This window comes from Barbus barbus (genome assembly GCF_936440315.1).
Source record: "Barbus barbus genome assembly, chromosome: 32".
Classification (NCBI taxonomy): domain Eukaryota; kingdom Metazoa; phylum Chordata; class Actinopteri; order Cypriniformes; family Cyprinidae; genus Barbus; species Barbus barbus.
Genome location: NC_136760.1, coordinates 7,346,389 through 7,488,362, shown reverse-complemented (window position 1 = coordinate 7,488,362; position 141,974 = coordinate 7,346,389). Strand labels below are relative to the sequence as shown.

General features: G+C 38.7%; 2 protein-coding genes across 2 annotated transcripts; both read left to right on the top strand.

The window, feature by feature from the left end:
- Positions 1-4,330: 4,330 nt before the first annotated feature.
- LOC306851917 (uncharacterized protein) lies at positions 4,331-15,918 on the top strand. Its single transcript, XM_079388427.1, has 2 exons — positions 4,331-6,181; positions 15,535-15,918. Exon 1 carries the CDS (start codon positions 5,278-5,280, stop codon positions 5,851-5,853), a length of 576 nt encoding a protein of 191 aa, XP_079244553.1. The 5' UTR covers positions 4,331-5,277; the 3' UTR covers positions 5,854-6,181; positions 15,535-15,918.
- Positions 15,919-29,504: 13,586 nt separating this feature from the next.
- Positions 29,505-135,803, top strand: LOC306851921 (transformation/transcription domain-associated protein-like; the record flags this gene model as incomplete). The annotated part of the gene is made up of 70 exons (XM_079388431.1): positions 29,505-29,604; positions 29,697-29,746; positions 29,829-29,939; positions 30,035-30,139; positions 30,696-30,779; positions 30,881-30,937; positions 31,018-31,143; positions 32,929-33,006; positions 33,655-33,743; positions 33,873-33,969; positions 34,071-34,209; positions 34,579-34,657; positions 36,937-37,171; positions 37,311-37,641; positions 37,808-37,905; positions 38,116-38,304; positions 38,408-38,599; positions 39,494-39,659; positions 39,949-40,205; positions 40,288-40,488; positions 44,602-44,753; positions 46,551-46,750; positions 47,838-48,055; positions 48,171-48,368; positions 48,454-48,714; positions 49,302-49,463; positions 49,569-49,665; positions 50,762-50,883; positions 51,286-51,456; positions 54,401-54,469; positions 61,416-61,535; positions 62,002-62,121; positions 62,255-62,419; positions 62,522-62,703; positions 63,177-63,375; positions 67,203-67,331; positions 67,694-67,960; positions 68,879-69,085; positions 69,256-69,414; positions 69,539-69,673; positions 69,806-69,916; positions 70,060-70,206; positions 73,445-73,658; positions 74,001-74,126; positions 74,945-75,091; positions 78,377-78,579; positions 79,932-80,053; positions 80,443-80,656; positions 83,031-83,210; positions 90,421-90,567; positions 91,570-91,689; positions 92,728-93,015; positions 93,289-93,426; positions 94,051-94,154; positions 94,484-94,619; positions 98,978-99,169; positions 101,805-102,000; positions 102,097-102,362; positions 107,702-107,802; positions 110,045-110,246; positions 115,152-115,313; positions 121,844-121,934; positions 122,026-122,225; positions 123,050-123,311; positions 128,230-128,455; positions 130,138-130,355; positions 131,433-131,617; positions 132,128-132,331; positions 134,257-134,451; positions 134,552-135,803. The coding sequence occupies 70 exons, from the start codon at positions 29,505-29,507 to the stop codon at positions 134,834-134,836; spliced, it is 11,499 nt and encodes a 3,832-aa protein (XP_079244557.1). The 3' UTR covers positions 134,837-135,803.
- Positions 135,804-141,974: the final 6,171 nt, after the last annotated feature.

Here is a 141,974-nt window from a genome sequence, read left to right as displayed (position 1 = left end):
TCACAGTTCATTAATTGTATTCAAAATATCTGACAGTGTTAAAGCATTCATAATTTTCAATGTGTAATTCAGTCAGTGTAAACAGAGATGGACTTAAGACTCTAAAAAGAGTTGATTCTCCATATTTATAAATAATTATCTATTTATAAGGGTCTATGACAGATTTTAAAAAGAATGATTTATGGTGCTTTAACCACATTATGAGCTTATTAATGTGATTTCCCTTACCAAAGTCTAAATTTTAGACTGTCTTACAACCAGTGTTGGGAGTAACGCGTTGCAAAAGTAATGCATTACAGTAACGGATTACTTTTTTGCTGTAACGCAGTAGTGTAAGGCATTACTAATCAATTTTCAGTAATATTTTACTCGGTACATGTTCAGTAATGCTTGAGTTACAACACACTTTTAGCCCAATTTATTAATTTTTTTATTTAAAGTCGGGCTCCGACTTTTTTATGTCCCTAGGCCCGGGCTTCGCGGGCCAATATTCACGTCATAGTTCAGACGCGGGCCTGTTTTAGGCTTCTCCTTATCTTTATATTTTAGACATCCATCAATTATTGATGAAACAAAAATTGCCGCGCTGGTGGAAATAACATGAGTCCGTGCTTCCGCGACTGTCAAGAGCGGCTCGACGGTGTTTAGCCATCAGCACAGCTGAAGAGTTCTGCTTCAAATACACATGATAAAGCAAAATCCACAGCAAAAGTAATTACCATGAATGTGTCCGGGGAAAATAGTAAGGATTCGTCATCTCCTCGTTAGACGCGCCTTTAGAGAGAAGTGCATCTTCACGGATAACGATTATATTAAATAATTTTTGTTTTAGTTTTTATTTATTTCGTTAAGTATTAATTTAAAGCTTTCTATAGATATATTTATCATGTCTGTGAGGCATGTATTCGCTGACTTTCGGTTCATTTTTGTGAAGCACTCCTGTTCAAGATAAAAGCACGACGTTTTGTTGACATTGTGAGTGCACACAAATAAAAGTAGACCCTTTACAGTTCAGAATGATGTATTACTCTTACTTTTATGAGCAAAAATTACGGTTTAAATAGTTTCCACTGAAAAAATATTGCAACTGATTGTGCTGGTGCCTCCATGTCCTGCGCTTTAGCTTCCACTCTCCGCACAAACTGGATGCAGCGCACATTTATCTAGGTTTAACGTTTAAACATTGTTATATGCTTGAACTGTTTTAGTATATCTATAGATTTTATTTTAGGCAAGTCGTGATGATTTGAGAAGGCTAAATTGATCAAACATAAGCTATGATCAGCCTGCCGGTCTGCCGCTGGCCGCTTGGTCGTTATACTTTAAGAAAGAAAAAACTTATTTAATGAACAAAAAATGCTCCAAATGTTTTTTCTAAATGAACTTAATAAAAAGCCGGAACGAAATATAAACACTTTGCCATTAGGGCAGGGCTCTAGTACATTTTGTCATTTTAGAATGTTAAGTTCTACTTCTGTAGTTATTTTGGTGAAAGTAACTCAAAAGTAATACAGGAGTCATGTAACGCATTACAATTCTGAGACAGTAATATTGTAATGTAGGGGATTACTTTTAAATAACAGTAACAAGTAATCTGTAATGCATTACAGTTTGGAAGTAACTTACACAACACTGCTTACAACACAAGATACAAAAGTGTTGCTCTTATATAATGTATGACCTTGTTCTTAAACAAAAACAGCTTTGTAATGAAAGCATGTTACATTAGGATCTCTAAGACCACAGGGCAACAATGCACACTCAAAGAGGAAACGGAAAGCCATGAGTACACTTTATCTAAAAACGTTTGCTGCGTTCACGCGATGATTTCTAGATGACAACCCAGGATGTCCTACTTAGAGCTGTTCATGTCCTCAGAATTGGAATTATGAGTTTCTCTAGCAACAATTAACACCAAAATGAATATGCGTAATTTGAGTAATCAGTAGATGAAACCACAATACAAAAGGTAATGAAAATGCTAATTTATATTATGTTTTTGTTTTGTTTATTTTTATTCTTGCATTATTAAAAAATTAACAGTAGTCAGATATATAGGAATTAAGATGAAATATTATGAAACTACATTTTACTTCTGAAGCTGCTGCCATTTTTAGTGTTTCCATATGACAAGTTAAAAAAATCAGTTTATACAAGTTGCAGTTATGAGCTCTACGAGGACATGAATGCTTTTTACAAATCTCAGAGTTCTGGTAATTCCAACATGCTGTGAATGCAGCTATATTCTACCAGGATAAGCATGTGTGCACAAAAAAGGTGACATGGTAATGTACCATGGATTATAATGTAAATGCACTGTACACACTGTGATATGGTATTTATCAGAGTACCATGGTAGTACCATCCGATACAGTACATTTTGTAATGAAAATGTCCTTTAGCCACAAATAATAACTGAATATATCAACTGAAATGTTACATTTACCTGCTTTTTGTAATATATCCAAGAATATTTAAATATATCATTGATATAGTTGATTTAAGTTGATTTTTCTAAACTATTTGCTACTTTTTGTTTAAGTGATGAATCTTTTCTGAGGATAAAAAGGAGTTAAAGGGATAGTTCACCCAAAAATGAAATTTACCCCATTATTTACTCATCCTCAATGTATACATATTGTATTCTGAAAGAAGAACTTCATGTACACCTATGATGGATTGAGGGTGCGTTAATCATTGGGTAATTTTCATTTTTGGGTGGACTATCCCTTTAATATCGTTCACTAATATCCACAAAGACCTTTAATTGTCAAATAGCCGATCTTCACATAGCTCCAGCGGCCACTTTGATGCTCCAATCTCATTTGCAGTCGTGTTTTTTAAACTTTCCATGTTACAGTTCCAGGTCACGTGAACCCAGTGGTTTTAGGCGTCAATGACGTCAATCCTCGCGCAATGTTTCTAGATGGTTTTAACAACTCTGATCTTCTATGCTGCTTTTTCTTTTTTGAAGTTTATCAGTATAAATCACCATCCATTACATTTATTTTTTTTTACTATTTTTACAACTATTTATTTAAAAAAAGTATGCACAATTTCTATTGTTCATAAACGGTAAATTACTTGTCCAAAAAGGTAATTTGTGCGAAGAGGAAGAGAGATCTTGAAATTCTCAGGTGATTTAAGTCCAGCTCCTCCTAAAGTCAAAAAGTGGTTTTAAAGATTTATTATTGCGTCATCTCAGGAAGGATGCAGAAATATGCTGATGGGCCACAAAACAATCTGAGTACCCCCGGCACTGGAGGGTAATGAAGTCCCTAACTCTTTTAAATCAAACATTAAGAAAATTAATGTGAACAGCCATGATCAAGAGTAGAGGAAACCAAGAGGTTAATTGTAACACTATCACAGAAAAATATTGGAATATATTATCAAATTTTGAAGCACATAGTGCTAAATAGTTTCAAACATTGAAATCAAATGTATTCAAATGTGAAATCAAATGCCGCCTAGTCTCCTGTACTTGGGAAAGAAGAATGACTAGAGAACAAAAGAGTGTTTTGTGCAGACCTTTCTCCAGTTCAGAGATCCTGTTCATGAAAGAGTTGAGTGCGCTGGCGATGAGCGACTGTCTCATTATACAGCTGGGACTTCTCTTCCTCAAGCTCATTGACCTTCTTGAGCAGTTGATTTTCCAAGTCCTCCAGTCTACGCTGCAGTAGATTTCTCAGCTCATTAGGAAACGAGGCACCAGAGTAGCTGACAGAATTATATAAATGATTTTCTTTGCCTTATAGGACCTATTCCTTTCTAAGAACACTAAAGAAGTTCCTTTGTACATATAATCCAGTTAGTTTCTTTTGCATGCATGCTTCGTTTTAATTATTTTATTTAAAACTACAATTTATACTACACCATGCAGTATAAATACAAATAAATTGAAAAACATGTAAATACATTTCTGCTAGGGACAAAATAAATTGCTAGGTCTCTAGGTTAAATGTTTTTTGAATGACACAGGTAAGTAAGTACAAATATTTTTAAGAAATTCAGTTGTTGATAATTAATGGAACTAGAATACACAAAGAAACAAAATAATTATACGTTCAAAAAAAGCTGTGGTTTCCAAAAAAATAGCCTACCACATGGCAAGACCACTTCATGTGAAAAACTAATAACTACTAACTAATGAGATAATCCCTGTAAATCTTCAACGCCTCCACATAGGCTAATTACCAAAATAGTCGTGGCAGAGAAACTTCCGGCACAAATGTGATTTTAGTCATTTATTCTGCTGCTTATTTATTTATGTAGAACATGACAAGGCGTAACAAACTTATATAGGTAAAATAAACCCTCTTACCTCTAGATTTTTCAGTCGATATTTTAGACTGCATGGTTTTTTCAAGAACGTCATAGTATCATTTGGATCTTTAGGCACATCATCCATTGTGTCCTTATTCATTTTCCGAAATGTTCGAAGTCAGACTCACACCGTGACAGTTTAATCGTGCCCAACTGACTGATAATTGGCTCCTTCTGTTGTAAGATGGTCTCGTGAAGTTGCATGACGGTGTTTCTCAGTTCCTCCTCCTCCTGGACCGAGACGCAGGCAGAGATTGCACGGGGCAACTTGTATCCTTGTCAATGGGGACTGCAGTACATAGAAAGCGCACACCTTTTTCATTCTGTCCATAGAAAATTTTTACACACGTCAGTGCATAGATGCATATGAGTCCGGCGAACAGATGAAGCATTTTGGAGCGATGTAATAAAGGCGCGTGGAGAGGATCAATAATATGTATACCAAAGTAATACTGTGTTGAATCGCAAAAATTATCTTAAACTACACATACCGAGTAAAACATGTTCATCCGTGGATATTAGGATAACCCTGCACTCGAACACCTGACACTGCGCTCCTCGCGCTAGTAGTGTTAACGTTACTTACAAGAAGAACTCCAGTGATTGGATGAATCTGATGTAGTAGCATGCGCTGATTTGTGACCGAGTGTTTTGAGTTTGAGCGCCATCAAGTTGATTCTTTATCTTCTATTTTCTATCTTAAAAACAATTTTATACACTATCATTTTCGTTTCTATAACGTGTAAATATATCCCCTATAGCATTCTAAAACAAAACCAATCACAGCGCCTTGTTATCACTAGTTTTATTTTGATTTCTCGAGTGCTTTTCTGCTCGAGTGCTTTTCTGCTATTAGCTTATAGCCCGTTAGCATCGGCAGCCGCTAATCTCGCTTTGATTGCTAATACTCTATTCACACACATTACTATTGTTTCACTGTTACTTGCTTAAATGGCAGATTTGTGTCTACCTTTGAGTGCAGGTGAGGACACATTCAAGCTGCATTCGGTGCAGCTGGAGCTGGAGGCCGTGGAGAAGCAGATCCGCGACCTGGTGGAGAAGCAGGCCCAGCTGAGAGAGCGGAGAGCCGCGCTGGAAACATCCCGGGCTGATGCTCACAAGTCCGGGGTAAGTATAAAGCACACTGCTAACACTCCCACCATCTCTACTCCGTGTGTTTCTCTGCACAGACCCTGTGCACCCAGGACGCGATCTTCCCAGATGTCCTTCACTCCGGCGCCGGGACGCCATGGACCCTGGGTGCACCAGCAGCGGAAGACGCGAGCCAGGCCCCGGGCGACGACCTCGCCGCCTCCAGTCTTCGAGATCTCCACCCGAAACCGCTTCGCTCCTCTCCGCGAGACGGAACGCGATGCTGTGATCGTCAGAGACTCCATCGTCCGGCATGTCCGTGCTACGTTAGCTGAAGGTAAAGTGCACACTCACTGTTTCCCCGGTTGTGTTTCTGCGCAGATACCCGCGATCCTGAAGGGCGACGAGAGCATCGGTGCTGCACGCGGGGGTTAACGACACCAAGCTGCGGCAGACGGAGACACTGAAGAGGGACTTCAGGAGCCTGATCGAGACGGTACGCAGCACATCGCCCGTGACGACGATCATAGTGTCAGGACCGCTTCCCACGTATCGACGAGGACACGAAAGGTTCAGTAGACATTTTGCTTTAAACGAATGGTTATTGTCATGGTGTAAAGACCAGAAACTGCTCTTTGTTAATAATTGGAATATTTTCTGGGAGCGTCCTAGGCTTTTCCGTGCTGATGGCCTGCACCCCAGCAGAGTCGGAGGGGAACTCCTGTCGGACAACATCTCCAGGACGCTACGCTCCATCTGACTAGTAAGCCAATTCTCAAATAACTGCTATGATGACTTTTGTTCTACCCAATTAAAAGATAGAAGTACTTGCATTGTCTAATCTATACAGACTGTGTCTGTTCCCCGAATAGCGAGGTCAAAATATAAATTTAATGCAGGATCTAGAAAAAATCTAATCGTGATTAAACCAGAAAAACGCAAAATAAATGAACAAAAAACATTTTTAAAGCTTGGGCTCCTAAACATTAGATCACTCGCACCCAAAGCAGTTATTGTCAATGAAATGATCACAGATAATAATTTTGATGTACTCTGCGTGACTGAAACCTGGCTTAAACCAAATGAATATTTTGGTCTAAATGAGTCTACTCCACCAAGCTACTGTTATAAACATGAGCCCCGTCAGACTGGTCGTGGCGGCGGTGTTGCAGCTATATATAGTGATATTCTCAATGTTACTCAGAAAACAGGATACAGGAGGTTTAACGCATTCAAAATACTTCTGCTTAATGTTACACTGTTAGATATGCAAAAGAAATATCTCCTGTCTCTTGCTCTGGCTACTGTGTCACTCAAAAAAATGGTTTTGGGGCACTGTTCGTTCTACCCAAATGTTTTTTGTTAAAATAACCCACATATATTTATTTTCCCATCAAAACACTATTGTATTGCGTTTAAGTAACTTCAGTTGTGTAATGGTCCACTATACTTAATTATCAAGCGTTAAACTAACGTAAGTGGTTTGATTGCGCGATTCAAAAAACCGGATGTGACGATTTCCAACGTATTGGATGAAGACGGCGCGCGCGATGGAGGAGACAACAACAAGGTGCATGCGTGGTGTCAGAGCTACCAGTCAGGTAAGGAATTCCGAATGCAAAGTGTTTAATTTATTTTAGTGTTTCGTTAAGTCTGTTCTGGGATACTTTTAATATTGTTTAACTATGAAATATTGTGTTGAATGTGTTGATCACGGTATTAATTGATGATTGCATTCGATTAAAAAGATGCGAGTTTAATTGTGGTTGTGGAAAACGCATAATTCTCTGTTGTGTAATACTTCATATGTATGTGTGATCGTGGAACAAATTATTTGAATTCAAAATGGTTTTCAGTCGAAGTAACTTAATGAAATGACTAACGAGGGACATTCTAAAACGTTTAATGTGGCTAACAGTGATATTATACAAATCTAATAATATATATATATATATATATATATATATTATGATAAATCGTACAATGTGCAGATAAACAGATGAACGCAGCATATGAATGCAACGCGTTTAGTTCATATTCTGGGTTAATCTGTTTATAACGTCAGCCAGTGGTTTATTAATAAGGTATGTAACGTTACAGAATTTGATCTTTCAATATTAATTTCTCAGTATTAAGTATTTAGCCAGCTTAAGCATTTATAACCTGTGAGTAAATTTGCTTTTCTGTAGATAGTATGCTTTATTAGTATGATGTTGTATGGATAGTATTAGTACATTAAACACATTAAGAGTTTTAGAATGTCTAATAACAAAACCTCACAGTGCTTTAATCTAAGATACAGTCCCAGTAAAATTGGCTGAAGCTCTGAAGCAAGCACAAATAAGGCCACATTCGTCTGTCGTAAACCGATATATTTTGGCATGTTTTCTGATGTTCTTTTTTTATGACAGTATGTTTTTCATTGTTTTTTCCAGTTCATCACTGCCTAAATTTGGTGAAATGAAGGAATGCCACAACTTTATTGACTGAGAAAACAAAGTTTTGGCAAAGGTAAGTGAAGCTCCTTTTATAGGATTTATAAAAAGTAGTAATAATTTTGCAAACTTTGTTACAACCCACGGCTCGGCACAATGATAGTATTTAAAGTTTTACGAATTACGCTAAAGCACTTATTATTGCACTGATTGAGTATTAGCTGTGAGCAGACAGTGTAAATCAATGCACTGTAGAAAACTGACCATAAATGAGCAAAAACTAAGTTGGAATGTTATTTAAATTAAATCAATTATTAAATTAAGGAAAACAAATTATAAATCAGTTCCATATCAGATTCCAGATGATCAATGGCTTATGCCGCGGCCACATTAGACTTTGAACATGCAAAATTTCTTCGGGCACTGCAACGATCGTGATATGAAGTCGCACCCTTTTTTTATAAACATGAATTCAACATATAACAAGTAGTAATGTAAAATGTAGAAAATATACAATCTATGCGACTTAACTGCAAAAATATAGTTCTTTTAATTCAGCCAAAAGGTCACGCCAAGACGTATATGAATAGAAGTCAGTGGGACGTAAAGTGTAGTGACTGACCCTTTAGGACAGTGGTTCTTAATCCTGGTCCTGGGGACCCCCTGCTCTGCACATTTTGTGTGTCCTTCATTTAACACACCTGATTTAGATCATCAGCTCCAAGAACTGAACTGGATGTGTCAGGTAAAGGAAACATACAAAATGTGCAGAGCGGGGGGTCCTCAAGACAAGGATTAAGAACCACTGGTTTAGGGCCTTCATGCATCCTCGTGAACAAGATGGAGGGAAGTTAGTGAGGGAAGGGCATAAAAAAATGTACTTAAACGCAGCCCATGATGCTGTTCATCACTCAAACTAAAATCATTGAATTTTAATTGATAATGGCACCGCATTGTGCAGCCTATGATTGTAAACATCTAGCTATAAATTTCAGATTAATCAATTATTTAACAGAACTAACCCCTATATAAACGTGAATAACTTTTGGCTCTCTAGCGTTTAAAAAAAACAATAGTGCATTAATTTTTTGGAAGAACATCGTTTTGCTTGTGCTTTGGCTCTGCATGACTGTGCGGATGAATATGGTTCTTTCTCCTAACTAAAAAAAAAAGAGAGAGACTGAGAGATGATCCTACTGGTCATAAAACATTCACTACTAGGCTTAATAGATATAACCAGTTTAGATGAGAAAATTCTTAAAGGAACACTCCAACGTTTTTTCATATTAAACTATGTTATTCCCTTAACTAAGACGAGTTGATACATAGAAGTACATCTTGACTGCTTGCCTGTATTACCCTTAAAGGGATAGTTCACTTTAAAATGAAAACTGTCATATATACTCACCCTCATGTTGTTTCAAACTTGTATGAATTTCTTTGTTCTGCTGAACACAAAGGAAGATATTTTGAAGAATGTCGGTAACCAAACAGTTTCTGGTCCCATTGACTTCCATATAAAAAATGTGTTCTACTATGGAAGTCAATGGGACCAGAAACTGTTTGGTTACCGACATTCTTCAAAATATCTTCCTTTGTGTTCAGCAGAACAAAGAAATTCATACAGGTTTGAAACAACATGAGGGTGAGTATATGATGACCGAATTTTAATTTTAAAGTGAACTATCCCTTTAAGGAAATAATCAGGCAAAGTAATAACAGATTAATGTTATTTGCATCTTTAGACTGAAGACATTGAAGTGAGGAGAGCATGGATAATCAAATCTCTCTGTGCATACCTGAACGAAGACCCTAGCAGTCTGGTTTGGGAGTATATGGTGAGTATGTGCTTTTTAAAATGTTGCTGTATTTTCAAGGATGCTTAATGTTTAAAAGTACTTTATTTTATTTAAATATCCCCTCTAGGATACAGACGTTGCCAGCACTGAGGCGGCGATCCAGAAGACTGTGATGGGAATTTATGTCATAAGACATGAAGGTGCAGACATGGAAGACAGCCCAGCAGATCTTGGAGTGGTAATAGAGGGTCAAAAGGTTCTTCAGGACCTTACCAGTGTCCCATATGCAGCAGCCATGTTGCTGGGACTGATTTATGGACTGAACCTGAGCTACCCTCCTATAAGGTACACATTCGAAGTCCTTCAAAACATAATTCTGGAGCTAGATGGCAACAAAATGTCCAATAAAGTCCAAACACTGAAGACCAAGCTCTTCTCTGATGTGTTTGAGTAAGGACTCTAAGGACTGTCCTGGAATGCCAGAATGTTAATGTTAAAAAATATTTTGATTTTCTATTGCAGGTTACACTTGTTGTATTTTTCAATGTTCAAAATTGTTGAACTTAGTTGCAAGCTGCCTATTTGGTGCTCGGTGCATCTGTTATTTTCTGTGAAAGATGTCTAGTACATTTTAGCAGTAATCTCATTTCATAATTGTTAAACATATCGTTAGACACATTGCCATCTGGACATTTTGGTTTGCATGGAGGATTTTTTATTATTATTGTATTGTGTAAATTTGTAGTAAAAAAAAAAAAAAAGTTGTATTTCTTTTACCGAGTTTTATAGAGTTTTAATTTACACTGAATTTGCAGCAGTCTTTTGACTTTTTTGAACAATGTGTAAAAGTAATTTTTGCTGATGTTAATACATTTGTACAAGTTTAAAGAGCAGGCTGTTAAAAACTGTTTATTGCAACTGTTGAACAAATACAGTTTGATAATTTGTTACATATCTTGTCTTTTTATGACTCTACAAGACAATCACACACAAACAAATGCTGCTTTGAAAGGAGTAACTTTAAATAGATACTACTGAGTTAAAGTAACAAGAACTAATTGGATGGAACCACTGTCCATAATTTAAATGAGTTCTTTGAAACAAATCTCCTTGTGTTTGTTGAATGTAACCTATTTGGACAGTTTTAAATAAACTACTGCATGTTCACTTAACTTAACCGATTTAAGTTACAGGGAAGCAATTCCATTGATTTAGTTCGACATTACTATTTCACATAGATTCTTCCCCATTCAGTTGTGTTGTCCCAACACAAGGAGTTTACATAGATTCAAAAAATTCCATTAATGTTAATAAAAAGCAATTTGCTTATGTGGAACCACTGTCCATAATTAAATTAAGTAAGTTTAAAGAATAATTTTTTTGAGTGTGTGTATAGACCGCCAGGGCCATATACAGATTTCCTAAAAGAATTTGCAGATTTCCTCTCAGATCTGTTGGTTAATGTTGATAAAGTGCTAATTGTCGGAGATTTTAACATTCACGTTGATAATACAAATGATGCGTTAGGACTTGCGTTTACTGACCTAATAAACTATTTTGGAGTCAAGCAAAACGTCACCGGGCCCACTCATCGTTTTAATCATACGCTAGATTTAATTATATTGCATGGAATTGATCTTACCGATATAGATATCGTACCTCAAAGTGCCGATGTTACTGATCATTTCCTTGTATCGTGCATGCTGCGTATTACTGATATTAGTTATATGGCTCCGCGTTATCGTCCGGGCAGAACTATTGTTCCAGCCACCAAAGACAGATTCACAAATAACCTGCCTGATTTATCTCAACTGCTCTGTGTACCCATAAATACGCATGAACTAGACGAAATGACTAGCAACATGGGCACTATCTTCTCTAATACATTAGCAGCTGTTGCCCCCCTCAAATTGAAAAAGGTTAGAGAAAAATGTACTGCGCCATGGTACGCCAGTTATACCCATTCTCTCAAGAAAGAAACTCGTATTCTTGAGCGCAAATGGAGAAAAACTAAATTAGAAGTTTTTAGAATTGCGTGGAAAAACAGTATGTCCAGCTATAGACAGGCTCTAAAAGCTGCCAGGGCAGAGCATATCCGCAAACTCATAGATAATAACCAAAACAATCCAAGGTTCTTATTTAGCACAGTGGCTAGATTAACAAATAAACACACGCCACCCGATCTAAATATTCCCTCACAGTTTAATAGTAATGACTTTATGAATTTCTTTACTGATAAAATAGATAACATCATCCACTGTGTCTAGTATTTCAGCTTCATTCATCGCACCTAAAGAAAAACTGCAGTGCTTTACAACTATAGGACAGGAAGAGCTAAATAAACTTATCAGTGCATCTAAACCAACAACGTGTTTATTAGATCCTGTATCCACTAAACTACTGAAAGAGTTGTTACCTGTAGCAGAAGAACCGCTTCTTAATATTATTAACTCATCGTTATCTTTTGGTCACGTCCCAAAACCATTCAAGCTGGTGGTTATTAAGCCTCTTATTAAGAAACCACAACTAGATTCTAATGAACTGGCAAATTACAGACCCATTTCAAATCTTCCGTTTATGTCTAAAATTTTAGAAAAAGTTGTGTCTGCTCAATTGTGTTCCTACTTGCAAAAAAATGATCTCTATGAAGAATTTCAGTCAGGTTTCAGGCCTCACTATAGCACAGAAACTGCACTTTTAAAATTACAAATGACTTGCTTCTTGCTTCAGACCAAGGCTACATCTCATAGTATTACTTGATCTTAGTGCTGCGTTCGACACTATAGACCATGACACACTCATAGATCGATTACAAAACTATACTGGTATTCAAGGGCAGGCTTTAAGATGGTTTAGATCCTACCTGTCCGATCGCTACCACTTTGTTAATTTAAATGGGGAGTATCTCAATTATCATCAGTAAAGTATGGAGTACCACAAGGATCTGTCCTAGGTCCTCTGCTATTTTCAATATACATGTTGCCCCTTGGTAATATTATTAGAAAATACGGGATAAGTTTTCATTGTTATGCTGATGATACTCAACTATATATCTCAACAAGACCAGATGAAACTTCTCAACTATCTAAGCTAATAGATTGTGTAAAAAATGTAAAAGATTGGATGACCAATAATTTCCTCCTATTAAATTCAGATAAGACAGAGATATTACTTATTGGACCCAAAAACAGTACACATAATCTCTTGGATTACAATTTGCAACTAGACGTATATACTGTTACAGATGCACTGCTAGGTGGTTGTCCTGCATCTTCAATAAACAAGCTACAGATCTTACCAGGTCAAGAAAATATGATCATATTACCCCAATTTTACAGTCTCTGCACTGGCTACCTATTAAGTTCCGTATCATTTACAAAATATTATTACTTGCCTATAAGGCCCTAAATGGTTTAGCTCCTACGTACCTAACTCGTCTTCTACCACGCTACAATCCAACCCGCTCTCTAAGGTCGCAAAACTCTGGACTTTTGGTAGTACCTAGGATAGCAAAGTCCACTAAAGGAGATTTAAGGAGTGTAAAAGAGAGCTTTTTCACATTTGGCTCCCAAACTCTGGAATAGCCTTCCTGATAACGTTCGAGGTTCAGTCACACTCTCTCTGTTTAGCCAAGCATTCACATAATGCTGCTTATAATCTTGTACTGCAGTTATATCTGATCAAATGTACATTATTATTATTCTTTAGCTTGGATTGATCAAATCATTTTTGCTTAGATGGAACAGCAGCTACGCTAATTATGTCTCTATTTGTTTCTCTGTTTCTGATTAACATCCCGTGGTAACTAGGAATTACAGAAGCTTCAGTCTGGATCCAACCCTTAAATGATCTGAGATGACCGAACACCTGAGAAAAGATAATGCCAACCCCTCAGAGGATGCCAATGCTCAGACAACATACAGAATTACCAAATTTGGCCATAAATTAAATATATTAAGGTTCTGCAATATATAAGTATATTGTGGAAACTTAATTTTCTGTAGAGCTGCTTTGCAACGATTTGTATTGTAAAAAGCGCTATACAAATAAACTTGAACTTGAACTTGAACTATTAAGGTCACTGGCCCAGAGTAGCTATAAAATAAAGTTCCTAAAGAAACCAAGCAGCCTTAATCCAACACGTTAGCGAGATAATTTTTTAAACACCTAGTGCTTTGGGTCTCTTATTCTGGGATTTTATTTATAGCAGGTGACACATTTTGTTTAAATGGCTGTATACACTGATATAACATTAATTTGCTATAAATTAGTTGCATTTTAAAACTTATTCTTAAACTGTATAGGGGTGAGAACCAGTAAGTGACATTTTTGGTGAAATGGAGATATATAAATCAAATGAAAGCTCTTAATGAGCTCTTTCTACTGGCAAAAGTACTGTCATCCATGAGTGTACAAATTTGTATTATAAACAATTTAAATCAGTACACAAAGTCAGATCAAACTATGGTAAACATTTTGTTTTGGCTCTCCTGTAAAGTTCGTGAAATGTCACTTACGCCCTCCTGGTTCTCACCCCTCAATATTTTTTAATGACAAACCTATGGCAACACTAATAAAAATGGACTTTAAAAAATTTTGTGTGTGAATTAACTGCAGTAGGCTAATAAAATTGTTAATGATTGCCAGTGCTTGAAGTGAAAAAAAAGAAGTGCTCACTCGTACTCACCCGACCCGATTTATTTATTTATATTAAAAGTACTTTTTAATAATTCACAATGTATGTACAGTGCCACAATCAATCAATAATTAAATAAAAGTTTTCAATACAAATTAGCACAAGTCAAGCTGCAATACTAAACAGGACCACAGGGAGACGCCAAAGACCACTAAATCGCCTGCCTTTAATAAACGGATCCATTCAGAATCGCTAAATCTCTGACCACCGCATATTCAGCGTTCATTATAAAACACTCTTGCTTTTAAGCCAAATACATGCTGAAAATAATAATTTTACTGAAATCTGGACGTAAGTCACTATTCTCCCCATAATCGCTGATGAAATCGGCCGTGTTTTCTCTGCATTAGCACTGTTTTGAGTTTACTGTTTGAATTCGTTCACTGGATCCTTGGACTTTCCAGGAGTTTACGGTTTAAAATGATGTGATTGCAAAAGCCTGCTTCTTTTCATTTTAAGATATGATTGTCGTTATAAAGTACTGATTCAAATTAGTAATCAATTAATTATTACTCTCAGCGCACCTCCCCTCAATGAAGTGCTTCTTCAATTCAGTGTTCAAGCTCAGCAATGAAAGCTGCTTGCGTCCATTCACGTGATTGGTCGAGACGAGAGGTGATCCCGCCTGGGTAGTGTGATTTACATAGTTTCTATATAATTTCTAAGCATATAGGATCATATAGCCGGTGGCCCAGTAGTGCACAACACAACGCAATTAAAAAAGCAAACATAAGCTCAGAACTGAGAATCAACGCAGTTCCTCCTGTACAGAGCTGCACTAAAATGGAGCAGAGCTGGCACAAACCTAGAACAATGTTAAATGGTAAGAGAATTATCAAATTCTTTAATGAATGACATCATTAATAAACTTTGATTAATAATATTAACATGCCCCATTGGTATGCCTAAAGAGTCAAGCCAGGTCCTGTCAGTGGGACGGTGGTCCTGTTTGCAAGAGAGTCGTTAAGGTAGGAGTAGACTGTCTAATATTGTTACATCATCTTTTCATATCTTGCTATATTCATAATGTATAACATGCCTCTATGATTAGCCCTAGCAGAAAAAAGACAAACAATCATATTGAATATGGCTCCATTCATAATGTATGCAACATATAATGACAGTGGTGGAAGATTTTTTTTTTTTTAATGGTCAATTTACACTATACCTCTGTTTTTCATCTTAGGAGAACGCTTTACAGTGGTGTCACCAGCGATCTGCATGACCTCCTGACCTATCAGTCCTCCAAGTGTTAAAAAAAACATACCATTACACTACCACAATTATTAATATTTTACATAACTATTACACTGTGTAAAAGTTACGTGTTTATATTTACACATTTAGATTACACTAGTGACCAAGAAACCATATTAAAGTATTTTCATTTACATTATATTTAATTTACATTTTATATTCTAGTCTGTACAAATAAAACCAAATTAATCCATCCCAAGTGTTTTGTGTAAGGCCAGATCTCTCTGTGGAAGACCGACTGAAAGGTGGACCATGAAGAGTGTATTTTAGTGAATTTTAAATAATTATGACACACGCATGTAACGTGTCCATCAAAAAAATAAAAATATATATAACATTTTCTTTCTCTGTCACAAACAATATAATATCAATATGTACCATGGCATTGCTTGTTACTCCAACTTCACTCCTCTTTGTAGCTGTCCTTGCTTTGGTCACACGTACCATGCTGTGGGATGCAGGTTCAATAACTCTCCAAAAGGCCATTAAATGGTTCTACATCTCAAATCTAGATGGGATGAGACATGTTTTCAGAAAATACACACCACACAAAATTGGTTACTTTCAAAATTGGCATGCAAGTACTCTTATGAAAAAAAGGATTTTAGCTGGGGTTTTAGCTTATTCTCCCTCATGTCATTCCAAACCATTATGAATTTCTTCTGTGGGGAAAAACAAATATCTAAATAGCTGACTGACACGAACATTATTTACAACATTTCTGTATGCAATGAAGAAAGCAAGCCATATGGGTTTACAACGACGTAAAGGGAAATATATGATGACAGCTTTATTTTAATTTTTTTATTTGGGTTAACACGTGTTGCCCAGGTCCACAGAAGAGCTTTTTAAACAAACAGGCAACTACAGCGACAAATAAATTCACAATAGGCCTACACTGTGCTCAAATAGGCCCAGTCACTACCTGACCTGGTCATGATCAGATATGTTTGCTTTGCTTGGGGGCATAAAGGAAAAGTATGCAATTATTTGTAAATTTAACTGACTGAAAACGCAAGTAATTGAGAGGAGTTGAAAGATTTCTTATCCTGTGGCTCCCTCTGGACTGCAGTTGTCCTCTAGAGAGGGCATTTTTGTTCAGCCAATGCAAGTCTATGGGAAATCTTTGATTTTTGATAATTATATGAAAACTGTAAGTCTTCATTTAGAAAAAATATAGAAACAAACTACAGATCAGGTCCAAGGTCTCTGACGAGTTTGGTGCCTGTAGCCTTAAAGCCCTGGGAGGACATAGCCTACAGTTGGCTACAGTTGGAAGTTATTGGTCCCAGAAGAATAAGAAGTTTAAATAGTATAACAGTATACTGGCTCTCTCAAACCCTTTCTCAAAACGTTTTTGGTACATTCCAAGATGGCGGCATGTCTTTTCTGTTGTGTTTGTTGAGCATGTGGTTGTCTAACTTGTGTATCATTTTCATTGTTTTATAAATTTTAAGACTATTTTTAGATATAAAAGAAGTATTCTAAGGGTTTTACAAATTGAACAAGGGGTCTTGTCAGATTTGGGACTTTCTGAAGCAGATCTTTCTCAACTGGATGTATGATGTGATGGTTTTTGGCCTTGAAGAGTATCGCACCTTAGGGATAACAAAGACGGGCTTTTGGATCTTTTGGAGCGTTTTCCCCAATTCGGATTCATGACGTGAGATCGTTTGGCCTTGATGAGTACCACACCTTACTGGATAAAGGAAAGTGCTTTTGCTATTTTCTCTATGTTACACAAGACATGTTGATACTGTTCAGGGTGGTTTTTAATTAATCAGTATCACACCTTAAGGGATAGCAAAGACGGGCTTTGGATCTTCTGGAGCTCATTCCCGAATTCGGATTCATGACGTGAGATCGTTTGGCCTTGATGAGTACCACACTTTACCGGATGAAGTATTGTTTCAATAGTCCTCAACCCTGGAACTTTTATGAGACACAATTATATCACCGCCATTTGAAACGGCCTTAGGAAAGTTTTTTGGGACATACTGGACAATTTTTACCAACAAATTGTATATTTGTGTCAAAATCAGGAATAAGTTAAAAATGGCATTATACCTTTTTGTATTATTTCTTTTTTTGCTTTATGATGAGCTGTAGTGGAGGTTTTCACAGAGTAGAACAATTCCGTGTAAGTTCTACATGCTCAGTTGATAATTGTCTGAAAAAGGGCACGCTCGAATATATAACGAGTGTTACCCCACTATTTTCTTTTTTATTTAGTAGCTTCGATTCTGTGCACTTGATAAGGTTTGCCAGAATCATGGTTGTGCAAGAATATTTAGTTGTTACTCCAGGTAGTTCACTGGTTTTTTCAGGAACTTAAAGGAGGAAAAATTATCCAAGAAATCTAAACTGAAGAGGGCGCTTATCGTATTGTTACTTCTGATTTCTGGAAATGTTCAACCAAATCCAGGTCCTGATGTTGTCACAAGTTTTAACACACCTTCTGATTTTAAATCAAGGACTGGTCTTGGAATTGTTCATTTAAATGTTCGCAGTTTACTCACAAAGTTGGATATGTTACGTATCTGGGCAGATACAACTGATGCAGATATTATGGTTCTATCAGAGACATGGTTAAAAAATTCTATTTCAAATAAGGACATTAGCATTGTCGGTTATAATGTTTATAGGGCTGATCGATCTAATAGAGGAGGTGGAGTTGCAGTCTTTATTAAAAATAAATATATTACGAATGTACTTTTATCTAAATCAGTAAAAAATCTATTTGATCTTTTAGCTTTAAATATTGAGGTTTCTAAAAACCTGCAATATTACATTAGTTGGTTGCTATAGGCCACCCTCAGCAGTAAATGAAACCTCATCTTCTTTGGCACAGATAATATCAGATCTAGACCCTAAAGAATTAGTTCTGATCGTTGATTTAAATTGGAATTGGTTGCAACCAGTATCTGATGATTTAAAAGCTTACTGTAATTCTATTAATCTTTTTTCAGATAGTAAATAGTCCAACTAGACCAAATTTAAAATGTCCTGAAAATTCATCATTAATTGATTTAATTATAACTAATGTCCCTCATAAATATTCCATGGCATCTGTATTTGCAAATGATATAAGTGACCACTGTGTAGTTGCTACGGTTAGGAATACAAAAATTCCCAAATCTAAACCATGTATTATTACTAAACACGATATGAAACACTTTAAGGAACAAGGTTTTTTACATAATTTATATCATTTTGATTGGGGAAAAATGTATCTTATTCCAGAATTTGAAAGTGCATGGAATTATTTTTATGAAAGTTTTACCTATTTTATAAATAAGCATGCTCCTTTTAGAAAATTTAGTGTTAAAGGTAGACATAATGTATGGTTTACCCCCAAATTGTCAAATCTACTTCGAGATCGTAATTTGGCTTGGTCTAAAGCCAGAAGTACTAATCTAAATGAAGACTGGTTGATTTTCAGACAATTGCGTAATATGTCTACTGCTGCAATTAGAAAGACTAAGGTTGACTACTTTCTTTTAGAAACTTCAAATAATATAAATAATTCGAAACAAATTTGGAAAAATATTAAAAGTTTCATTGAAAGTCATTCAAATTCAGAATTTCCATCATGTATTATTAAGGATTCATGTAAAATTGTGGCTAAAGCCCATTGGTTCACTTCATGAGTCCCAAAATTTGACCCATGACATTTCCTTAACTGTTTACTCTAGTGTAAATCATTTTACGGTAGAGAAATTATTTGATCTTAATCCAGTAACAGTTTCAGAGGTTAATAAGGAACTTAAATCTTTAGATAGTAGGAAACAGGCTGGTCCAGATAAGTTGGATCCACATTTCTTAAAGTTGGCAGCTGATATTATTGCGCCACCACTAACCTATCTTTTTTTTATCTTTCTTTATCTACAAATGAAATTCCTTCTATCTGGAAAACTATGTTCGGCCATTATTTAAAGGGGGTGATCCAACTGTATTGAATAATTATAGGCCTATTTCGAAATTGTCTATTTTATCAAAGGTTTTAGAATCGCTTGTAAATGATCAATTAAAAGAGTTTCTATCTTCTAAAAATGTCTTATCAGAGTTCCAATCCGGTTTTAGGAAAAAACACAGTACATCCACAGCAATTATAAAAGTATTAAATGACTTAATGGTTTCATTGGATAATAAAAACCATAGTGCTGCTCTTTTTATTGATTTATCTAAGGCTTTTGATCTCGTAGATCATGAAATTTTGAAGCAGAGGCTACTTAGCGTAGGTTTATCAGTAAATACTGTTGGATGGTTTGTTAATTACTTATTGGATAGATCTCAATGTATAAATATAGAGGGACTCACTTCTAGTACTCGGAATGTAAAGATCGGCGTACCACAGGGATCGGTTCTCGGGCCATTATTATTTATTTTATATATTAATAATATTGGGAATAACCTAGTTTTCACCTATACGCTGATGATATGGTGATTTACTCTTCTGCACCAACATTGGACCAGGCTGTGAATCATCTTCAATCTGATTTTGATGCAGTTCAGCATACACTGAGCAAATTAAAACTTGTTCTAAATGCAGAGAAATCTAAATTTAGGATGTTTACAAAAGAAAGTCTGCACATTCAAACTTATGCTCAATTACTACTCTTCAGGGTTTGGAAATTGAAGTAGTATCCAAGTATAAATACCTGGGGTTTTTAATTGATGATTCTCTTTCTTTTGATTCAAGATTCAAGAGTTTTATTTGTCACATACACAATTATACAGAGTATAACCAGCAGTGAAATGTAGGTAATGTAGGTAATTTTGGGCCTCATATTCAGCATCTTGGGATGAAATTAAAGTCGAAACTGGGCCTCTTTTTTAGAGTCAAGTATTGTCTCTCTCTTGCAGCAAGGAAGAGATTGGTAGCAGCTACATTTTTTCAGTGTTGGATTACTGTGATATCATATATATGCAGGCACCTAAGCATTGTTTACAGGCATTGGATTCAGTTTATCATGGAGCATTAAGGTTCATCACAAATTCAAAAGCCCTTACTCATCATTGTTCTTTGTACTCTCGGGTTGGATGGCCGGGATTGTCATCCCGTAGATTTAAGCATTGGTATTTATTTATATATAAAGTCATTTTAGGTTTACTTCCCTCATATTTACAGCAGAATATCTTTCAAAAAGATGCAAAGAATTATGGGCTTCGCTCACAGGACTATTATCTTTTAAGCATCCCTATAGTTTGTACTAATATGGGTAAACGGGCATTCAGTTATGCCGCTCCATTTGATTGGAATCAATTACAAGCTAAGTTATGCTTAAAAGAGTTGGTATCACTAAATGATTTTAGATGTATTTTAAAGGATCTAGTTGTAGAGTCACCTGATTGTAAATGTTTTGAGTGAATTGTGTATGTTTTTGTGTATGTCAACTAATGTATTTTGTTTTATGTGTAACTAAATGTGCTGCCTATCTTGGCCAGGACCCTCTTGTAAATGAGATTTTAAATCTCAAGAGTTTTCAAATTTCCTGGTTAAATAAAGGTTAAATAAAAAAGCCAGCATATAACTAGCTAATAACTTGAGCTCTGTTATTGTAGTGCTGGATCAGTGAATGCGGGAGAAGGGGAGAGATAATGTGTGTGTCTGTGTACAGCAATTAAACCAGTCCCACTTTATATTAGGTGGCCTTAACTACTATGTACTTATATTTAAATTAATCATTTGGTACAATGCACTCATTGTGTACATGTTTTTACATTGTACTTATATTTTTAAAAATACCTATATGTAGTTACATCTGTAATCTTACATCTGTAATTAATATGTAGTTACATCTAAAATAAATAATTTATAATTACACTGTTGACACATCCCTTACACCTTAACCCACCCTTAAACCTACCCATACCACCAAACCTGTCCCTAATATCCCACCGCAATAGCAGCAAAAGTGTTTTGCAATACAATATGAACACAACTTTTGATGTAAGTGAAGTGACATTCAGCCAAGTATGGTGACCCATACTCGGAATTTGTGCTCTGCATTTAACCCCCTTGCTCAAGGGCACCTCAGTCGTGGTATTGAGGGTGGAGAGAGCGCTGGACATTCACTCCCCCCACCTACAATTCCTGCCGGCCGGAGACTCGAACCCGCAACCTTTGGATCACGAGTCCAACTCTCTAACCATTAGGCCACGACTTCCCCACAAAGGTGTATAAGGTAATACAAAGGTATATTAGGTGGCCTTAACTATAAGTACATATAGTTAAGGCCACCTAATATAAATTGTGACCATTAAACCAAAATACAATGTTTATATCGCCTTGTTTCAGATGATGAGAGAGATGAGAACTCCTGACCAGCCTTGTGGACTGAAAGTCAGGCTAGGGAATTTAAAAATAGGCACTCTTAAATGTGCATTGAAAATTGACTGAACTGATAAAACCTGTGCTCCAGGGACCATATTCCCAAGATAAATGTAACTGGCTGAGTTCAATAATTAACACTAAACTGAAAATCAGTCCAGTCTCCCCCATCTGTAAATGTCATTGGCTGTTGTCTTCTGTTGCTTATAATAAATTGATACGTTGATATCACATAAGCAATCTTTCAGAATGCTCTCAGTTACATATGCATATTGTATGAATTAGTGAGTGTGGTGGTGCATGGGGTGTCACTTTGGGACGGTGAGTATGAGGCTGGGAGGGAAAAATCAGATTATACCCACTACAAATACTAAACTACACCACTGATCCACATATGCTTAAACATGATATTTCTAGTTTACTTAAACATTTAGATGAAATGCTTTTGTGGATATTAGCCTATATAAAAATTATTTTGCAAATTACAAAGAAAACGTATTTCAGATGGTACTGGTTCTGTAATGCAAATCAAATTTTACTTTCTTACCTCAATTTTTTTTAACTGTAAATTATTTATTTATTATCTTTTTTATTATTGTTTATTTTTCTAAATGGTTAAAATGATTGGTGTACTCTATAGCTTATGTCTGTTCTGTTACTACGTATGTGGACAAGATGAAGGTAAATGAGATTTAGATTAGTTTTACAGGTCACTGCGAGAGGTCACGTGTCATCTGCAGTAAAATGGAAATCAAAACAGGCTTAATAAGCTTAGTCGACAATATGCAATATGACAATACAGATAATTTTAGCCAGGTTAATCAATGGTCATGTCAAATTTAAATGATTTAAAATGTCTTATAGCTTCAAATGTTTAAAAACAAATAGTCCTAATGAATAGAATGATTGGAATGAATATTAATTTTCTATGAATAGGAAGAAAAAATATAAATGCTGATTAAAGTAACTCAATGTGGTTTGCCTTTGGACTGCAGAGCAGAGGTTTAACAGGATCATGACCAGAATGTGGCTATTCACCAGAGCCACTGCAGAGAAAACTGACGCCGGGTGCAGCATAAGCATATTGCTGAGCCTGGCAGAACTTTGACACCTCCCTGCTGCTGGTAAGAACATACTGTCAAAGGGACAATGCACAATTAACACTAGAATGTGTCCAATTTAAATGGATACAAATGTTCGTTACTTGACAATCACACTGTTAAAAAAAAGTGACATTTGGCAGTTATGGATGCAAGAAATTTACAGTAAAAATAAAAATGTTTACTTTTAAGGATTGAAATTAGATTCAGTCAAAAACACATATTTTATTAATGACGCTAAACAGAATCTGTTTATTTATTTATTTTTTTAACTTGACAACCACCAAAATATTAAAATCAAAAGTTGTGTCTGCTGATAGTAATGGACCTGAGCTGACATGAACTAACAGTGAATATTTGTATTGCTCATTGTTAGGTCAATATTAGTTAACGCATTAAATAGCATAAAACCTGAATGTACTGTATTTAACTGATAACAAAAGCCTAAGAAACAAAGTTATTTCAATGAAAATCATCAAATGCTAAATTTTTATTAATTTATTATTTAACAGTAAATTACTTGTTATTTTTCAAATCCAAAAACTGTAATAAAAACTATTTTATATAAAGTTAACCAATTAACGTTTTTTTTCACTGTAGCATTTTTAAAGTCTTTTACAGTTAAAATTGTAGAGGACTTCTTAAGTGGCATATTATGGAAATAAAATAAAAGCCAGTCAAAAAGAGAATTTAGTTATTAATGTTGGGATCATCTGTCCATACTCTTATGGTAATAATGGGCCATTAGGCATGGTCAAGACTTTCAGTAGAGCATGACACTAGTTCTATTCCCAGGAATTCATGAGCTGATACAATGTAGAATGTATCATTGTATTTAGTAGGAACAGTATTGTTGGATTTTAGCTCCACTTTTGATGTACTGGATCATAAATTATTGCTTGAAAAATTTAAATGTTATAAATTTACTTCTCAAACTGTGAATTGGTTTAAAAGTTATCTGACTAATAGGAGGCAATGTGTATTTTATAATGGAAGTTATTCAGAAGTGAAAAAGTTACAATGTGGTGTGCCTCAAGGACGTTGTCTAGGACCGTTGTTATTTTCTATTTTTACCAATGATCTTCCTTTGGTTTTAAAGCATGCAAGGGTACGGAATAATAAGATGGTTTTAAATTTGACAAAAGCCAAAAGTATTATGTTTGGATCAAATTTTAAACTTAAATTTAAACCACAATTAAATTTATCTGTAAAGAGTGTGCCTATTGAACAGGTAGAGGAAATTAGACTTCTTGGAGTTATTCTTGATAGTAGGCAGAAGTGGTCTAAACAGATATAAAATATGGTGATAGTTATGGGAAGAGGTCTTTCAGTTATTAAGAGATTTTAACCACAGTATTGCATCTCTCAAATTGTGCAAGCAATGGTTCTTACTTATTTAGATTACTGTCCAGTGGTATGGTCGAGTGCATTAAGTAAAGACTTAAAATAACTGTAAAATTACAGTTAGTCCAGAATAGAGCTGCACGACTAATTGTGATCTTCTAGGTTCACAGAATTCTAGGTTGGCTACTGGTAAAGGATAGGGTAATTGTTTCTCTGCTTTGTTTTATTAGAAACATTTCAGTATCAAGAGTTCCAAGTGTATTGTACTGTCTTTTTTTGTATAGTAGTGCTAGTCATAATTTTAAACACCAGGCATGCATCAAAGGGATATTTTTTGCTTGCTGTTTCAAAAACTAATGCAAAGCAACGGACTGTAATGTATAGAGGAATAAAAACATGAAATAAATTGCCATCGGACATTACATGCTTTTTAATAAGTAAAATGAGGTTTAAAAAAAATCGTTGAAGAAATATTTAATGGTACAGTACTAAGTGGATTCTGGGTTTTTATGTTTTATTGTATTGGTTTTTGTTGTTATGGATTAATGTAATTTAGTTTTTTACTTGTTGGACCCCAGGAAGAATAGCCACTACCTTCATAGTGACTAATGGGGATCCAAATAAACAAATAAAAAAATAAATAAATACAATGTAGAATGCATTCAATTCAGTGAGATTTGTAAAATATCCTTATTATTTTATCTCTTGAGCTTAATTTTGTTAGATTTTCAACACAAAATGACTTAAAGTTACCTGGACAACAATCCTGGTCCTGGATCCTCTACAATACTGCACATTTTGGATGCCTAAGAAAAAATGCTGATGACCAAATTTATTTACATTTACATTTACATTGTCATTTAGTCACTTTTATCCAAAGCGACTTACAAATGAGGACAATAGATGCAACCAAAACCAACAAAAGAGCAACAACATGCAAGTCTTATAACAAGTCTCGGTTAGCCTAAGGCAGTACACATAGCAAGATTTTTTATTTTTTTTAGAAAACGAGTAGAGCCGTACGTATATAGAAAAAAGAAACCTAGTTTTCATTATATAAACAAGTAGATGGAATAGAAAAAGAAAGCTAGTGTTAGTTTTTCAAGAAAAGCTAGCAGTTAGAGAGTAAATAAATAAATAATAATAATAAATAAATTATAAATAATTCTGCATCAATAAAAATAGAATATTAGTTACAACTCTTATAAATATTTCTGAATATCAGGGTACTGTACCATAGATATTTATTGGAAACATACTGTGAACATACATAGAAACACATAGAAAATAATAGTGTTCTTTGAGCTTCTGGGCTTTGGGCAACTGATTAAAAAAAAAAAGAAGGAAAATATGTGGTCACAGCAGTGTTTACTGTAGCACTTTGCGTCACTACCCATGGACTGCAAGAAATACAGCACAATCATTCCGGTTCCCTGAAACTGAACCTGTTTCACAGGTTATGAACTCGCAGAATGCATCAGAGCGGATACTAAATCAATCAATGGCTTACTGCAAGTTACATTAGCATTATTTCTTTAATATATCCAATAGGCTGCATACTGTGCCACCAAGAATACAGTATATTTTGTCTATATTTGTATATAACAATTGGCTTAGAGGCCTATTTCATAACTAAAAAGGAATAATTAATAATAATAATTTGTTACATACACAATTATACAGAGTATAACCAGCAGTGAAATGTGTGCTCTGCATTTAACCCATCCAAGTGTACACTCAGTAGTGAACATACACCCGGAGCAGTGGGCAGCCAACGCTGCGGCGCCCGGGGAGCAGTTGGGGGTTCGGTGCCTTGCTCAAGGGTCTCACCTCAGTCGTGGTATTGAGGGTGGAGGGAGTGTTGGTTATTCACTCCCCCCACCTACAATCCCTGCCGGACCTGAGACTCGAACCCACAACCTTTGGGTTACAAGTCCAACTCTCTATCCATTAGGCCACGACTGCCCCACGACTGGAACAAATGCATTTTCTTTGCTTTTTTCATATTTTACTCTAAAAAGTTTTTGGTGGGTCCCAAAATTGTTTTTACCTCTATAGGTGATTCATCAATGAAAAGATTTGGAAATCTTTGGGGCGTCTTCTACGTTTCAACTCATCAGGTCATTAGCAGAGTACGCATGAACTAAACTGGGCTTATCAAATAAGGCACACATCCAAAATATGCAATGCTGATGGCTCTCCATAGGACCAATGTTTTAGATGATTTATTAAAATGTAGCCTCATATCACATGGATACACTGTACAAAAATACAACTGAAGAAGTATAATCAATCAAATTTCAAAGAAGTGACACATTAGTCCTTGCCCATGAATAGAGCACTTACATGACTAATAACATCTCATACAAGCGTGTTTATGACCGACGTAAAAGCCAGTGAATAAACAAGGCCTTCACAAAACATATCTAAATGAGCTGATGCACACTGCAGAGAAAATGTTATCCAGATATTACACTATGAGGCTGATCGATAGATGAGAGCTCTGTTTACAGCAGAAACACATTTGTGCTGTGAACCTGTGACCCTTTTTACAACAGAATGAGTCACCAGGTGTTCAGTGAACATCTCTGTGCCCTCACAGCCTCAGAGAGTATTCTTTAGATTTGATTTTTTTTTCTAGTTTGAATCTATTTCTTTACATCAGAAACTTAGCATAATGATGCATATCCATTTTTAAAGTAAAATGCAAGTTATATCTCTGAGTGAGTGATCAATCAATGCATGTTTCATTTTTTAAATATTTGTCTTGACCTCATCATTTTTAATCAAAAAGCTGTTTCACATACAGATGTATGTCAAAAAATATCTATCACTACCTCTGTTTTATCATGACTTTAATATTTAGACTGGTGTACAAAACAATCAGTCCTAGTAGTACCCTATTCACAAATTATAATGACATTTTTACACAGTGTTTTATATTTTAATTTTTAAAAATTAAATGTCGCTTTATAACACTTTGTGTTTTACTACCTCGGCATTAAAATACTGACAACTCTGGTGTGTGAGTGTTTCTTATACAACAGCTGAGGGAGGTGACAACAAATTTGACACATTTCTTTTTTTCGGAAATGTAAAAAGAGTTCATTTGCATTAATTATTGCATTACATTACAACTTTTTTTTTTAAATTCATGTAAAACTATCACATTAACCAGGTCGCATGTTCAGTGGGAGACAGGAATATGTTCCTCCCTATTGAAATGATATTGTAACCTTTCACCATCTGGACTGTTGAAGCTCCACCAGGATTACATCTGGTACCACTGCTGTGATTGTACTTAATTAGTATGAATGGAAATAGCTTACAAGATGACACAAAACTTAAAAAAAAAAAAAAAAAAAAAAAAGTTTCAACATGCTGTACATTGTCATGTTTTAGCCTATAAAGTAAACACTTAAAATATATGGCTGTCATTACATGAGAAAAACTACTACTAAACCTCCCCCAAGTGGTCACATATATCCTTGTATGTTATTTGTCATTTAGATATATTTACTCAGCATCCTTATTATTATTATTATCACAATCCTTATTGGATCCAATAAAAAAGCGCACATCAGTGCAGCTGATGAAGCATTTTAATGTCGTTTTATAGAGTAGTGTTCCATATAAACCTGATTAAACACAAACGTGTCGATAACACATTTTTATAAACAAATGTAGTATTTATAAATCGCGTTAAATCGATTATTAAAGTAATATGTTGTATACTGGGGTGTGATAAAGATACATTAAACGCTTTATATACCAATTTAAATGAAAACTGGAAAGACCATCGTTTTCGATGGTCTTCGCACGCCTGCGTTCTCTTGGTATCCTTCCGCGTGGAACTATATTGGTGTCAAAATTTTAAAATCACTGCTTAGAAAACAGCTGGGGCACCTAATTACACTTGAGAAAGACTAGTATGAAAGCATAACATTCGCATGTTACAGTTTACACTGTATAACAATTCACACAATTAGCAAACAAAACAACGGCGGATTGATTTCAACCCTTCCACTAAATTTCATACAGCGTAGCGGAAGTTCATTTACAACTCCTTCCGGTCTCCTTGCTGGTAAGTTGTTGCTGTTTTTTGGGAGTGATTTTGTAATTTATATGCATAATGAGTGCAGAAGTTCCTTATTATCTTTTGTGTGAAAGACAGCCGCCTTAGCTATTTGCACTAATTGAGGTAAAATGTGCAAAGCCTGAGTTCTGCATGTGCTGTGTGTTAGCAGCTGGCTAGTCAGTTAGCGACAGTATTCTCTTTCTTCTGTGATTGGCCTATTGTGCTGCTAGCTTACGCAATACCATTATAAACACATGTAAATCCTTTCCGAGAAGCGAAAGTCTCTGTGTTAATGGCAGTTTTTTGATAGAGGGGTTTATTTAGGTTGTAATAATAGCACTTTAGCTCGAGCGCATCATATGTCAGTGAGCGTGACTGCAGTAGGCGTGTTGTTGCAGTTTGGCGCGCCCACCGCTTCACTAAACTACAAGTCAATTTATAAACAATTCTGTATAAATCACTTTGTAAGTAATTGTGCTGGATGAGATTTTGATTTATTTGCCATTATTTTTGTTGTGAGCAACTGATATAAATGCAATGGCAAGTACGCAAAAAATATCTTATCAAAATCAGCCTTACAGTAATGAACAGGAAAACGTCTTTGTAGCAAAGTTCTTCAATTATGAACGCATTCAGTTCTGTTTTCTACTTCAGTTATAAAGCAGACAATGTAGTTTCATTATTATTCACCTCAAATTTCTCTTCATATGTTTATATTTTTCATTCAGTAGTGATGTAGACAAGCTGTTTACTTGCAAAGTCAAATGGCAATAATGTAGATGATACTACCATGCATTTTGACCTTTAATATCACGTAAATACCATGTTATATGAATATGGTAATGATTCAGTACTGCTGCATCTGTCAAATATTGTGATAGTACCATCTGATACGATACTGTACCTGATTGTGCAAGGCTGACACTAATATTGACGTTCCCCTTATGGTTACTCTCCTACAGATTACATGAATTTCTACTGAGACGAGCGCAGACATTAGTCTGCCCTTATTCAGCGTAATCCTGTCTGTCCCGGCCGCCACCATGTCTTTTGTGCCCACCCCGAGCCCCACTGTGGTGGATCAGACCACCCTTATGAAGAAATACCTGCAGTTTGTGGCAGCGCTCACTGACAACAACACACGTGAGTGTATTCCATTCAATTAAGAAGTTCCAATGTTAGTTGAAAGCGTTGTCTCTGCTTACTGTTGTGTTTCTCTTTCGTTTAAACATCAGCGGATGAGACCAAACTTAAAATGATGCAGGAAGTCAGTGAGAATTTTGAGGTGAGCCCTTATATTTTTCTTATAAAAAGCTAGAAATAAAAGACGCTTACTCATATTAATTCATGTTAATCCTCGTCCATAGAATGTCACATCCTCGCCACAGTATTCTACTTTCTTGGAGCACATCATCCCTCGTTTCCTAACGTTTCTGCAGGATGGTGAAGTGCAGTTCCTTCAAGAGAAACCAACGCAGGTGTGCTTTTTAGTGAAAATCATATTGCATATTGTCTTTATTGAGGCCTCATTCCTGACATTTAAGTAAACGCGAGATGTCTTTGACTCTTATAGCAATTAAGGAAACTTGTCCTGGAGATCATCCACCGAATCCCAACTAATGAACATCTGCGGCCTCATGCCAAGAACATCCTTTCTGTCATGTTCCGCTTCCTTGAGGTCAGCTTTCTTTACCTGTATGCCAAGCTTATTCTAATTTAAAGAGCCTATAAAATAGCTGTAGAATTTTCATTTAATAGAATATTTTTGGACAAATATTTGTATATGTAACTACATCCAAGAGGGACAGCAGAGACACAATGATGAGAGCGATGTACTTTAGTCCAGAGAATGGTATTGTGTGTGTGTGTGTGCGCGTGTGTGTGCGTGTGTGAGTGCGTGTGTGAGAACTGTAAAGTACCAATGAGCCTGGGCGCTGAAAGCAAAACTGATAAGATCTGAGTGTCCAAATGCTGATCTGCGTGAATTCTGGCTTGATTGTTTTATCTTAATGAAAAAACAAACAAACAAAAACACTAATATCATAGTAATATAACATAATGGGAATAAAGTACACCATTTTAAACTACATGAAAATAAAACGTTTTTTTTAAATATCTTACAAAGGAATATTAAATATAATTTATTTTACATAATGCATCATCATGTGCATGAATGTGTGTTTTATATAAAAAATGTCTCTGATTGGTTCTTGCCTCTGTGTTTCATAATTAAGATTGAAAGTGAGGAGAATGTGCTCATTTGTTTACGCATCATCATTGAATTGCACAAACAGTTTCGCCCGCTGATCTCCCAAGAGGTAAGATGCAGCCTTCTGGCGCACTGTGATGTTGACTATCATTTGCATTTCCTGTGTTTCAGTAAATGATATTAATAACATCTTCCTGCCAACTCTTACAGATTCATAATTTCTTGGACTTTGTGAAGCAAATTTACAAAGAACTGCCAAAAGTAGTGGTAAGGTTTTTTAACAACGACAACAAAAACGGTTTTAAGTATATGTTTGTGTTTTCTTAACTTGTGTCTCTGTTTGTCAGACAAGGTACTTTGAGAATCCTCAGGTTATTGCAGAAAACACACTGCCTTCTCCAGAAATGGTGGGCATGATCACCTCAGTATTGGTGAAGACTGCACCGGAGCGTGAGGACAGCGAGACCCGGACGGTCAGTACAAACTCCAGCAGACCTGTACAAAATCCTCATTAGCTGCATAGTTTTGACAAACATGATCAGTAGAAACACAATGATGAGAGTGATGTGCTTTAGTCCAGAGAATGGTACTGTGTGTTAGATTGTGTGTTTGTGTGTGAGTGAAATGTAAAGTACCAATAAGCCTGGATGCTGAAAGTAAAACTGATAAGATCTGAGTGTTCAAATGCTGATCCTTGTTTGTCTTAATGACCAAAATCTGCCAGCATTCTAGTATTAGTAATCTAATGTTATTATAGTATAATTCTTTGATCTTGTTAACACATCTATGTAGTAACACCACCTGTATTGCTTGACCTGATCACAGTTGATCAGCCGATTTACACCTGGTAGTAACATCAGTGTGTAGATGTATAATGCTAAAGCAGAAAATAATTTTTTTTCCCCCAATTTATTCAATAGTTAGGGTTAGGGTTATATTCTTTTTAAACATCCTCATAAATGGCAAAACACTATTTTTGTGCAGTGATTGACAGGCAAGTAAATGGTTTTTCACTGCTGTCTTGGATGCATTGAGATGGTTAGAGTTAACACTACAAAGAAAATTCTATCTCATGCATTTGTGACCTCCACAATATGTACATTCAGTCACAAAATGTTTTGAAACCTGGTTACACATGTATATTGTGCTGACCGTTTATGATCAGATCTGCTGACACAAATGTGTAAACAGGGTCTTTGTGGACTGTTTACTTGTGCAGAGTATTCCAGTGCGAATAATATTTCCTATATGTGGACACTAGAGAGCACCGAATTCCTGCGTTTGCTTTTTCTGCTTAAGAGGTGCTGAAATGTATGGGGGACCAAACCTGCATAAATTAAATATGAATGAATGAATGAATGAATAAATAAATATATTAATGAATAAATAGATAAATAAATGTGATAATAGGAAAGTAAATAAATGAATAAACGACTTGATAAAATAAATGATTAATTTGTAATAAAATAAATTTTTCCCCACTTAATATATTTTCTGCTTTTTATACATTTATAAATTAAAAAAATATTTTTTCACTAATTCTTTTTTTAATGTATTTTATATTATTTATATATTTATGCATAAATTTTTTTAGAATGATTTATTCCCACATGTATTTATTTTTTTATTTTTTTATTTATTCATTTATTTTTACTTTTCCGTGTGTAACATGGAAATGAGGAAGGTGGTCCTTGTGTAGCTTCAGTGCATCATTGGTTGAGAGCTCACGCGTCGAATCGTCAGGCCAGCTAAGTGATGGAGATGAGAGTTTTCAAAGAAAATGGCGGCAAGTAGTAATTCATTGTCCAGTTTGCTACGGGATGTGGCAGATCAGCTGGAGAGTTGTAAGTTATTTTCACCTAACGTTATTCGCATTAGTGCTGAAATATTTAAAATATTTTCCAGAAATAAAAACAGGAAGCTGAAGCTACTTATGTGATCTCCCACAGCATCGTCGACCTCGAGTCTGGAACCATCGACGTCAGACCCAGTTATTAGACTAGAAACCAACCATCCACTGGGTGTCTGACTCTGGGTGTCATCACCCTAGGGTCTGACATCGATGGTTCCAGACTTGAGGTCTGGATATTTAATTTATGCAGGTTTGGTCCTCCATAGAAATGCATTTGCTTTTTAAAAAAAAATAAAAATCTCTTCAACACAAAAAAAAAATCCATATGAGTGCTAAAAAAAAAGTTTTATGGTGACAACTGGTTCAGTTTCTGAGTGGCCTCATCCATCTCCTCTTTGTCCTCCAGCATACTATAATCCCCCGGGGATCTCTGTCACTCAAAGTGTTGGCTGAGCTGCCCATCATCGTCGTCCTCATGTATCAGGTGAGAGCCCATAAAAACACTCATTCAGTATTGACTTTATGCCAACCATCCTCTTTTTAAAAGGACACGTCCCTCATTTAGACATTTGACTTGTTTATAAAAAGGTGCCGTCAATCATCTGAAACCTGTACTTTATAGCTAAATCCATTGTTTTCTTGCCACTCTTATCAAAATTATTGCTGTGATTTAGATGTTTTTGCCTTTGTTGTTGTGAGCTTTAATCGTAAAGGAAGTCAGTTGATGTTTTGAGACAGAAAATGACAGTCCACAGCTGTTAGGTAGCTGCGATCAATCAAAACAGCTTTTATTTCACCTTTTCCGCATGTTATCATTATATATTTGACCAGCAGGTGTACTTTTATTTTCTGCTTAAAATGCAGGACCCACAAATATCACAGATACTGCTTTTAGAAACATGCCATGGTGTAGTGTCTTAAATCTTCAGGTTTTATAATTTGTTTTTAAAATGCTTTGATGTATTGGTGGAATTTGCCTTTGAGTCTGACTCAATTTCTGTTTTGAATACATGAATCGTATAAATGGTGTAAAATTTTACGCAACGATATTTCAAAGCTTGGGTCTACTTTCTGTCTATCGCCCTGCTGTTATTTGATGCACTAATTGCTTTTCTGTGTGACATTTTCCTAGCTGTACAAACTGAACATTCATAACGTGGTGTCGGAGTTTGTGCCTCTTATCATGAACACCATCATGCTGCAGGTGTCTCCGCAGGCTCGGTCAGTGACCTCTCGCATCTTGTTAAACGTGTGGTGTTACATCACCACTAATGCACAGAAATGGATTTCATAGGTGCACTTTAACACGTAGTGACATTTAAAGCTTTTCCTGGTTTCTGTCTGTGACAGGCAACACAAGCTGTTCAACAAGGAGCTTTATGCTGATTTTATTGCTGCACAGATCAAGACCCTGTCATTCCTGGCTTACATTATCCGGATCTACCAGGTAGAAACGTAACCCAACCACCTGTTTATTAAATTTTCTAAACTTGTTTTAATACTCAAGCATTGACTAATGTGGCGATGTGAAACGTGTGTGTGTGTCAGGACTTGGTTGGGAAGTACTCCCAGCAGATGGTGAAGGGGATGTTGCAGCTGCTGTCTAACTGCCCCCCTGAGACGGCTCACCTGCGGAAAGAGCTGCTGATCGCTGCCAAGCACATCCTCACCACAGATCTACGCAGCCGTGAGTCATCCACCGCTAAACACTTTGCAGATTGTTAGCAGATATTCCCATATAAGATGTACAAAGTGCTCGCTATTGTTGGAGTGCTTGCATCTGGTGTTAATTACACAGCTGAGCTTCATGGGGTACCGCTTTGATATGTAACGGCTGCGTTCTCTGAGCTTCACCTCTCAATCAATAGCATTTGAGAGAGGAATCTGATACACTCTTCTAAATCATTAATCCTGTAGAGAAGGTTAAATGAATCGATGAGAAAATCTGACTGTTGAGGTCTGGCATTGATGTATCTCATGGTTCATGGGCCCCTGAGCTGTTTTGGTGGGCTTCAGAGCCTGCGATGGCATCTGATAAAGTCTGTTTGTGTTGCAGAATTCATTCCATGCATGGACAAGCTTTTCGATGAGTCAATACTCATTGGCTCAGGATACACTGCGAGAGAGACGCTAAGGTAAGAATGCAGATTAACCCCCTCTAAACCAATATTATGTTTCATATGTAAGCAGTCTGTGCAACTCGCAGGGCACACATTTAACCTCCAAACCCTAGTTAGGCAGCACTGCAAGGCATTGCAGAGCCACTTAAGTGTCTTTTTAAAAAGTACGCAGTACAGTCATGACTCGTTTTGGCTAAATTCTAAAGTGGGATACATGCTGTGCTCTGCAGTTATTTCGCTACAAATTAAATCCAAATTTCTCAATACATTTACGTACGCAAGTACTGATCACATTTTGAATAAGTCAAAACTATAATGCAGCAAGACCAAATTCTGTGTAACAGAAATTATTATTTCAGTGCTTGGCTGAGTCTGCACTCTGCAGGCTATGCAGTCTGTTAGTTCACCTCACTTCCTGAGCCGGAGTCGTTTGTTCTTTTTACGTCACCTCTCATCCCCATAGGTTAACGTTATGCAGTCTGTACAGGAAACAGAATTGATAAGTTCGAGTCATTTGTTCATGATGTGACATCACGTGAAACCGCAATGAAGACTCGGGAGATGAAATAATAATTTCTGTTTCAAGTACAGAACCTATAGGATGTTGCGCATGCACAGTCAACATAGAATGAATAAATCACTCTCTGATACAACTCGTTGTTCCTGAGTTATATTAAAGATTTATTCAAAATAAATGAATCGTTCAAGAACAACCCGTCACTATGATGCATCCCCTTGGAAAAATCAGTTGAAAAATGGAAAAATGCCCATTATTTGAGCATGCTGTGTTTTGTTCTTAACAGAACATCAAAACTATAATACAGCGTTTTGTTGCGAAGCTAACAATATGTAAGTCACTTATAAGGTTCTGTTTGTGTTTGATTGCTTTCTTAGAAGGCAGTTGACTGTAGACAGCAAGGTAGCTGACTAGATGTTGGATTGGAGCCATAATAATGATAAATGTTCATTTTATTGTAATTTCTTCAGTGTGGCTAGAGGCTACAATACTTTTCCTTGCAAGTTTCTTTGGGGAAAAAAGAAAAGTTAGATTTCATCAAGTGCAACATATCAGAATAGATTGGTAATGGTGCGTGACTGAGCTGAGTTGCCCCACTGGGCAGAAGAGATCCAGGTGCCCATCTTCATGTGCCAGGCTGTCCAGGCATTGCCCACTGTCTGTCTCCCTGCCCCAGATGTCATATGCCTGCCAACGCCACCCCTCTTTCATCCACGGCTTCCATCAGCCTTCAGCAGGCAAATTTGGCAGGACTCAAAATCTGTCAAAGCCATTAGTGTCATTTATTCTGAAACTTTGCCTGAAATCCCTCAAGTATCGACCCAAGATATTATTATTAGCCAGGGTTGAGAGCTATTTGTTATTTGAGGGTTGGTTTTGATCAATTTCAGGCTGGAGGTTCCGTACCACAAGAGTAGGGATATCTGGACAAGTCAATAGCACTATAAAATTAAAATAAAATGTAGCTACACTACTGTTTAAAAGTTTGGGGTCAGTAAGTTTTTTTTAAATACTTTTATTCAGCTAGGATGCATTAAATTGATCAAAAGTGTCAGTAAAGACATTTATATTGTTATAGAAGATTTCTGTTTCAAATAAATGTTCTTTTGAACTTTGGTTACGCTTTATTTTGTGTCTTTGTTACAGTATAATTATACATTTAAGTACTGTGTAATATTAATTAACTACATGTACTTACTATATGGTTAGGTTTAGGATTAGGGTTACTTGCATGTAATTATGCATAATTAATTGTTGTTATTATTATAATAGTAAGTACATGTAAAGTGTAACAAGGACACCTTAAAATAAAGTGTTACCACTTTGTTCATAAAAATAATCCTGAAAGAATTTTCAACTGTGATATAAAATTATTTTTAAAAATTATCTTTACTGGAGTAATGGGTGATGAAAATTCAGATTTACCATCACAGGAATAAATTACATCTTTAAAATGGAAAACAAATTTTAAATGTAATTTTTTCAAAATATTACTGTTTTTACTGTAGTATTGATCATATAGATGCAGCCTTGGAGACCATTGGAAATCCTTAAATCTTTTGAATGGCTGTGTACATTTCCATGAGCAAATGCAGTTAAACACTTGGTAAAGGAATAAACAGTCACTTGTGCCTCATGTAAACAAACAGGCCAATAGTGAACATTACCATGGTTTCGAAATTGCTACCGAGAAGTTTTAGTTTTGCCACAACCCTAACAGAGATCCTCTAGAAAGCTTAGATTATTTTGTCTAACACTGAGTCTCTTGATGTTTCAGGCCCTTGGCATACAGCACGCTAGCAGACCTGGTGCACCATGTTAGACAGAACCTCCCATTGACGGACCTCTCTCTGGCTGTGCAACTGTTTGCTAAGAACATTGACGATGAGTCCCTACCCAGCAGTATCCAAACCATGTCCTGTAAGCTGTTGCTAAACCTCGTAGACTGCATCCGATCAAAGAGCGAACAGGAGAATGGAAATGGCAGAGACATTCTCATGAGAATGCTGGAGGTGAGATAGACTGGCACATTAGCCTGTGTAAACTACGCTGTGATTGTAATTACAATAGGATACAAGACTGGCCACATGTAAATGCATTTGTAAAGCACAAAAACATGGATCTGACATTATATGACTTCTCTATTCTCAGGTTTTTGTGTTAAAGTTTCATACCATTGCACGGTACCAGCTGGTATCTATCTTTAAGAAGTGCAAGCCCCAATCAGAGATGGGTGTGGTGGACCCAGGGGCGTTACCAGGAGTCACAGCCACCCCTACTGTAACTACACCCGCCCTACCTCCACCTGCACCCCCAACACCCGTCACCCCCGCACCACCTCCGGCCGCACCTTTTGATCGACCTGGGGGCAAGGAGGACAAACAGACCTTCCAGGTGTCTGACTGTCGGAGTCTGGTGAAGACTCTTGTATGTGGAGTGAAAACTATCACATGGGGCATCACTTCTTGTAAAGCTCCTGGAGGTGAGATGGATGAATTTTTACTTGGCTTTAGATTGTGCCAGGTCATTAAATATTGGTTACATTTTCTTTTCGTCTGGACTGTTGAAGTTTGTGGAGCATCTCAAAGTCATTGAAAGGCTAGTTCTGCTCAGCATTCCCATTTGAATATTCTTACATTCTGTTACAGAGGCACAGTTCATTCCCAACAAGCAACTCCAGCCCAAAGAAACACAGATTTACATCAAACTGGTCAAATATGCCATGCAGGCCTTGGACATCTACCAGGTACGAACGTCCACTGATTAGTGCAGATTGCCACACCAAAATCCTTACACAAACTAACTCAAACTTTCTGGTAAAATATCTGAGGTGTTTAAATCTGAAAGTCACATTATGTTGAGAACATAATAAAGTTGGTTTATTCGAGCACACTTGATACAGAGAGCTGAAGTTTACAGCTTATCACAGAGCCAACCCCCTTTTGGCTAGGTACAGGTTACTGGCAATGGGCAGACGTACATTCGTGTGGCTAACTGTCAGACAGTGCGGATGAAGGAGGAGAAGGAGGTTTTAGAGCACTTTGCGGGAGTCTTCACCATGATGAACCCTCTCACTTTTAAAGAGATCTTCCAGACCACTGTTCCATACATGGTGGAACGCATATCCAAAAACTATGCCCTACAGGTACTGGCAGTTTTTGATCACTGCAGGATTGACTTGACATTGAATTTTTTTTCAACAAAATTATTGACTGTTGATATGACATGGCTGTTCAATCCTTCAACAGATTGTGGCAAATTCCTTCCTGGCCAACCTGACCACCTCTGCACTGTTTGCCACCATTTTGGTGGAGTATCTTTTGGAGCGTCTACCTGAAATGGGCTCAAATGTAGAGTTATCAAACCTGTATCTCAAACTCTTCAAACTGGTCTTTGGCTCCGTGTCTCTCTTCGCTGCTGAAAATGAGCAGATGCTCAAGGTGAGTGTTGTGGCTTATGCACATGCAGGTTTATGAAGGAAATTGTGGCCTTTTTTTGTCTTTTAGTTGGCTAAGGTGCTTATTTAGAGTATTGAGTAGGTAATTCACAATTTTTTCAGAGCGATTGAGCAGTGGGATCGCTCACTCCCTCTGAGCTCTGATGACACTGTGCTGTCTAACGCCTCAGCTCCAGTAACCATGCTGTATTAATTTTAATGCATTCTGTCAGCTCCACTGATGAGAAATGACTCTTGTGCCTCAGATTGACAGGAAAGACCAAAGAGAAGGTCACTGTTGAAATTGTGGAGAGGAAGAGGTTTCCATATCTCACTTCCCATCGATCCTGTTGCCCACTGAAATTATCATCTTATATTCAGTGTCACTGTTTTGAAATAGTCTTCTTTTATTTAATGGTTGCAGTTTACTTCTCACTGTATTGTTTCACACACACACACACACACACACACACACACACACACACACACACACAACCATTCAGAAATTTTAAATTAATACTTTTTGTAAAGTACTTATTTAGCAAGGATGCATTAAATTTATCAAAACAATTTATTCATCAAAGGATCCTGAAAGACATTTTTATCATGGTATCCACAAAAATTAAGCAGCGCAAAAAGTATTTCTTGAACACCAAATAAGTGCATTAGAATGATTTCTAAAGGATCCACTGACTCAAAACTTTTGAACGGTAGTGTAAGTGTCAGTGATGTCCATGCAAAATGTCTGAATGTATGCCAATCAAGCAGCCTGGCTAATATATCAGTAATATGGCTTTTGCTCACTTATTCAATCGTTTCGTTGCTTTACAATGAAAAAAATTGTTTATATTTTTATTCTGAAGGATCTATTGAATCTTTTTTTTTTCTTTTTTTTTAGCCTCACCTTCATAAAATAGTGAACAGTTCCATGGAGCTGGCTCAGTCTGCTAAGGAGCCCTATAACTACTTCCTGTTGCTGAGAGCCCTGTTCCGCTCAATAGGGGGAGGCAGCCATGACCTCTTGTACCAGGAGTTTCTGCCTTTGCTGCCTAATTTGCTGCAAGGTGAGTGAGATCACAAACTGTAGCAGTTCCTCAGAACAGTGGTTCTTAACTGGTGTGTCACAGCCCAAAATGGCTTTTAGGTCAATTCTGAAAGGGTCACGGCATAGGTAAACGTAATAACAAAATAGGTACAGCTAATCTTATATTGTGGGGGTAGCAAAATAAATGAGTATCAACTCTTCTCATATTTTCTGTTGTTAATACCAAACCAAAAGCAGTTTAAAAATAGAGTTGAGATGTTTGTCCCCATGAAAACACCTTATTATTGATCCTTTGTGTTATCTCTTAGGTTTGAACATGCTGCAGAGCGGCCTCCATAAGCAGCATATGAAGGATCTCTTTGTGGAGCTGTGTCTCACTGTCCCTGTACGGCTGAGCTCTCTTTTGCCCTACCTGCCCATGCTCATGGACCCACTGGTGTCTGCACTCAACGGTTCCCAGACTCTGGTCAGCCAGGGCCTGCGCACACTGGAGCTCTGTGTGGACAACCTACAGCCTGACTTCCTATATGACCACATCCAGCCAGTCCGAGCTGAACTGATGCAGGTAAAACGTCTGACCTTTCACCTTAGACCTGATTGAGGTCTGATGGATGATTGAAATGTTTTCTTAATGCATTTATACACAGGCTTTGTGGCGAACGCTTCGTAACCCTGCGGAGACCATCTCCCATGTTGCTTACCGGGTACTGGGCAAGTTTGGAGGAAGTAACCGGAAAATGTTGAAGGAGTCGCAGAAGCTGCAGTATGTGGTGACCGAGGTTCAAGGCCCCAGCATCAAGGCAGAGTTCACAGACTGCAAAGCCTCCATTCAGCTTCCCATGGAAAAGGTGATGCTTAGATCATCCTCATACAAGCAGCATCTTATTGTGTTGTCAATGCATGATATATGCAGTACCTTCTAGGACTGCACAATATATTGGAATAAAATCAATACTGCAGTATAGTTAAATATATTCTCTGCAGGTTTCAGAATGAATGGTGGCACTGCATTCATATGTGTGTGTAAATGACATTACATTTGTACAGTCAAACCAAAAAATATTCAGACACCAAATCTAATTTTTGATATTATCTTTTATTTTTTACTAGTGGGTGCAGTATAGGGCTGTGCGATTAATCGAAACCGAATCGCAATTGCGATTTGAGACGTTGCGATGTGGACGCGATATTACTCTGTTCTTCCTGAGCATATGCATGACTGCCAGCCTTGAGTGACAGTCTTACTAACCAACAGAGTGAGCGCACCTTCTCCCCGATCAGCACTGCTCTAGCCAACTGCGTAAACACCCACCATTTAAAAAGGGTCAGATCAAAAGTTTGGCAAATTAAAACTAAAGAAAAAAACGTACAGTCAGGTCCATAAATATTGGGACATCGACACAATTCTAACATTTTTGGCTCTATACACCACCACAATGGATTTCAAATGAAATGAACAAGATGTGCTTTGACTGCCTCCCACTTGTTAAGGGACCAAAAGTAATGGGACAGAATAATAATCATAAATCATACTTTCACTTTTTAATACTTGGTTGCAAATCCTTTGCAGTCAATTACAGCCTGGAACGCATAGACATCACCAGACGCTGGGTTTCATCTCTGGTGATGCTCTGCCAGGCCTCTACTGCAATCGTCTTCAGTTCCTGCTTGTTCTTGGGGGATTTTCCCTTCAGTTTTGTCTTCAGCAAGTGAAATGCATGCTCAATCGGATTTAGGTCAGGTGATTGACTTGGCCATTGCATAACAGTCCACTTCTTTCCCTTCAAAAACTCTTTGGTTGCTTTTGCAGTATGCCTTGGGTCATTGTCCATCTGCACTGTGAAGCGCCGTCCAGTGATTCTGAAGCATTTGGCTGAATATGAGCAGATAATGTTGCCCGAAACACTTCAGAATTCATCCTGCTGCTTTTGTCAGCAGTCACATCATCAACAAATACAAGAGAACCAGTTCCACTGGCAGCCATACATGCCCACGCCATGACACTAGGATCATGAGCAGTTCCTTTCCTTCTCCATACTCTTCTCTTCCCATCACTCTGGTACAAGTTGATCTTGGTCTCATCTGTCCATAGGATGTTGTTCCAGAACTGTGAAGGCTTTTTTAGATGTCGTTTGGCAAACTCTAATCTGGCCTTCCTGTTTTTGAGGCTCACCAATGGTTTGCATCTTGTGGTGAACCCTCTGTATTCACTCTGGTGAAGTCTTCTCTTGATTGTTGACTTTGACACACATACACCTACCTCCTGGAGAGTGTTCTTGATCTGGCCAACTGTTGTGAAGGGTGTTTTGCTAAAGAGTTTTTCTTTAATTGCTAATGCGGCTTTTTTACACCACAGACTGAACAAAATTAAACATTGCTTGGTAATTGGTTGATCTAAATTGGTATTATCTAATTGTGGATTTAAATTTAACAGCTTACAGCTATTCAGCCTAATTCATTACATAAGTTATCTGACATTATCAAGATTAATTTGTAATTTGAACTCTGAGTTCTTGTTATTTTATTACCATTTTCTAAACTATAGAGAATAAACTGTGATAATGTGAAAAATGTTGAAGGGGTCTGAATAAATTTTGGTTTGACTGTATGTATAAGTGAACACAGTGCCATCCTTCACTCTGAGACCAGCATTTATTTGATAAAAAATGCGGAAATTAAAAGCTTGATAGTTTAACGTTTGACAATGAAGAAATTAAAATGTAAATCTTAGTTTTAAAGTAAAACGTTTTTACAGTATAATTTATAATAGCATTATTACATTCTTATTTTAGCATTGTCATTTCATTGAATGGGTCGAAGATGTTTGTTACATTTAAAAATTCAGAAAAAAAAAAAAGTAAAAGTCTTTAGAATTAAAGGTAATTTTCAGCCTTTTTAAAAAATAATTTGTTTTCTCTGAAGATGCAGAATCACCCCAACAAAACTGAAAATTCCTGTATATTTTTCATATTGCTATATACCTTGTCAGCTTTAGTAGTAGTTGTCATATACTCATCTTCATGTTGTTCCAAACCCATAAGAATTTTTTCTTCTGTGACGCACAAAAATGAATGTGCTGGCCATTTTCTTTTTTTCTAAATAATGAAAGTTAAAGCACTGTCAAGTTTTGATGTGTTGAAAAAAGCACCAAAAAAGGTCCATATGAGTATTCCAAAACCATACAACTGTTTTACTTCATTTTAAGGATTCTTCATTTATTGCTTTTAAAAACATTACCGCTGTGGCATATGGAAACAGCACTGGCTTGAGAGCAATCTCAATAAACAGTAATGAATCCACTTCCTTTCATATGTCAATTTGCCTTCAATATGTGTGTGTGAAAGGCGGTGGGGGGGTTGAGGGGTTAGAAGAGGGATTCTCGTCATGTAATGAATCCTTGTCAAAGCGTAGTGTGTGCAGAAAGACATCGTCTTCCCCAGGTAATTAAATAGATCATCAGGCTGTAAGCTGTGCTCATCTCTTCTCTCCTGCCCACCCCCACTCTAATCAATCTCTCCCTGCTGTGCAGACGGGATTATTTACTCCAGCTAATGGCCCATCCTGCTGCTCGTCGCTTCTTGGGAAAACGCAAACTGTCATTTCTGTAATTGTGTTCACTCCACAAAGATGGATGCTACCGCCATTGCGCCATCGCTGCTTAATTTCATTTGCATGCGCCCTGTGGTTGCTGCAGGCGGCAGCTGCTGTTTGCAGCCGCCCGGAGACCAGTGATGTGTTTGGATCGAGACAGACAACAACTCATTCTGTCCCCCATAGGACCGGCGTTCCCTCTCAAAGCATGCACACTTGTTTCAATGTGTGTAGAAATTTCCAAGCTCGGTTTGATTTGGACACCAGCCGAACTGAACTGTCGTCTTGTTTAATATGAAGCAGTTCTTCGTTCCTTCTCTCCAGGAACCCGGACGGTTGTAAATGAGACCTAATGCAGCATAGTTCAAGAAAGTTCTCTGTGAATCTTCTCCAGTCAAAGACCAATTGCGCTACTGTCAGAGCTGATGGTCTCTCTTGCTCGATTAATTTTGCCCATATTTGTCTGATTTACAAATATCATGGTATTAAACGAAGTTGAAACATTTAGACATGGTCTCAGAGTCCATCACCAGGGGTTCCTTGATTCATTTTCTTAACCCTGCTGAGGAGGAGCAACAGTTTAACATGAGGGAAAAACTCCCAAAGAGTTTTAAAGAAAAACTCACGCTTGTATATGGAACACACACACATTTTTAGGGGCCAGGCCTCCACTGTAGAGGCCTTGAGCTTTTGAAAAATGACATAGTTTGTGTGGAGGGATCTCTTGGGAATAGAACATGTGTACAAGGTTATGTGACATTTATAATAATGTCTCAACAAGGCAGGAACAGCTTAGGACCCTCAGGAATTGTAAAACAGTGCTGTACTGCCAGGTACAACCCTCTTTTTCTCAGCCCGTGTGGCATTTATTTCACCTTTTCCAAGAGCACATAAGTATTAAGAGCCAGTTTTGGGTTTTCTCTCTTGATATGACCTGTGTGGCTGTCAGTGGTCACGCTGTCTTCGGCGATAATTCAGACAGCCCTTTCCGTGGCGAGCTGCCTTCTCCATCCTTGAATCTTACTAATTAGCTCATCTTCTCCCTCGACGTGTCTTGCCACTTTAGCTTGTCTCTTTATAATTTAAGGGTTTAAGAGGCATCTAATAACTGCAGAATGTTTTAATATATGATGCGTCTTTAAGTGTCATCACAGAAAATTTCACTCAAGCAGGGGAGAAATGTGCAACATAACTTGAATAAAAATTATGTGTGAGGCAAGCAATCATATGCAATTTTGTGATGAGTTTTTAAAAAAATAATTTTTACTCATTTTTGCTTTGTTAATGTGAGGCATTAAGCGGTTTAATTTTATTTTTTATGTGTTCATGTGGTCAAGTAACGTTTAACGTAGTTCTCGTTATGCATCTAGGCTATAGAGACTGCACTGGATTGCCTGAAGAGTGCCAATACTGAGCCGTATTACAGACGACAGGCCTGGGAGGTGATCAAATGCTTCCTGGTTGCCATGACCAGCCTGGAGGACAACAAGCACGCCCTTTACCAGCTCCTCGCCCATCCCAAGTAAGACATCCACTTAAAGGATTAGTTCACTTTTAAAAAAACTTTTGCTGATAATTTACTCACCCCCATGTCATCCAAGATGTCCATGTCTTTCTTTCTTCAGTCGAAAAGAAATTAAGGTTTTTGATGAAAACATTTCTCCATATAATGGACTTCATTGGGACCCAAACGGTTCAAGGTCAAAATGACCGTTTCAGTGCAGCTTCAAAGGGCTTTAAACGATACCAGACGATGAATAAGGGTCTTATCTAGCGAAACGATCGGTCATTTCAAAAATAAATAAAAAAGTTTAAGTTTTATAAGCACAAATGCTCGCCTTGATCTGTTCTGTGATGCGCGTTCATGACGTCACGTAATACGCAATTACGTGGAAAAGGTCACGGTTGACTTGGGCGGAAGTGTCAGTAGGCTTTTTAATATTAAAACACCCAGGATACGCACACGAAATGGGCATTTTAAACGATAAACTGACACAAAGACATTTGAATATGTGTATATGGTCCTCCTTCCGCACATTTGTAAACACTGACTCGGTACTTCTGCCTAAGTCAACCGTGACCTTTATTCATCAACAACGTCGTTGCGTATTACGTGACGTCACGAACGCGCATCACAGAACAGAGCAAGGCGAGCATTTGTGCTTATAAAACTTAAACTTTTTTATTTATTTTTGAAATGACCGATCGTTTCGCTAGATAAGACCCTTATTCATCGTCTGGTATCGTTTAAAGCCCTTTGAAGCTGCACTGAAACGGTCATTTTGACCTTGAACCGTTTGGGTCCCAATGAAGTCCATTTTATGGAGAAATGTTTTCATCAAAAACCTTAATTTCTTTTCGACTGAAGAAAGAAAGACATGGACATCTTGGATGACATGGGGGTGAGTAAATTATCAGCAAAAGTTTTTTTAAAAGTGAACTAATCCTTTAATCGACAGGCCATTCGTTTATCAAAATAACTATTAGTTGCAGCCCTGTTCCTGTGGGTTGTGATGCTGAAACCTGCCTCTGCATTTTTCACTGTTTTTGCTATGTTTGCAGCTCCTCTGGGCCTCATCCAGCCTGGCCGCCACTGTCTACAGTGTTCAAAGGGCTAATTACTCAGAGCCGTTTCTACTGGCTGGGCAGGAGGGTCACATAACCGAGTCATTTATCTCCAGGCTGAGGCTAATTGACTGTACTTTATCTGTTTACCCCAAAAGCCAGTCATACGGGCCCCTTCCGAAATAACCGAGTGTCAGTTATATGGGAGGAGAGCCGCTGCTGCTGTCAGATGTCTTGATTCATGCCATCCTCTCTCCCTCTTTCAGTGTGGCACACTGCGCTGGTCATCATGAAAGGGGCCTTTTTCAGAAGGCGGAATGCCCTCTTAATATCGCAAATGCCAGGCCGGATAATTGAGTTCCATTCAAGTGGCAGCGTTATGAATTTGAATTGATCTGACCGCTCTCTTTGGCTCAGTCCTCTCCCTAAACCAAGCCTTTTAAATAGCGATAATGAAATGGAGCGATCCATCACCACTGCTACTGGCTTTGGCATAATAGAACACAGGCTTGAGGAAGGATAAAACACTCACTCCATCACTGTGCTGCTATCAGCTGGGATAAATAACCAAACATGAGAAAAAATGTCTGCCAGACACAAAGCCAGACTCCCATGGGGCTCAGCTGTCCAAACACAAAAAGCCTTTTATACTCTCTAAACAAATCAAATCGCCTGATTGGGTTATTCAACCTTAGGCGCATGTAATGGATGCGGTGCGAATTATGAACTAAATCCCTTTGTTGGTTTTTAACAGCTTCACAGAGAAGTGGATCCCTAACGTGATCATCTCCCACCGGTACAAAGCCCAAGACACCCCAGCACGCAGGACGTTCGAGCAGGCCCTGACAGGGGCGTTCATGTCTGCGGTCATCAAGGATCTCAGGCCCAGCGCTCTGCCTTTTGTTGCCAGCTTGATCCGCCATTACACTATGGTGGCAGTGGCTCAGCAGTGCGGTGAGGAATCTTTCTGCCTCTTTGCTAATCTCATCTATATTGAAGTTCTTGAAAGTGTTCACCCACGCAGTGTTTACTGTTAACAGAGATTTAGGTTAAAGGGATAGTTCACCCAAAAATGAAAATTCTGTTACTAATTGCTAACCCTCATGTCGTTCCAAACCCGCAAGACCTTCATTCATCTTCAGAGCACAAATTAAGATATTTTTGATGAAATCCGAGAGCTTTTTGACCCTGCATAGTCAGCAATGGAACTACCACGTTCAAGGCCCAGAAAGGTAGTAAGGACATCGATAAAATAGTCCATGTGAAATCAGTGGTTCAACCGCAGTTTTATGAAGCTACGGAAACACTTTTTGTATGCAAAGAAAACCCAAATTTAAAAAAAAAAATCCTTCTCTTACGTGTCAGTCTTTGATGCACATTCATGAGAGTACCACAGTGTGGGTGAACTAACCCTTAAACTGTGCTAAGATTGGTAGTTATTTAATATTAGTAAGGTGTCTAGAGCCAATGCATTACTGTTATTTTTCCACTCATTTTCTTGAATGAATATAATGAATAGAATTTATGACCTTGTGGAAAGAAATGCTTGGCGTCTGGATTGTACAAAATGGTAATTAATATTCCTCCTGGACTTAATGTCCAACCTGTCCCAGTTTGTAGTCCTTATCCCCACAAATTTTAGGACTGATTTTCTGATTTCCCAGCTATACGGAAAATAACGGATGTGAGGATTGACTATAGTTGTCTGTTCCTTGACCTATGACTCAGGAAATCTTTCCTCTACATTTGAGTTTGCATAAGGATGCAAAATTCATTGAAATAAAAAAATAATTAAAAGGTTATTTTTTTTACTCTAGTAATGTTACTATTGTACCATAAAAATATTATTACTATTTTAGCTAGTGAAATATACCCAAGTGTCCCAACACCCTTAAATAATTACTTTCTACTGGCAGCAGAGACATAGAAGAGACATTTCTTGCCTTTTAGCACATCCTATTTAAAATATTTCATGAGTTTTTGCTTAGCAGCAACAATGTAATGCACTCAGATCATCACATAACTCAATTTTCTGCCCTAGGTCCCTTCTTGCTGCCATGCTACCAGTCCGGTAGCCAGCCCAGCACGGCTATGTTCCACAGTGAAGAGAATGGCTCCAAAGGCATGGACCCCCTCGTGCTGATCGACGCCATCGCCATCTGCATGGCCTATGAGGAGAAGGAGCTGTGCAAGATTGGGGAAGTGGCACTTGCTGTCATCTTTGATGTTGCCAGCATTATCCTGGGCTCCAAGGAAAGGGTGAGGACATCTTTTGGAATTTGTCTTCCCAGAAACTTTTTTTTCTTTCCACATGATGATTTCAGATTCCACGTGAAAGGTCTTCTTTTAAAACTCAATCTGGTTCTTTCTTCAGGCGTGCCAGCTGCCGTTGTTCTCCTATATTGTGGAGCGGCTGTGTGCATGCTGCTATGAGCAGGCATGGTATGCTAAGCTGGGTGGAGTGGTGTCCATTAAGTTCCTGATGGAGAGGCTTCCTCTGATCTGGGTGTTGCAGAACCAGCTGACCTTCCTCAAAGCTCTGCTTTTCGTCATGATGGACCTCACAGGAGAGGTACAAACACTAACTAATGTTATTTGAAATCGTTGATGTTTGGGTTACCTACATGAACTTCTGTATCCCATGATGGCTCTCATAGGTGTCTAATGGTGCAGTTGCAATGGCAAAGACCACGCTGGAGCAGCTGTTGATACGCTGTGCCACTCCTCTTAAGGATGAGGAGAAGACTGAGGAGCTTCTGTCTGCCCAGGATAAATCTTTCCATCTGGTGACTCATGACCTGGTACGGGAGGTCACCTCCCCCAATTCCACTGTCCGCAAGCAGGCCATGCACTCCCTGCAGGTGCTGGCTCAAGTCACAGGCAAGAGCGTTACCATCATCATGGAGCCTCATAAAGAAGTGAGTGTGGTATTTTTTTAAAAATTCGATAATAAGAAATGTGGCAGGACTTTCTTTGCTGACCCGGTCAGATTTTTACTTGCCCTGCCAACAATTTTCTTGGCCCCACTATTTAAAATTATACATTTATATTTTTAAAAACATGCTATTGCTAGAAAAAAATGTATTAATGTTTTCATTAATGTATAAATCATTTGTTTTCTTTTCTAATAAAGAAAAAAATTACAACTAAAATTTTATTAAAATGATTTAAAATTTTCTTTGCTAAAATAAAAACTATTTACAACTGATTTTTATTTTTATTTTTTATTTTTTATTGAATTCAAATTAAATATCAGTGTTTTACATTTGTTTTACATTTTACATTTTTATATTTAAATAACTAGGTTTTGCAAGAATAAATATACCACTCCAATTTGACAAGCATATTTTTTGCAAAACATAATCTGTTAGCCTGCTCAATATTATGTTGACTTAAATCAGAACAATTCATGGCCACAATATTTCACAGAAGAGCAATTGTTTACTTTACAGCATACTTATATTTTGTTTAGCTAATGCTACACTGGCCAATTTATTTCCTCCAGGTGCTGCAGGACATGGTTCCTCCAAAGAAACACCTTCTGCGACATCAGCCTGCCAACGCTCAGATCGGCCTTATGGAGGGTAACACCTTCTGCACCACCCTACAGCCCCGCCTCTTCACCATGGACCTCAATGTGGTGGAGCACAAAGTCTTTTACACAGAGGTCAGTCTGAAACTTTCTGCTTTTAAGTGGGTAATATGAAATCACCTATTTGTTGATGCTCTGTGTGCTTCCTTTCTGAGCTCCAGTATCTCTGATTTGACACAGTTGCTGAACCTGTGTGAAGCTGAGGATGCTGCTTTGATGAAGCTGCCCTGTTATAAAAGCCTTCCTTCACTGGTGCCGCTGCGCATTGCTGCTCTCAGTATGTGCTACTTTTTCATTCATACATATACAAGATACTATATATAGGCTCTCTTCTAAAACCTAGTGAGCTGCCTGGCTGATATTTGCCTACATGGGCAGGCACCTTCCTTCTAAGGCAGCATGCTAACTGAAATGGATCCTGATAAGTGACTGATTTGGAAGAATTTACATAGGCAGCAACTCTGTGTATACAAATAATCTAATAATAGTAATAATAATAATAACAAAGATACAATAAAACGGCAATCTTGAGAAATATTACAATTTAAAATAACTATTTCCTATTTTAATATATTTAAGTTTTTTTTTGTTTTTGTACCTGTGATGGCAAAGCTGATTTTACAGCATGTTACTCCAGTTTTCAGTATCACTTGATTTTTCAGAAATCATACTAGGGATGGGCGATATATCGCATCTGGTTGCATGCGCATCTCGTCAGTAAAGCCGGTTCCTTGATTAGCGCTAAATCTTCATCACCTGTTTTCAAATGGAGCGGCATTTAATACACGGAGCCGTAGTTCACTGACAAGCTACGCAATATCGCTTTCATTATTGCAGATATATCGCCTTCGACAATGAACGCAAATTGCGTAGCTTGTCAGTGAACTATGGCTCCGTGTATTAAATGCCGCTCCATTTGAAAACAGGTGATGGAGATTTAGCGCTAATCAAGGAACCGGCTTTACTGACGAGATGCGCATGCATATCGCATGCGATATATCGCCCATCCCTAAATCATACTAATATGCTGATTTGGTGCTCAAGAATAATTCTTATTGTTGAAAACAGTTGTACTCTGGACATTGAATTTTCTGCTGAGGATATATTCAGTGCTGCCTTCAAGGTTTGATATCTTAGAATACAACAATATCATACCTTCCTACTTTTCTGTTTGTAGTGTGCCTGGGATGCCTTAACATGCTGCCTACATAGACCTGTTGTTTGACACTGCCTTGGATAAACTGATAAATGCAAATGTTTTTGGTGTCTTCCACATAACTGGAAGAAAATAAAAAAATGTGTACTGAATATTAGGGCCTGAGTGACCGTCTTTATAATTTTTCTATTTAACCCTTCTGTTTGTGTCTGTTCAGATGCCTTGGCGGCCTGTAACTACCTTCCCCAATCCCGAGAGAAGATCATTGCTGCCCTCTTCAAGGCCCTCAACTCCACTAACAGTGAGCTCCAGGAGGCCGGAGAGGCCTGCATGAGAAAGGTCAGCCCTCTTCCTCCACAAGCCTCATTTCCTTTCTCCTATCCCTCAGTCTCTTCCGCACACTCTTCCTCTGCCCTGCTGCCTCTAATGAGTCCTGCCTGAAAAGATCAATACAGGATGGAGTGAAACGGGCTGAGAGGAAAATTAATTTGGCCATGATGCATCGTCTCATTGCGAAAGGCTGGCGTGGCCTTTCTTTTTGCGCTGGGTTTAGAGTTTTTCTGCTCCTTTGAATTGACAGGACAGTAGTGAAAAACAGGGTTTTAAGATGCTATTATCTTGTAGTCTTCCTTGTAGGGCATGTAAAAGCAGCTGTCTCTATTAAGCTCTCATGGGCTGTTTAATGGCTATATATATGCTTTGAAGTCTGAGTGTGTATTCATGTTCAAATGTGTTTCTCAGTTCTTAGAGGGGGCTACTATCGAGGTGGATCAGATCCATACACACATGCGGCCTTTGCTGATGATGCTCGGAGACTATCGCAGTCTGACTCTCAATGTGGTCAACAGACTGACATCTGTCACTCGTCTCTTCCCCAACTCCTTCAATGACAAATTCTGTGACCAAATGATGGTAAGGACAAGTCACCATTGATGTTAAGAATTTTTTTCTTCAACACCAAATCAGATTATTAGAATGAATTCTGAAGGATGATATAAACACTGAAGACTGGATTAATGGCTGCTATGTATTTAAGTGTAATATATTTAAATATAACAAAATAAATAAAAAAAATAATTCTAAAATAATTCATTTTATGTATACACTACCAGTCAAACATTTTTGAACAGTACAATTTTTTTTTTTTTTTTTAAAGAAGCCTTTTCTGCTCACCAAGTCTGCATTTATTAGATCCAAAGTTCAGCAGAAATAGTAAAATTTTGAAATATTTTTACTATTTGAAATAACGGTTTTCTATTTGAATATATTTTAAAGTGTAATTTATTCCTGTGATTTCAAAGCTGAATTTTTATCATTACTCCAGTCACATGATCCTTCAGAAATAATTCTAATATTCTGATTTGCTGCTCAAAAACATTTATTTTTATTATTATGATAAAAACAGAATTTTCAGGGTGTTTTTTTATGAATAGAGAGTTCAGAAGAACAGATGTATCTGAAATGGAAATCTTTTGTAACATTGTAAATATCTTTATAATAACTTTTGATCAATTTAAAGCATCCTTGCTAAAAAGTATTCATTTTTATAATTTCTTTCCCCGTGATATCCTCCTCTTGCTGGGGTGCTTCGAAAGACAATAATCTTGTATCGACGATAACCAGAGATATTGTCAAAAACATAGATTATTGGCAATATAATAATAATAATATTTTTTATTAGTAATGCGCCTTTCTTACACTCAAGGTGCTACAACAATATAAAACAGCAATAAAAGAAACAACCATTTCATAACAGCAATCACACAAACAACACAATAACAACAGCAACTGCAAAATTATAACTTAAAAGCTTCACTAAAAAGATATGTTTTAAGTAATTTCTTAAAACAACCAAAAGATGAAGCATTTCTTATCGAAGGCGGTAGAGAATTCCACAACCTAGGAGCAATACAAGAGAATGACCTCCCACCCATCGTTTTAAGTTTACAACGGGGTTGATACAGAGTAAGAGAGCAAGCAGACCGGAGAGACCGAGATGGTGTGGACACTGTAATCAAATTACATATACAGTGGGGATCGAAAGTTTGGGAACCCCTTGCAGAATCTGTGAAAATGTGGATAATTTTACCAAAATAAGAGAGATCATACAAAATGCATGTTATTTTTTATTTAGTACTGTCCTGAGTAAGATATTTTCCATAAAAGATGTTTACATATAGTCCACAAGACAAAAAAATAGCTGAAATTATTAAAATAACCACATTCAAAAGTTTGGGAACCCTTGGTTCTTAATACTGTGTGTGGTTACCTGGATGATCTACGACTGTTTTTTTGTTTTGTGATGGTTGTTCATGAGTCCCTTGTTTGTTCTGAACAGTTCAACTGAGCACTGTTCTTCAGAAAAATCCTCCAGGTCCTGCAGAATCTTCAGTTTTCCAGCATCTTTTGCATATTTGAACCCTTTCCAGCAGTAACTGTATGATTTTGAGATCCACCTTTTCACGCTGAGGATGATTGAGGGACTCAAACACAACAATTAAAAAAGGTTCAAACATTCATTGATGTTCCTGAAGGAAACACGATGCATTAAGAGCCGGGGGTGAAAACTTTTTGAATTTGAAGATCAAGGTAAATTGTACTTCATTTGTCTTCCAGGAAACATGCAAGTATCTTCTGTCGCGTCAGAAGGGCAGTACTAAATGGAAAAATATGATATTTCAACAAAATAAGAAAAATTTGGACGACATCATCCTGTTCAAAAGTTTTCACCCCCCGGCTCTTAATGCATCGTGTTTCCTTCAGGAGCATCAGTGAATGTTTGAACCTTTTTTAATTGTTGTGTTAGGAAGATATGTAGCAGTAGATTTAGGAAGATATGATAGATTTGTAGAACAAACACCACGCGCCATTTTATGATGACGATCCAGGCGCCTTTCCGGCCAAACTACGTTTACTCCGGCACTACCTGCATGAAGACCCCGGCGTAATCCCCGATGAACATACTTGGGTCGACGAAGAAGATGCAGTGATCCCAGCGTTTGCAAAACACCGGTAGAAGGAGGTAGAGAGTGCTGTAAGTTTAACAGTTCAGCTGGAAGATATTTTACCATGGTGAAATCCAATATTAAGAGGATTTGTCATTTCCATTTAATGTAGGCCTGTTACATTCTTATTTTTATTAGGCATATTATTATTGTGAAGTTACTTTTATTATTAAATTAAAATAACAACTAATTTGCCTTTAATATTACCACATAACTGAAGCGCTGCGAGGATAACAAAAGGTTAGGCTATTTAGGCTACTGTTTTTTTTTTTTCTTTTTTAAAGGTCTTTTAAAACGGGTCTATTATACAATTAATTATAGGCCTATAATTAAAATAGGCTATTAACACTGCAGTCATCAATAAAAATCAATGAAATAAAAAGCTTTAGGCCCATTTCAAGCACTGACTTTCAAAAACCCGTTTAACACAAAATACGTTTCTTCTAATTTTTTTTCAATATGTAGCCTACGGGCCACAAGAGAAATATTAAGGGAATAAATTAAGACAGTTAGCTATACCTTTTATCAGCATATGTTGAAGTAGATTCCTCTCTCGTCGTCTCTGAGAGAATATGCGGCGTCAGATGCCGAAAGCTTCGTCAAACAACGTCATTCCGTTTTTACTTTCACTTTCTGCATAGTGAATTAATTGAGATGGAGATGTGCATAACTCTTGCGCAAAGTTTGCACGTCTTCATGGTTTAAAACTGAAATATTTCCAACATTGCGACATAACCAATTACCCCATCCACTGTATAGAAAATGTACCGAACTGTGACACCAATGTGTCGTACCATATATAGAACAGTATATAAATTCTGTGACCAAGAGTGTTTCTTCTGCTCTTGCAGCAACATCTGCGTAAATGGATGGAGGTGGTGGTGATCACCCATAAAGGAGGCCAGCGTAGTGATGGCAGTGTGAGTATAAGCTTGTTTTAATATCTCTGTTGAATTATTTGTTGTACTTCACAAGGGCGGCAGCCTCGTTATTTATCAATGAGCGGAAAGGGTCTGTAGATAAAGAGAGCTGAGATGAGCGCTCTGGACTGGACTCCCTCCTCCAGCCCAGATCGCCCCACTCAGACTCTGTGAGTGGCCATATTACAATCAATGATTAATTAGGCGCCTAAGTAACGAGCCACAGAGTTCTGGATCCTTGTTATCTTGTTGGACAGATAACCTTGTAGAGTAAGAAAAGGTGAGAAGGGGAGAAAGCCTTTCTGTTTCCATGCTTCAAAACGAGCTGTCATTCTTTCTGTCTTGTTCACGCCCTGCCTTTCTCTAAAATGTATTATAATTACATGCAAATTGGCCCTCTGTTCCTGCAGTTCTTAATATTCTTACAACAATGACAGAATGACCAGCCATACATGACAATGAGGCGGGGTCAGTCGTGTTCAGGGTTGGAAGGGTGGGGTGCATTCAGAATGCTAGTTCCAGAAGATTAGTTTAGTCATACAGTGAAAAAGAAGGTCAGTTCAGGGAGAGCGTACAGATTTATCCTTCATGAGAGCATATACTCAGATAAGCCCATGCTGGGGTGCTGTTTCTGTACTGGGTTTGTTCTTCAATACTTGTATTTCAATGTTTTCTCAGTGTAAAAAATATCTTGACAGTGTCCCAAATATAGTGCGAAGATGCAGTCAGGGATTATGAAGACTGTGCCTTGTTCTCTGTGCCATTCTCTACAAAGGGATTTTTTTTCTCTCCGTATTTATAACAAAAATGAGTCATGTTCATGTTTTACCCCTGGAAAAAAAAATCATAAATGGGCTATATATGCTTTTAGGACTACTAAAATGTTGGATTTGTGATATGTATGACATAATGTTAATTTAATTTAAAATAAATGCGTTTTGATGTTGTTAGGGGATGCACCATTATTGATACTGGCATCATTATTGGGCACAATACTGTACTCATTGTCATTAAAGTGCTCTGTTACCAAAAACACAAGTAAAATCTGCTGAATTGTCCTGAAAACAGGGATTAAAGTGAAAAAAATTCTTCTGACTGAATTTTTTTTTCAGGCCAAGTCATATTCCTTTAACCAACACTTTATTTAAATAGTCGAGACCAATAGCGTGGAAGATGTTTTAAACCGCTTTAATATTGCCAGTTTGCGTATTTTAAAAGCAATTTTTTTATCTATGAAAAAATTATACATACCTTGACAAATAATCAACCATCAACATAACTTTTCAGTGCATGTTTTTATTTATCTTATAAGACCAAACAATGTTTTGTGAAACTCTTAATAATTAATAATCTTGAAAGTGCACTCTTGTCTTTGACAACTGGACGGAATGTCTAGTGTTATACCTGTTTTTTTGTTGTTGTTTTTTTTTCAGTTAACCCTTGTCTAATTGACAGGTTTTATTTTTAATCATACCTTTTTGCTTAATATGCTTTATGATTATATTATTATGTATGATTATAAAATAGAAGGAAAGAAAGATAGAAAAAAGAAAAAGAAAGAAATACAACAGCTTGTCACTGGGACAGTACCCTTAAAAGCACATCTTTGTACCTTATTTACCCCAAAAAGTTTCATAGTTGTACATATTGGTACTCTAATGTACTAATATGCACCTTTTTGAGTATAAGTTACAAAGATGTTCTTATAAGGGTACTATTGTTTACATATTTCAGATTGTATTTTGTGAGTGTTGTATGTAAAGTACATGGCACACAGTAATGGATACTTGCACATTCACATACTCCTTTATTCTGTTCTGTTCTATTATACATTAGTCTGATTAGTCTATATTAAAATAAATATCTTATCATAGACAATGCTGTAAATAATCTTTACCTCTGAAGCCTCACTGAAACTTTCTGCCTCATTCACTCTCAACTGTATTCACTTCTGCGTCTGTCTATAGCAAATAAAGCAGTGTTTGAAACATGTACATACAGGGAATAGTGACATACAGAAGAAAATAAATTAAGTACACTGCTGGACAATAACCAATAATTTGTATCCTAAATTAATTTTAACACTTTAGAATGATAAACACATTCACTATTAACTATGACTTGTGCCTCAATAAACTCTTCCTTTACTGCTTATTAACAGCTTGTAAGGTAGTCGCTGTAGTTGTTAAGTTTAGGATTATGGGATGCAGAATATGGTCATGAAGAATACAGAATTAATATGTGCTTAAGTGCTAATAAACAACCAATATGCAAGCTAATAATTACCTACTGTATTTAAAAATGATAGCTGAGAAGTTGTTCATCATACTAATGTTATTTTTAATTTTTCTATATTTGACTAATTATGTGTTTTCTATGATTGGTCCATATATAATCCTACAAACGCTTGTGTATAGACCTTATACAATGTAAAAACAGCCAGGTGTTAAAAGCCACTCTTCTCACCTGTCACTGCGTGTCGTCCTGATTCTGCCCTAACAAACCTAGGCTGACTGTTTCTTGTTCATTCTTGACAACACATAAAAACTTAAAATTAGTGCAATAATGACAGAGCAGCCCTAAATGAAGATCGATCCTGTATCAGATCAGTGCTTGCATACTTGATTGAAATACATCATGTATAATTGGTTAAACATGTCACAATGCTGCAAACGCTGTAAAATCTCAGTTCAACATTATCTTTATTCTTATTTGAAGGGTTCTGATAACATACATACGTGTTAAAATAAAAGACGTTACAAAAGAGTTACGGAAAAATACACTGAAAATAAGTGCATGTTTGTCCAGGCAGCTTTTTATTTCTCCATATAATGAACATCAAACTTGCTAATTATTCAACGAGAGCAATAGGCAGAATCACTCAACATTGTGTAACACTATTCGGATCCCACATGCCAACTTACGCTGCTTGACTTCTTCGTAAAAAAGGAGTGAAGAGTTTCTTGCCGCTTTGAACTCATGTCGACCTCTAATAATGAATGATGGATACAGCGCGGGACCGCGGGCGCGAGCCTGGGCATGTCGTGACGTCACAAACTGAGTGACTGATTGCCATGGAAACGTAAACGTCATGTATAAATTATCCTGTCTCTTTGAATTTTAAATCATTCTGCATTTATATACATTGCTCCATTAAAACCTCAAGTTGCCGAGAACACAACTGTCCAATGAAAAAGTGCGGGGGACGAATTTACTTTTTATAAAAAGTGGGGGGGGGCACGTCCCCCGCGTCATCTACGCCCCTGCATTAACCTCCGTTGTGGTACTTGTCGCACCACACCAGGCAGGGAGCATGTGTGTACTGTAGAGCACGAACGGCAGCATTGTGACTAGATTGATGGCGAGCTAGCACTTTTTTGCCATTATTGCCATATTGAAGTATCCTGTGGCATACTGTGCAAAGACACGTACCTGGCTGTTTGATTTTTTTTTTAGCCCACGAACTAAAAGGCTTGCCATTCTCCCCCATTTCGCCAAGCCAAGCCCATCTCCATTTATTTTTTACATTTTTATCGTACCATTTTTACATATTTATTACATTTTAGTGTGTCCATGCTAGCTGAAATATAGTTCTACCTCAGCTGTAGCCTGACATGCAAAAAATAAACATATTAGAATAACTTTTAAAATGGATTGAACACACGGAGCACTTTTTTCCGTGAGCGGGAAAAGAAAACCCAGAGTGGATCCAAAGCGGAGTGATTACAGAACGCTTCGAGAGGAGAGAGTAACGTGCTTTCACTCCACTCCAGGCTTTGATCTATCCCCCTCAGCAGGCTGAATACACCTCATCTTTCCTTAATTTAAGACCTATTCAAACTGAAATTAAGACATTACACTATTTGAGAAATGTAAGCCTATTTACGGCCTTAAAATTGTGAAAAGTGAATTTAAGGACAGGCGGAACCCTGCAATTGACGGAAATCCGTCATAGACTCGTTGCAATTAACGGAAATCCGTCGTAGTGACGGAGAACTTTAATCCCTGCAAATGCTAAAAATGTTATCCTAATAGTATATTGTTTTCTTTATGCAAGATATTTTTATACAATACAAATCACTTGTATGTGGATGTTATATATAAAATATTATTGCAAGTATTTAGGTTACCTTTGAACATTATTAAATTGTGTGCATAACTTGTTTGTCAAGATAATTATTAAAATATTCCATTTAAAGGTTTAGTAACAATCATCAGTTTTGCAGTTATGCATCATTTAGCGCTATGGTCCTAACACTCATACTTTTATATGCCCCTCATGCTAATTAATCAGTACTGTGGATTCCCACACACGATTTCGCTCACCTTCAGTTTATATGCTGAAAATCATTGGATCTGTGGATGGAGTCCAGCTGAAATGCTGCCTGTTTCAATTCAGAAAAAGCTTTTTGGCCTTTGCAACAAGTACGCAACCTAGAAGAAGGATTGCTTCACACAGAATCACACACACCGCCATTCACCTGAACCTATCTCCTCAATCCATACAGCACTCATTACCCACACTGCTTTGCTGATTGTTTGTTGTCTCCTGTTCTGGCGCAGCCTGCCATGGAGGGTGTAGAGGTGAGATAACGGCCTGCTGTGGGGCCTTCACTGGCTCCGCTCTCATTGTGCTTGTGGTTACTCTGTGCTAGTGGAGTCTTTGTATCCGTATCTCTGTGTCTGTGGTGTTGTGTTTGACCTCTACGTTTCACATTTCTGAAGTGGTCCCAGGGCTCGCAAAATCGTTTGCCTGACGTCCCGGGGCTATTGTGTTTTTTAGTAGGGCTACCAAAATATATCACTGCCCTGCCTGACGGGCTACCTTAAATACAGGGCTCCCACGCAATGTTCCCTCTAAGCTGAGCGCACGCGTGACCGCCCTTCTTCCACCGCGGCCGCGCAGAAGAAATAATGAGTTGGGAATAGAGCTGATGTCATGACAGAGTTAGAGCCGGTGAATGCGGTTTACAGGTTTCATAGAAAGAGAACGATGTGCACTAAATGAGTCGCTGTAGAAACTGAATACTCCAATGGTTGCGGTGCGCTCAACACAAGAGCCAATGCAAACGCAATGACATGTGAAATTAAACGTCTTCATGTATTAAAGAAGAGTGGCTTGATTAAGTGCTGGAAATAGCGGAGGATGGCAAAGAACGGTAACAAAACTCTGAAACGTACAGTCACACACAAGTGTATTATACAAACTGTACTTCATAACGATGTTTAGACAGCTATAGAAGAATTCATATGTTCACGTTTTTTTTATATTTAACTTACAGATCTCAGCTTAAGTTTTGCTTCAGTTTGTATTCTATTCAATTCTATTAGTTTAAATAGTTTGTTTTGATAATATATTATGTTAGGCCTATATTATAGACTCAAAAACAAGGTCAATTATTTGTCAGGTTTTTGACTTTGAGTCTCTTGCTCATCAAGGCTGTATTCAAAAATACAGAAAAAACAGTGATATAGTGAAATATTATTGCAATTTCTAATATTGGTTTACCTGTACTTTAAAATAGCATTTATTCCTGTGATCAAAGCTGAATTTTCAGCATCATTACTCCAGTCTTCAGTGTCCCATGATCCTTCAGAAATCATTCTAATATTCTGATTTATTATCAGTGTTTAAACCGTTGTGCTGCTTCATATTTTTTTGGAACCTGTTACTTTTTTCTTTGATTAATAAAAAGTTTAAAAGAACAGCATTTATTCAAAATATAAATATTTTCTAACAATAGAAGTCTTTACTATCAATTTTATCCATTTAACACATCCTTGCTGAATAAAGTTTATTTAACTTTCTTTAAAAAAAATTTAAAGTATCTTTTTTTTATTCTAAAATTTTGAATGGTTTATATTGTAACACAAAATCTCTATTTTGACTAAACACTGTTCTTTTTAACTTTTTATTTTTTAAAAATATCACAGGTCCCAAAAAATACAGTATGTATGTATGTGTGTGTATATATACAAGCAGTACAACTGTTTCCAACATTGATTAAAAATCAGCATATTAGAATGATTTCTAAAGGATCATGTGACACTGAAAATACTGCTTTGCTTCACAGGAATTCATTAAATTTTAAAGTTTATTAAAATAGAAAACATTTATTTTAAATTGAAATAATATTTCACAATATTATTTTGTGAAATAATATTCAGTATTTTTTATCAAATAGATACAGCCTTGATGAACTTTATTGATCCAAACTTTTGAACTGCAGTGTATTGTACAGTAAAAATGTGTTCTCAGGTAACCTAAAATGTACATCATTTAGTTACATCAAGGGTCAAATCAAATATAAATAGCACATTAAAGTTAAAAGTTACACACTTTTTTGTGTGTGCGTGCTGTACAGGTCTGGTATAAAGAATGATTTTGCTCAGGTGCCCGAATTGTCCGCACAATAGAGAAAAGTTTTGCTCAGCAAGAAAACGGGCCCTTAAATTTGATACAACTATATTGAAGAGTTTTTAAGGTTTTTAAATGCGTTAAATGGTATAAGAAATAATTTTTCAAATTGCCTTAAATAGATTTTTAAGAATTCTGCAGATACCTTGTAAATAATAAAATAAAACTCTTTCCTTGATATTCGTTGATATTTGTGTATTGAAAATGTTTTTGATTGACATTTATGGTCTTTATTTTATTTGAGCTAGTTAAATAAATTTTCGGGCTACCAAAATCTGAAGAGTACCTGCCCGAAGGGCTACCAGGGATTTAGAAATTTTGCGAGCCCTGGGTCCCTCTCAATCCTGCTACCGTATGATGTCCCGTGGATCTATGATGTTTTCAGGAACCAACCTGCCACTCTGACTTTTCCACAGATGTTCCTCAACTTGTCACTGTTGATTATATATTACAGGAGGTACACTTGGTTTTCCATTGTTGGTTATCACTAACAGTCACTGTGATGCATTCCTTCATGCACTTCTGCAGGAAATGAGGATCTGTTCGGCCATTATAAACCTCTTCCACCTGATACCAGCTGCTCCACAGACATTGGTGAAACCTCTGCTGGAAGTGGTCATGAAAACGGAAAGGGCGATGCTCATAGAGGTACAAGATTGGCATGCAAATATAAATATATATAGAGGTGTCAAATCAAATTGAATATAAATACATATTAGTATTTTTTTCAGCCCGCATTTAAATCAAGATAATTAGACTAATGTGGCAGATTTGTAAATCACTGAATAGACGTTTATATATATATATGTATGCATGTATGCATGCATAATCAATTTAAAGCATCAAACATTGTATATTATTTTTTTTTATATACACAAACATATACACACAAAGTGCTGTTAAAAGGTTTGGGATCAGTGTATATATATATTTTTTTATTTAAAGAAATTCATACTTTTATTCAGCAAGGATGCATTAAATGATCAAAAAGACATGTTTGTTTGAAAATTATTCATCCAAAAAAAATTAAATAACCATTTCCATAAAAATATTAAATATTTTATACAATACAAATATTGTGGTTTTATAAAATTTCTACGTTGTTACTCCACAGGCCGGCAGTCCCTTTAGAGAGCCACTGATCAAGTTCCTAACGCGTCATCCGTCTCAAACAGTGGAGCTTTTCATGATGGAGGCCACTCTCAATGACCCACAGTGGAGCCGCATGTTCATGGTTTTTTTCTTTTTCCATACCTCATACTATATTGTGTCTTTAAAAATTCCTTGCCATTATATCTTGAATGATATATTATCATATATGAATGTTACTATTTCTTCAACCTGTTTTTAATTTTTCTCATTTGCAGAGTTTCCTGAAGCACAAAGATGCCAAGCCACTTCGAGATGTCTTGGCTTCTAACCCAAATCGATTTGTCCCCCTTCTGGTTCCAGCTGGGCCTGCAACAACTGTGAGACCTGGGTCTCCTTCCACCAGCACTGCCCGCCTTGACCTGCAGTTCCAGGCCATCAAGGTGGGCTAAACACTCTCTTAACTGAACCGTTTACTGTTAGATTTGATGTAATGTGCTTGTTTGTAGAGTTGAATATTAATGAGCATTAATAAACTCCCTCAGATCATAAGCATCATTGTGAAAAATGATGAAGGCTGGTTGGCGGGTCAGCACTCTTTAGTGAGTCAGCTCAGGCGCGTGTGGGTCAGCGAGGCCTTCCAGGAACGCCATCGCAAAGACAACATGGCTGCAACCAACTGGAAAGAGCCCAAACTACTTGCATACTGTCTGCTTAGCTACTGCAAGTAAGTGTTTTCTGTTTGGTGGTGCAGAAATTACACACTTCACTAATTTAAATGTTGTTAATAGCTTGGAAACTGGATTTTTAAGCCCTTTTCACACCAAGCACGTTAACTGTAAAGATAACGATAAAGATATAGTTCTAAAAAGCGTTCTCAATATTAAAGAGTAGCAGAGTCTACACCACAACTATAACGATAAAGGTACAGAGAAATGATATCGTTGGAATCACTTTCAGAATGATTTTTTCCAGCTGATGAACGATATAAGCATTGACACCCATTGATTCAAACCTGCTATAACGAGCTCGAGAATTTAAAGCGGCAAATGAGCGTGTGCTTAGAATAAACAGACTATATCATCCGCTGGTGTGGATGCTAATATCATCATCTTTATAGTTATCTTTATAGTTATTGTTCTTGGTGTGAACGGAGCTTTACTCTTAAATTTTATACTAAAGTTGTCATTTTTCTTTCAGACGCAACTACTCTGAGATTGAGCTACTCTTTCAGCTTCTGAGAGCCTTCACTGGTCGCTTCCTGTGCAACATGACCTTCCTGAAGGAATACATGGAGGAGGAGATCCCAAAGAACTACAGCATCACACACAAACGAGCACTCTTCTTCCGCTTCGTGGAGTTCAATGACCCACACTTCAATGATGAGCTCAAGGCAAAGGTGAGGTTATACCATTTGTACACCTGTGTATGAGTATTAACATCTCCCATGGATCTTGCCTTTGTGGTGACCTCTCATTTTTGATTAAGAGCTACCAGGAGTGTGACTGATGCCATGACACGGACCTCCATGGTCAGCATTATAAATTCCACCTTTGCGGTGCATTTCTGTTGAGAGTGGCACAGCGTCACGCTCTCTTAATGTTGACCATCTAATGCGGCTAACAACCAACCCTTGCTGAATATTTATGCTCAGGAGGGGAGGACGACAAGGACTGGTCGTGCATGACACATTCGGTTCTCAAAGGCATGTCTTCACAGTCAACCGAAGTCTCTGAAGAACACTAATGAATATTTGTCTGCAGATAACTCTAATAGCCATTGCTCATATGCTGAGGGTTTGCCTTTAATCAGTCATGGAGAAGATGGGTAACGTAGTAGATGATGGAGCAGGGCTCAACACAAAGAACTTTTTCTGCTAGCTCGGGTGTGTCAGTAGTTCATATTACTTTTTTGGGTGACATTTTGACTGTCACTGTAGCAAACCGGAAAAAAAATTGTGCAGTTTTAAATGACAACATATCACAAAGATTAGTGTTGCATTTTTCCCTTCTTTCATGTTCCCTTCTCTGTTGATTCTTTTGATCATACACCTGTGGAGGGGTGTTTTATAGTGGGTAGGCACTACCTGGAGAACATGGCTGTTTCTCATTTCTGCTTCATTTTTATTCATGTGAAAGAATTCCATCAAGTTTGAGAAAGAGATCAATGCCAGCTTATTAAAATGAACTGAAGGTTCTCCTCAAATTGCCATGCTCTACGATGACATTGAGAAACGGTAGCCGTGTATCAGCAGATAGTCTTCACAGCTTTGATGGCTGAGGCTGCTCTTGCTCTGCTAAATCACCCAGACGTTGCATCCCAAACATTCCCCAGGAGAGCACAGCAGCTGTGCACTCGTAACAGAATACACGTTTAAGGTGATGTTTTCAGGCAGCTGGAGCCGCAGCGGTTTGGGCTGTGATGGATCGTGTAGAAAAGGATTTGTTGTGATCCATCACTCATGTGAACGGTAGAGGGGCTCATTAGGACGAGGGCTAATTAGGAACACCTGCAGCCCCACGGCCCCCATGTTTGAATAAATCCACATGCTAATGCACACTTCAGCTAACAAACAACACAACCATTGTGTCTGACTAGACAAACTATTGTCTTGTACAAAGCTAGTATTATCCCATAGCTTAAATTACCAAGTGGTACATGGTTGGCATGCTGATTAATCGCTGATTTTTCTTTCAAATTAATAACGTAGAGCAGAAACAAAGTCATTAGTGTTCAAAGATGCTAATTATGTAACGCATAAGAGTTAACGTATGGGAAGCCAGGGCTTGAAGGAATTTTGAGCATCTAAAAACATGGTCACAACTCGCCGGTGACAGTAATATAATGATCATCAGGGTGATTAACATCAGTTAACTTACAAATGAACCAAATCTGAGCTGCTACGTTGTGCCTTTTTTCTGTCTCTCTTCTGTCAGCATCACACTTTTTAATGGCTTTATCTATGCCAGAGCTGCCAAAACAGCCATGGTTTTGATCATTTAAGCAAATTCAATCAATTCAGTAAATTACAACATGCTTAAAAACTGTAAATATTCACTCACCGTGAACCTTTTTCATTAAAGTTAACACAAAGCAATAAGTAGAAATGTTGGCATATGATTAAATATACACTCACATGAAGACTCCAGTGGCCCTTAGTTCTTGTTATACATGAAGCAGGTTACCCATCATAGGGGGCAGCTATGTCTTTCTATTATTATAATTATTAGTGATGATGATGATGATGATGATAAACAATAAATTTTTGTCATTTATATTCATACAATTTATTTACAGTGGTGTGAAAAAGTGTTGGCCCCTTTCCTGATTTTTAATTTTTTTGCATGTTTGTCACACTTTAATGTTTCAGATCATCAAACAAATTTAAATATTAATCAAAGATAACACAAGTAAACACAACATGCAGTTTTTGAATGGAGTGTTTTATTATGAAGGGAAACAAAATCCAAACCCACATGGGCCTGTGTGAAAAAGCCCCCCCCCCCCCCCCCCCCCCCCAAAAAATATAAATGTGGTTTATCACACCTGAGTTCAGTTTCTCTAGCCACACCCAGGCTTGATTACTGCCACACCTGTTCGCAATCAAGAAATCACTTAAATAGGACCTGCCTGACAAAGTGAAGTAGACCAAAAGATCATCAAAAGCTACACATCATGTTGAGATCCAGAGAAATTCAGGAACAAATGAGAAAGTAATTGAGATCTATCAGTCTGCTCCGGGTGTGTGTTCACGGTGTGTGTGTGTTCACTGCTGTGTGTGTGCACGTTGGATGGGTTAAATGCAGAGCACGAATTCCGAGTATGGGTCACCATACTTGGCAGTATGTCACTTCACTTCACTTCATAAAGCCATTTCTAAAGCTTTGGGACTCCAGCGAACCACAGTGAGAACCATTATCCACAAATGGTGAAAACATGGAACAGTGGTGAACCTTCCCATGAGTGGCCGGCCGACCAAAATTACCACAAGAGTGCAGCGACGACTCATTCAAGAGGTCACAAAAGACCCCACAACAACATCAAAAGAACTGCAGGCCTCACTTGCCTCAGTTAAGGTCAGTGTTCATGACTCCACCATAAGAAAGAGACTGGGCAAAAATGGCCTGCATGGCAGAGTTCCAAGACGAAAACTGCTGCTGAGCAAAAAGAACATAAAGGCTCATCTCAGTTTTGCCAGAAAACATCTTGATGATCCCCAAGACTTTTGGGAAAATACTCTGTGGACTGACGAGACAAAAGTTGAACTTTTTGGAAGGTGTGTGTCCCATTACATCTGGCGTAAAAGTAACACAGCATTTCAGAAAAAGAACATCATACCAACAGTAAAATATGGTGGTGGTAGTGTGATGGTCTGGGGCTGTTTTGCTGCTTCAGGACCTGGAAGACTTGCTGTGATAAATGGAAGCATGAATTCAGCTGTCTACCAGAAAATCCTGGAGGACAATGCCCGGCCATCTGTTCGTGACCTCAAGCTGAAGCGAACTTGTGTTCTGCAGCAGGACAATGATCCAAAACACACCAGCAAATCCACCTCTGAATGGCTGAAGAAAAACAAAATGAAGACTTTGGAGTGGCCTAGTCAAAGTCGTGACCTGAATCCTACTGAGATGCTGTGGCATGACCTTAAAAAGGCGTTTCATGCTCGAAAACCCTCCAATGTGGCTGAATTACAACAATTCTGCCAAGATGAGTGGGCCAAAATTCCTCCACAGCGCTGTAACAGACTCATTGCAAGTGATCGCAAACGCTTGATTGCAGTTGTTGCTGCTAAGGGTGGCCCAATCAGTTATTAGGTTTAGGGGCAAGCACTTTTTCACACAGGACCATGTGGGTTTGGATTTTGTTTTCCCTTCATAATAACTTCATTCATAAACCGCATGTTGTTTACTTGTGTTATCTGTGATTAATATTTAAATACGTTTGATTATCTGAAACATTAAAGTGTGACAAACATGCAAAAAAAAAAAAATCAGGAAGAGGGCCAGCACTTTTTCACACCACTGTATATAGTCTATGACAACATCATATATCTATGCCATGGTGTCAGTTTGGAGTCCAAGACCTATGGGATGAATAACAGGCAACACAATTATTTTTACTCAAACACTCGTAATGCTGCTCATTTGATAAACTGACACCTTCCCATTTCTTTGATATCCTCAATGTAAATACGTAAATTACATGTTATTTGTGTCCACTTTCCAGGTGTTGCAGCACATCCTGATCCCAGCCTTCCTATACAGCTTTGAGAAAGGAGAAGGCGAGCAACTGTTGGGGCCGCCCAATCCAGAGGGTGACAACCCTGAGAGCATCACTAGTGTCTTCATCACCAAGGTAACCCTCTCCAGCAGCACCATAAGCAGTCTTTTATCGAGTCACCAGTTCATCTAGGATGACCCTGGCTGTTATTTCACCGGCAGAAATATCAAGGCCACAATAAAGGTCATAGTGTTTGTTTTCCAAGCAATGAAGGGTAATAGCCTTAATTTATTTCACGCTTAAATTGATTGTCTCTCCCCTGCTTGTAATCATAGCAAAGAGCAAACCAGTTTGTTCTCCAGGTTTGTTTTCAACACCTCCAGCAGGAAAGGAGGATGTTCAAGTTTAAACAGACTTTTAAGCCTGGTATATAACTCACAGCCCTAAAAACAATGCATTGTTTAGTGTCTTGTAACACATTTTTCTCATTATTGTAGGTTCTTGACCCTGAGAAGCAGGCAGATCTGGCTGACTCATTGAGGATTTACTTGCTTCAGTTCTCAACCCTACTGGTAGAGCATGCTCCTCATCACATCCATGACAACAACAAGAGCAGGAACAGCAAGCTGAGGCGTCTCATGACCTTCGCTTGGCCTTGCCTGCTCCCCAAAACCTGCGTGGATCCGGCCTGCAAGTACAGCGGCCACCTCTTGCTGGCTCACATTATCGCCAAGTTCGCCATTCACAAAAAGATTGTGTTACAGGTAGGTATCCACCAAAATTTCAGCTGCCAAAAGTACTATGAAATTATTTTTTTTCTGATTTTGTTTGAACAACAGCTGAAATATTTACATTTTTTAATTCTTGTAATGGCAACATTTTCAGCAGCCATTACTTCACTCTTCAGTGTCACATGATTACAAAGTAATATGCAGATTTAGTTCACAGTTATTGTTAATTATTATTGGTGCTGAATTCATAATGGTTCTAATTATTACTAATGTTGAAACCGGTTTTGCTGCACAATATTTTTGTGGAAACGTTTATATTTTTTTCAGAGTTCTTTGAATGGCAAGTTAAAAAGAACAACAATTATTTGTAATAGAAATCTTTATATATTTCTCTAATCTAGAAATTATAGGTCTCTACATATATCAGTTTGATTAATTGAATGCATCTTTGCTGAATAAAAGTATTAATTTCTTTAAAAAAAACTTTTCAATTGTAGTGCAAATCAATATTACACTGGTAAAGTATTATAGATTTCTTTCTATTTTCTCATTTTAAGCCATTTAAAAATCATTAGAGCCTATATATTGCTGTAATTAAAAAAAAAGACTAAAGACTAAAATTACGGGATTCACTTTCTGCCAGTTTATGTAGATTTTTTTTTTTTTAGCTTGGGCCATGATGGAATTAAAATGTATTCAACAGACCAAATCTTTAGGGGTTATTACTTTTTTAAATAATTAAGGAAATAACATGACACGTTTATAATTAATATGATTTCAGGCCTTTGGCAGATACAATTTCTCAAACCCAAATACTTCACTAACCTCAACATTTCAAAGAATAGAATAGTACCTCTGAGCTTTTGCTACTCAAAGTTTTGTCTTTGGGGAACTCAGCCAACTTCTTCCTTCTGTGAAATGCTGTTAAAAGTCTCTATCGGTTCTCTGCAGGTTTTCCACAGTCTGCTAAAGGCTCATACCATGGAAGCACGTGCCATTGTTCGGCAAGCCATGGCAATTCTCACACCTGCAGTACCTGCTCGGATGGAGGACGGTCATCAGATGCTCACACACTGGACCCGCAAGATTATTGTGGAGGAGGGCCACACAGTTCCTCAGCTCGTCCACATACTTCACCTCATTGTACAGCACTTCAGAGTATGTAAAATCGCCTAACTCTCACTAATTATACTGCAGATAATTTTATTATCCAGTATTCACATTCTATTTATTTTTTTTTTTTTTTTGCACAGCCTTAGGTATTAGTTTGTTTGGAAGTTCATATAACATTTTAGAGTTTGCTTGAGTGTATGTTTCTCTGCCTACAGGTATATTACCCAGTGAGACATCATCTGGTTCAGCACATGATCAGTGCTATGCAGCGATTGGGCTTCACCCCAAGTGTGACTATCGAGCAGAGGAAGTTGGCAGTGGACTTAGCTGAGGTGGTCATCAAATGGGAGCTCCAGAGAATCAAAGACCAACAGGTTTGCTGGCAGGAAATAAGATGGCAAAACCAGTTTTTCGATCTTCAGTGATTAATTTCATGCAATTAAAATTTATTGTACATTCCTGGCAATTAATGGTGTATGAATTTTTCACTTTTCTCAGCCTGAATCGGAAGCTGATCCAGGAAGTGTGGGCGAGGGTACAAGTGGAGCCTCTGGTGCTATGAAGAGAGGAATGTCTGTTGACTCAGCACAAGATGTAAAGAGATTTCGCACTGCAGCTGGTGCTGTCGGCACAGTAAGGAAACCTTAAACCGCTCTCCGCAGCCTGAGTGTGACCACTGTAATCAGTCTCTCACGCTCTGTACCCTGATGGACTGTGCCATGTTTGAGTACATTGGCTGTATTGTGTTTGTGTTTGTATGTGCAGGTCTTCGGCCGCAGTCAGTCGATGCCAGGCACAGAGGCACTACTTACCAAACCTGTGGAGAAACCGCACACAGATACTGTGGTGAACTTCCTCATCCGCATTGCCTGCCAGGTAGTTATCCATGAAAATAGCCACAGAAGCTGGCATGGCGTTACGCACAAACAAGCAAACAAACAGTCTCATACCTGCTTTGTGAATCTTACTGGAGTGTCCACTAATTCTTACACAAGCTAAATCCTGCTCTGTGTCTGCAGGTAAATGATAGCACTAATGTGGCAGGCTCCCCCGGTGAACTGCTGTCCCGTCGCTGTGTGAACCTCATGAAGACTGCCCTCAGACTGGACATGTGGCCCCGTGCCGAACTTAAACTGCAGTGGTTTGACAAGCTCCTTATGACTGTGGTAAGTCTGAATGCTTTTGAGTTTTGGTCTGTTTTCTTTTAATCTCCTAAAATAAATTATATCAATTTGAGGCTGGATATGAGATTTGTGGGTTCTTGGCTCATTGTCAAAAAGGAAATGAAGGAATATCTAGACTAATTTGTAAAAAAAACAGCAGATGGAATGCATGAAAATACAAATTCTCACACTGACAGTAGGTGGCGCTTTTAGAAAAGTTACTCTGTGACACAGTTACATAAATTTCAGTTTTGACACCCATTTGTCACAGAGAAGAAAGGAAGTCAAACGGTGTTTGCATGTTTTCAAACAGCTGTTTAGATTTTTGTGTTCGCTATGGTGTTAATCTAATAGCACCAAATAAAAGTTAACAGAAACAAGAGAGCCAGTTCTGGGATTCTTCCTCTGCTATTCACTCAATCTAAATAAACTACTCTGTGAGCTCTACCAAGTTGTTATTTTATGTAACAGCAGTGGCTCTGGCCATTTGATGAACAGCAAGAATTGGTTGGCCAGTTTTCTTCGCAGTGCAATGGAAAAGATTAACTACATGACAAATGTTTGTGTGAGTCTGAACAGGCACATTAACAACCGTTCATTCAGATTAAAATGTTTTTTTTTTCTACTGAATATTTGTCTTTATGCGAACAGACCTTGAAGATCTTTGAGAAAATCGTCATATCCTGTTCATCTCACTTCCCTCTTCATTATTTCCAGTGCCTTTCCAAGCAGTTTTTATGTCAGCCAAATTAATGCTTTGGGAAAATTAATGTTCTGTACATATGATGACTCCCACATGACCCATGCAGTCTCTCTTGTGCCCTATTTTCAAACAGCCAGAAAAGCTGACAATTACCACTCTACCATATCTTCCATCTTTATTTTCAGAGTCGGTTTGACAAACAGGTCACTCATCGTCTGAGCCCCAGAGCCCTGTTGAGGAAGTGAGGTGCTCTTTTCAGCTCTCTTATACAAACTAATGGCCAGTGCTGCAAATCCAAGGGGCTTTTATCATCTCATTGTGTCGGCTTGTCAGTGTCAATAAAGGACAGGCTGCAGGGACAAGCTTAGCATTGTGCAAATCTGTCTGCCAGTGTCTCAGTCCTCAGGGGCCAGACCTTAGTTGTCAATATTTTAGTGGCCCCTGAAACCTAATCAGCACTGGTTTTTACTCATTGTGCCAAGCCTGTGCGTTACTTGACTTAAATGAGAGAATGAAAGGATTTTTTCACTCAATTTTAGCACTTTGTGTAGCACAAGAAGTTTCAGTAGTCCAGTAAAATGTCAAGATTCTCGATACCACAGCATAAACGTGCCAGTATGCCATCTGACATTCTGCTTCAAGTAAACAGTTGGTTAATCAAAACCAATAAATCAAACGTACAAATGAAGTATACAGTGCTTGAGGTACTCAAGTTAAATGGCAAAAAAAAACAAAAAAACACTACTGTTCCAAAGTTTGGGGTCAGGATGTTCTTAATTAATATTTTTATTTAGGATGAATGCATCAAAATGATCAAAAGTGACAGTAACAAATTTTTTTTTAAAGGTGACCTATTGTGCCCCTTTTTACAAGATGTAAAATAAGTCTAAATGTGAAGTTTTAGCTCAAAATACCCCACATAATTTTTTTATAGCTTGTTAAAGTTGGCACTTTTAGGGTATGAGCCAAAATGTGCCGTTTTTGTTTGTCCCTTTAAATGCAAATGAGCTGGTGCTCCCGGCCCCCTTTTCAGGAGAGGGCGGGACTTCAAGAGCTCATGCTCTGTCATCCCGGCAACAACAAACACTCAACAAACAAATCTCATGCACTGAAAATGTCAGAAACTCTCAAGCGGTTGACAAGATGGGGTTTTAATATGCAATTTTTAACTACCACATTCCTATTTACGATCATTCTGGTAGCATGTGAAGGCTGCATCAGTGAAAACAGGCAGAGACAATGGTAGCTTTAGCAAGTGCCAAGAAGCTCTTTCAGAAAGGCAATTTGGAAAACAAAATATGACGTGCTTTGTCTAGAGCTGACGTTCACGCACAAAGTGTTTGTATTGATCCCTCTTTCAGAATCAGCCTTTGTGATAATCCAGCATTGAAATGACCCTTGTTTGTGAGGCAGTCCGACATAAAATGATTGGCACAATCATATAGGAATTTACCGATTTTTCTTTAATTTTTTTCCTGGGACATTTCCTTTGAAAATGAAACTAAACCACAGTGTCCTCAGCAGCTCAGATGGAGAGGGAGTCTATGGAGACTCCTATGTTCATTTGTGCATCCCAAAACATAACACTTCTAATGCTTCTTTGGCACTGACAAGCAGCTACAGCAAGAAAACAGTAATGGCGGACTGCTGCTTCTCACTCAGGGCTGTGTTTATGCTAATAGGGCAGAGAGGGTCACAAATGTGCGGGACTTTTTCCCTACGATGATGTGTACGTAGGGAGAATTTGGAATCGCTTGTTCTGAGAGACTGTTTATGATTTATTGGGATTATAAAAACAATTAGTGGGTGGATTTTTACCATTTTAGGCTGGTTGTTTTCACACACGTGGCTACACAACTGTGTTCAAACACCTTATAAAAGTGATTTCTGCATAATAGGTTCCCTTTAAAGAATTAGTTTTTTGGCATTTTTGTCTTTATTAGCATAGGACAGATCAGAATTGACAGGAAACAAAGTGGGAGAGAGATCGGGGGTGGGATCGGGAAAGGTCCTAGAGTCGGGATTTGAATTTAGGGCGCCCGTAGCGCAACTGTGCTATATTTCAGCACGCTGCCCACAAGGCTATTGGCGCCAACGCCAGTAATGATTTCTATTTGTCAATGCAGTTCTTAGGAACATTCTATTCATCAAAGAATCATGGTTTTCAAAAAAAATTATGCCACTGATTTTAACAGTAATAATAGAAATGTTTCTTTAGTGTCAAATCAACATTATTTTAGATTCTGATGGACCATGTGATATTTAAGACTGGAGTAATGCCTGCTGCTAGTTCAGTTTTGCCATTACAGGAATGAATTGTACTTTAATATATATTAGGTTGGAAAACAGTTATTCTAAATTTTACAAATGTTGTCACAACATTATTGCTATTTTACTATAATTTTGAACAAATGTTTTATTGGCAAGTATAAGAGACTTTTCTCCAAAACAGTAATACATCTTACCAACCTCAAACCTTTGAACTAGTGTCGGTTCCTCTGTACCTCATCATTCAGCATATCCTCCTCTGTTTTTCAGGAGCAGCCAAACCAGGCGAACTTCTCCAACATCTGCACAGGGCTGGAGATTCTTAGCTTCCTTCTGTCAGTGCTGCAGCCTCCAGCCATCCTCGCGCACTTCAAGCCTCTGCAGCGTGGCATTGCAGCTTGCATGACTTGTGGAAACACCAAAGTATTGAGGGCAGTCCACTCCCTCCTATCCAGACTCATGAACACCTTCCCCACAGAACCTAGTGAGTAGATCAAGCTGTGATTTGATATCTTCACCTAGAGACCTCATTTGGGCAAAGCTGCTTATATGTACGGTGAACAATAATTGCATCATTTAATTTGCTCCAGTGCAAGATGCAGTCTAAAGGCCAGTATTATGGTCAGCAGCTGTTAACAAACACATAAATTCTTTGAATCTCTACAGAGGTTACGAAATAATAACTTTAGACACTCTAGTGATTATCGACAACAGTATATGTTAAAACCCTATTTCTGTAATGGGTAATCTCTTAATAAGATTGTCCAGGTTGTGCTAGTTTTTCAGTTAAACTGTGGTACGTTAAAACATTTTTTTGTATCTTTAGGCACATCCTCAGTGGCTTCCAAATATGAGGAGTTGGAGAGCTTGTACGCTGCCGTAGGGAAGGTCATTTATGAAGGCCTCACAAACTACGAGAAAGCCAGCAGCGCTAACCCAACTCAATTGTTCGGTGAGAAAATGTAATAGCTCTACTACATGACCAAAGGGAGTTATTCTGGAAAATCTTCCGCCACACAAAATAGATGTAGAGGTTTTCAAAAAGGTCTTTTTTTCAGTTATATACTTACAAAATGTAAATCGTGTATTTATATACTTACCATTCTTATGCAGCAAGCATGCATTACATTTCACAAGATTACTGTTTTTACTGTATTTTTGATCAAATAAATGCAGTCTTGGTGAGCATCTTTCTAAAGCATATGTAAAAAAAAAACAAAAAAAAAAAAACTTACCACCCCCAAACTTTTGAATGGTAGTGTGGATCCATTTCAGGTAAGATAATTTTTTATAATGGAACTCTTAGTTGTTTCACAATTTAGAGTTCATCTTTAATTATATTTCATAATTGAAAACAAAAAGTGATGAAACTCTATTGGATAACATTCTAAAGTTACCAGTGTTTCATTTCAGCCCAAAATGGAACCATTGGTCAATAAATGCCTCCTGATTCCGCTCTGGCAGTGCTCTAGAGTTACATTTACCACTGATGTACTGTATGTGTCTCCATCGAGGGTGACTTTTTACATTTATCTTTCCTCCCCAGAGCTGTGATCTAAGAAATGCATTACTCATGCTTTTTTTTTTTGTCTCCATCCTTACCCGGTAACTCGGTTAGATTTCTCCAGAAACGTCCTTGTAATACAACTACAGGGACAAAGGAGCTGCACCCAAAGTCATTAGCGGGCGTATGTCGCTTGCTGTCCCTGACAGTGTCGTGAGGGCAGCGGGGCATCATGTTACCAGCTTCTCTCTCCTCTTTGCTTCCAGGAACGCTGATGATCCTAAAGTCGGCCTGCAGCAACAACTCCAGCTACATCGACCGCCTCATTTCCGTCTTTATGCGCTCCCTGCAGAAGATGGTGAGGGAGCACCTGAGCCCGCAACTCAACCCCGGAGCTGCTGAAACCAGCACAGGTGACCATTCTTTAGACTCTTGGGTCAAGGACGTTTTCCCACCAAAGATACATTTAAAATTATTTCACCTCAAGTCATTTGAATGGTCTATTATTAGGGGAGAAGCATCATTAATCTTATTATTCTTGTTTTGCTCTTGTGTCTACGGCAGCCCATAGTACTGAAGTTATGAAATTTGGCACACAGATATAGGATAGTCTGAACAGTAATACATAACAAATTTGGATTCTCTACCTGTATGATTCGATTGACATAACCCTCTGACATCATTTTCCATCATGAAAATTGTGCTCAACTTTGCTCAAATTTTCACGAAAATTGTATTGCATCATCTTTAGAATATGCCAACAAAAAATTAAGGAATTAAAGTTGATTACACTTCTCAAATAACGTGCAAACAAATTTGATGATCATGCCAAAAATGGATGTGAGGCTATATCTCCACAACACTTAAGCACATTGAGAACTTGGTGTGTTTTGCGGCAACCATGACTGTTAGAAGTTATGGATTTCTTGTTGACAACCATTTTCATTTTCCACATCAACGGATTTAATGGCATGATGCCAGACTGCATCTGAGGCTGTATCTCTGCAAAGCTTTAAAATATTGATTCTGAACTTTGCCACCCAACATTGACCATACCAGATTTATGCCGACACCAAACAAAAACTATTGATCAAAAGTCGTCGTCGTCGGCATCCTTCCGTCTGCGTGAGACGATGGTGTAGTTTCCAGTGCTGCCACCTTGTGGCGACGCTGGAGTGTCCTCCCCAGTGGAAACTACGAAGCCTGGGTAGGGCAGTATGGAGAATCAGCTGTTGCCCATGCAGCAGACTCCCCCTTTCCGTGCAGCAGGTGGATCCAAGGGAAAGGCGAATGCCGATACAGCTTGGCACCAGCGACGTCGCAGGAGTTGCCGGAAGGACGTTGAAGACAACGTCGGACCGCCTTTGGGACTCCATCTCCGGATTTGAAATCGGGGTTTACTCCCCTAGCCTTCCCATGGGTGGGTATAGCCGCAAGGCAGCGGAGGTTTAGGATTGGAGTTTACCTTCTCCTAGATGGGCTACCAATCAAGGTTAACGAGCCCCATCTGCCCGAAGCAACTGGTTTTAAGGCGCCAGAGACCCGCCTTCACCCCTTCTCCTGTTAGTTAAAACGCGGTCCGCCGGGCTTAGAACCTGAGCCACTCAGGAAGGCCAGGAGCTGGATTTTGGTTGACAGAGGCTATCTGAGACGCAAGCCGTTTGGGCATTTCTAGAGAAGTGAGCGCTTATCTCCCACTTCCACCCCGGCTGTATCAACCTTGGACCACTTGATCAAAAGTAATAAGCAGTTATGTCACATTACAAGTGATTGTATTCATGGGGTTTCAAACATTTGGCTTAAAATAGTATTCAAATGTCTTTACTTATTTTTGTCTTGCTTTTAGCTCCTTATTTTGTTCCGATGTGCTTGGCCTCTTGATCGCTGCTTGCAGCTAAATTTATTATTAGTATTGTTATTTTATTTTTTATTAATATTTGAAACATTAAAGTAATGATACTACCAACATGCAGAAAAGAAAGACAGGATATTGTATCATTGTATCAGGGATGACCCCTGCAGTCCGTGTGGGTCAAGTTCAACAAGTCTCCTAAAATATTAGATAATTTGACTTTGATTTATTAGTCAAGTTTGTAGTCAGATTTGTAGTCATTAGACAGATTGGAAAATCTCATGTAGCGTGACTTCCCAAAAACTTATGATATTTGTAAAAGAAAATACTTTTTATCTTGATAAATATATTTAAAAGTTATTTTGTATATTCAAGTTAAGGCAAATAATATATTACTTGATGGTTGCACCACATAATTTTTTTTAAGTTTTCTTGGAAATGGTACAAAAGTTTTTCATAACTATACAAAACCAAAATGAATACAAAGAACACATTTCTAGAAACTCTGCATGCATTTAAATTTTTTTAAAGATTTTTCTTTTTATCGTGTACGCTCTTATGGCATTGACCCCCAAGTAAATTTAAACAGAACAGGCAGCACACAGGTCAGATCAGTTCTTGTTGATGGCACTCGATGGATCACTAAATCATCTGAATCGATCCTAATTGGTTGCTGTCTAGAAGCAACCATGTTAAGTTAATGCGATACTCAATTTAAACAATCTTGTGCCTTAGCATTGGCCTCTTTCTGTCATTGTCCCATCTGCACTTGGTTAGCATCACTTCCTTCCTTCGAGGAGGCCGTTTTCAAGCCTTTAAAGATTTCAAGCTTGTCTTTATTTTGGATGGTATATGGAAGCCAGCTGATGTAAGTTAAGATCTATTGCTTCATCTGACAGAACGGGTCCCCAGAACTGACAGTCTGTCTTAAATTTAGGCTTTTGACAGTATGATGGAAAAATGTACGCTCTTACTGGGACAGCTTTAATCCTGTTGTCTGCAGTCATCTGGAGGAGTTTAAAAAGTGGGCAGAAAGACAAAAAGACACGTCACCTTGGAGCAGAGTGTGAGAGAGAACCGTTAGACTAAAGCATGTGCTGTCCATATTTGACCACTGGGTGCTGCAGGAGGTCCAATCAAATGTTCGGAGACCGGCCCACAAATCCATCCATACTGAGAAACATCTTCTGTGATTGGAGTAAAAAAGCTCCCACTGTGTCCACCGGAATATAAAATCCAGACAATCCCATCTGCTCAGTGCCTTCTAGATGCTATTATGGTTTTTAAATGGTACATGGAGATGGGATTGAACAGACACACGCACACACATTCGCACACTTTCGGCCCTGCCTGTCCTGTGTTGTCTGAAGGCCTCATGCTGCAATGTCACCCTGACAGCGTCGCCCAAGACCCCCTCACAGCGTGAGTCAGCGGAGAACTGGAAATCAGCCTCGAACATATTCTCCCCCAAGGGTTCGACTCATCAGAACAATCACATTTTACCATGAGCAAATCAAGCAGAAAATGCATTCAGAGGCCAGACTAAACTCCTAACCCGTCTCCTTTCTGTTACACCTCTCCATGCTAAAACTCAATCACGTTTCCCCCGTTTTCAGCAGGCAGAATTTCGTATTTTATGGTTCATATCCTCAGCTGTCTTTTACAATTTGTGATGTATGTTCGATGGTAGCCTTTGCGATTTATGTAACATTTTGCTGTGTGTGGGATCATGTGTATAGTTTTTCCTCTTTGTTAGGTTTGGAAAATCATAGAAGGCCTGTGAACCTCTACGAAAGGGAAAATAGTATTGCTGTCATGTAATCATGTTCTTCTATGTTGACTGTAGTGACGAGCGAGTTGGTCATGCTTAGTTTGGATCTGGTAAAGGAGAGGCTGTCAGTCATGAACATGGAAATGAGGAAGAACTTCATCCAGGTCATCCTCACCTCCCTCATCGAGAAATCTCCTGACCCAAAGATTCTTCGAGCTGTGGTGAAGATTGTGGAGGAATGGGTCAAGAACTCTGGCAACACCATGGCTACCAACCAGGTAAAATCTCACAGGCTGCTGCCTCAAAATGAAAATTCTGTTATCACCTGGTGTCATATTATGAGGAATATTCTTTGGTCTTAACATACTTAACAGTGTTCCAAAAAGTAAGCAAAGATGACATTTACATGTCAATGGCTCATGGGTGATTAGAAAACGATAAATTGTCATTTATAAAATAAATTGCTAAATAAATTGTAATAAAAACAAACTAGCTCAGAGTGCAAGTTCAGTTTAATGTTGTACATCTTTATTTTTAGTGTTTTTTTAGAATTTTAATTAAGATTATTAAGATACCAACTAAATTTAAATTCAAAGTTCAAAGACTTAAAATTTTGCTTCTCCTACTCCTTGTGCCTGACCCTCTGGCTGAGATGGTTCAAACCATGTGCTGTTCCTGGCAGCAAGTTTATTTATTAGTTTAACAGGATCTCTAATCATTTTAGTCTGATCTTCATAGTATTTGTCATACATTTTGGGATAGATTATTTTGTGATCCTTTCACAATGTAATGCAGACTTTGCAAAGAGACTATTGAATGATGGGGCAGTTAAAAATAACAGTCGACAGCAAGGTCAGGGAGAAAGTGGAAAGCGACCATTATAACTGGACCTCAGGGAACTGCGTTCAATAGTAAAAAATGTGTGACGACGACATCTTAAAAGGAACATTTATTTATATTTCATTTAGTCAATCTAAAACAGAAATAAAATCTTAATTTCTGGAGGAAAAAAAGCATAATTGTTTAAGTGTGTTAATCCTGCACCACTAAACAGAGTTCTGAGTTGTTTTTAACAGGTTTTCTGTTGTCTGATCAACAATCCCACCCCAAACTCGCACCACTGCGAGCCAGTGTTGTTGGTTGGGATTTCTAAAACAAGCATGACTATGATTTGATAGCACTGTAGTGCTTAGAGTTCTTAGGTAAATTGACTATAAATGGCTTAACCTGATTCATATTTCATGCATTCTTATTTGAACATGATATAATTGTCTGCTTTCCATTTCTGTAGACTTGCTAAGCCGCACAATAGTAAACCAACCTTTTGTCGACTCTGAATACCAAAGTGTTAAACATTTGCGCTCAAAGCCTATCCTGCTGTAAATGAGGCATTGTGCATTCAGTGCGCTGTGGCCCGGACAGCTGAACCCAGGTGTCTGTTCTGTTAGCCCAAGGCGAGAGAGCAAACAGGGAGAAAAAAGAGCTGAGCAAAGGTGCTGCACAGCTCTCCTGATAGATGAAAGATAAATGGACACTATCAATCCTTTACCCCCTTCTCCTCCTCAGCTCTCCTTCCCCTTCTTCTTTTCTACTGTCTTACACTCTCTTTGTCTTCGTTTCTCTTTCCTAGGTGCCTAATCCAAGAGAGAAGTCCATTCTGCTGGTGAAAATGATGACCTACATTGAGAAGCGCTTTCCTGACGACCTTGAATTGAATGGCCAGTTCCTGGACCTCGTTAATTACGTCTACAGGTAATTACGCCGATTAATCACAGGGTCCGCACTGGCCTTCCATCTATTGCCATTAGCAGCAAGACTGTGGCTGGTGGGGGGTAGGCCCCATTTTGATTGCTAAAGTTGGAGCTGGTGGTGTTTGGCGGCTGAGGGGCAGGAGGTATTGTGGGTTACCGTCACCCTGGGCAAGAGAGCATTTCTCCAGTGTCAGGAGCAATTCATCCTGGTGAGAACTCATAGGCTTAAATCAACAGCTCTAGTTGTATCTACGCTGGAACACATGCAGTCCTTAATAGCTGTTGTTTGCTAAAGATCCACCATGTTGTTTGTCACGCTGTATCAGAAGGTAAACACAATAACAGTCTCGCAGCGTTTGTCTAAAGCACTTTGGTATTTGTTTTTTTCAGAGATGAGAACCTCTCAGGAAGTGACATCACATCCAAGCTGGAGCCAGCATTCTTGTCAGGGCTACGCTGCACCCAGCCGCTGATCAGAGCAAAGTTTTTCGAGGTGTTTGATGCATCAATGAAGCGACGAGTCTATGAGAGGCTTCTGTATATTTGCTGCTCGCAGAACTGGGAGGCCATGGGCAGCCACTTCTGGATCAAACAGTGCATTGAGGTACACACATATATTTTATTGAACAAATACGAGGAAAAACACATGAAAAATTAATGTGAATTCAGTAAAGTCATGGCTAGGGATGCACCAATAGAGACATTTTTGGAAAAATGCCATGTATGTTAATAGACTTTAAAAAAAAAATAGGAAATATAATATTAAATAAAATAAAATAAATAAAACCTAAAATGTTGATTGATTTTTAAGTAAGCAAATAAATTTATAATATTTAAATTAGAATGTATTATACAATAAATAATATATTAATAATATTCAAATATTTATATTTACACAGGGCCTAAAACTAACTTTTTCTGCCAATGGCCGGTGACCTGATAAAATTTACCGGCCAAAAAAATGTTTTTACCGACCATGAAACTCTTTTTGCAAAAACAGGCAGTCATTGCTACTACAATGACTAAACATATTTACAGTGTTTTTAATTTTACTTGCATGAAAAAACAACAAACAGATTTGATTTATTTTTTGTTTTGTTTTATTTTTTTGTTCCACAAAAAAGCGTTGAGATTCTTGTCCTTTTGTATGTTTTTGTGTTACGCCTAGTTCACACATACTCAGTTTGCAGTGTGTATGTGGTGCGTATTTTTTTTCTGCACTCATGTTAACAGATTAGAGCAGGGCTATTCAATTATCTTCATTTGAGGGCTGGATTATTGAACTGAAAATTTGAAGGGGGCCAAGGTGGTGGGGTCCGTCCCGATGTCTTTCTGGGGGGACCTATAAAATTAGACAAATAAATTGAAATCTAAAATTTATAAAAAGTTTACATTAGTGCTGTCTGTCAAGCGATAAAAAAATAAAAATGAATCATACATTTTTCTGTAATTAATCACATGTTTATCTTGTCATAATTTCACATTGAACCTCCAACTTAATGTAGAAACAACAAATAGTATATTTTAAATATGCTTTTAATTATATTTTAAAATCTTCTTACTAAGTAGCGTATTGTTAATGAAGTATTGATACCAATACTGCTACTGGTGTCTCTATTAAATGCATTTTCCCTCAATTTTCCCTATTAATTAGTAGTAGTCATTCATCATTGCAATAGATTTCTCTTTTTCTTTTGTTCTTTGATTTATATTAATGACAGACTTCAGCAGGTTTTATTTTAAAAGCAGCGCTGCCTCTTTAAAACCTATGACACGGATCTGACACGTCATTTTCTCCAAACTCTACGGTTTTTAAGACTCATTTAAGACCACATTTACGAGGTAACTCGCCAAAAGTGTGTGTTTTCGTCCGTTGAAGCACTACTGGTACGCTGTCTGAAGCGGCTCGGCTCAGCGTACAACCGAACGTAGCCTACTTCACTGCACTGTTTAGGTGGCTTAACCCCAGGTATGTGTCGCCACATTCTCGGGTTATGAAGAATAAAGAAGGGAAAAGTTAATTTGTATCCTATTATTTGATTCGCTCTTGTCGCTTATGACAGAACAGCTAATCATGATGATCTTGTCTTCGCAAAAGATTATTTTATTTGCTTACGTCAGAAACAGAGAATCTTTTTAAAAACTGTCTGTTGTTCTTACTACATTATATTTCGTAAAAGTTTTACCCACCAGCTGGCGACTGACACCGCTACATATACTCGCTGATACTCACATTTGGTGCTTGGGGAGTGTTAATTTTAGGCTCTATATATATATATATATATATATATATATATATATATATATATATATATATATATATATATATATATATATATATATATATATATATATATATATATGTATGTGTATATGTATGTATATGTGTGTGTGTGTGTGTGTAAAAAACTAAATATATATATATATATATATATATATATATATATATATATATATATATATATATATATATATATATATATATATATATATTTTTTTTTTATTTATTTATTTTTTTAAAGCAATGATCAATCAATGAAGTTTATCAAAACTTCAGCTGGATTTTAGGTAATTATTCTTTTGGTGTTAATACATTCACTATGATGTAACTGCTCTGGTATTTAAGTCAGGTCACGATCCATCCATCTCAGCCACAATCAATGCTACTCTGGCTCTTGAATTATTAACGCTGTCCTGCACATGGTACGGCTGTGTGTGCGAATCAGCCTGCTGTGATAGACTAGAAGAATATCCACTGTTGGAGCTCTGCAGCCAGTGTCAAGCATTTAGATATATATTCGCAAGTGGTTAAAACTGGCAGCTGTTAAACAATGCTGGCTCATGCAGGTGTCATTTATGTGTGAATGTTAGCTACTTTCTTCCAAATGTTGTGGTTTTTCACGGAAGGAGCAGCTGTTTGCTTGCGTGTTTTAGGAATCGTGGCAGTTCAGAGTTTGATTGTCGTCTCTGCTTCACAGCTGCTGCTGGCGGTCTGTGAGAGGAACACCACCATTGGCACCAGCTGCCAGGGTTCCATGCTCCCATCTATCACCAACGTCATCAACCTGGCTGACAGCCATGACCGTGCAGCCTTCGCCATGGCAACGCATATCAAACAAGAACCTCGTGAGAGAGAAAACAGCGAGACCAAGGAGGAGGTCAGCTGTGTCATTCAGTGTATACAAACATCTGTACAAAAAGCTTGTTTGTGCCTTTATTGCCTAATTTAGCTGACTTTAGTATCACATTCTGCTATATAGAGACAATTCTGATTACGTGATCACAAAAGTGATGTGATCATCAATTTATAGACTTGCTTTTAATTTGTGATTTGGAATTTCAATTGAATTATGTATTAATGTTTGATTACATTTTGACTTTGGGAGACAGTAGAGAATATATATATATATATATATACATATACATGCATGCATGCATACATACATACATACATGCGTACATGCGTACATGCATACATACAAACACAGTGGGGCAAATAAGTATTTGATACACTGCCGATTTTTCAAGTTTTCCCACTTACAAAGAATGGAGTGATCTGTAATTGTCATCGTAGGTACATCTCAACTGAGTGACAATGTAAAAAAAAATCCAGAAAATCACATTGTATGAATTTTTTTAATAATTAATTTCCATTTTATTGCATGAAATAAGTATTTGATACAATTGAAAAATAGAACTTAATATTTGGTACAGAAACCTTTGTTTACAATTACAGAGGTCAGATGTTTCCTGTAGTTCTTGACCAGGTTTGCACACACTGCAGCAGGGATTTTGGCCCACTCCTCCATACAGGTCTTCTCCAGATCTTTCAGATTTTGGGGCTGTCGCTGGGCAACACGGAGTTTCAGCTCCCTCCATACATTTTCTATTGGGTTCAGGTCTGGAGACTGACTAGGCCACTCCAGGACCTTGAAATGCTTCTTACGGAGCCACTCCTTAGTTGCCCTTACTGTGTGTTTGGGGTCATTGTCATCCTGGAAGACCTAGCCACGACCCATCTTCAATGCTCTTACTGAGGGAAGGAGGTTGTTGCCCAAAATCTCGCGATACATGGCCCCATCCATCCTCCCCTCAATATGGTGCAGTCGTCCTGTCCCCTTTGCAGAAAAGCACCCCCAAAGCATGATGTTTCTACCCCCATGCTTCACGGTTGGGATGGTGTTCTTGGGATTGTACTCATCCTTCTTCCTCCAAACACGGCGAGTGGAGTTTATACCAAAAAGTTCTATTTTGGTCTCATCTGACCACATGACCTTCTCCCATGCCTCCTCTGGATCATCCAGATGGTCTTCGGCAAACTTCAGACGGGCCTGGACATATGCTGGCTTGAGCAGGGGGACCTTGCGCACGCTGCAGGATTTTAATCCATGACGGTGTAGTGTATTACTAATGGTAACCGTTGAGACTGTGCTCCTGTGTAGTTCTAAGCTGATCCCTCACCTTTCTCAGGATCATTGATACTCCACGAGGCGAGATCTTGCATGGAGCCCCAGTCCGAGGGAGATTGACAGTCATCTTGAATTTCTTCCATTTTCTAATAATTGCGCCAACAGTTGTTGCCTTCTCACCAAGCTGTTTGCCTATTGTCCTGTAGCCTATCCCCAGCCTTGTGCAGGTCTACATTTTTGTCCATAGTGTCCTTAGACAGGTCTTTGGTTTTGCCCATAGTGGAGAGGTTGGAGTCTGATTGATTGAGTGTGTGAACAGGTGTCTTTTATACAGGTAATGAGTTCAAACAGGTGCAATTAATACAGGTAATGAGTGGAGGATAGGAGGGCTTCTTAAAGACAAACTAACAGGTCTTTGAGAGCCAGAATTCTTGCTGGTTGGTAGGTGATCATATACTTATTTCATGCAATAAAATGGAAGTTAATTATTTAAAAATCATACAATGTGATTTTCTGGATTTTTATTTTAGATTCTGTCTCTCACATTTGAGATGTACCTACGATGAAAATTACAGCTCTCTCCATTCATTGTAAGTGGGAAAACTTGAAAAATCGGCAGTGTATCAAATACTTATTTGCCCCACTGTATGTATGTATGTGTGTGTAACAAAGATCTTAAAATATATTATATATTTGATTTAAAATGTGTTCTAAAAATGTAAAAGTAAAATAGTAACATGAAAATTAAATATATATCACATATTAAATATATACTCTAATAATAATCTGAAATGCCAAACAAATAGAAATGCATATTAATTGTTAAGTTAAATAAAACACGACGTTTATTCAGCTAACACTTTATTACATCCATTGCCGCCATCACATCCGCTCACACCCATTCACAACTCCTCCCTTCTCCCTGCGCGCGCTCACCTTTTAATCAGCGCATGCGCTAACCTTATTTTTAACCTGGAAGAACCTTCTTATAGGGAACAGAGTAGGGAAGAAATAACATGTTAACAATCTCCCAATACTTTAAACAACAAAAATACAAAGAAAATATAAATACAAAAAATACCGTTCAAAACAAAGATTACAGTTGCCAAAAGAAAATTGTTGTATATCCGATTACAAGTACAGAATCTTTTCAAATGAACCCTCTTTTTTATAGTCCTTAAGTTAGTGCTTTCAATAGCACCATAGTCCTTCACTGAGTACTTTCAATAACATCAAGGCAGACGCTCCTTTTTTTGTAAGACAGTCAGCGAGTTGAGTTTTTGTGTCCGACCAGAGTACCTTCTTGATTCTTTTACTCTGTATGAGCTCCTTAATGCAGCTTATTTCCAGTCGAAGACGTTTCTCAGAGACCTGTTTAGTTGACTTAAGGGCATCAAACAGAGAGTGGTTGTCTGTCACACAGATCAACGGGGGTGTATTCAGCTCAGCATTTCCAGTAGTAAGTTCAGAAAAAAGAGTAGTCAGAAAAATGGCATTATCTATTCCATCTGACAGGGCCAGAGTTTCTCCTGCCAGAGTACTCCTCACCACTCGTCTAATTTTCTTAGATTGCCAACAAAGAGGAGAAAACTTCCCTCCTTCTCCCATGAGACCAATCAATGTTCCCCCCTGTGTGCCCCCATCAGGGAGATTTCCAAGGGAAGCATCACTGAAAACAACAAAGTTTAGAGCATCATTGTTTCCCATATGTTGAAACCTGAGAGTCACCTTTTCAGATTTAAGCTTTCTGATGACCTTATTTGTCTCGTGAACAGATTGGACTGTAGCATACTTTAAATTTGATGCTAAACTGCATACATCAAACATAATGTCTGGTCTGGTTTGTTTTGCAACCCACAGTATTTGTCCTATTTTTGACCTAAGCTGCTCTTTTTCAGTCTCATTAAGAGAGGCATCCCTCTGTACTGCACGTGCTGCTTGCAGCCGAATAGGCTGTAGGTGTTCAATGTAACTATGCTGATGTACATGAACCACACCATTAACAGTAACAAAGTCCATTCCCACATAGCAGAAATTGTCATGTTCCTCACGTCCAACATGTAATGCAGACTGTAGTGTAGGTATCACATCTTTTGAAAAGTTTTGTGAGCCTGCCCAAAGAAAATCATCAACATGACATGCGAGTACTCCAGTAACTTTGCACTGTTCATCCAGCCAATAGAATACTGCTGGATCTACTTTAGACATTTTACCACCTGTACTCAGCATGATTTCTTTCACTTTGTTGTACCAATACAGTGATGCATCTGCAAGGCCGTAAACACACTTGTTTAGTTTCCATAGAACATTTTCTTTTCCTGCTTCAGGAGGGGGCCGAATATAGATTTCTCTGGACAACTGCATGCCCTGCAAGAAAGCAGATTTGATGTCCATGGAATGGATTTGCCACTTATTTTGGCAGATTACAGCTAATAATAGCCTAAGAGAGTCAGAGGCACAGGTTGGGGAATCTTTCTGCAGCTCGTGAATATTAAGCTCTTCAAAACCTCTGGCTACGAGTCGTGCTTTGGGCATAATACCATTCGGAGTTTCTTTGAGACTACAGACCCATCTGGTAGAGACACACTTTTGACCTGCATCATTAACTTCTTCAAAAACATTGTTTTTGTACCAGTTCACCATTTCATCCTGTTTAGCTGCATCAAATGAAATGTCTTTTGTTACGAGTACATCATTCTCTTTATCAGTTGAATCAATGTGAAGATTATCAACACATGACATATCCACTGGCTCTTTTTGCCCATCACTGCCATCATGTTCAATATGTTGCAGATTAAACCAGTTTTTATATTTTCCAGAGGCTTTGCCTGCTCTTCCTAAAACCTTGGCTCTCTGTACACCACCATCCTGTTTCATAAATGTTACAGTCTGTCCTGTTTTTAACTTTACACCAGCAGAAGAGACAGGATTACCACACACATCATGATCCATTTCAGGTTGTGTCATTCTAGGATAAACCACTTCTCCTGTATTCAACTCCCTGTCACTGATGTTTTCTTGGTCACTGTCTGTGTTTTCTTCACTATCTGAGTCATCTGCTACATTGTTTAAGCTACCTTTTTCACTTACTTTTTGACTGTTGTCTTGTTCATTTGGCTTATCTTGAGACTCCTGATCCTGCGTGTTTGTCTTGCAGAGCCTGGATTGATGTACTCTAACAAGAGTCCCCCCATGTCTTACAAAAACAACAGCTCCATCTTGACCAATAACTACCCCCGGTCCCTTCCACTCAGGACAGTCTGCTCTTTTGTAATATACCTTGTCACCTGTCACATACACGTCATCTGTAGGCCTAAGCTGCCTACGAAGTGCCCTTCTTATCCGCTCAGAAGACTCTGCTTCTGTGAATGCTTTCCTAGAAGCATGTAAAGCAGAAATGTGTTCTCCTACTTTAGAACTCACAGTGGTACCTTCTAGAGCAGGCAATTTATCAACTAATACAGAAGGAAGGTTAGGATTCTGTCCAAACACTAATTGGTATGGACTGTAGCCATGAACATTCAACATGCTGTTCTTTGCCATGAGGGCCCAGTCAAGGGCAGTGTGCCAGTCACATCCATTCTCTCGTTTGACCTTCAGGATGATCTCGGTGAGTGTTTGGTTATGTCTCTCAAGTAGTCCATTGCTCCAGGGACTGTAACCAGCTGTTGTTCTTGTCTCGATGTTAAAGTTTTCAGCCATGTCTCTGATCTCTTGGTTGTTGAATTCCCCTCCATTATCACTGTACAGCTTCTGGGGGGCACCATGGACACTAATCCAAGTGTGAATGAAGGAGTTGACAATCTCAGATGACTTCTTTGTTTTCACAATGTTTCCGGCGCTGAAACGTGTAAAGTGGTCGATGATGTGAAGATACCATACACCTGGTTCCAACTCGTGCAGATCCACCGCCACTGTCTCGTTATATTCCGAAGCCATGGGCAGCCCCACAGCAGGCTTTGGCTTTGTCCTCTTGTACTTCTGGCATATTTCACAGTCATAAACTATTTGCTGTAGAATAGTAAGGCAATCTTTGTCCTTATTTCCTGAACTTTGAATGAGTCTCTGTAGCCTGTCTGCCGATGCGTGGCCAAACTGTTTATGGAGCTTCAGAAGGACTTTGCGTTTCTCATCTGGAGGCATATTTTCTGTCACTGTTAGAACTTCCTCTTCAGTTTGATCTTTTTTGGTGTCTTTGTCTCTGATATCAACACAATAATGTCCAGAACTAGTAAATTCAAGTGGAATAGATTGTTTGAACATTACTGCACTGTCCTTTTCCATGTCCAAAATGGTCCCTGCTTTCTTCAGTGACGTTTTACTCAGCAGGAGTGGAATGTCAACCTTGACAACTTCCGTTTCAATTAGGCATTTTGTCAGTCCTATTTTAGCTGGTAATTTCACATTTCTTGTGGAATATACCAAATTCCCATCTCCGAACCGAAATGGTCTGCAACTGTGAGTTTCTGTTTGCATCAACTGGTTCACTTGATCTTGAGTGAGGTCATCAATATAGTTTTCCAGCCATTTCTCCCCACACACAGTACGGGTACAGGCAGTGTCAATAATCGCTGATCCCAATGATTCAGTCATGAATATCTCGGCATCTGACATTGAGGCTTTTGTAAACAATGTGATGTTACATTCCTCAATATCTGCATCATCAGTTATTCTTACTTGTTCCGTTTTCTTGTGTGGACAGTCTTTAGCCCAGTGAAATGTGGACTGACAAATAGCACATCTGGATCTTTTACCGTATTTATCAAGTGGATTAGTCCCTGGTAATGGCTGCTGCTTTAGTTGTCCACTTTGAAACGTTACGTTACGTTTTCCTCTTCCTTGTGATCTTTGTTCGGTGAAAAATGCCACGTCCTGGTTCACTTGTATTCCGCTTGACGAGACTGTCGATTTTCCTCCGAAAATCCGCTTTAGAGCCGACTTCATGGATGAAAACTTCAACTCTGAACAGGCCGTCAGTGCTAACTGTCTGTTTTTTTCGTCGAGGCAAGCCGTGTCTAGTAGCTTAAAAGCCAGCACAGCGTCAGGAAGCGTCATATTATACTTTTTCATCCGGTTGTATCGCTGTTCGAAATCAATTATGTAGTCGGTCATGGAAACCGAACTATTCTTCGTTATTCCATCAAAATAAGAATAGGCTTCATATGCGCGATCCTTTTCCTCTTTTAGGAACACATCATCCAGCTTAGCCATCAGCGTTGCCATACCATTATTACTGTCTAAATCCTCCGCAGGTATTTCCATCGCCGTTTCACGGGCTCTCCCCTCAAGCCCCAAGGCAACAGCGAGGGCTTGCTTCTTTTTGTCAAGTTCGGTAACCCGCGTCCAGATATTAACTTCATTTTTCCAACACTCGTATGGCCTGGCTTCATCAAACTTCGGCGGAACTTTATAACTAGATGCCATCCTTCAACCATCCTCTGCTACCATGTTAAGTTAAATAAAACACGACGTTTATTCAGCTAACACTTTATTACATCCATTGCCGCCATCACATCCGCTCACACCCATTCACAACTCCTCCCTTCTCCCTGCGCGCGCTCACCTTTTAATCAGCGCATGCGCTAACCTTATTTTTAACCTGGAAGAACCTTCTTATAGGGAACAGAGTAGGGAAGAAATAACATGTTAACATTAATGTCATCTAATATTTCTAAAAATACTTCTTAAGTTTGTTAACATTTTTATAATCTCATGTCAACATTTCAGTAAGTCTTACTTGAAATGTATTATTAAAAACATTAGCTCATAAACAGTAGTTGCATTTCTATTTAAACTATTTCCTTAAATTCATATTTACATTTTAAATCCGTTTCATCTGCTCTCAATTAAAATTCAGGAATATAAAGGTGCTTTCAAATGTGTTCATAGAGGCCTGTTGCAAGTGTAGCAAGATTTTTTTTCCCATATTTCGTATTTTTGTGACCTTTTTCATCTGTAGGATGTGGAGATAGACATTGAACTGGCACCTGGAGACCAGACCAGCCTCCCAAAGACCAAGGAGCAGGCAGAGCGAGACTCAGGCAACCAGCTGCACATGCTCACTAACCGCCATGACAAGTTCCTGGACTCCCTGAGAGAGGTCAAGGTGAGCCATCACCTCAACATATGCCGCCCTCACAAGTGCAACTTCAAGCATTAAGAAAAATAAAGCAAATCTTAAAAAAAGGCACTGGTTACATAAAGGACATATGTAGGAATGAGTCACATGCAGAAGTCATACAGGCTTTTGAACTGTGTAGTTTAATATGCACTTTTGGTTCTGGCTTCTTTCATCTCTAACCTGCTCTTCCTCATTTGGCTGCTCCCTCATAACGTCTCTGTTAAAGAGAGTTTGATCAGGGCAACATGGGATTCTGTCTTAGAGTACTTTGAGGTCACAGTGTCATTGATTTCTATTTAATCCTAGACACAGCGCTGCTTTATATGCACCTCTCAAGCTGGCTTTAGATAAATGATGAAGTGAGGAGTTCAAAGCCCTGACCTGCCTGCGCTGCCCACCGGAGCTGCTGTCAGGAACCACAGCACACATTTGAGTTTTGGCTTATGCTAACATCTCCATTCCTCTTGTGGTCAGAGGTCCAAACCTTTACGTGCAGTTATGCCCTAAGAATTATTTCGTGGCAAGAGGTGATGACCAGTCATGCATATGAACGTAAAGTGATCCTTTATGAAAAGTCATGGAATAGTCTCTTTTGTCCTTGAGTGTCTGGGGTCATGAGTGAAGCAGGGTTTTATAGATAACTGAAACCAAAACCATAACTTTTTGTTACTTGAAATAAATGGTAAATTGTATAGATTATATATACAAAACATATTATATTTTTATTTAGGTTAGATTTCTGTACTAAAATAACAAACTAAAACAAATGCTAAAACAAAGTAGATATACAGCTTTAAGAAGAAAAACTAATAGACCTTCATTAACAAGTGTTTCCTGGCAGACTTTGGAACTGAGACAAGGCGCACTTCTGCTAATCGGCTGAGCTGGCACTGTTATCAGCCAATGCGATAATCTCAAGTGGCTAAATGTCGGTTGATTAATGGACGATATATTGCCTATCCCTGAGTCTCTTGTGTGTGTAATCAGACGGGAGCACTGCTGAATGCACTGGTTCAGTTGTGCCACATCTCCACCCCATTGGCTGAGAAGACCTGGGTCCAGCTCTTCCCCCGCCTGTGGAAGATTCTGTCGGACCGCCAGCAACATGTGAGTACTTCGGTTCTCCAAAGAGCTGAGCTAACAGTTGCTCATTTTCCTCTAAACATTTTCCATGTAGAATGACTGCGTATGACTGCTGCTCGTTTTAACTTGACCTTTGTTGTGGTTTAAGTGTAGACTGCCTGTTTTACTACTAATAATGCATATCACTGCAGAATCAGCATGCAAAATGTGTGTTAATGGTGTCGGAGGTTGTGCCTATCCGCTCATCTTGGAGACCTTTGCATGGGTGGGGGTCTGGCGGGCTGTCTTTCTGCCCCTGCCAATGAACTTAAACAGGCAGCATTTGCTAATGAGCAGAAATTAAAACTTTTATGCAAATATCTGGATTTAATGGACCAGATGTCTTAAGTATTAGAATTCTCATTAAAGGGCTTTAATTTGGAGTGACTGAGGCTATAGACTACAACACGCTTTCAAAATAGAAATCTTTTTTTTTTTTTTTTGCATCAGTGTTTTTCTGTACTAATAATGCAAAGGTCTTTGTGTAAAATGGGCTGTTTTCTTTAGCGTTGACATTCCTGTTGAATATTTATAGCAAATTTCCATTGTTTGGTGAGAAGCTACTTTTGTACATTTTATTTTAAACATTATTGTGAAGTTCTCAGTCACCCTGTTTTTATTATTATTATTATTATTATTATTATTATTTATTTTTAATTGAATTTAACCAATATTCAGGCTGATGCCATTAAACTGTTTTGTCAGTCAATTAATCAATCAATAAATCATTTAAAAAATTAAAAACAAATAAATAGATTTGCAGATTATTTTTTATTTTTACAAATTTATGGTATTATTCGTTTTGATATATGCTGAAGATTACTTGTAATGGCATTATTGCTTTTTTATGTGACTAGGTGATGGCAAATGTAAACTAAATATAAAAATAATGGAAATCAACATGAATTATTAACAATCCGATGCTGACAATCATTAAAAAGGTTTCTAATATCAGCCGATTATTAATATTGTACCAATATATCATGCATCTCTAATTTTGGTCTTATGTATCCCTTTTTGCAGGCACTCTCAGGCGAGATGGGTCCGTTCCTGTGTAGCGGTAGTCATCAAGCTCAGAGAGATTGCCAGCCCAGTGCTCTAAACTGCTTTGTGGAAGCCATGTCTCAGTGCGTGCTGCCCATACCCATCAGGCCCTGCGTGCTGAAGTACTTAGGAAAGACCCACAATCTATGGTTACGCTCCACTCTGGTGCTGGAGCAGCAAGCTTTTGAGAAAGGCCTTAGCTTGCACATCAAACCCAAACAAAGCACAGAGTTCTATGAGCAGGAAAGCATCACTCCTCCACAGCAGGTACAGTGATGCATGAGCCCTTCTTTTGTCTTTGTTGCCATTGATATTCTTGGTAGAGAAAGTTTTGTGTTCTGAAGGTTCCCCGGTGTCACTAAAAATTAACTTGTGTGGTGAATTCCCAATTGGCTTTGTTTTGACCTGTCAGTGAGTTCAGTTTGAAGTATCCCTGCATTCAAGCTGCTTATGCTAAGCAGTCATCTTATTGGGACACCTCTGAATATGGATGTGTTTGTCCCCTATATTCTTTGAAGATGTGTTCTTGTATTCCCTCAGGAGATCCTCGACTCGCTGGCGGAGCTCTATTCCCTACTGCAGGAAGAGGACATGTGGGCGGGGCTTTGGCAGAAGAGATGCAAGTTCCCTGAGACGAGCACAGCCATTGCATACGAGCAGCATGGCTTCTTTGAACAGGTGACAGACTGAAAAGATTGTATCGCCATGCATGTGTTTGGCAAAATTTGAATGGATAAATCAAAAAGAAGGGCTGTGTATTTAATCAAATCATGATATGGACTAGTGTCTGTAAATATCAAACTGCAAAAAAGCTGTTCAAATTTCATGTGATTACACTTTATAAAATTAATTGTTAAAGTTTTATGCATTCATTTGTTTAAAACCTTTTTTGATAATAAATATGTATTAAATCCTAAAACAGATTCCGAAAACAAAACATTTAAAAAACATTATTAAATTGAATAGACATTCTTTTTGATTTAATAGAATTTAAAGAAATTAAACTGAATCTAGGAAAGTAAACACACAACAGGATTTGTGAAAAAACAAAACTGTTCGTAAAACACTCTTATTAAGATTTTAATAGATTATATGTAGTGTTATAAATTCACTTGATTAGACATTCTGATTACATTATTAAATTCTTCTTTAGACATTATACAAATGTAATCAAGCCCTTAAAACAGAATGCAAAATTAATATAGAAAATCCAGAATTAATTTGGAAAGCACAGAATTTGGGAAGAAATCAAACATTTCTCAGGGCCCTGTTTAATAATGCTAATGAGTCCATTATCATTAGGCTCAAGAAACCTACGAGAAGGCAATGGAGAAAGCTCGCAAAGAGCACAATGTCTCACCCGCCATCTTTCCAGAGTTCCAGCTGTGGGAGGATCACTGGATACGGTACGTTGAATGACCACAGCTCTGATTCAACCCTTCAGATGTACACTGATAAGTGAGTTTGCCAAGCAGTACTACTAAAATATACTGCACCAGGGCAACAAAATCACTGCCAATAAAACACTATTATTTTTAAGATACAGCTGTGTGGATTAACCAAGACTTTATTGTGCAAATACAACCAAATGACTAATAGAGGTTGACCAAAATTACACAGTCAAAGTTTTGCTTAGGACAAAATCTGTAGTGCAAGTTAATTGTCACACATGGAAGAGGTCAGCTGTCCCTACCCCCACCCCACACATTTAATGAAATGTTCTGTTGATTTCCAGTTGTTCTAAAGAGCTGAACCAGTGGGAGCCTCTGACAGAGTATGGGCAATCTAAAGGCCATAACAACCCATACCTGGTGCTGGAGTGTGCCTGGAGAGTGTCCAACTGGGCTGCAATGAAAGAGGCTCTAGTGCAGGTAAACTCAGTACCACACTCCCGTCAACACAGACAGGGATTTAAAGCTCATGAGCAATTGTACATGTTTTATTTTAGTATAGGAAATGTGATCTGAATGCTTGTGAAGTTCTCAATCGGTCTATAGATTTATGCACTAACATTAAAAAGTTTGGAGGCAGTAAGATTATTTTAATGTGTTTAAAGATATCTCCAATGCACACTAAGGCAATTAATATATCAAAAATACAATAAAAGTAAGTTGAAATATTAAGATAGTGAAGTATTATTACAATTTTAAACTGTTTTCTATTTATATACGTTTTAAAATGCAATTTTATTTCTGTGATGCAAAGCTGAATTTTCAGCAGCCATTACTCTTCAGTATCTCACAATCATTAAAAAATCATTCTAATATGCTGATTTGCTCAAACTTTTCTCATTATTATCAATTTTAAAGAAACGTGAAAATGTTCAAAAATAGTTTTGTGGAAACTCATATTTTCTTTCTCAGAATTCTTTAAATAGAAAGTTCAAAATAACAGCATTTATTTAAAAAAGATTTTTGTAACATTGTAATATATTCATAAGCATATATTCATAACAATAATAATAAAAACTTTTCCCAAAGTATGTTTTTTGGCTAGATACTGGATTTTATTTGAGTAAAGTTTGCACTCATATTTCCATCCCAGTCAGATAACCTAAAACTATAGTTATGACGTCACTGTAACACCTCAAATTATTATTGGAGTTTCACCATATTGCAGAACGTTAAAGCGCACCACTTTTATTATGCAGAAAGTAACACTCTAACTGTGCTTGCCGAATTGTTTATGACTTTGTAGAATTGTAGCCTTGCCTTCGCTGGGTAATTTATGGGCTTCACTTCTAAAACAAAGTAGAAAAAGTGTGTGATATGGGCTGGACACATTATAAATACTCTTGGCTCTTGTTCAAGGAGACTTGGAACGACTCCATTCAGGTTTCTGTCCTACGGTGACACCTAATTAAATTGTCCAGCCCAGCAGCCCTCCCACTCCTCCTCCTCTTCCCTCTCTGTTCGCTTTGCATCTAATATTTACGGATACGTGCTTGAATAATTGCTCAAACATCTGCTGGGAAGTGATTTGTTTTCTCCATTCCAGGGCAGGCTGCTTGGCAGCAGCAGTTGCTCTCAGGAAGTTTAAATGTCCCCTCTTTCAATTAAAGGCTGGTGGATAAGGCCAGCCCTGATGCAGGGTTATTTATCAAATGTCGGTCGTGATAAGCGTGCACTGACCAAAGAGAGTAAATCCCTTCACATCATCATACTGCACAATGCCAGCAACCTGCACCAACTTTTTATTCTTCCTACGACCACCTATGTAGCTTAAATTGCAGTGTGCAGCACCCACTATGGAATCAGATGACCGTGAGCACAAACTGCACACGGGTACACATGCTGCTCAAATCATAGTGATTATTTACAGCAATCAAACTACAGCTAAGATTAGTGTCTCAAAAGGTCAGTGTGTGTATATATACAGTATTTATTTCAAATAAATTCTGATGGATTCTGATTAGTCTCGTGTAGCCAGACCTTCAGACTGACGGCTAAAGGTCTGGGAACTTTGGGAATGGCCAAGGCCCGCCCAAGGCCATATGACTGACAGGTAAAGCAACCAATCACGTTTCGTTTTGTGCCCTGTCACGTTTCGGGGTGTGGAATGTCGCCACAATAACAGGCCAATGTGTAAAACTCGGACATATTTGAAAGATTCTATGCTGCAAACGTTACATTTTCACATACTTTTGAAAATGTAGCGTTTAGTTAATCCTGACAAGCGCTCGTCATCGGTTGTAAACACGACGACTTTCTTCATTCGTGAGGAGGTTTGGCACCACTGAATTTTCGTTTCCGGGCGTAATGTTAAAAAATGTGGCACTCGCGTCACCTGGAAATCCTGTATAATCTAACCAATCCGACCACGATTTCGAAAGTCCTGAAGTGTTTCCAGAAAAGTGTGCCATATGCATCACACGTTTAGCCAACATTCCGTGGGAGTGACGTCTGAGGCTGAGACTAGATTCTGACAGAATTTCAAATAAATTCTGTTCTTTTGAGCTTCCTATTAATCAAAGAATCCTGAAAAAGTGTCCAGTAGGGATGGGCGATATGACCACAATCTTATATCATGATACGAGTAATTTTATTTCATGGTGACTATATATCACGATTATTTTTGCTTAAAATAAGATCTTTGATATCAACTTTTTTGTAGAAACATTTTATAATTTTCATAATTCTTGTCACCAGTGTCAACATCACAAATTCATACTAGCCTAAAAAAAAAAGACTCAAGCTCACTGAAGTCAAGTAAACCATCAGCGATTAAATAAGAATAAGAAACTAATTACAAGCAATAGGACAAAAAACTACAGTAGAACAAATAAATAAGAAATTTGGATATTGCACTGCATATTCTTAGTAAATTAAATATATATTTCTGCTTATTAAAGTTACAAAAGTTATTTAGTCAAGAGCAGTGAGAGATTTTCTCTCCTGTTGTTTTATTAACATGAATGACAAACAGCAGGAATTTCAGACTGCTATCACTTTAAAGGTCCCATGACATGCTGTTTTTTGGATGCTTTTATATAGGCCTAAGTGGTCCCTAGTACTGTATCTGAAGTCTTTTTCCCGAAATTCAGCCTTGGTGCAGAATTTCAGCCACTACAAGCCAGTCTCAAAATGAGCTTTCCTTAGGACAAGCCATTTCTGTGTCTGTAGCTTTAAATGCTAGTGATGAGGAGAGAGGCGGGGCAAGGTGGAGAGTGGGTGTGGCCTGCAGCTTGCGGCCACGGTACCATGCGCTAATGTTGACCGTGTCTACGAGCCATTGCAATACATCCACTCAGTCCTTCAAGCTTTTCAGTTTGACCCAGAATCTGATCCAGATGGAGAAGCACCGGATGAAGAAGTTGCAACTGAGCGGCTACAGCAGGACGTCTCCGAATGGTTAGTTTAAAATATTGTGTCTGGATACGGTCAGAGTTTCCCACACAGACTTTACCTGGGCAATATCCACTGCCCGCTGCCATCAGCTCCCGCGTCACACACACGAGCGTGACTTTAGCACAATATTTAGTAACTTTCAGACCCTTTGGCAGCTTTTTCCCCATAACGGGTACATACTAACAAACCTAGCGACTTTAAAAAAAAACTAAACAAAAAAACCTTATTCAGTTGGAAGATGTCTCTAGTACTGCCCCGCGAGCGCGAGGTCTCTCTCCCGGCGCAGTGTCGCCTCTCTCTGCGTCTGTTCTGAGCAGCGAGCGGCAGAGAAGCAGCGCTTTCAGTTTGCCTTAAAGCAGCAGACTCATCAATAAATCATTTAAAAAAACTGCGTTTCCAAGCACTTGTCGCTTACTGACTGTTTGGACTTTTAAATATGAACAATTTGTCTGTCAATATGCGCAGTTTATTACTCAGACGCAAAACAGTGCTTAGCTCGTTTGCAAGCCATGATGTCTCTCGCTCGCTTCGCACGGTCATAGCTCATTTTCTCATGGGCGGGCAAAGCAGAGAAAGGGGAGGTAACCTTTCCCCGTATGACAACATAAGGGGAAGATTCCAGATCGGGCCATCAGAGCTTTCATTTTCTCAAAGGCGAAGCAGGATACCCAGGGCTCGGTTTACACCTATCGCCATTTCTAGCCACTGGGGGACCATAGTCAGGCTAGGGGAACTCATATTAATGTTAAAAAACCTCATAAAGTGAATTTTCATGTCATGGGACCTTTAAGAGCTGCCCGGATCCAATATACTGTTACATGTGTATTTTCCTTCTCAGCTGTTTGCTTGCACTTAAGACATAAATTACTGTGTTTACAAAAATACTTGACAAGAAGTGTGTGTGTTTGTGTGTAACCCTTTAAGGCCTATAAAGTGGCAATAAATCAGATCAGTACTCCCATGCTCTATGAGTACTGCCTTCACGTTTACGTGCCTCTCTGACAGCGCTTAGAAACAGTAACTGCGATAGAGACGATAGTCCAAAATGACAAATGGTTTGCACAAAAATATCAAGCAGCACAACTGTTGTCCGCATTGATAATAATAATAAATGTTTCTTGAGTGCTATATCAGCATATTAGAATGAATTTCGGAATAATTGTGTGTCAGTGAAGACCAAAGTAATGGCTGTTGAAAATTCTGCTTTGCCATCACAGAAATAAATTTGATTTTAAAATATATTAAAATCGCAAACTCAGTACTTCTGTTTTTGATCAAATAAATGCAATCTTGGTGAGCATAAAATACTTATTTTTAAAAACATGAAAGTAATCCAGTGAGTGTAGTGTGTGCTGATACAGCTGCGTATCTGTGTGCATCAGGTGGAGCTGAGCTGTCCAAAGGAGATGGCTTGGAAGGTGAATATGCATCGCGGTTACCTGGCCATCTGTCACCCCGAGGAGCAGCAGCTCAACTTCATTGAGCGGCTAGTGGAGATGGCCAGCAGTCTGGCCATCAGAGAATGGAGGAGACTGCCACACATCGTCTCTCACGTGCACACACCTCTGCTGCAGGTGAGGACCATCAGCGTGCAAGCTGACAAACACCCAATAACCAGACGTTCTCCGGCTGTAATTTAATGTTCTTGATGGTGTTTTTCACTTTTTCAAGCAGGGCAACTCAATCAGAGCACCACTAGCGATATTTAAAATTGACAATCAATTTAGATTAGAATGATATCTCAAAAGCAGAACATCTGGTCAGATACCAAGGCTGACAAGCACGAGACTCGGGCAATCTCATTTCATTTGCGAGTGTGTGACTTTATACAAATCCTTCTAGCAGAGAGAGTGGTTAAAGCTGACACTATGCTTATAATTGCCTTTTTCGCTCTGCGATTTTTGCGCAATATCACTTCGTTCTTTATCAGACCTGGACCCTTCTTCCTCCCTCACTCTTTTTAGCCCTTTGGCCCTTTCTAAAATGGCTGAGATAGTGTTGACTGCACCATTGTGGTGCTCAATAGGCAGCTTGTATTAATATTCAGCGGAAAGAACAGCCTCCTGACTGCCACACGCATAATCAGGCAGAGCACACAATGGGATGAAGCGGAGGTGACGTGTGCCTGTAGATTAGGGTAATGTGTGAGAGCTGTCCACGCACCATGTCCTCTGGAGACTGTTAGAGACTCTCTTGAGCTCGGCTGTGGTGTGTTGGCAAATATGACAGCCAAATTGAGGAAATGAGGCGTTGTTGTTGGAGATTGTGATTACACCACACAGTGTGTTATGGGGAATGGCTGATGGTTCTGTGGCCTGCATGATTGAAGAGCTGTATATGGTGGATGTAATCCGAACATGTTGAGTACAAGGGATTTTAGATGCTTTATCCTATTAGTAAAATAGAAAATTACAATTTATCTTATTCTTAGCATTTTATTATAAAAAATGTTAAAACTTTATTAATATTGTTAATGTAATTTTTTATTGTTTGTTTATTGGTTCACTAATTTTTCTTTTTCTCTGTGGACTGCTTGCTAAAATGAAGAAACAAACAGAAAATACTCAGTTATACAGTGAAAAATGATTCTATAATATATTTTTCTGAAGGAAATATCAGTATATGAAACGCAAAAAAAGCTCCAAATGAGAAGTGTTTAGTACAAATAGCCAGAAATCAAACTTGATTGTTAGCTATATGCTATGAGATACTCTTGCATTATATCCAGCAATATTATATTACAATTTACTTTTTTTTTGTTTTTGTCAATTAGTTAATTCTCTACATTTCAATGCAAAAATATACAAAAGATGTTAAATAAGAAATGAGGATATGCTTCATGCTTGTTTTTTTCCCCTATATTTTTTTACGCTTGTGATTATGGCAAATGTGATTCAAAATGGAGAAAGTACGATAGAATGCCAATCACAATTCAGTATCCAAATGTAATGTCATCACTGACAGTTATGTTTTGTTCATTCAAAATTGTAGTTGTTATATCAACAAAGTGAATTAAGTCTGTATATTTAAGCAGTCAGAGTTTAAGTTTAATAAATAGTGTAGGTAAAGAACCACCTCCTCTTATGTACATTATTGGCTACACTTTGTTGGCTGTTTTAGCCATGCCTTCAGAAATTCAGTCTTTGCCCCAGAGCCATTGACTTCATAATTGAATTTGCTGATAATTGAATCTGTTTACACCTGCACTCCTTAATGCAACCATACCGAAAAAGCAAGTCCAATAAGAGTGATTGGAAGGGACGTGAGAGGCAGACAGGAGCCATGAGACAGAGAGTGAGAACGCCACCAAGTTTAAAATGGCTCGTAATTACTTTTCCCCATCAGATAGTGTTTGATTAAATACCTGCAAGAAAATTAAATTTACATGATGAATGGGCACTCAGAATGAAGGTTATAATGTGCCATCAGCTGATATTAACAGATAATTGTGAAAAATATTGTACTGCTTAATTTATTTTGTTTTGGGGGGGGGGGGGGGGGGGGTTTGATTTGGCAAGTCCATAGACTGATTTGAGGCATTTATCTTGTAAAGCAGGCATTACTATTGAACGGATTGTTTTTGGATGCGTGTATGTCTGTTCGTGGGCATAATTCATTATCCCTCATGTTGTAAATCACCTTGTAAGTGCCAGGCTCCCTCCCTCACATCTTTCTTTTCCAATTTGCACAGGAGATTAGAGATCCATGTGGCATTTCGGTAAGAGTGCGGTGTGTGTTTACTGGCTGATATGTTAAGGTCATGCATCGGTAGTTTGTGAGGAATGGGTAGCGTTTTTTTGGGTCACCGTGGCCCCTGTCCTCTGCTGGTGTTGTCTTAGTGTCATCTAAGAGCGTGATTAGGCATTAAGGGAATAGACGCTTCACTTGTGTGCTTCCCTCTCTCTGCCCGTTCTCTGAGTAAATCGCTTTTAAGATACTTTGATCCATCCATTCGTTCAACCACCTCGAGACTGTTTCTCGATTTCTTTTTCTTTCTCAATAGGAATCATAAGCCTGTAATACAGTCTCAGTAATGGGTTTCGGAGAGCTCTGTGTGTGTGATACGTGGATACTTTGATGACTGTAGCCCTCAGAATTAAACTGAGCAGACGCTTTAAAGAGAGCTTGTTGATGTTGCATCTTCCTGTTGAATATTTACTGACTACATTGAGATTCTCATCTGTTTATTCTTGGATTATTCTTATTCAGGCAGCACAACAGATTATTGAGCTACAAGAAGCTGCTCAGATTAATGCAGGCCTCCAGCCCGCCAACCTGGGCCGCAACACCAGCCTCCACGACATGAAGACCGTGGTGAAGACCTGGAGAAACAGGCTCCCGATCGTCTCCGATGACCTCTCCCATTGGAGCAGCATCTTTATGTGGCGGCAGCACCACTATCAGGGTATGCCAGGATATGGAGATAAATTCCAGTGACAAAATAATGCTTATTTCAGCATTTTGATCCAATTTAATGTTGTTGTTTTTTTTTTTCTTGCAGCCATTGTGACCGCTTATGAAACCAACACGCAACATGATCCCAACACTAACAATGCCATGCTTGGAGTGCACGCCTCCGCATCAGCCATTATTCAGTATGGGAAGATCTCCCGGAAGCAAGGTCTGGTCAACGTAGCTTTGGACATCCTGAGTCGCATCCACACCATCCCTACTGTGCCTATTGTAGACTGCTTCCAGAAGATCCGTCAGCAGGTTAAATGCTACCTGCAGTTGGCTGGAGTAGTGGGCAAGAATGAATGCATGCAGGTGAGTGAACTATAGCATGACTGCATCATTTCAAAATCAATTAGTCATTAGGTTTCTTGAATGACTAATCATCTAATCTTTCTTAAGGATAACCTGTGTAATTACTGTTGTTTTGTGGTCACCTGACCCAGATGTGATGCATCTCTTAGAGCATTCTGCATTCTAATGCAGCTGGATAGAGGGTTTTCTTGGGTGAAATTCATTGTCGTATGGAAAAAGTGGAAGGAAAAAATGTAGGACAGGACGAAATTTTAACCATCGGAAATTGATTAGATCATTTTTGCTTGTTAATTGCTACATGTGTGCAGTCTGTGCATATGTCATCAGAGAAGAGATGATGCTGTGAGGGGGAGGGAAGTTAATTTGAATAATTACAAGTGCTCATGAATTAAAAAAAACCTGCATGAATAAATATAGTAAATATTGCAACTAGGGATGCACCGAAATGAAAATTCTTGGCCGAAGCCGAACAAAATTAAACACTGGGCCAAAGGCCGAATACCAAACACGGTTTTTCAAAAAAATTTCCCCCATGTAGGCCTATTTTGCCTTTTTTTTTTTTTTTTTTTTCTCACTATTGCATAAATTAAATAGCCAAAATGTGCTTTTGAGAATGAGAATAAGAATGAGCTTTATTGGCCAAGTATGTTTACACTAAAGCTCATTCTCAAAAGCACATTTTGCCTATTTACAAACCCGATTCCAAAAAAGTTGGGACACTGTACAAATTACGAATAAAAAAGGAATGCAATAATTTACAAATCTCATAAACTTATATTTTATTCACAATAGAATATAGATAACATATCAAATGTTGAAAGTGAGACATTTTGAAATGTCATGCCAAATATTGGCTCATTTTGGATTTCATGAGAGCTACACATTCCAAAAAAGTTGGGACAGGTAGCAATAAGAATTTTATAATTTATTATAAAATTATTTTATAATAATTATTATAAAATAATTTAATATTATTATTCATTAAATAGCTTATACGTTTTTTTTTTTTTTTAAGTAACGACCAAGCGGCCAGCGGCATGAGCTGATCATAGCCTATGTTTGATAAATTTAGCCTTCTCATATCATCACGACTTGCCTAAAATAAAATCTATAGATATACTAAAACAGTTCAAGTATATAACAATGTTTAAACGTTAAACCTGCTATAATAATAATGTGTGTAGCCTATATGTAAGTTTGTGCGGAGAGTGGAAGCTAAAGCGCGCTCTGCAGGACATGGAGGCACCAGCAAACACTTGCATTGCTTTCAGTGGAAACAAATTAAAATGGCCTACGCCGTCATTTTTTGTTTGTTTGATAAAGGTAAGAATAATACATCATTCCGACCTGTAAAGGGTCTACTTCGACACGGACTCAGAAAACATTAGTTTATTAGTAAATAATTCAAATATCTTACTATTTCCCGCAGACACATTCATGGTTATGTTTGCTGGGGTTTTGAAAGCAAACTTTAGCCTATTGTGTGCATTTGAACGCAGAACTATTCCGCTGCGCTGAAGTCACCTGCTGCTGCTGCGGGACACTAAACACCATCGAGCTGCTCTCAGTCGTGTGGTCTCCTGTTGTTTCCACCAGCGCGGTGATTTTTTTTTTTCATCACTAATCGATAGATGTCTACAATATAAAAATAATTTTGCAGGGCTCTAACACTCAACATAAACCGGTGCATAGCTTATTTATTCAGATCGGCTGGAGCAATGCAGAAATGGAAAATCAATCAATAGACTGACAGAATTCTTAATTTTCATATAAAGTTAGCCAACATATAAAAACAAAAGTAAAAAAAAAAATAGGAACGTTTATCAAGGAATAGCATTAAAATGGCTTTAAAAAATTTACTTCATGTTGGCTATATTGTCTAAAAACAAAAGAATGCTAGTTTTACTTACTCCATGCACATTTGTTAACATGGTCTGGCGAAAGACTGGACTAGACGATTCTGCATTAGGAACTGAAGTCACAGGCACGCAGAGAGTTTCGAAAAGAGCCTGGAAATCCCGCAGCACCACCGAAGTGGGTCTTCGTTCAGAAGAATAGATCGCGTACATGGGATCACGGACCGCAGCGACGTATGAAAGATTGACATTGCTGGCTTTGGCTAGCCTCCAAGCTAACGCATAGGTCTTTCGTGTGGTCATTCTAAGCTCGCCGCAACTGACGTGAAGACAAGGCATGAGAGGTCTGAGGTAAAAATGTAGTTTCTGCCCAGATATGCTTTTAAAAATATTTAAATATTTTGATATGTATTCTTTTTCAAAAGTTTTATTTTAACTTATTTAAAATGTTTTAAAATGTAATGTTAAAATGATGGTAATTTGAATGATAAAATGTTTTTTTGGGGTTTTTTTTTTTTTTTTCTCTCGTGTAATCGACTATTGTTTTCAGTGTCGACTAGTAGGAGCTGTACCGTTTAGTCGACTAGTCGACTAGACCCGCACATCCCTAATAAACACAGTAATTAGTTTCTCTCCACAACAAATCCTCTAAACTTAAGGATAGCCTATAGGCTATAAAAACGTCATTCCAAAAACAAATTAAAGGTGAAACTGATGCCTACCTCTCTCACTCGGCACGAATCCAAATGTTTCCATATTCTCGACGTATAGCCTACTAAAATATTATTTATTGGCTTTTACTTTCATCGAAGCACCGCTGGTGTGTAAGATCTGTTGAATCCATCTTACACTGACGTCGGATAAACGCTAACGCCGGTGTTCTGACGATTTGTGCTACCCTATCAGATTTTCCATTAAAACAGATGGTAGCAGAATTCATTGCCATTGCGACTAGGGTTCACAGCTGAGCACGGGCGGGCATTTCACTCGCTGGATGCGCAGCATCACATTTGTAATGTTCTGTACTACTTGAATTCGTGATTGGTTGACAGCAAATTTAAAATATTAAATGGAACGATAAAATAACGTTATTAACCGGTTAATGGCCATTTCAAATTTTCGATTCTGTTCGGAACTATAAAATTTGATTTAGTTTCTGTTTCCGGTTCTGTTCCAGTCAAAATTTCGTTCGTTTCTGGTTTTCGTTCCTTGCGACAAAGAAGACCTAAGAGTTGAGCAACTAGAAGCCTGTATTAGACAAGAATGGGACAACATTCCTATTCCTAAACTTGAGCAACTTGTCTCCTCAGTCCCCAGACATTTGCAGACTGTTATAAAAAGAAGAGGGGATGCCACATAGTGGTAAACATGGCCTGGTCCCAACTTTTGATGCCATGAAATTTAAAATAAACTTATTTTTCCCTTAAAATTATACATTTTCTCAGTTTAAACATTTGATATGTCATCTATGTTGTATTCTGAATAAGATATTGAAATTTGAAGCTTCCACATCATTGCATTCTGTTTTTATTCACAATTTGTACAGTGTCCCAACTTTTTTGAAATCGGGTTTGTAATTTATGCAAGAGTAAAAAAAAAAAAAAACACTCTCTTACTCTCTTGTCCTGCTTTTCAAATAAAAAAATCAATTACAAAACAACAATTTAAAAATATTTACTTAACACTGAACATTTTTTAATGTTCATTCTATCAGACATACCAACAAAGCACAATTTAACTTAAAACTAATAAGTTACTGAATTTATATTTTTGGGGCATTTTTGAGACCCCCTTCTTGAATCAGGCATGTATTTTCTACTGTACAAATAAATGCAGCCTTGCTGAACAGAAGAGACTTCTTTTAAAACATTAGAATATATTACAGATCCCAATTTGAACACTGTGTGACTGTTATAATAAATGTATAGAGCTGTTGTAGGGTTATTATTATTATCATTAATGTCTTTTTATTTTTTTTATTTTACAGAACAACAGTAAAATTACAATACTAATATTTATGAATGATGGAGCTTTTTCTTAGATTTTATTTTAGCAGAAACCCGCAGGAAGATCTTGGAGCTTCTTTTTGTTGACAACAGCATGCAGATATTTAAATGATTCTCATTACGAATTTGGGAAGATGTTTGTCACACGTATCACATTGTCACATGTCCTTAAAAAAAATTATAAAAGTGATACTGAGCAAATGACGAGTAAACAGCGTTTCAGCGCAGATTTTTCTTGCGCTTTGGACTTTGAACCCCGGCGCCACGAGCTCGTGCAGCGCTGTTTGAATACATGCAATTTGTGCGTGGATTTGAAAACAACATTCTGCAGTTTATTTACAAATCGTTTGAGGCCATTTCGCGATTTCAATCATCATAGTAACCAGCAACCAAGGTGTTTCGTGCTTGTAATGATTTTTGCGCCTTTCTCTGACTTTCACACTGCAGATGTGTGACGGCTGCTTTAGTGCGCGCCTCTATTTGACCGCGTCACGTCATTGTTTGGTACAATTTATTTGGTCTTTCTGCTTATTTCGGTTGCCGAACATTCGGTACATCCCTAATTGCACCATTCCATAAAAACAAAATATTGTTTTAGTACACCATATTCATATGACTTCATGGTGATTTTAGCAGAATGAACATCAACACAAGTCAGTACTCAAAAGCCAAAAACGTCCATCCAGATGCAACTTAAAAGAAAAAAAAAAAAAGCTAAAGGTGGATGACTAGTTGTTTTTTTTTAATACACCTGTGGGGTTTTTTTTGGTTTAAAAAAAAACAAATTCAACACCAGAATACATTTGTTAATAACCTTTATTTTTCTCTTACCACTTTTATTTGTTTTTTATTTACATCTAACTGAATATGATTTTTTTTTTTCTCATTGCTTCTGTCAAACTGACTTCATCTATACCAAATCTAGTTTGCTTTGCCGACACACCTGCTGATTTTGCTGTTAGCTGGACTCTCTTAATCCAAATAACGCTGCTCTCATTACGGTGAGAATGACTACGGTGCTGTCACAGTAAGGAATGCATTCCAAACAGTGTAAGGAATGGGCTGCTAGCTGCAGCATTTGCTTAATGAAGCCTGATTAATGGAGCTGCCTCAACTGAGCTCAAGTCATTAAAGTACCATTGGATTTAATAAGTCTCTCTCTCTCTCTCTCTCTCTCAGCTATCACTTGGACCTGTTCTGTTCCATTTAGAATTTATCTGGCACACTCTAAGCCACTGGCTCTCACCTGGGAGTCTTAGATTGAGCTACAGAGATGTCTACAGCAGATATACTCAGTTGTCAGTGGTGTTGACTTTTGATGTATAGGAATTCTAGGTCAGAAAACTACACATTGGCCGAGTCTGGCCCATCCATTTTGAGGGATGTAGACTCATTCTTCATGAGAAGATGAAAAACTCATAAATATGAAATATACTTTGAGGAATTTCAAATGCAATCATTGTTATTGTGTTGTCAGGGTCTGGAGGTGATTGAGTCCACTAACCTGAAGTACTTCACCAAGGAGATGACCGCCGAGTTCTACGCTCTCAAGGGCATGTTCTTAGCCCAGATCAATAAGTAAGAGTTGATCCATGGCTTTGTTCATCTTCTCTCCTTTTCTACCGGTCACTTTGAGTCTTCTCCTTATCGCCCTCATTCGCTCTCTCTTTGTCTTTAATTGACACCGCTCTCGTTATCTTTTATTTTGTGTACGAGTCTTCGCACTGATGACAAAGAACTGGAAACCGAGATCATTAAGAGCTCATTTTTTAAAATGAACAATTTCAGCAAAGAGTCATTATGGAGAGGAAAGATAAACATCTGTGTGTTTGTGCCACTAATCATCACTTCTTAGACAGTAGGCCAATAATGAGGTCAGAGCAGTCGTTAACAGTCAATATGAGAGTATGAGGAGTAATTAACCTTATATAGCATGACTGCAGTAGAGGATAATGACACTGAACTCCTGATGAGTGATTATCTCCTGTCATACTTCTATTGACTTACATTTTCACGAGTCAATTAGCATTTCCTGGTGAGAATCTGTCATGTAATTGGTAAACATCTCAGAATACTGTAGATTAATTTGTAGTGCAATCGGGCCAGGTGTTTTAACCGCCTACGAGCTATTTGAACAAACAGACGAGAGTCATTGACTATAAGGAGCAGCCAAGGTAATGAACAGGTGAAATATCTAGTTTAAAATGAGTTCACAAAAAATTATAATTATATTATATGGTTATTACAAAATTATGACAAAATTGCTTGTTTTGAAATTGGATAGAAAGAATTGGTGTCAAAGTGAATTTTAATTCACAAATTGAAAGGCTAGAGGATAGAGGAGGTGAATTCAAGTGATTGTCAGAATGAATTGCATTTTATTAATATATTAGCATATCCAGACCAAAACAGAGCATCATGTCATTCAAAAATAAACCGATAACTACCCCCTTTTGCAACACCATAGCTCTATATAGGCCTTCCTCTCTTCCTCCTCATGGGTGAATTGATGGCGAGCCCAGAGCCCGGTGCTGGATTGGAATAGATTATTAAATACACATGCTGAATAATTAACTCAATAGCAATTTGTGAAATCTCTGTGATCAGCAGAAGTTTCCCCCAGCCTCAGCAGGGCCTAATGTAATCATTACATTTTCACTCTCTATGAATATTAACGTAGGGATTTGATAAAGCAGTAGAGTTGTCGGAGGAAGATGTTTGACACTTGACTGGGCGTGGGGACTTTACCCGACTCTCGGCAAAGGCCACGAGCATAAACATATTATACATGTCCAAGACTGACTTGACGCTTCGGTGGATTTGGGCTCCCCAGACTCCCATTGCAATCAAGTGTAATTTTGTTGCTTGCCACATACTCATTAAAAGTTTCCATTATATGTGATTTGGTTTAGTAGGTGTGTCATAGAGTAGCATTTAGAGATGGTGATGGCAAGGGCAGAGGCTTCAAGCACAGATTATGAGTCCCATCCAGTGCTTTCAGTCCCTTATAAAGCCCTTTATGAGCCTTTCTCAACATCTATTCTTAAATTGCTTCTTCTATAAAGGGCCCTAGAAAAGATACTCTTGGGGGACAAATTCTCAAAGCTCTAAAACGGCTGATGAAACAAAATACTGGACCCGTTCAGCTAATTTCAGTTAGGTGCTGAAATACTGGATAGCTTTTAGAAGTAATAGTGCTTCCCATCAAGTTTTTTTTTTTTTTCTGTCAGATGCTCCTCAGATTTATAGTGAAATGCCAATAAGAAGCAGATATACATTTATGATAAAATTTAAAAGCCTCCTGGGTCACACTTTATATTAAGCGGCCTTAACTACTATGTACTTGCATCAAAAAACAAGTACAATGTACTTAATGTGTTCATATTTTATTGTAAAACACTGCTATTGAGGTGGGATATCGGTAAGGTTAGGGACAGGTTTGGTGGTTTGGGTAGGTTTAAGGGTGGGTTAAGGTGTAAGGGATGGGTCAACAATGTAATTATAATTGTAATTACCGAAATTAATTACAGATGTAATTGCATATAGGTATTTTTTTTAAATATTAGTACAATGTAAAAATGTATGTAAACAATAAATGCATTGTACCTAATTATTAATTTAAATGGAAGTACACACAGTAGTTAAGGCCACCTAATATAAAGTGGGACCGCCTCCTGTTTACCAGTGCACCACTGGCAGAAATTTTACTGACTCAAGCTTAATGCTCCAAATTGCTCATTCTTTGCATTTTTGAGATTTCTAGATTGTAATGGTCCAAAGAGACAAATTCCCTTCTCATTTGAATTGTCTCTTCTTCCAGGTCAGAGGAGGCAAATAAGGCCTTCTCTGCTGCAGTGCAGATGCATGATGTTCTGGTGAAAGCCTGGGCTATGTGGGGCGACTACTTGGAGAACATCTTTGTCAAAGACCGCCAACCCCACCTTGGTGTCTCCGCCATTACCTGTTACTTGCATGCCTGCCGCCATCAGAACGAGAGCAAGTCACGTAAATACCTTGCCAAGGTATGACCTCTTTTCTCTCCTGCTAACCTCACTGAGGGAATGAGCCAAATGGTTTAAAAATGTGCGTAAATCTAGTGGCATTTTTTTTTTATATACTTTATGCATTTATGATGTAAAAAAAATAAGCCTACAAATGAATATAACATGTACAATATTATTCATTTTCAACACTCATTTTCTGTTATTTACTTTATACCATTAGGTTAAAGGCAGGGTAAGCAATTTCTGGAAGCCAATGTTGATATTTGAAATCACCAAAACAAACACGCCCCTACCTTGATAGCTCCGCCCCACATATATGTAGCCTACGCAACCCAGGCAACGATTAGTTCTGTGAAACATAAGCCACTTTTTCACTGAAATTACCTGGAACAATATAATTTCCCCCAGACCTGTTGCTGTCTGCGTTTCCATCGTGGTCTAAAGTACCAAGAAGATTAGCCAAATGGTCTGGTGACGTAACGTTAGGTCTGCGCGCATTTCTCAAATTTCAGTATGTACTGAAAATCAAGTATGCAAATTTCAGACTTGCATCCTCGGTAGTTCGGACTTCACGAGTTAGACTCGGGAGTGTGAGCTCCCGTGGACGGAACGACGCAAGTCCGGTAATTCTGCAAAGAGCAGCGTACTTGATAACGTCAGTCAGGCTACTGCAATCTTCCTCACTGTATTTACAGACAAAATATATCAAACACCATTTTCATTTTCATTAAACATATTAATAGAACAATAGAATAAAGACCAAAGATTACCTGTTAGATTTACCCAAAATGAATTATATCTTATGTTTATCCACTACAGAGACATCAGGGCCAGCGGCAAATGTCAGAAGGACTAGCCGAGGTTATGCTCCTCTCTTCGGGATACATGAGCTGATCGCGTGGAGCTCACGGCTCCGAAATCGGCGAAGCACATTTTCAAATAGGCGCTGTTTTTTTAATAAATAAATCGCAGATTTCAGTTTTAAACAACTATATTCTTGGCTGAAATACACGCGTCCGGTGTAGATAGACTTTAGCTGTTGCATCGTGGCGCGTCCAGTGTAGATACGATTTACTCACCTATCGAGAAGAAACAAAGCAACCTCGGCATCCGATCGCAGGCCTTCCGCTCCTTGAGTTCTCTCCAGCGCTGGAAAGCTGTTCCGATATTTACACGGGTCCTACTTCTTGCCTTATCGTTCCACAGACGTTTTCCTCTTTTGTTTTTTTTATCCACCACCTCTATATTTCTGTCGCTCGGCTTTTCACTGAAGGCTCTTTCCTCCATTTCACGAGTAGACATGCCCCTTAATGCTGATTGGCTACAAGATTGTTTTGGGACTCGGCCCTGACGTTTTTGAAAAATTGCATACCCTGCCTTTTAATGGTATATTTCAGATAATTAATTATTTTTGTTATAATTAATTTTTAGATAATTATTTTTAGTTTGTTAATGATGATAACACTTATAGCCTGACCTTTGTAACACTGCTTAAAGTCTGCTAAAACATTCAGTGAACTTTCCCATTGATTGTGATTAGTAAAAGTAGGGAAGCAAGAACTATTGATCAGTTGTACTGTGTAAGGCAACATGTATTTAGAGGGCAACATGTATTTAGTGTTTTTCTTGTCAATAACAGGCAAAAATGGTTGGCAGGGATGCACAGAGCATGTCATAATGGGATAGCATCTTTTTTGACAGGCCTGTAATTAGTTTTACCATTAAACCCATTTACCATAACACACAGGCAAACTCAGTGCTCATTTGTGGTCCAGTAAACCCATTCTACTCTGATGGCTTTGCTAAATGGGGGCATATCTGTCACCGTGTGCCATTTCTGAATTAATGCAGCTGCGACAGGGGGACGCACTGCATTCAGACTGATGAACCTCCAATGATGGATGTAATTGTTATTAGACCTGACGATGGGTTTTGTATGTATACTATATACATGGCAGTCTGCTCTCTGTCGAGTAATGTACGCTAGATCAAACAGCTCCATTTGGCTTTTTTTCTTTTTTTCCAGCATGGGTTTGACTGCGAGGAGCACTTTAGATTGTGTCTGGACTGCTGCTGGCCACTGAAGCTTTAGAGACGGTGGCATAGTTTACACGTGATTAATGAGAGTAGCTGCTCGCTGATTATCAGTAATTATCCGTAAGCCGTGTAGCCCAGGCTGGCCAGTGCTTAATGTCTCCATCAGGCCTCAGCAGAGATGAAGGTTCATCTTTTACCATCCCACTAGCCACCATAGCAGAGCCCCACCAACAATAGCAAAAGAAGACAGCAGCTGACTCGTGGGAGTAAGGTGGGCGAGATGATTTTACAAGCCATTAAGCCCTGGAGTAGCTATTTCCTGGAGCTGATAGCCTCATCTTCAGTCGCTGACATATAGATTTAGTTTCAAATGAAAACGTTACCTGGTCATTCACAAAGGTTGAGGAACATTTTATCCAAACTGATTATTTATGAATGCTGACTTGATGAAAACTTGACTTTCCAAATTAAGAGATTTGTGAACAACTGTACATGTGCTTGAAAAGAGATTATGCACAATAACAAGGAAAAAGTACTCCAATCAGGATTTTTAGACATTTATTCAGGGCCTGAATTTCTTTTTTGAGAATGAATTCCCCTCTTCCCCTCAAGGTGACTCTTGTGAGAGGGGATTTTTTAATTTGAAGGGTGGAGGGGTCATTTTTCAAAAATATATATTTATCTCACCTAAATGTTTGATCATGTAGTGCATTTTTGTTTTTACAATCGTGCAATAGCGTACACACAGCACAAGTCTGATTTTGTGAGCTGTATATGAGGTGGCCTTTTATGCCAGGTTCACACACAGGCCTACTCCGTTTGCAGTGTGTAAGCAGTACTGACTGTGCTTTCACACAGGAGTCTACAATTGATCTGTGGCTGTTTACCACAAACATTTATCCATTATTTTGATTTCAAATCCAAACATTGTCGCTGAAAATGCTTTTTCAGCATTGTGATTATTTTTTTTTACACAGTGCAGTAATACAATCTTTCATAGACATGTTTAAACACAATAAATATAAGCAAAGCAACACATTATTCAATGCTTTTTACTTTTGCATTTACTTCTAGATTTATAGATTAAGTTGCTCAAGTGGCAATTCATTTAAGCTACTTTTCTTACATTATCACAAACTTGGCATAAACAGTCAGCTCTGCTGCCTTTCCTTTTGTTACAAAATAAATCTTTATTACAAGCAATACTGTAGTTCACAAACTGTTTTTCTACCTCCACTAGAACCATTTATTATTGCCTTATATAAAAGTGCTCTTTCCCTTTAAACCTAGACAAAATTACATGTTGACTGAAACAGTAGACTTTAATTATATGCATTTATGGTGTTACTAAATTTTCGTGTCAATCCATGTTCATATTTACTGCAAACAATGCGCTGTGACTTTAATTCAGCGCATGCAGCGGAAACAATCTCTGCACTGCTGCAGACGCACCGCTCCTGGAATGCACTGCCGGTACGCAGCCGTTTTCAGTGTGAATGCTCTAATCCATTATGATGAGCGCAGGCACAATACGCACTGCAAACGGATGTGAACCTGGAGGTGTGTGTTCATGAGCGCACGGTCTCCAGGAGAGCGCGCAAGCGCTGAATGGTTTAAACACTGGCAAGAATTAAAAAGAAATGCCATTTATAAACTATAGTGACACGATCCTGCCTCGATTGTGCATGTGAGAGTTGCTGTCAACTGTTCAGCATGCAACTCTTATAGTTCAAGCCGTTTGCACATTTTGAGAGAGAAAGAGAGAGAGCTCGCGGTGATTCACGCTTTTTGTGAATTTACGTCTGGTATAAGGTTTTCAAATTAAGGGGAGACACTGCAGGCAAAAACACAGTTTTTTCATGCACCTGTCAAATTTGAGATTTTGGGCTTTTTGATTTTTCATAAAGTATTTTTTCAGACTAGTGGAAAGAAAACATCCAAAAGACAGTGTTAAGTGTTTCTTTTATAGCACTTTATCTATTTGTGTCAATAGATGTCAATTACAATACATATTTTTAAAGGCAGTTTTCTCAAAATGAGTTTTCTCTCCTACATTGAGCCATATATCTCCACTTCAGTAGCACTTACACACACCAAACTTTACATCTTTATACCTGTCTATATCTTGAAGGTTTTTACAGAGGGATTTGTTCATATATAATTTGCTTGATTATATACAACATTTATTCCCCCAAAAATTTTGAAAATTAGTTTTTTGTCTGTTCTAAGTATTTTTTGAATTATGGAGTGACAAAATGAAATACCCAAAATCCCCTCTGTAAAAACTTTTGACTCTTAATATGTCAATAAAATGAAAAGAATTTTGAAACCAATTTCATCCAGTGTTTAGATTTTTGTTCTAGAAATGTATGCAAATTAGCGCATATTTCATTAAATAATGCCTCCTTTGCATATTTAAACCTAACATTTTAGAAAGCTTGTAATACAAAAAATGTTTGCAATTATCAATGTAATCAATCAACTAGGTAAGTAAGGTGATAACTATTAGTTAATCTTTTTACCCTATTCACCTGCAGTGAAATATGAATTGTACCTCACCTTCGGTATTATAATTATTTCACCCTCGCCGGACAAAGACTGAGACAAATCACAGCAGGCGCATCATCAGCTTGAGATCGGCCTTTTTAGAGACCGCCAATCAAACATCCCCAAGCGATTATCGGCCGATAGTTATCGGTGACCAATCAGTCGGAGCACCCCTATTAAATATAAAATGATTTTTGATTTAAATAAAATGTCAGTGTCATATTTCTTTATTTTACAAAAGTTCTGGCTATTTCAAAGAAAATTTGTAGATTAAATTTTGTCTTGCAGTTGGGTTTATAAAATCAGAACTGTTGCCAAAAAACCGTCTCTGTTCTTCAGGTGCTGTGGCTGTTGAGTTTTGATGATAAGAACACATTGGCCGACGCTGTGGACAAGTACTGCATTGGAGTGCCGCCCATCCAGTGGCTGGCCTGGATCCCTCAGCTTCTCACTTGTCTAGTTGGCTCAGAGGGGAAACCTCTCCTCAATCTCATCAGCCAGGTTGGATTGCTCACTACATTACCTTTTTATAGTAGCACATTCATGCTTGATATATCCATCTAATCAAGATTAATTTAATTTGCGAGAGATAGTCTGCAATCAAGACCCTCTTTGTCAAATTCATAGTTTTGCCAGTTTCCTCATTTATTTATGCAAAGCATTGTTATTGGGTTAATATCAAACACTCTCCAACTGTGGGAACAGAACCGCCAATTAAACAAGAGACTAATTTGCCCTCTTTGATGGAGTACTATTTCCAAGCCATTTAAAAAGCTTCTGAACTTCAAAGAGGAAACAGCTGCTCCAGGGGCCCAGAGAGAGGGAGAAATAAGGAGACGGAGAGAGAGTTCTGTGTACTTAACCCACGTGAAAAGATGGCGAAATCCCCCTCTTATTCACTGACTTGTTCCAAATGGCTTTTGCATGCAGCTCGGCCACCTCTTTTCTCACGTATACATGCCAGACCAGCGACTTCTAATCTCTCCATTTCAGCACTGATGCAACCGGGAAAGTGGAAATGCTTCACTTTGAGATTAAGTACACTTGAGTCCCTGATAAGCACCCAATGAAATAGATATGTTTGCACACCATAATCTCAATTAATGGAGTTGTCAAGGCTGTTTTAGGGATGACAAGTCTCCTTGTTGAAGGATCTTTTGGGTCTGATCTAAGGCAGCGATGACGAGTGAAAGGTAGACTTTTTGTAAAACTCTTGATTTTCAAGTAAAATCTCCAGCGGATGGAGCACCTTTATTTCAGGTTCTGAATTATTTAGCTGTGCTCCAGTTGGTAGGATGTTTTAAAAACGTTTGGTGAAATATTGATGAAGGTGCGCTGTGGGGGTGCCTTGAGATGAAACCGAGGCGAGAAAAATTCAACACCTTTATGCACACAGACACCCATCACATGCACGCGCACACACACCCTAAAATATGATGAGACTTCTCCAATTTTAGGGATGATCTGTCCCCCGTTGCATCGTTCATTTTTAATGCGATACTTAACAAGCTCTTAACAGAAGGTCCTGGCCATGGCTGCCCATCTGACTCCGAGGTGTCTCTTTACACCTAAAGGCCAGCCTGCTTTCTGCCGTCTATTTGACGAAGATCGTGTTTCCACTCTAATGGGCTGCTTGAGCTGGATGCTGTGAGACCTGATAGGGGCTGCGGGCAGTTTGAGAAGGAGCGTTGTCTGCCGCCTCCATATTTGTCTTCACCCCCCACACACACACACTGATGCGGACAACATTCACACCCCTCACGGATATCGCAGTGCCAGGGGAGAAAGAGGAGAGGAACAAGTTGATAAGCATGTTTTTGGGACTATTACATAACAATAAGAGGATCCAAAGATTGGGTTATGAGTCAGACTTCACTGTCTGTTAGATTTAAACTATAAAGACTAGGAGCATTTTTCTTCAAAAGATGTGAAATAGGCCTCACAACTATTCATATTTTAATTGTGATCACGATTTCTGATTCTCATGATTTATTAAGCATAATCATCTGCAATATTTTGCTGGTTATTTATTTATTTTTATTTTAATTTGGCATTTGCATTATATTGGATTGGTAAGAAGCCTCTAGAAGCTTTTATGGTTGCAGTGACCAGATGAGTGGTTGCAGTGGTTGCAGTGACCATTCGATGCCTCTAGTCGAATGGCTCGTACGCCAATGGGGCATTGAAGGCCCAAAGAAGAGTACGCCAACATAACAGCATCCACTATCCACTTAGAGTCTCTGCTTCGTGACCGGGTGCCCTTTGGCGCAGTACAGTGGGTAGGTCCCATGTAGGGGACGGTAAGGGGCCGAGGCGGATTCAGCCTCTTGGCTCCCCTTAGAAAGCGGACAATTGCATTGTCTCTGCCCACTGATTGGCCCGCTATAGGTGCGTGAAAGGCCGCTATAGCTGATACGAACACCTTGAGTGTAGAGGGAGAACGTCCTTTATCCAGCAGCTCTTGCAGGAAGGACAGAATCACCGCTAACTCAGAGGTAGAGGGGTCTTCACCGCGGTTTAGGCACCATTTGGAGAAAACCGACCATTTAAGGGCATAGAGGCGTCTCGTAGACTGGGCTCTAGCTTCAGAAATGGTGTTCAGCAATCACCCTGGGAGGCCGGTAGGCTCCCATCAAGCGGCCAAAGGTGAAGGGCCTACAGTTCGGGATGGGGGCGCCATAATGATCCGTTCGCCTGAGAGAGAAGGTCCCGTCTCAGGGGCACAGGCCAGGGGGCTGCGGTTAGCAGCTGAGTCAGCTCCGACAACCAAGGTTGGTTCTCCCACAAGGGGGCCACCAATAAGACCTTGTGTCCTTGTTCCCTGATCCTCCTGATGACCTGTGGAATCAGGGCAACTGGAGGGAATGCATAAAGGAGGAGGTTGGGCCAGTTGTGGGCCAACGCGTCCTTGACATTCGAATAATAAGCTGGGTAGTAAAAGTTGTCTTTTGGAGGTGAAAAAGTCTACTTCGGCCTTGCCAAAGATCTTCCAGATCGTCTGAACCGTCTGCGGATGGAGCATCCACTCTTCCGAGGGGACTTTGCTCCGAGATAACACATCCGCTCCTTGGTTCAGTCTGCCCGGCAAGTGTGCTGCTCTCAGCGAGCGCAGGTTGAGCTGAGCCCACTCCAGAAGGCGCTCTACTAGAATGAAGAGGCGTTTCGAGGAGAGACCTCCCTGGTGATTTATATAGGACACCACGGACATGCTGTCTGAGCGGATAAGCGCATGGTGTCCCATTTAGCTCTGGCAGGAAAAACTGGCAGGCTCGACATACTGCTAGCATCTCTAAGCAGTTGATGTGGAGGCCTTTCTTCGCCTTCGACCAAATGCCAAAGGTCGGTTCGCCATCGCACAGCGCTCCCCAACCTGTGCTGGAGGCGTCTGTCGTGACAACTTTCCTGTTGCAGACCATCCCCATGGTCACGCCCTTTTCCAACCATTGTGGGTTCTTCCAGGGGGCCAGGGCTGTCACACAGGCCTGGTTCACCCTGATATGCAGGCGACCATGTCGCCATGCGTGGGGTGGAACCCGTGGTTTAAACCAGCGCTGAAGGGGTCGCATGCGGAGCATGCCCAGCTGTAGCACCGGTGATGCTGCGGCCATGAGGCCCAGCATTCTCTGAAACGCTTTGATGGGGCAAGCGGTGCCAATCTCGATGGAGGCCGCAAGCTTTTGAATAGCCAGAGCGTGTTCTGGCGCTACCACAGCTCTCATTTGAACGGAGTCCAGAACTGTTCCCAGGAATGATACCCGTTGGCTGGGAAACAGTGCGCTCTTGGCAAAATTGACCCTGAGCCCCAGGCGCTCTAAGTGGGGTAGATTCACTTAGAGCGCTTAGACCAGTCAGAGGTAGTTGCACCTCTGACTGGGCCAGAATGAGCCAGTCGTCGAGGTAGTTGATAATGCGGATTCCCATCTGTCTTAGAGGGGAAAGAGCCACGTCCATGCACTTCGTAAAAGTGCGTGGGGCCAGAGACAGTCCAAAGGGAAGGACCGTGTACTGATAAACCACTCCCTCAAAGGCGAATCTCAAGAATCGTCTGTGATGGCGGGCTATCTGGACGTGAAAGTATGCGTCTTTCAGGTCCAGAGAACGGAACCAGTCCTCTGTGCGAACCTGCGAGAGGATCTGCTTCACTGTGATCATCCTGAACGACCTCCTCATGAGGGCGTGATTCAGGCGTCTGAGATCGAGGATGGGCCGGAGGCCGCCATCCTTTTTGGGAACGAGAAAGTAACGGCTGTAAAAGCCTGATTCGTTCTGAGCTGGAGTTCCCTGAGAGTCGCAGGATCCGGTTCAGACTCGTCCATAGCAGCGAGGAGTTTGGCCTGATAGACCTGTAAAACCACCATAGAGTGAAGCGCCTGTCCAGTTGAAGTGTAGGAGCGTCCAGAGAGCGCTGAAGTGGTCCTGCATGGCTTGGACGGGTGGGCGGCTTTTGCCTTCCAGCCGATGGCAGTGGGTGGGCAGAGGTTTCGCAGCCACTGACTCATCCAATGGAGGCATCTTGTCGTACCCTTTTTCTTCAGCACCGTCAATTGTAGTGAGGGCGGATGAAGCAGAAGTACGGAGGCGGGTGGAGTAGGGGGCGTGCCATGATTTCGTCAGCTCGTCGTGAACTTCAGGGAAGAACGGCGAGGGTCGCTGGCGAGGGGCCTGATGGCGCCCCGGCAGGAACCATTCGTCAAGACGGCTGCAAGAAGGCTCCTCTGGTGGAGACCAATCCAGTCCCAGCTCCTCGACCACTCTTGAGAGGACATGGAAAAATTCGGCGTCCATCCCGGGTTTGGCAGCGCTGGGTGCTGACGAATGCGGGAGGGTGGAGTCAATAGCTGAGCCCGACAGCTCCTCGGCATCCGAAGCTGCCAATGACATGCTGTCATCGGCCAGCTCTTCGTCACTTCCCCCGAACGAGACCAGATCACTCGCGCTTACAGAGGGACGCTGGTCAGGACGGGAGAAACCTTTCTCTGTGGCGATGGCGAGGCACTGAGATCCTCTGCCCCGCTGTTTTTTCCTCACAGGTCCCTGGGAGGAAGAAAACGGGGGGGCGCGAGGGGCAGAGCCGCTCTCTGAAAAGAAAGCGATCCGCGAGCACAGAGAGGCGAGACTGATGTTCTCGCAGTGAGAACAGTCAGAGGCAATGAGCGCGTCATCTGCGTGGGATTTTCCCAAGCAGGAAACGCACTTGCTATGGCTGTCATCGGCGTGCAGGGAAGGCCAGGCATTTGAAACAACGCCCCAATTTGCTCTTTTAGAGAAGCGTGAGATATCGCCGGATGGCGGCAGCGAACGAGACCGGGCTTCTGTGGTGCTAGAGCGCGAGGAAAAGGTGGCGTCAGCTTGCAGGTGAGGTCGCTTGTTCAGCTGCGAGGCATGTTCGACGGCGAGCAGGCTTCCGGGATCAGCGAGGGCGAAGTCGTCTTCGCTGAAGGAGAAGAAATCTGAGGATCCTATGGCAAAACGGCCGCTTGTATAGCCAGATAGCCCCGCCCATTCTGGCGGGCTTCGTCGCCATAGGCTCGTGCAGCTCTGCTGCCGACCCATTGGTTCGTTTTATACACACTGCATGAACCAATAGGCGTGCAGTTTCACTGCGTGATTGAATAAGACTTCAGTTCAGGAGAAAAAAGGCTTTTTCCCATAGCGTCTTTAACAAGACTTGGTACGAGTGGAGTATCGACAGGGAACCCTCTTTTTAGTTGTGGTATGCTGTCTCAGTCTAAATTACATTCACACTGGTGTTTTAGGAAGCCAAACAAATTACAATATAGGAATAACAATAGTATAAAATTGTTATTATTATTTCAGTAATAGCCATATTTTGCAGTTGCACTTTAAAATAAATATTTCATAGGTAGATTATTTTTGCTTTACACTACATTAGGGAAATTACAATACTTCTTTCCTAATTTCTACACTTGAAAGAGATATTTTGAATTTGGACTGCATTAACGTTACCCATTTAAACCGCTAGCTGTCAGGAATTCATACTGCACTTTTAAGATTTTATTTTGACAGAAGTGGCACTAGAGTTATTATTTTGAAGAAAACTCCAGCTTCAATGAAAACATGCTTATAAAAACGCATCTTACTACAAACTACTAACTTGGTGGCCTTTACATTCCCAAATGTGCGCTAAACTCACAGCACATGCAATAAACGAGTTCACTGCATTCAGTGTGACCTGAGCCATTCTGAGGCGTGGAAAACACTGGATCACGAGCTGATTGTCTGAACGAAGTGTGCGCTTCGCAGAAACCATATTGTGCTTTCAGTTTTATTTCACTTGACAGATATTGTGCCCAAGCATAATGGCCCAAAACACAACTTTTAAGACCTTTAAAAACTACACTTTTTGCCCAGAAGACCTATTATGAAATATTCATATATAAAAATTTTATATATTAACAGAAAATGTACAGAATTTGCAATTTATTAGGTTCCCTCTCTTGCATCCAATTGGCATACAATTGAAATTAATTATTTTAAGAAATTAAGTTACTGCCTTATCAAAAATAGCCATTTGCTTCATGATTATGTAACACAAAAAATTTTGGGTTTTGTATTCTTGCAAAAATGTGTCCTATATCGATATACTGTTATTGTGCTGTTACTTGTAATCATACAACCTTACCCTACTGTTAATTTAAAAAAAAAAGACTTTTGTCCATAGTGTCAACGTATCAGTGCCGTTTTGATAAATACACGATTTTATGGGCTAAATCATTAAACAGCCTGAACCTTCTCTTTGTGATGCTGTTTAAGGACACCGCAGATCTCTGAAAGGGAGAAAGTGTACACTCGGGCTAAGACAAGCTTTTAGCGAGTGTCATATTGAGCCATGGTTTTAATCTGCTCTTGATGTTTGTCCATCTCATTGCTTTCCCTCTACGGCTTCATTTTCAAAAGCCTGCACTATCACAGAGAAGTTTCAAAGCATGTCAGCACTACGTTTCTCTTGCTCGCTCTGACCCGAACCCGCTGGGACGATCTGAAATGTAACCTGGGACTGTTTCTTTTAGGTGGGACGTGTATACCCTCAAGCGGTGTACTTTCCGATCCGAACCCTGTACCTGACGCTGAAAATCGAGCAGAGGGAGCGCTACAAGAGCGGTATGATTTTTTTTTTTTTTTTGAGCCTTCACACAAAGTCCTACAAAAGTCAACTTTTTCCTTCATGTGTTGTCATTTCTATTTTCCCCAGATTCTGGCCAGCAGCAGCCCAGTTCGGCAGCTGCCCAGACCCACTCAGCATCTGACCCGGGTCCCATCCGTGCCACTGCTCCCATGTGGCGCTGCAGCCGGATCATGCACATGCAGCGTGAGCTCCACCCCACCCTGCTCTCCTCTCTGGAGGGCATCGTGGACCAGATGGTCTGGTTCAGAGAGAACTGGCACGAGGAGGTGAGCGGTTTTATGTGTTAAAGTGAGTGTTTTTTGTATTCCAGGAGCGAGTGGCTACCTCTTAAAGCACATCAGCCCTTAGCGCAAGTTAAACATGACATGAATGCGTTTTCTGTCTGGTTTGCTTACGTTCTTTAGTCTAACACCACATGCTCTCGTACACGTAGCTGTTTTCAGAGGGCCGGCTAAGCAGATGAAAGCTGACAGAGGGGAACGATTGGGGCTCAGTGAGGCTGAAAAGTGGTTTTGCAGCGCAGGTGGACATTGGCGCTCCAGTGCTAATCGGGCTTTGGCGAGGGGCTTGCCGTGATTGATGGGTGAGGGGAGTGTATGTGGGGAGATTGGATTGCCGTGACAGGACTGATGCGGTGATGCGTCGAGACTGGACAGGGACGCAAGAGCCCCGTTCCTGTGGGACACTCGGCGAGAAAAAGCAGAAGAGGACGGGAAAGGGCGAGGAAAGAAAGTTTAGCAAGGAGAACTGGAGGATGAAAGAAATTGGCATTGAGAGAGCTCAGTGAAGTAAAACAGGGTTTAATTTTCCAGACATTGATGAAGTGTAGTCCCAGTCAAATTAGTCTGTTAATGGCGATCTTCTCTTGAAGTCTAAGCTTAATCTCTGCAGCAGAGACCGGTAGAGGCGGGCTTTTACAGATCTCTCTGGTGAACATCTTCGCCTCTGAAGGATTTTTAGTATTATCAAAATGGCAAATTGGATTGAATATGCGGGAATGGTGTTATCCTTCATGGTAAATTGATAAAGACTCGTTAACCATTCATCCTCGTCTCTTGGTTTCTCATTTTTCCCTCATTTCCTTCCATAGGTTCTGCGGCAGCTCCAGCAAGGACTGGCTAAATGTTACTCGGTGGCATTCGAAAAGAGTGGAACTGTGTCCGATGCTAAAATCACTCCGCATACACTCAACTTTGTAAAAAAGCTGGTCAGCACGTTCGGCGTGGGCCTGGAGAATGTCTCTAATGTGTCCACTATGTTCTCAAGCGCTGCCTCAGAGTCCCTGGCCCGGCGAGCTCAAGCCACCGCTCAAGATCCTGTGTTCCAGAAGATGAAGGGCCAGTTCACCACAGGTCAGAACATTCACAATTCCTGTGCACATTGTTCTACATGGAAAAATGTATTTCAGTTAAGTGATATTTTTACACCTGTAGTTTATTGAAATGCAGCTTTCTCCACATCTGAAGCAAAAATAATAAGCTAACGTTATCATACTGTGTGTTCCTACAGTTACACAAAACCTAGAAAAATCAGGGAAATTTTGATTTTTCAAGCCTGGAAATGTTATGGAAATGATCAGAAATATATAATTTTTTATATATATATAAAAAAAAGTTGAAATTTCTATAGTCAATAGCAATCAATTATTAAAATATTACTATATAATTATTTTTTTGAATTTCTCTTTATGATTTAAAAAAAAAATTAACTTTTTTTATTTTTAAGAAAATTATCTTGTCCTTTTTTCAATTCCTTGTCATGGCAACAAGTTTTTCCATTTAATGTTTTTTTTTTTTTTTTTTTTTTTTTTTTTTTTTTTTAGCAGAATATAGCAGAAATTTTTATTATTTAGTTAATTATTTAGTTTAATAACAATAGTCAATCGAAATTTGTCTTGTGATTCTGATCTCTGAAAAATCTCAAAGTCAAACCCTACATTTCTTGTTTTACTCTGAAATGTCACGATATAAAAGTTAGTTAATTGCGAATGCTCTTTCCTGTTTAACACAAAAGCACAGATAAAATAATTCAAGTGAACTGAGAATGAGCTGTCACACGTGGACTTCTCTGAAGTGTCGACAGAAGTCTAACTTGCATGCAGCGCACTTGAAGGATCTCATCCCCTGTGCACAATTACACATGCTCTCACTCTCGTTTCTGTTCTGCATAACCACTTCTGCTCAGTTAACCACAGGCCTCTCCACCAGACTGACTCGGAGAATAATTGGCTCTGTGAACCATGTGATTAGATTTAATGGGAAGATGACTATGGGCAGAACCATGTGTGCATATATCAAGGTGCTGTTGACTAAAGAAATTACACAGCTTTAGGTAAACGTGTTTACCAAAAAATACTACACATGCCTATTATGTGTAGATTTTTTTTTTTTAAGAAAAAAGTAGGCAAATGTTTTGATTTTTCAAAATGTTTTGTATTTAATTTTTTCTTTTTATTATTATTATTATTATTATTATTATCATTATTATTAGTTTAATCAGGTAAAGGGGGAAGTGTGTAATTTCTGTTACTTCTGGTACCAGGCGAAATTGCAAACATGTTTGTGCCCATATGCTCCACCTGTCTTCCTGCATTCCAAACTATTTTTCCAGTGTTTCTGAGCTGTTTGGCACATTTTTATGGATGTAGTTTTAAATAATAGTCATCTGTGTTTTTTCTTTTCTTTTTTTCTTTTTTTACAGAAGGGAACCACATGCAGTTTTTTTTTTTTGTGACTTTACCTTTAAATCCCAAATGTCCTTCACCCCCCCTAAGATGTTTGTTTAAATCTCTCTGAGTCGGGGAGAACTTGGCACGGCTCTTTGCTGAGGCCAGTTTTGTACACATTGCCCTACAATAACCTTCCAGTACCCCCGGTGTAGACCTGGCTCTCAGAAAGCAGAGTATGTGTGAGTCGAGGCGTATGTTAAAACAAACCCCCCCCCCCCCCCCCCCCCCCCTCAGCTGTCCTCTGCTCAGGAGAGCAGAATATGTTTATACTTCCCTTCCCTGTCCACCTACAGTCTCTACACCTCAGTAAACTTTGAATCCTGGAGCTAGTGCTCTCGTTTGCTTCATATGAAGCTCTATCCGGAGGCTTGTGTGTGTGTGTTCATGGCCTTAGAGGACTGTTAAGGTTGTAAGGGTGTAAAACAGATGTTGTGGTGCCAGCTGTCTCTGGGCAGTGAAGCATGGCCATCGCGCCCTGAGCCTTCTCTGCCCGTCTGACATACTGTGCTACTGTGAATGAGTTTTGGAGGGGAACTAGCAAAGCCCGCTTTGTTCCCTGTATCCTCCTTTCCCCTTCCTTAGGGGTTTCTCCTCAACAAGCTCTCCATTCCAACACACATGTCCAAACAAACACATACTCCAGCACCATTTGTCAAGAATCCTTTAATCCAGTCACAATCAAGCCATGAGCAAATGTTATTGTTTATCAAATGTGACCTGCCCAAATACTTTTTTTTTTAATGCTCTCTATAGATTATTTGACCACATTAAGATTAATTTAAAAGCACAATATGCAAGTTTTCACCACTAGAGGTTTTTCAAAATAGTAGCAAAGTCGAAGCTTGATGACACTATGAAGGAGGATGTTTACAGATGAGGTAATGAATAAATTTTTTATTGCCTGTACCTTTCACAGTTATTCAAATAGTGAATAAATTATACAGAGAAAGCAAGCAATGAACATTTACATTGTCAAAGAACATTAAGACTGACTTCAGTCTAGCACGAGTTTAAGCTCCCTCAAAAAAACTCCCTTTATAATCAGTAAAGCTGTCTATACACGGTTTGATGAATGAATCTCTTACAACATACATACATCTGCACTTTGTTTATGATGAGAGAATTCGCATGAGAGCTTAATTCAGTCAGCAAGTGTGTGCAGTGAACAAAAAACTCATCTGAACACCTCTGATTGGCCATTGCATTCATAAGCTCAACAGACTCGTGTGTGATTGGTTATAATGCACAACACTGTTAAAACGCGTAAAAAAAAATCATGGAGCAACATTGAGCAGATCCAAGTATAATGTTGCGGTCAACACATTTCATTTTCATTTTAATCGCGACAGCCGTAATGGATTTAGTTTACCTGTACAGCAGTATTTATGTCTGTGTGTTGCCATAATTTCTACAAGCGTAAAGTGAGGATAGTGCGGATATAACGTCATTGATCGGCAACAATGACCAGGGACAAGCCATTATTTAAAATGGGAATTTCTCTGGATTTACAAATCCTTGGGAACTTTTGGAATAACGAAAGTACACAACTGCATGAAATCACACTGTGCAAGCAGTCCCATCCACAAGATGGGATTCGAACTCGGGACGCCCGCAGCGCAACAGCATTACATGTCAGCGCGCTGCCTATAGGGCTATCGGCTCTGACATGGGACACCAACATTGACCTGATGCCTCATTCTATTTCCGATGTACTCCATGTTTGTGCTACTTCCAACAACTGTACAAATGGATGTACGCATTCAGCTGTTGCAGCGCAACGTGATGTGACAGTGAAAGCTGAGACTTTATAATATAAGTAAAACAAACTCAACTTTTTTTTTTCATTATTTTGTATTTATGTAGCTTCATATGAGAGTCTTTGCCATTTTTGATTCAAATCACTGAAGTCATAATGCCATTTTCAGATTTTTTTAAAATATTCTTTTAGGTATTTCAAAAAAAAAAAGTTAGACAAATTTGCTTAAATTGTCTACATTTTTTTGTTTGTGTGGAATACAGTACTGGGAAATAATACTAGTAATAGTTCAGCGAGAATAGTACTAGTGGTGTTAATATTTCTGAAATGTGTTTTAGCATTGCAGGGTTATGCTGTTCTCAAGCGTTGCTGTCTGCATTGATCTAAAGCGGGAGCGTGTCTGCAGGGCCGTGGCTGTTTCAGGGCTCCTGTTGTGCTGTACACTGTGCTCACTCAGGCATTTCAGTGATGGAATTTAAAGTAGACAATTCACCGGAGACTGCTGCACAGTGAGCGGCGCAGGCAGACGGCCAATGGGGGGTATTTTTAGCGTTTGGTCACATCCACCGCCCAAGCATTATTAGGTGCAGAAAACTTCCGCCTTCGGTGTATCTCATTCACAGGTCAGAGAGCAAAGACTTTGTTTTCCACAGCAGCGGGGAGCTCAAATCCCTCTAGAGTTGAGCTGATCCTAGGTTAGTGAGACAGCTGAAACTGAGCGCACCGTACTACCCATCCATATTTGAACCGACAAAGGTGTTACATTTATCAGAGAAGAACCGTGTTGCCCGGGAGGCACCGTTATCTGAAAAACCCCTCGCTTCGGGGCACCGCCGCTACAGGGGATTGTCTGTTAATTTTTTCTAAATTGATTGCACCAAGTCGACCGCTGTGCGTAGCCATACTTTTCAAATCAAATCTCTTTTTTAATACTCACTGGTCATTAAACACCTAAACAGTCTTAAAGTCTTTCAGAAAGAGTCGGATTGGCTGAGATTAGAGCGTGACTGATTTCAGAAGACATCGTCTAATTCGGGGCGTGGAAATGGGTGGGAGCTGCGTTGCTCATGGCAGTTCACTGCTAATCAAAATGTCATACGGGACATTGAAGATATTGTTAGTGTCATGCAAGCAGCGAGAGTTCCTTAAATGGCCTTTCATTATGTGTGGCAGTCATATTTCACTGACCTTGACATGAGTGGCAGCTCATTGCAAGATGCTTTTGAATCAAAGCATCTTCTGCCAAAGCCTTAATTATACGAAGAGATTTTTTCTCGAGGGTGGTTTTCCTCTCAAATGTATAAAATTAAATGCCAAGTCGTTTCTGTATCTGCGGCATGTGGTATTATTAATGTAGCACAATGAAAGTGGAGCAGCTTTTAGCCTATTTGATAAAGACGTTCTGGCCTGGAGGTTGTCTCTAAAATTGGGAACGTGTCTTGCATTCCGACTATACCTTTTGTGTCTGCTCTCTAATTTAATGTGCAATATCATTTAGAAGTTGCATTCAGCAGTTAATCCTTTTTTCCCTCCTTATGAACCTTGATGTTATCAACACCTTCACGTCGCAAGGGAGACCTGGGAGGAAGTGCACCACTTCTGTTTCCGTGATCCAAAGACAACGTCTCCTCTGTCTTTTTCACACTATCTCTGCCAGTTTTACGCCACGTCTACCTCTTTCACACATCCGGAGTCTTTTCCACCTGTTCTTTTGCAGTATTTTTTTTTCTCAGCTACCTGCCTGTTCCTCTGGTTTACCTTGCCCTGACACTCTTTCCGTTTGCAGATTTTGACTTCAGCGTTCCCGGCTCCATGAAGCTGCACAATCTCATTTCAAAGCTGAAGAAGTGGATCAAGATTCTGGAAGCCAAGACGAAGCAACTGCCGAAGTTCTTCCTGATTGAGGAGAAATGCCGTTTCCTTAGCAACTTCTCGGCCCAGACTGCTGAAGTTGAGATCCCAGGAGAATTTCTCATGCCTAAGCCCACGCACTATTACATCAAGATTGCCAGGTAACAATCAATACACACTAGGGATGGAGTTGCTCTGGTCAATCGACTAGTCGATCTGTCTTACGGAAGTCATGAATAATTAAGTTTTGGTTATGCTTGACATATTTTGCTAAAATATCAAAACAAAGTAAAAAAATTAAAGGGGTTTTTTAATTTTTTAAGGTTAGTGTGTAATGTTGCTGTTTGAGCATAAACAATTACCTGCAAATTTGCGGCGCTGAAAGTTCAATGCAAATGTCTTTTAAAATTCTGGCAGTTTAATGCCTACAAAAACGGCTTGTAGTGACTACAATGAGCTACTTCCCGGGTTTGTTACGTCACAAACCCAGATAAACCCTGCCCCTGGGACCATGCAACAAAGGGGGCGAAGCCATATTGTGCTGCTTTAGAGACGAGGAAGAGAAAACTAGAGGTGCACGAAAAAATCTATTCATATATGAATCGCGATTCTGTCTTCTAATGATTCTAATGGATTCTTAAGTTTCAAAATCAATGTCCTAAAGCAGCGGTTCCTGTTCCTTGCGTCGCTCTGCACACGCTCACTCTCACTCTCTCTCTCACTCTCACTCTCTCACTCTCTCACTCTCTCTCTCTCTCTCTCTCTCTCTCTCTCTCTCTCTCACTCAGCTCCAACAATGAACTGCTCCAATTATACACTTATTTTCACATAGCTATGAGAAGTGTTATACATGGACGTGCGTGCGGTTGCCGTACTGTATTAAAGCTTCAATCAGGATAAAACTGTATATTAAAAGCTAAAATAAGCAGTAGCATTTACAAATAACAGCGTATCTAAAAGTATGAGACAACAACAACAAAAAAGCATATCATTAAGAGCTGTGCTTGCACAGGTTCTGTGCTATCCTCGTCAGTAATATCCTCTGGGTCTCAATCGGGCTCAAATTGATAAGCGATATTGACGACGCCATTGTTTACAATACAACCAGAGCACATGCCGCTGAGCTGAGGGGCAGGATGTTTAGACGTGCACTATAGGCAGTTTAGCCAATCACAACACACTGGACAAGCTAACCAATCTGAGCCCATTGCGTATTTCTGAGGGGATGGGCTTCATAAAAGCAGGAAATGATCAGCACGTTTATAGGACAGAGCAGTGTGGAATACAGATAAATTATGTAAAAAATATCCTTTTTTTTTTTTGACTGCACCCCATAAACACAGTCAAGCCTAGAAAAAAAACCCAGTCAACCACCCCTTTAATTCAGTAAAATTAGTCATCCTTACTAATCATCTAGTCATTCGACAACTGAATAGTTGCTTCGTTTTAAGGAAGTCATGAATAATTTGTTTAATTTGATCAGTTTTATCTGACACATTTTGCCAAAATATAGCAAACTCTAAAAAAAAAAAAAAAATTGATTACTTAATTTTATCAGCCAAAATCAAAACTAATTTTATTATTGAGGCTTTCCTTAAAACAAATTACTTAAGTCATTCAGGCAGCCCACAGCTCAATCTTAAATATGTAGCTTCATGTCCCTAACACATACACTTGAACACAGTTCGTTTTTGATTGAACACTTTTTTTTTTCTTCTTCTTTTTTATTCTCCCCTTGGAGTTCTAAGCTAGACTCCAGCTGAGACCTTAATTCTCAGTGATTACTTCATCACTTCATCACCCATTATTCTCTCTCTCACCCCTTCTTACTCTACCTCCTAAGGTTCATGCCCAGGGTGGAGATTGTTCAAAAGCACAACACAGCTGCTCGACGCCTCTACATCCGCGGGCACAATGGCAAGATCTATCCGTACTTGGTGATGAATGACGCATGTCTGACGGAGTCCCGCAGAGAGGAGCGTGTTTTGCAACTCTTGCGGCTACTCAACCCCTGCCTGGAGAAGAGGAAAGAGACCACCAAGAGACACCTCTTTTTCACAGGTACTGCAGCAACCCAAGATCACACAGAAACATTCACGTCCCCCAGAAATAGCACTGACCACATCTATTTATGTCAGTCTTGGACAAGACCTTCCATTTTCATGACCAATACATTTTCAAGTCTATTTCTAAAAAAGTAAAATCATATTAAATTATTTGTAAAACATTATAAAGAATAAAATATAAATACATTTATATATATTAAAAAAAATGAAATTTAGAATAAAGTCTTTCCCTTCTCTAGTTAAGTCTATTTTGAATTGCGGCATGCATGTGTTCCGAGCTGCCCCATTTGAATGCTATCCATTTGCTCTGAGTGCTTGATTCAATGGCCTAGTTGCTCTCAGACAGATTGGGGGAGATGAAGACAATAGAGGAGAAGAAAAAGAGGCAAGATTGAGGTGAAAAGTACCAGAAACGTAGTGTAGTGGTAACAGAAGAAGAAAGAGAGGAGACTGGAGCAGAATGAATAAAAATGAGGTTGCTCTTCTCCCTGTGGAGACTGAGGGAGGAAGATCTTTCTTGTGATAGACGCATTAAAGATGAAACCCTCTCAGTTCAGAGGTCAAGGGTGCCACATTTTAGCTTTCGCTGAAATATTTTTTTATTATTTTTTTTAACTACAAAGAAAAGAGGTTGATTTTATGCCACAGTGCAATTAATAATCATTTAAGTAACATTAGGGATGTTTGTGTGCGTATTCTATTTTTATCATTCATTAATACCTTTCACTGAAGTTATTAATTAGATGTGTACGAGAGGCTCCCAGTGGTCGTGTGACATGCTTTTCTTTTTACTCCCTCACAGGTGTTTTTGGGGCCTCTCTCTGTTAATGTGTCTTGTTTAAAAACAACTCTGTAAATAAAATGATTGTATGAACAAGGATAAAAATGTTTAGAAGCATTTTAGGAGATGAGGTCGTATTTCAGTTTAACAGACCTTTATCAAAGCCAAATAGAATATAAAAGATGCTTTTCAAAGAGATTTATCAGAATACCAGCTGAAAATAGCCAGTGGGATTTGAATTGCTTTATATACCAGTAGAGTACATCCTCTTTAAATCTGTTCTCCTCTCAGTCCCAAGGGTGGTGGCGGTGTCTCCTCATATGCGGTTAGTGGAGGACAATCCGTCGTCTCTGTCTCTGGTGGAAATCTACAAGCAGCGTTGTGCTAAGAAGGGCATTGAGCATGACAACCCTATTTCCCGCTATTATGACCGACTTGCGACTGTTCAGGCTAGAGGAACCCAAGCCAGCCACCAGGTATGCTGAAGATAATATGAAGTGAAGTGACATACTGACAAGTATGGTGACCCATACTCGGAATTCGTGCTCTGCATTTAACCCATCCACGTGCACACACACACACACAGCAGTGAACACACACACACCGTGAACACACACCCGGAGCAGTGGGCAGCCATTTATGCTGCGGCGCCCGGGGAGCAGTTGGGGGTTTGGTGCCTTGCTCAAGGGCACCTCAGTCGTGGTATTGAGGGTGGAGAGAGCGCTGGACATTCACTCCCCCCACCTACAATCCCTGCCGGCCCGAGACTCGAACCCGCAACCTTTGGATTACGAGTCCGACTCTCTAACCATTAGGCCACGACTTCCCCAATGAGAAAGCATATCAATAAAAATGCATTTTACATAAATTAAATCTCATGAAATGTATGTACGTATGCATGTAAAAAAAGTGTATATCCATTTTTTTTTATTTTTTTTTTTTTTTTTCATTTCAATTATAATATATATTTTTGTCCATGTTTTAAGGTCCTGCGAGACATTCTGAAGGAGGTCCAGGGCAACATGGTTCCTTGTAGCATGTTGAAGGAGTGGGCGCTGCACACCTTCCCCAACGCCACAGACTACTGGACCTTCCGCAAAATGTTCACCATCCAGCTTGCTCTAATCGGCCTCGCTGAGTTCATGCTGCACCTTAACCGTCTCAACCCAGAGATGCTGCAGATCGCACAGGTACCTGAATGACTTGACGTCATGGAACTAATATCGTACCTGATACTAGCCCTCTTTCATCAAATATACATGTATCCAAGTTATCACACATTTCAGTTTTTTATGGCCACTCTCCAGCTGTCTTTATGATTCTTTGTCCTCTGGTACAGTATCGGGTGAGTGCAGGTCTATTTTATTAGAAATGATTGTCAAACAAGTAACTCGTCCTGTGATTCTAATCTGCAGTTTTCTGACAGTCAGAGGAATGGGCGGCTAAGTGGGTATAGTAAGCCCCCTTGCTGCCGGTTCCACTCTACAGGCACTAGGAGATTACCACGGCAGGCAGAGCAGACAAGCAGATATGTGCTGTCTTCGTCTCTCTCTCTCTCTCAATAACACACTCAACAAACCATCATGCATTTCCCTGGTGTATCACTTCCAGTCCGTTTGACTTCAGATATCGAGTTTGGTCCTGTGTAGGCTCTAAATATTGAGCTTGAATCGTGTTTTAACACCGTTATTGTGCTCGGAGGAGCTTAACAATACTTGAGTGACATTTCATCATTATTAAACTAATAAAAATCTTGTACACTAGAAATTAGGGGTGTAACAGTACACGTATTCGTAAAAAATTTTCAGTACAGGTCTTACAGGTTGGTACGCATGTAAGAACAAATACAGCGTTGTTTTAACCACTGCATGACTGAAACTACTTTGGAAACTTCCAGTTTTATATTGTTACTTTTGATAAGAAACAACGTCTCATCTTAAATTATGAGAGCAATCAATTCTTCTTCTTTACTACTAGTTTTAATGCAAAATACACATACAGTAAATGAACATCTCATGCCTAATGTAATTGCTCAATCTGTGTTTCAAAGACATCAAAACAAAATGTCATGTAGCATTTCACTTACCTCAGACCATCGGTGTTCACAGCTCGTCAGTTCGCTAGAGAAATTAAGTATTATTTTGAAATATTAGACTATATACTCATTATATTTTACTTGTTTCATAAGTTTTTTTTTTAAACATACATTAAATAACTAGGATATCACTAACACAGTGGTTATGATAGCCACTGTGTAAATGAATATATTTCAACAACAAATAGAAATTGTATAATTTAGAAGTTAATTTAAAAACTGCATTGTGAAATTTACATGTTTGCATACAATTTTTTTTTTTTTTTTAAAGTTCAGTGTTATGTTTAAAAATAAATAGTAATTAAATTTAAGTTCAGGCTCTGTTGTTAATAGTAACCTATACTGATGTAAAAGGGCAATATAGTTTAGAGCGTAAGCTCTTTTTTTTTTTATCCCTAAGAAAATTTGAATTATAATTGAATTTATTTCAAGAAAGAGCAATTTGCTCAGTAAATCACTATTTCATAAAAAAAAAAAAAGTTTTTTCCTCATGCTGTACCGAAACCATACTGAACCGTGAAGTCAAAACCAAGGTACATGCCAAACCATCATGTTTGTGTACCGTTACACCCCTACTGGAAATGGTAATCTTGAAAACATTATTGTTATTTAAAATACTTCATTGTTAAAAAACGACACTCAACATCAAGGGCATCAGAAGACAAATTGAGGATTATATTTGTTCATATGCTGAAATGCTGACACAGACCACAGTGAGTGTAGGATCAATCCTCACATTTTTGTGGTCGGATGTCTACAACGCTATCCAGTTTTCCCAGAGTGCTATAGATTAGCTGTTGTCTGATGTTGGTCCCACTTGAGTCCCACATGAGCAAACAGGCTCCTTTCCTAAATTTGATTTTGCTTTGTTTCTCTGAATGGAAACTAACAACTTGGCACCACATGATACTCCCTCTCTCAAAGTTTGACATGTCTGCATACTGTAGTTTCTGGATGACAAGGTCAGATTTTCAAAGTTGAATTAGTTAACACCATCCTGATGTGTTGTTTCCCCAACAGGACACTGGAAAACTCAATGTATCGTACTTCCGCTTTGATATTAATGATGCCACTGGTGATTTGGATGCCAACCGGCCCGTCCCGTTCAGGCTGACGCCCAACATCTCAGAGTTCCTGACCACAATCGGCGTATCCGGACCCCTCACGGCTTCCATGATAGCAGTAGCACGCTGCTTTGCTCAGCCTAACTTCAAGGTACGCTTTATGAGGAACAAGAATAATGAAAAATTAGACTCTGCACTTTCAGTCTCCAGGGCTCTTGACCCACTCTAAATCTGTGTCTCCTCTCAATCAGGTCGATGGCATCTTGAAAGCAGTTCTTAGGGATGAGATCATCGCTTGGCATAAGAAGACACAAGAGGACACGTCCATGCCTCTGTCCCCAGCTGGACAACCTGAGAACATGGACAGCCAACAGCTGGTGTCCCTGGTCCAAAAAGCTGTGACCGCCATCATGACCCGCCTCCACAACTTGGCTCAGTTCGAGGGTGGTGAGAGTAAAGTAAACACGCTAGTGGCAGCTGCCAACAGCTTGGACAACCTGTGCCGCATGGACCCTGCTTGGCACCCTTGGTTGTAGACAGGCATGTAAAGAAACAAACTTTGGCAGATCACTGAGAAATACAATACTGTGAAACGAATGTCAGAGTTGATGAATTTGTCCCATGAGTTTAAAAAACATCATGTTGAGTTAACAATTGGAAGGGGTTATATAATAATACACAAACTGTAATTTAAAAAAAGAAAAGGATAATACGTAAGATCTTTAGTATTCACTGTTATTCACATGTAAGAGATACATGCAGCAATTAAAAGCAGCTTTGTTTGTTTGGAGAGGGACTATTGTTAAACTGATGAGCTTGTGTTTGCTAAAGTGTGACGATACAAGACCGCCTTTAAGAAAATACGGTTTCCGCAGCCTCTTTTGGCTCCACACTGGAAGAGGGCGCAGCAGCTATCCCAGCAGATTTTATGCAACTCCCATCAAGCTCTCCTTTTACGCCTCCGCCATTCTCTCTGACTGACGGCAGCCTTTTAAATTTAGTAATCTAATTTACATGAATCAACACTCAGCAATGTTCAGCATGTTGTTACGTGTTAGTATGTCATAATTTAAAGTTATATGTGGGCATTTTATTTTTACGTTTGTACATCATGTAAAAATGACATTGCATCCCTTAATTGCTGTGTACTTTTCTACAGGTTTGTGCAATTTAAAGCCGTCTTGCGTTACTGTCAACCATAGATTTTTATTTATTTTTTTGCAAAATACTCTGGAAAGGCAAAGAGCTGTGAGCCTTAAGACAGGGGTAGCTCTATATTTAGCTCATTTTTAGTTAATCATAGCACATAAAGTTGTTACAGCTCAGTTTTTCAACTTTGCCTTTTTAGGAGTGTCCCAAAGCGTTTGTATCTCACTGATACAACTAAAAGCATTTTTGTATACATTCCCCTCTTTTGTAAAGGTACAGAGTATTGTGCCAACCTATGGATCGTTACCTCTGCAATGTAAATATGCATTTTGTTTGAATAAAATGCTCTTTTTCAAGAAAAAAAAGTGCTGTTGTGTTTTCATAAGTATGGTAGCCCTGCATGGTTAAATGTGACGTGTCTCTTTGTGGGTGGTTGATTGAAGAACTCTAAACCTTGTCTCTTGCTGATTGTCTGAAGTACAAGAGAGGACCTGCCATGGAGCCGTTTGGGCAGGTCAGATCTCAGTCTGCTTTTCCTTCTTTATTACACCCTGTCAGTGTATCTCACCGAGCGCCGTCTTGTCTGAGTTACACATGCTGTCAGCGCTGACTTCAATCCCATAAACCATCGCTTCACCCTGTATGCTTGCACAGCGCAGGTGCTTATCCTCCTTTCTCTGATCTATCTCCAGCCCCTTTCTAAAATCAGTCAGGGACCGTACGCTCCCACCTTTGTCCTCCTTTTGCGAACCTTTGCCACCAAACAGTCCTGGGGGCTGATATACAACTGCACTGTCTGAACATGAAAGAGCTGCGATATTTAACGCTGAATGTGAGAGATGTGTCAGGTTCTTGCTGTGGCTCGGAAGCCCCCGCCCCCTGCCGCATTGCCCATTGATGTCTAGACTGATAGCAGGAGGATGTGGGCAAACTGATTGATAGAGACCCTCGGGGAGAGCTGTGATTGGCAGACACATGGAGGACAAACAAACCAACGTTTCTTCTACCAGCACATTGATGGAGAGAAGCAAATCTTCACGATTTTAACATTCACGTTGATAATACAAATGATGCGTTAGGACTTGCGTTTACTGACCTAATAAACTATTTTGGAGTCAAGCAAAACGTCACCGGGCCCACTCATCGTTTTAATCATACGCTAGATTTAATTATATCGCATGGAATTGATCTTACGGATATAGATATCGTACCTCAAATTGATGATGTTACTGATCATTTCCTTGTATCGTGCATGCTGCGTATTACTGATATTAATTATATGGCTCCGCGTTATCGTCCGGGCAGAACTATTGTTCCAGCCACCAAAGACAGATTCACAAATAACCTGCCTGATTTATCTCAATTGCTCTGTGTACCCATAAATACACATGAACTAGACGAAATGACTAGCAACATGGGCATTATCTTCTCTAATACATTAGCAGCTGTTGCCCCCCTCAAATTGAAAAAGGTTCGAGAAAAACGTACTGCGCCATGGTACACCAGTTATACCCATTCTCTCAAGAAAGAAACTCGTAATCTTGAGCGCAAATGGAGAAAAACTAACTTGGAAGTTTTTAGAATTGCGTGGAAAAACAGTATGTCCAGCTATAGACAGGCTCTAAAAGCTGCCAGGGCAGAGCATATCCGCAAACTCATAGATAATAACCAAAACAATCCAAGGTTCTTATTTAGCACAGTGGCTAGATTAACAAATAAACACACGCCACCCGATCTAAATATTCCCTCACAGTTTAATAGTAATGACTTTATGAATTTCTTTACTCATAAAATAGATAACATCAGAAATACAATATCAAATGTAGATTCTACTGTGTCTAGTATTTCAGCTTCATTCATCGCACTCAAAGAAAAGCTAAATAAACTTATCAGTGCATCTAAACCAACAACATGTTTATTAGATCCTGTACCCACTAAACTACTGAAAGAGTTGTTACCTGTAGCAGAAGAACCGCTTCTTAATATTATTAACTCATCGTTATCTTTAGGTCACGTCCCAAAACCATTCAAGCTGGCGGTTATTAAGCCTCATATTAAGAAACCACAACTAGATTCTAATGAACTGTTAAATTACAGACCCATTTCAAATCTTCCGTTTATGTCTAAAATTTTAGAAAAAGTTGTGTCTGCTCAATTGTGTTCCTACTTGCAAAAAAATTATCTCTATGAAGAATTTCAGTCAGGTTTCAGGCCTCACTATAGCACAGAAACTGCACTTTTAAAATTACAAATGACTTGCTTCTTGCTTCAGACCAAGGCTACATCTCATTGCTAGTATTACTTGATCTTAGTGCTGCGTTCGACACTATAACCATGACACACTCATAGATCGATTACAAAACTATACTGGTATTCAAGGGCAGGCTTTAAGATGGTTTAGATCCCATCTGTCCGATCGCTACCACTTTGTTCATTTAAATGGGGAGTCATCTCAATTATCACCAGAAAAGTATGGAGTACCACAAGGATCTGTCCTAGGTCCTCTGCTGTTTTCAATATACATGTTGCCTCTTGGTAATATTATTACAAAATACGGGATTAGTTTTCATTGTTATGCTGATGATACTCAACTATATATCTCAACAAGACCAGATGAAACTTCTAAACTAACTAAGATAATAGATTGTGTAAAAAATGTAAAAGATTGGATGACCAATAGTTTCCTCCTATTAAATAAGACAGAGATATTACTTATTGGACCAAAAAACAGTACACAGAATCTCTTGGATTACAATTTGCAACTAGATGGATGTACTGTTACGTCCTCTAAAGTAAAAAATCTGGGTGTTATATTAGACAGCAACTTGTCCTTTGAAAATCATATTTCCCATGTTACAAAAACAGCATTCTTCCATCTTAGAAACATTGCCAAGCTTCGAAACATGCTACCTGTTTCTGATGCAGAAAAGCTAGTTCATGCATTCATGACCTCTAGACTGGACTATTGTAATGCACTGCTAGGTGGTTGTCCTGCATCTTCAATAAACAAGCTACAGAGAGTCCAAAATGCAGCGACTAGAGTTCTTACCAGGTCAAGAAAATATGATCATATTACCCCAATTTTACAGTCTCTGCACTGGCTACCTATTCAGTTCCGTATCATTTACAAAATATTATTACTTGCCTATAAGGCCCTAAATGGTTTAGCTCCTGCGTACCTAACTCGTCTTCTACCACGCTACAATCCAACCCGCTCCCTAAGGTCACAAAACTCTGGACTTTTGGTAGTACCTAGGATAGCAAAGTCCATTAAAGGAGGTAGAGCTTTTTCACATTTGGCTCCCAAACTCTGGAATAGCCTTCCTGATAATGTTCGGGGTTCAGACACACTCTCTCTGTTTAAATCTAGATTAAAGACACATCTCTTTAGCCAAGCATTCACATAATGCATCTTATAATCTTGTACTGCAGTTATATCTGATCAAATGTACATTACTATTATTCTTTAGCTTGGGTTGAACAAATAATTTTTTGCTTAGATGGAACAGCAGCTACGCTAATTATGTCTCTATTTGTTTCTCTGTTTCTGGCACGGGATTAACATCCCGTGGTAACTAGGAATTACAGAAGCTTCAGTCTGGATCCAACCCTTAAATGATCTGAGATGACCGAACACCTGAGAAAAGATGATGCCAACCCCTCAGAGGACCTCAGAGGATGCCAATGCCCAGACAACATACAGAATTACCACATTTTGCCACAAGTTAAATATATTAAGGTTCTGCAATATATAAATATATTGTGGAAACTTAAATTCCTGTAGAGCTGCTTTGCAACGATTTGTATCGTAAAAAGCGCTATACAAATAAACTTGAATTGAATGATCTCCTCTATCCGCTGAAATTTTGAGTGATGTTCATGAGTCAAAAATTAATATTGAGTAATATTATTTGATTTAATTTTTCAATTATTAACCTTACAGCTGAAGTGTTTAGATGTTGTTTTTTAAGTTTAATTTGCAGTTACTATAAGTAACTCATCCAGAAGGTGATTTTAATGTAAACTTGCGTTTTCAAATTTTGCTGTTTTAGTGGCCCGATATTGCCAGCATTTAAAAGTAAAAAAATGTGTCATCTTGAAGATATGATAGAGCAGAATTAGCAACAAATCTTTTCTTCTGTATTGTGACGTACATTCAAAAGAAGCAGATTATCAAAAGAAAAAAATGCAGGGCAGAGACTTCAATCCATCGGTTGTTGATTAGATCCCACAAGGCTCAATTCTTGCACCGCTCTTGTTTAGCCTATATATGCTCCCACTAAGTCAGATAATGAGGAAGAACCAAATTGCCTATCACAGCTAGCCTTTATTTACCTAGCCTTATCTCCAAATGACTACAGCCCCATTGACTCCCTCTGCCAATGCATTGATGAAATTAACAGTTGGATGTGCCAGAACTTTCTTCAGTTAAACAAGGAGAAAACTGAAGTCATTGCATTTGGAAACAAAGATGAAGTTCTCAAGGTGAATGCATACCTTGACTCTAGGGGTCAAACAAGTAAAAATCAAGTCAGAAATCTTGGGGTGATTCTGGAGACAGACCTTATAGTTTCAGTAGTCATGTCAAAGCAGTAACTAAATCAGCATACTATCATCTCAGAAACATTGCAAGAATTAGATGTTTTGTTTCCAGTCAAGACTTGGAGAAACTTGTTCATGCCTTTATCACCAGCAGGGTGGATTACTGTAATGGTCTCCTCACCTGCCTTCCCAAGAAGACCATTAGACAACTGTAGCTCATCCAGAATGCTTGAGCCAGGATTCTGACTAGAACCAGAAAATCTGAGCATATCACACCAGTCCTCAGGTCCTTAGACTGGCTTCCAGTTACATTTAGGATTGATTTTAAAGTACTTTTACTTGTTTATAAGTCACTCAATGGCCCAGGACCTAAATATATTGCTGATATGCTCACTGAATATGAACCGAACAGACCACTCAGATCATTAGGATCGAGTCAGTTAGAAATACCAAGGGTTCACACAAAACAAGGGGAGTCTGCTTTTAGCTATTATGCGGCCCGCAGTTGGAACCAGCTTCCAGAAGAGATCAGATGTGCTAAAACATTAGCCACATTTAAATCAAGACTCAAAACTCATCTGTTTAACTGCATTTGTTGAATGAGCACTGTGCTATATGTCCGAACTGACTGCAATTAATTTTATGTATAATCATTTCTTTAAATTTATTTTAAATCAATTTCTATATCATTTTAAAATTCCTTGTTTTTATTATTTTTATTTCCATGTTTTTATTGATTTTTAATTTCTATTTCACTTTCTTTTATGTAAAGCACTTTGAATTACCACTGTGTATGAAATGTGCTATATAAATAAACTTGCCTTGCCCTGCCTAGATGGAGACAGGATGTGGTTTAAACAGACTAAATAATTGGAGAAGTTCAGCATGCATCACCAGAGAGAAGTTTGTTTTACTGGAAAATTGAGTTATGATAATTTTAGAAAAATATTAAAAAATATTATTTAAATTATAAAGAAAATAAAAAAGCCAGACAAACAGGCTTATTTCTGCGTTTTTACCCATTGAATTTTTTTTGATAATTAATTTGATAATATATTGGAGGAATAATTTGGCCAAATTTTAGAATGTGGAAGTATGTCTGTGATTTTTATGACTATTTAATCAGTCATGCCATAGGGTGTCATATATAATTCCAGCAAAAACCAGTTGGACTTGGTTTTGCTCAAGGTTACTTTATACTAAACACTGGGTACTAAACACTAAGCTGACACAAGCAAATGTGTCCGGAGGATGTGTCACCTATAAACCACAAACATCACCTCTTTTTTTTCACACCCTAGACAAATTACAGCATCCTGTGTGAGTCTTATCCTCAATCTAAACGAGTGTGCCTTGAACCGAAGAAAATGTCATTTAACGCCGCCACGCAGGATTTGAATTGGGATTGTTTTTGCTGAATAGCAGAATTCTCATACAGTTGAGAAACCGTTAATGGCAAAAGTTTTCAAGGTGATGCTCTGTGGCGCATTACCAGGTAAAAGTCATTTGAAGGAGCACCACGTGCTAGTACCAGGCACAGTTGAGCTGATCGAGAATGGGATACAGTCCTGTGATGCCCTTGGGCACCAACCCATTTGGAGGACCCCTCTTGAAAGATATCCAAAAAACAAGACAAAAAGTTGTAAATACAAAGAGATTCACGAGAAACTCTGCTCTGTCTGTAGTAGGGGTGTCCAATCCTGCTCTACTTTCCTGCAGAGTTCAGCTTTAACCGTGTAACCATTAAGACCTAAATTAGCTGGGTTTAGATGTGTTTAATTAGTGTTCGAACTAAACTCTTCTGGAAGGCAGAACTGTACGGTGGACAAGAACTCCTCAGGTAATTTCTTATATATTCAATTTTACCTCTCAAATAGCTTGTTTCAAGATATCAGAGGCCCTGGGCATTATGCCCCATTAGTATGGTCTGTAATCTGTCCTTAGGGCTTATGCAGAGTTAAGATGTTAGTATTTGAGATTCAA

Bases quoted from the DNA above. Each gene is read 5' to 3' on its own strand.
- LOC306851917 (XM_079388427.1), top strand. From the start codon at position 5,278: ATGGCAGATTTGTGTCTACCTTTGAGTGCAGGTGAGGACACATTCAAG.